Source organism: Phyllobates terribilis, unplaced genomic scaffold (assembly GCF_046119375.1).
Source record: "Phyllobates terribilis strain yellow unplaced genomic scaffold, ASM4611937v1 Scaffold_1__5_contigs__length_1240528914, whole genome shotgun sequence".
Taxonomy (NCBI): Eukaryota; Metazoa; Chordata; class Amphibia; order Anura; family Dendrobatidae; genus Phyllobates; species Phyllobates terribilis.
The window spans coordinates 233,712,961-233,857,139 of NW_027362761.1; the positions used below are offsets into that span (position 1 = coordinate 233,712,961).

The 144,179-nt window shown below is 43.1% G+C and overlaps 1 protein-coding gene across 2 annotated transcripts; it reads right to left on the reverse strand.

Moving 5' to 3' along the window:
• Positions 1-15,732: 15,732 nt before the first annotated feature.
• SLC7A8 (solute carrier family 7 member 8) lies at positions 15,733-80,216 on the reverse strand. Of its 2 annotated transcripts, none has more exons than XM_073671050.1 (12): positions 79,898-80,216; positions 78,247-78,446; positions 58,555-58,759; positions 58,320-58,471; positions 36,413-36,538; positions 35,472-35,625; positions 32,740-32,863; positions 24,716-24,819; positions 19,576-19,672; positions 19,308-19,457; positions 17,055-17,232; positions 15,733-16,938 (listed from the first exon to the last, which is right to left on the reverse strand). In XM_073671050.1, exons 2-12 carry the CDS (start codon positions 78,395-78,397, stop codon positions 16,790-16,792), a joined length of 1,590 nt encoding a protein of 529 aa, XP_073527151.1. In that variant the 5' UTR covers positions 78,398-78,446; positions 79,898-80,216; the 3' UTR covers positions 15,733-16,789. The 2 variants fall into 2 exon arrangements, with proteins under 2 accessions (XP_073527151.1, XP_073527150.1); XM_073671049.1 differs by having other exon boundaries at positions 80,014-80,213.
• Positions 80,217-144,179: the final 63,963 nt, after the last annotated feature.

Genomic DNA, 144,179 nt, shown 5'->3' on the forward strand with positions numbered 1-144,179 from the left:
GTGGTCTGGTCATGGTGTGACAGTATTTGCTCCTTGTATATGGCATTATTCGGTCAATATGTGGTGGTAATATGTGGTCTGGCCATGGTGTGGCGGTATTTCTCCCTTGCATGTGATATTATTGGTTATTTTAAAAAATGTATGTGACACATTCCCTTAAAGAGAGATAAATAAAAATATACCTAAAAAGAGTATTGGGTATTTTACCAAATGTTTAATAGATTAGAGTAGAGTAGGGCCCGGCCAGAAGAGTCTACCTTTCATGGATGGTTGCAGCTTAAAAAATCTTTTGGATAAAACAAAAGCTGTTGTCTATGTACAGTACAGACCAAAAGTTTGGACACACCTTCTCATTTAAAGATTTTTCTGTATTTTCATGACTATGAAAATTGTACATTCACACTGAAGGCATCAAAACTATAAATTAACACATGTGGAATTATATACTTAACAAAAAAGTGTGAAACAACTGAAAATATGTCTTATATTCTAGGTTCTTCAAAGTAGCCACCTTTTGCTTTGATGACTGCTTTGCACACTCTCGGCATTCTCTTGATGAGCTTCAAGAGGTAGTCACCGGAAATGGTCTTCCAACAATCTTGAAGGAGTTCCCAGAGATGCTTAGCACTTGTTGGCCCTTTTGCCTTCACTCTGCCGTCCAGGTCACCCCAAACCATCTCGATTGGGTTCAGGTCTGGTGACTGTGGAGGCCAGGTCATCTGGCGTAGCACCCCATCACTCTCCTTCTTGGTCAAATAGCCCTTACACAGCCTTGAGGTGTGTTTGGGGTCATTGTCCTGTTGAAAAATAAATGATGGTCCAACTAAACGCAAACCGGATGGAATAGCATGCCACTGCAAGATGCTGTGGTAGCCATGCTGGTTCAGTATGCCTTCAATTTTGAATAAATCCCCAACAGTGTCACCAGCAAAGCACCCCCACACCATCACACCTCGTCCTCCATGCTTCACGGTGGGAACCAGGCATGTAGAGTCCATCCGTTCACCTTTTCTGCATCGCACAAAGACACGGTGGTTGGAACCAAAGATCTCAAATTTGGACTCATCAGACCACAGATTTCCACTGGTCTAATGTCCATTCCTTGTGTTCTTAGCCCAAACAAGTCTCTTCTGCTTGTTGCCTGTCCTTAGCAGTGGTTTCCTAGCAGCTATTTTACCATGAAGGCCTGCTGCACAAAGTCTCCTCTTAACAGTTGTTGTAGAGATGTGTCTGCTGCTAGAACTCTGTGTGGCATTGACCTGGTCTCTAATCTGAGCTGCTGTTAACCTGCGATTTCTGAGGCTGGTGACTCGGATAAACTTATCCTCAGAAGCAGAGGTGACTCTTGGTCTTCCTTTCCTGGGGCGGTCCTCATGTGAGCCAGTTTCTTTGTAGCGCTTGATGGTTTTTGCAACTGCACTTGGGGACACTTTTAAAGTTTGCCCAATTTTTCAGACTGACTGACCTTCATTTCTTAAAGTAATGATGGCCACTCGTTTTTCTTTACTTAGCTGCTTTTTTCTTGCCATAATACAAATTCTAACAGTTCATACATGAAGAAAGCGAGGTGGCACACCGATGTAATAGAATCTTCTTTTATTCCATTTCCATTAAAAATGCAGGGAAGCGGCACCTTTTGCGGACGACGGCCGTTTCGCGTGTCTATCACGCTTCCACGGGTCCAGGTATATGGTCATGGGGGTGTGCAGGGGTTAAAATACTCCCGACCCCATCCCCTGGACCAAACAGCCATGCAAAATGTTACAACAAAAAATACAAAATTAAAAACAATTGTTTTAAAAAAAATTTTTTACAAAATATTCATGGAACCATCATAAAAATACTGCCATGTCTAGCTTGTCGTTTAAGCTGAGGGGTCCCTGGGCATTAGTTCAGAGTATCCATTTCGCCTCCCTCTGTAAGAGGATCCTATTGTGGTTTCCTCCCTTGCGTGGCAATTCCACTTTTTCTAATCCTATGAAGTGCATGATTTCAGGATTACCCCTATGCTCAGTGCAAATATGCTCTATTAACCTTTTAGAGCCCTTCCCTGAAAGGATTGAATTGAAATGCTCTCTGAACCGTGTGAACATGGGTCTAATTGTTTTGCCTATATAGAACCTTCTACACGGGCAAAAAAATTGCATAAACCGTGAATTTGGTTCTACATGTAATCAGATCCCTGATCACATGGTGTACCCCTCCAAGTTCTATTTGCCGGGCATTCTCATGAAAACTGCAAAAATTACACGTACCACATTTGTGATTGCCCGTGATTACTGATTTATTTAACCAATTTCTCGCCGAGTTACCCTCTATGCGATTCTTTACAAGCTTGTCTTTCAAATTTGGTCCCCCGCGGTAAGTAATCAATGGGTTTCCCACTCCTACCTGGAAATCCCTGTCTGCAATGACAAGATGCCAGTTTTTCAGAATTGCTGATCTAATTTTTTTATCCATAGGACCAAACTTAAAATTGAAAATGAATCTCATAAACTTATCTGTATTGTCCTCATTTTTTGGGGGATTTAATAACGAGGTCTGAGGAAATTGGCATACCCTTTGATAGGCATTATCTATGATATCGTCTGGATATCCTCTTTGTTTAAACTTCATTTTCAGATTTCGTGCTGCTTTTACAAAGGAGGCAGTATTGTTATTAATTCTTCTCAAGCGTAAAAATTGACTGTAGGGTAGAGACTGCTTCGTGTGTAAAGGATGCGCACTCTGATAGTGAAGCAGTGCATTACAGGATGTGGATTTTGAAAAAGATTCTGTGGATAGATTGCCATCCACAATTTTAAGTTATAAATCAAAAAAATTAAATTCCGTGTTTCCAAACACTGAGGTGAACGACATGTTCATGTCATTGTCATCATTCAAATACTTGAAAAAGGAGTCAAAATCACTCCTATTGCCTGACCAGACAATGAAAATGTGGTCCACAAATCGGACATAGAATTTAAGGAATTGGGAGAAACGGTTACTATTGGAGAAGATGAATTTTTCTTCAAAGGAAGCTAGGAACAAATTAGCCAGAACGCAAGCCGCCGGGGTCCCCATCGCTGTCCCAGTGCACTGAACGTACCACTGGTCCATAAATTTGAATGACTTGTGACTCAAAATAAATCCTATGGATTCACACACAAAAGATATAAAATTTTCACTCCTGTTTGTGTGGGAGAGGATGTTGCGAACAGCCCCAATATTTGGATGATGTGGGATCCTCTTATAGAGGCTCTCCACATCTATTGAGGCCAAGGCAAAATCCTCCTGCCATTCAAAATCCTTTAAGGACTTTAAAAAATCTCCCGTGTCCTTAATATACGATGGAATCTCCCTCAGCAGAGGCTGGAGAAGCCAGTCAATATATCTGGACAACGGTTCAGTAAGCGAACCAATGCCCGCAATGATGGGGCGACCCGGCGGCTGCGTTGTGGATTTGTGGACCTTCGGTATAAAATACCAATTAGAGGTCTGTGGAAAATCCGGATACAATTTGTTCGCTTTTTTATCCGTATAAATTCCTTTTGCAACATACTTCTCCAATAGAGACTTCAATCTCAATTGAAATTTTGTTAAGGGACTGAATTTGAGGGGTTTATACGTATTTTTATCTGACAGCTGGCGGTGTGCTTCGTGTATGTAATATTCCTTAGTCATAAGCACAATATTCCCCCCCTTGTTTGCCTCTCGTATTACAGTGTCCTCCCATTTCTGAATCTCTTTTAAGGCCTCCCACTCTCCTTTTTCTAAATTTTTGGGTAATTCAGGATATATTAAAGCCTCTACATCCCTGATCACAGCTTCCTGAAATAAATCGATGTTATTACCAGGAATTATGGGGGGCATAAAGGTTGATGTAACACCCCCCTGAACTTCTAACAGTCTATTCAGTAGGACTATCAGCTGTGTATCCACCAGACTTCTGCACAACACAACTGATGGTCCCAACCCCATTTATAAGGCAAGAAATCCCACTTATTAAACCTGACAGGGCACACCTGTGAAGTGAAAACCATTTCCGGTGACTACCTCTTGAAGCTCATCAAGAGAATGCCAAGAGTGTACAAAGCAGTCATCAAAGCAAAAGGTGGCTACTTTGAAGAACCTAGAATATAAGACATATTTTCAGTTGTTTCACACTTTTTTGCTAAGTATATAATTCCTCATGTGTTAATTTATAGTTTTGATGCCTTCAGTGTGAATGTACAATTTTCATAGTCATGACAATACAGAAAAATCTTTAAATGAGAAGGTGTGTCCAAACTTTTGGTCTGTACTGTATGTGATATGGTGTTCAATGGGAACTGTAGGCCACGTTCACACGTTCAGTATTTGGTCAGTATTTTACATCAGTATTTGTAAGACGAAACAAGGAGTGGGTGAAAAATGCAGAAGAGGTGATATGTTTCTATTTTACTTTTCCTCTGATTATTCCACTCCTGGTTTTTACTAATAAATACTGATGTGAACGTGGCCTTAATGTGTGATTGGTGAGGACGTGGTGCAGAAGTGGAATTTTTCCAAGAGTGGGCGGTGGGACTGTGAAAGGTTTGAGGGATGGATGCGGACCTGGGCTGGAGCCTGGGCAGAGTCTCAAGGGGGCCCAAAAATGTTCCCAGTATGGGGCCCTGAAATTACCTGGTGGCAGCCCTGAATGGTAGGATTGTGTTTCACCAACCAGGGCATACCCAACACAACTTTAGCTGTAACGAAGTAAACACCATGAAAGAAATGAATTCGGTGTGTAACACTCCCACTCTCATGCACACATTCTCAACCTTAGAAGTAACATGACTTTGGGTAAGAGGAGCAGGGCCAGCTCCAGGTTTTTTTGGGCTCCGGGTGAAAGAGTCTCAGTGGGCCCTTTTAACACATAACACGATTCATGATGCACAGATACCGCAGAGAAATATAGGTATAGTACAATGCCAAAGTTTTCACTTCTTACATTACATGAGTGATATCTATTTTAAATTCCACAATAGCTCAGAAACCGGCGAATTGCTCCACACAGTATACTGGCCCCCATATAAGGCTCCATACAGAATACTGGCCCCCATATAACGCTCCATATGGAATATTGGCCCCCATAAAATGCTCCATACAGAATACTGGCCCTCATATAACGCTCCATATAGAATACTGGCCCCCATATAACGCTTCGTACAGGATACTCGTCCCCATATAACGCTCCGTACAGGATACTGGTCCCCTTATAACGCTCCATACAGGATACTGGCACCCATATAATGCTCCATGCAGGTTGTTCCCCCCACATAATGCCCTATGCAGGCTGTTCCCCCCTTATAATGCCCTATGCAGGCTGTCCCCCCCTTATAATGCCCCATGCAGGATGTCACCCCCCATATAATGCCCCATGCAAGATGTCACCCCCCATATAATGCCCCATGCAGGATGTCCCTCCCCCCCATATAATGCACCATGCAGGATGTCCCTTCCCCCCCATATAATGCCCCATGCAGGATGTCCCTCCCCCCATATAATGCCCCATGTAGGATGTCCCTCCCCCCATATAATGCCCCATGTAGGATGTCCCTTTCTCCCCCATATAATGCCCCATGCAGGATGTCCCTTTTCCCCCCATATAATGCCCCATGCAGGATGTCACCCCCCTCTTTATAATGCCTCATGCAGAATGTCACTCCCCCTTTATAATGCCCCATGCAGGATGTCCCTCCCCCCATATAATGCACCATGCAGGATGTCCCTCCCCCCCATATAATGCCCCATGCAGGATGTCCCTCCCTCCCATATAATGCCCCATGCAGGATGTCCCTTTTCCCCCATATAATGCCCCATGCAGGATGTCACCTCCCTCTTTATAATGCCTCATGCAGGATGTAACTCCCCCTTTATAATGCCCCATGCAGGATATCATCCCCCTCTCTTTAAAATGCCCCATGCAGGATGTCACCCCCCCTCTTTATAATGCCCCATGCAGGATGTCACCCCCTCATATAATGCCCCGTGCCTCCATACATTAAAAAATAAATAAATCAAATACTCATCTCACTTATACTCACCTGCTGCCGCTGCTCAGGTCCAGATTCCAGCGTCGCCGGCATCTTCCCGCTCTGCGCTGCCTGTGATGGCTCAGGGGAGGGTGCGGTGGAAAGACGTCAGGGTACCCTCTGACCTGCGACGTCACAGGGAGTGCACAGCGGGAAGACAGCGGATCTGCGGAGGCACGGGGAGAGGTAAGCATCCGGCTGCCGTGGCTCTGAGCAAGCGCGGGAGAAGGGCGGGCACTGGCACCGATCTCCGCCCATAGCCCGGTGGGGTGCCCGACCGCGAGTGGGCCCCCCGCCTGCTCAGGGCCCCGGCACTTGCCCGGGTGCGCCGAGTGCTAACGCCAGCCCTGAAGAGGAGAATTATCAATTGCAGATACTTGAATCGAATGACCAAGAATTGAAACTGTGTACCCACACTTGATAGTAAAATCATTGTCAATGAGATCTGAGGTGGAACCTGAGTCAATAAATGCAGAGGTAACTATAACTCCAGATTTGGTAACCAAAAACACTTGTAAAAGACCTTTAGAACCAGTGTCCTTACATATTGTTTTTCTTTCTCTTTACCTTTAAGAAATTCATTATTGTATCTGAAACAATGAATCATTACATGACCCACTCAGAGTATAGACAGAAACGAGCAGGTGTTCCAAGTTCAATTCCCTCCTTGGACTCTCTGCAGGGCCCAATTTGCATCGGTTCTCCTGCCTCATTAGGATGAGAGGGAGAAGTCAATGAAACACCCTCAAATGTGTACTTATTAGTGATGAGCGAGCATGCTCATTACTTGAGATTTACGAGCATGCTCGGGTGTTTTCCAAGTATCTTCAGCGTGCTCATGATTTGCGTGCTCATGATTTGCGACTGTTTGACAGCTTAAATACATGTGAGGAATGCCTGTTTCTTAGGCATTCCTCACATGTATTAAAGCTGTCAAACAGTCGCAAATCATGAGCACGGAGTGGCAAACATAACACCCGAGCACGCTGAAGATATTCAGCGAGCAGCCGAACATGCTCGCCGAAAGGGTTAACAGAACATACTCGCTCATCACTAGTACTTATCCCAAAGTAGTCTGTACAAATGCACTGCCTGTGTCATGGCCTCTTCCACAGACAATGGAGAGGGGCTATAAACCATCATATCTTGTATCTGGCTAGAAATACCTTGACAGAATTGACTGCAGAGAGCTGGGTCATTCCAGAAGGTTTCCACTGCCCAGCGTCTGAACTGTAAGCAGTAGTCCTCCACTTTACGATTTCCCTGAACCAACCAGGGATCATTGATTCAGCATCAGCAATTTTATCAAGGTCATCATAAATGAGCCTCAGAGCAAAGAAAAAAAGCAACTGAGGAAAACACTGGAGAATCTTCAGACAGAGAAAATGCCCAAACCTGAGGACTCCACAGAGCAACGAAAGAACAATATCTACGCGTGGACTCTCTCCTGCGGATGAGGCAGACGAAAATACAACTTACATGAAGAAAGAAAGATGGAAAACTTACTTCAGTTCCCATCGAAACAATCCAATAAATTTACCCTAGGCTCAGAAACTGTTTTGGGTGGGGTAGATCCAGCATAGTGGCAGATAGCGCTTGCTGTTGTTACCACTTGATGTCTGCCGCCTCCAAAGACAAGGGCCGTAATTGCACGGTCAGGGCGTCCACAGAGTCCATGATGGCTTCTCAGCACGCAAAAAATGGAGTGGGCTGGTGATCATGTTATGATAGTGTAGCAACTCTCGTGGGAAAATTCAGTGGGGAAAGTATTTGATACACTGCCAATTTTGCAAGTTTTCCTGCCTACAAAGAATGGAGAGGTCTGTAATTTGGTATTGTAGGTACACTTCAACTATGAGAGACAGAAAATCACATTTTATGACTTTTAAATAGTTAAATAGCGTTTTATTGCATGAAATAAGTATTTGATCACCTACCCACCTAACAGACCTGTTAGTTTTTCTTTAAGAAGCCCTCCTACTCTGAATTCATTACCTGTATTAATCGCACCTGTTTGAACTCGTTACCTGTATAAAAGACACCTGTCCACACAATCAAACAATCACACTCCAACTACTCCACCATGGCCAAGACCAAAGAGCTGTCTAAGGACACCAGGGACAAAATTGTAGACCATACAAGGCTGGGATGGGCTACAGGACAATAGGTAAGCAGCTTGGTGAGAAGCCAACAACTGTTGGCATGATTATTAGAAAGTGGAAGAAACACAAGATGACTGTCAATCTTCCTCGGTCTGGGACTCCATGCAAGACCACGCCTCACGGGGTAAGGATGATTCTGAGAAAAGTCAGGAATCAGCCCAGAACTACACGGGAGGACCTGGTCAATGACCTGAAGAGAGCTGGACCACAGTCTCAAACATTACCTTTAGTAACACAAAATGCGGCCATGGATTAAAATCCTGCAGGGCACGCAAGGTCTCCCTGCTCACGCCAGCACATATCCAAGCCCATTTTAAGTTCGCCAGTGACCATCTGGATGATCCAGAGGAGGCGTGGGGGGTCATGTGGTCAAATGAGACCAAAATAGAACTTTTTGGTATCAACTCCACTCGCCATACACAGTCAGGGCAACTAAGGAGCGGCTCCGTAAGAAGCATTTCAAGGTCCTGGAGTGGCCTAGCCAGTCTCCACACCTGAATCCAATAGAAAGTCTTTGGAGGGAGCTGAAACTGCATGTTGCCCAGCGACTGCCCCGAAACCTGAATGATCTGGAGAAGATCTGTATAGAGGAGTGGGCCAAAATCCCTGCTGCAGTGTGTACAAACTTGGTCAAGAACTACAGGAAACGTCTGACCTCTGTAATTGCAAGTTTCTGTACCAAAAATTAAGTTCTGTTTTTCTCTTATTTAATGCTATAAAACGCAAATTAATTATGTAAAAATCATACAATGTGATTTTCTGATTTTTTTTTTTAAGATTCTGTCTCTCACAGTTGAAGTGTTCCTTCGATAAAAATTAAAGATCTCTCCATTCTTTGTAGGTGGAAAAACTTGCACAATCGGCAATGTATCAAATACTTATTTTCCCCACTATAGGTAACGCACTAAAACCTGCAACTTACCCTGCCGATTCCTGTACAGATTAGAGATCCTGACCCCGCAGTCCCTAGTGGTTCCTGCTTGAGCAGAGATAGCCCTAACTACAGTCTAGAGGAAGGCAACATGGACCTATGCTGCCTGAAAGGCCGTCGAACGCTTCATGCTCCTGCTAAAGAACCGGAGGGCAGAGCAGAAGGGAAAGTGTGCTAAAATAGAAAGAGATCCCAGAGTGAGTAAAACAAACCACGAAATACTAAATAAAGGATTAAGTACGTACTGTTATAGAAAATGTTGCCTTCTTCCTTAAAAGAAACAGAAGATAGGAGCAGGGTAAATAACATAAATGGCAGAGAGATAAACTCTAGCTGGTCTTTCATCGACTGCTTTAAACTACAGCAGTATGATTGGACATTCAAATGTGACTATCACCAGCAGGAAATACCAGCAGTGGGAAAGTATATAAAGCCACACAAGAAAGGTGATAGGGCAGGCAAATGAGTAAATGAAAACACCTGTTACCCTAAAAAAGACTGAAGCAAGGATAACAGAAACTAAACACCTTGAGAAAAGGTGAATCTGCTGTGACTGTGGAGAAAATGACCATAAAGAACAGACTCAAGGGTTCGAGCCCAGACGCATGCCAGAGGAGTTTAGCAGAGGTTCTCTCATAGACAGCACAGGAGCTCTTGGTAGAGCCAAGCATTCCTGTGTTGGAGAGATGGCTAAGGCCGAATGATCATTCGTCCCAACAGCTATCCAACGTGTTTGGGGGGATTCACAGTAAACAACTGCCCTCCAGGTACAGTGGGGAAAAAAAGTATTTACTAAGTCACCAATTGTGCAAGTTCTCCCACTTAAAAAGATGAGAGAGGCATTTAATTGACATCATAGGTAGACCTAAACTATGAGAGACAAAATGAGAAAACAAATCCTGAAAATCACATTGTCTGAATCGGAAAGAAATTTTTTCAATTTTTGGTGGAAAATAAGTATCTGGTCAATTACAACAGCTCATCTCAATACTTTGTTATATATCCTTCTGATGGCAATGACAGAGGTCAAACGTTTTCTGTAAGTCTTCACAAGGTTGGCACACACTGTTGCTGGTATGTTGGCCCATTCCTTCATGCAGATATCCTCTAGAGCAAGTAATGTTTTTGGGCTGTCGTTAGGCAACACAAACTTTCAACTCCCTCCAAAGGTTTTCTATAGGGTTTAGATCTGGAGACTGGCTAGGCCACTCCAGGACCTTGAAATGCTTCTTACGAAGCTACTCCTTCGTTGCCCTGGTGGTGTGCTTGGGATCATTCTCATGCTGAAAGACCCAGCCACGTTTCATCTTCAATGCCCTTGCTGATGGAAGGAGGTTTGCACTCAAAATCTCACGATACATGACCCCATTCATTCTTTCATGTACACAGATCAGTTGTCCTGGTCCCTTGGCAGAGAAACAGCCCCAAAGCATGATGTTGCCACCCCCATGCTTCACAGTAGGTATTGTGTTCTTTAGATGCAGCTTAGCATTCTTTCTCCTCCAAACACAACAAGTTGTGTTTTTACCAAACAGTTCTACTTTGGTTTCATCTGACATTCTCCCAATACTCTTCTGGATCATCCAAATGCTTTCTAGTAAACTTCAGACGGGCCCAGACATGTAATGGCTTAAGCAGGAGGACACGTCTGGCACTGCAGGATGAGTCTCTGGCGGCGTAGTGTGTTACTGATGGTAGCCTGTGTAACATTGGTCCCAGCTCTCTGCAGGTCATTCACTAGGTCTCCCCGTGTGGTTCTGGGATTTTTGCTCACCGTTCTTGAGATCATTTTGACCCCACGGGGTGAGACCTTGTGTGGAGCCCCAGATCAAGGGAGATTATCAGTGGTCTTGTATGTCTTACATTTTCTAATTATTGCTCCCACAGTTGATTTCTTCACACCAAGCTGCTTGCCTATTACAGATTCAGTCTTCCCAGCCTGGTGCAGGGCTACAATTTTGTTTCTGGTGTCCTTTGACAGCTCTTTGGTCTTCACCATAGTGGAGTTTGGAGTGTGACTGTTTGAGGTTGCGGACAGGTGTCTTTTATACTGATAACAAGTTCAAACAGGTGCCAGTACTACAGGTAATGAGTGGAGGACAGAGGAGCCTCTTAAAGTAGAAGTTACAGGTCTGTGAGAGCCAGAAATCTTGCTTGTTTGTAATTGACCAAATACTTATTTTCCACCAAAATTTGAAAAAAATTTCTTTCCAAATCAGACAATGTGATTTTTAGAATTTGTTTTCTCATTTTGTCTCTCATAGTTGAGGTCTACCTATGATGTCAATTACAGGCCTCTCTCATCTTTTTAAGTGGGAGAACTTGCACAATTGGTGGCTGACTAAATACTTTTTTCCCCACTGTATGTGTAAATTCAGATGTGTGTTTCAAATAAGCAATATCTATTGTGGGTACGCTGAATTTACGTGCAGATTTTTTCCATTAGATGAGTAATATCCTCAGAAAAAAAATGCATATGCATGCATTTCAGAAGCAGTAATGCATCAAAAAATGCAGCATCAAAAACGCCATAAAAACAAAAGCAAAAAATGAACTCAAAAACACGATGAAAAAACGCAAGTAACCAAATTTATATAATAGGTGCAGAACTGCCGCAGAAAATCTGCAACATCAAAAACTCACCACAAGCTCATGATGGTAATGTAGCCTAAAGGTGCACATGAAGTCTTTTTCAGGCAAATTCTACCTGGAACCTACCTGAAAAAGCTCTAAATAAACGATAAAAATATTGAAAATACGAAAAGTAATGTAAACGCCAGATTCCACTTGGAAGCCACCAATATATCATATATAAAATCTTAAAGGGAATCTGTCATATAGAATAATGATATTAATCTGAAAAATACGCAGTAGGGTTATTCTGCAGGTAAATAGCATTAGCAAGGTGCCTGGCCCCTGTACAGTAATAGCAGCTCCCAGGAGAAAATAAACTTTCCTGGGAGCTGCCAGCTTTCTCTCATGAAGGTGTGCCGGCGCGGCTACAGTCACCACTCATAGCCTTGTAAGCATCGGCTGAAAGCATGCCATGGCACTTTGACAGCTCGCTCTGCAGTGCAGCAGTGCGGAACTGGCTGACTGTAAAAGATCCAGGGTGTGCTTACAGCCACCACTCACAGTGCTGTGAATGGTGACTGTAGCGCCGCCAGCAGCCCTGCATGACTTAAAGCCAATGGTTCCTGGGAGAATAAATTTCATTTTCTACCAGGAGACACACTTTCTAACGTCTCCTGGTAGGTAACAAAAACTATGCAGGTTCACCGGCATCTATAAGACGTTGTGCACAAACTCTTAGGCTGAAATCACAATTGCAGTTTTAAGTCAAAACTAGGAGTGAATCCAAAAGTAATATATAATCAAATACTGTATTATATCACATAGCCATGTTTGTGAATAATTTTTTCATGACAAAACGTGTTACAGTCTCCAACCAGGTCAGCAAAACGATGTTGTATTTTTTAAGTCAGTTTTCCTTGGGGTAATGTTACCATTATTTGGGCACACTTAGAAATGTCACAGGTTCATACATTTGTTGCATGTTTAAAAATGTCTAGAGATATCTCCTCAATATCTATGCCACCCACCTACTGGAGTGAGATTGTGCAAAAATTTAGCAACATTTTTAAAATGTCACATTCATAAATGTGACCACACTGTAACAGCTTATCTAACACCTGGTATCTCCACATCATTGACCTATCCGAACGTAAGTCATCAATATTGTAGCTCTGGACAGCCCTTCTAAAATAAGACGTGGCACCATTAGATACCAAACTTTCAAGATTGCAGTCGCATGCACTGAACTGCAACCATATGTGCAATATTACAAAACATGTAATTCTCAAAGGAAAACTGTTATTGTTATACCAGATCTGTCACTAGATTTCACAATACAAACTGCATACATTATTAAAGAGATGTTATCTGATAAGGATGCTGTTTTAATATTGAAAATCCACATCAGTATGACTGTATAATCCTTTAGGAAACTTAAACTCAATCTCCTCTCACCTATCCTGACAGCTCCTCGGGGTCCCTTCTCCCTGCTGCTGCTGAGATCTCACAGTGCTCAGTACAAGCTAAAGGTGTCAGTCAGGCTGGGTGGTCAGAGAATACATTTGGACTGACTCGTGAGCCATTTCATTTTTAAGATGAACTTAGTAACAGGATTATATAGCAAATTCTGACATGGATTATAGAAGATATATAGTTAATATTGTATACAGTTTGCATTATGAAATCTGGTAACAGAGCCACTTTAAAGCCTAACATCCCTAACATGCAGATATACTAAATGTAAAATATTTTTGTAAACCAAGTTACTGGTACAAGGGACAGCCTCGTACTAATTATAGGTGATAAATATCAGTCTCATCAGATAGAATTTCCACTATATTTCCAATGGATTCACTGTACATTATATATCAGGTTGGTCTATTGTTTAGTGATAATAGCTCTGGCCCTCCAGTGATCGGGCCATCTGCTGTCTCACTGTTTGACAGCTGTGTGAAACTTCCTGCTTCTGTGATGGGAAATACAAGTGTGTGAGAGGAGACTGGGAGTGTGTAGCATGTAATCACAGTGGAGATGCTGTTATGTTCAGACTGGATGTATTTTGGTAAGAAGAGATGCAAGATAGATTCCTGTGTGTTATGAAGCAGCAGGTGGCTAGAAGCAGAAATTGCAATCCTGCCATACCCGTCCCTTAGTGTGTCACCTTGTAGCTGTCTGCCTTTGTACAGTGTGTAGTGAGAGACTGATTAACCCTAAGCAGGCAGCTAATTTCTTCTTTTGCAGCATTATACACAAGACCGTCTCCTTACATGTTAACTTTATTCAGTTTGAAGTAAATTTTTGACTTATGTTTGGAGGTTTTTCCCTGATTTGTATTTAGTCATTTGCTTTAGGTGATGAAAGGACCAGCAAGTCAACCAAACAACGAAAAAGGCCAAATCCTGCCAGATCTGAGCACAAGACTTTACAATTCAGAAAACTTAAGAAAAGTCTTGCAATTTCATCTATGGTATATATTTTTTTGTTTTTCTTATAATTGATACGTCTTCTTTAACTTTAAGCATTTTCCTGCACACTCTGCAGCCTCACAAGGTTTGGTTCACTAAAATCCACAATATTGCATTAGCCACAAGAATTAGGACAAGTCACAAAAGGAATAGAAGGTTTATGAGCACAAATAGGCTAACACCAGGTGCTGCATGTAGGTGGCATATTTTCCATCCAAATAGTTTCTTAGCAATATTAGAAATATATTCATAAGTTGAATTCCATTATGTTGATGCACCACTCATGTGATCATAGCTTCATTCTTCATGTAGAATGATTATTGAGCACAGCAATCTTAAATCACTCGCATCAAAGTTTTTATCCTCTTAATACAGTATATTGCAATCATCATATTATATAGCACTGTGTACTTACAATTGCTCATTTTGCCTTTCTACCCAGTATTTTTTTCTCTTTTCTCTGCTCTGTATAGAAACAGGAAGTTTCTTTTCCCTGCATTTATTATTCCAAACTGCAGACCCAGCTGCTCCCTCCTCCCCCCTACCAGGGACTTTTGCAAATTGACCTCCTGTTTCTACATGGAGCTTAGAAGGATTCAGCTAGTCAGTATTTAAAGGGAATCTGTCACCACTTTGGAGTTATCAGACCTCTACTATGAGCATACAGGGTATAGAAAAGTAAATCTAATAATACATGTATGGCCCATGGTAGAGGTCTGAATGCAGAGAAATGTAGTTTTATCTACTTAGATTTTCACAGGCTTGGCGTCCCCCGGACCCTGTGACGTGCGCTTTTTTCCCTTACCTCCCGGCGCATGAGCAAAGCGCGGCTCACAGGAAGTGCGCTTTATTTCCTCCCGTGCCCGTTTGGCTGAGCACAGTGCGCTATTGCGAAGGCGCCGGGGAGTCCACAGTGACTCCCCCGTGCCTGAGCAATAGAGCACTGTGGCACTGTGCTCAGCCAAACGGGCCCGGGAGGAAACAAAGAGCGCTCCCCATGAGCCGCGCTTTGCGCATGCGCCAGGAAGTGAGGGAAAAAAGCGCATGTCACAGGGTCCTGTGACGTGCGGGGAGGGGAGAAATAATGTAAACGTGGACATAGGCGGGGAATTAGTGGAATAATAAGCAGATGGGCAGGGATAGCTTGGCGTCTGGGGGACGACAAGCCTGTGAAAAACCAAGAAGAAAAAACTACATTTCTCTACATTCAGACCTCTACCTTGTGCCATGCAGGTATGTATAGATTTACTTTTTTCTACCCTGTATGCTCATAGTAGAGGTCTGATAACTCCAAAGTGGTGACAGATTCCCTTTAATCATGTGATGTCATAGACCTAATGGAAAAGAGAAGAATTAACTGGGTAGAAAGGCAAAATGAGCAATTGTAAGTACACAGTGCTATATAATATGATGACGGCAATATAATAAGAGGATAAAAACTTTGATGGGAGTGCTTCTTTAACAGGAATGAACATTTGTAGTAAATGAAGTGTGTTCTTGTGTTCCTTAATAACATGTATCAATCTGAAAGCACTTTACTTCACTCATATAGACAAATCACCAAAAGGCACAAGATCCATTTTATTACATTCAGAGACAATAGATCCTAAATAAAAAAAAAATATATAAAACATGTAGAGTATTCTGGAGAATTAAAACACCTGGCAAATAATTACCCAGAGCTCCTGGAGTGTACGTAGGACATTTGGGTAGTAAGACACTGGAGTGCCCTCAAGGGGTTCTGGTTAACCGCAGCTTTAAATTGAAATAAGGTCTGACATGTCCTGGTATGGACAGGGAAAGGAAAACCTGAGGCCACACTGTTGAACGCCGTCCGTTGTAGCAGGTTGCACCGTTGGAATGACACGTGCCATAAAGTCCAAATGTGGGATGCAGACCGTTCAAGGAGTCATTTTCATGTAGGTCTCATGATTGTCAGGTGTAAACCTTCATTTAGCACTGAATATTATTATGGTGATGCCATGTGAAATGTTCTTTTCTAAGCAGCAGATTCATGGAAAGAGTGTGCACGCGGTGGGTCGACAAGCTTTTTACCTCGATCTGGTATACTTAAAGTCCGTTGTGGCCGATCATGAGGAGCAACCTATAATTTTTACGTTTTAGATGTAGGTTTGCTGGGAATCATGATAGACACACACTTAAGAGTTCAGATTTCCTCTCACAGAAGGTGCATAGACATTAGGCCACCAGACTCAGCAGTGTTGCATTTCCTTCTGATGCCCATCAGGAAAACTAGTATAGCAAATAAGGGCACTGTATATAGTGGTGATAAAGAACAGTTCCACAGTACAGTAAAGACAGAGCTACAGAGGAACAATGTACGACTGCATGTCTTACAAGTACAGACAATTACGTAGCACTGACTTTAAACCGAGTGATTTTTACCCTGGGACACCACGAATACCTGAGGGCAACGGAGACAGGAAATCTAATAACCAGCATAGTCTATGTGCACACTGAGGCGCACATGCACATACACATTCACAAATACACATAGGTTCCATCTATCTCTGCAGGGCTGTATAGTGTGGTCCTGACAGCATGGGATTTTAGGGGCAGTGGGATTGGAGTGAATGCTCAATGGAGGAGTAACGAAGCTCAGGCATGAGCACCATCTCCATCTTCAGACCCTGGCTTATAGATTGGAGCTTTCTGCTCTTTTGTCTCCTCACTGTCATCTTCATCTTTGCAGTCCATCTGAGGAAAAACCACCACACACAGCTTCTGGCACGCTCGTGTCATTGCAGCTGAAGGAAGTGGAACACAAAACAGATTTACAGTTACTCCACTTTCCAGGTAAATAATGGCAAAGAACTAATTCATATCTAATTCAAGGAGTAACACAAAGAACGGAGATACTCACCAACAAAGTTATTGAAACACTGGGGCTTGTTTTGCCAATGGACCCCAAGGAAGTACACAGGGACACCAGTTAGCATGATGGCCAGGCCTATTCCGCAGACAACAGGTTCAGACCACAAGCTGAAGACCAACAGAAAAGCCCAGAAGAGGAGGTAGATCACTGGAAATATGAGGTTAACCTGTGGTAAGACGAAAAGGGGATTACAGCATATCAAGCCACTGCTTCTCTTCCTTTTCTTTTTGCTTCTCTAAATGTCTCTGTTGCTTCTCACGAAACTTCTCACCATGCTTCTCATTTTCTAATGCAGAACATCTTTTTTTTTCCTCTATGATACATTTACATGGGCAAAAAGCACCAACTACCAATATAACAAGTCAATCTGCGATCATTTTAAGGCACTTTCACACAGGCAGAAACAAACTGTATGGGGACAAAATGATTGTTAAAGGGAACCTGTCACGTTGGATAACACTATTAACATGCAGGTATAGAGTTAATCTACAGGTTAATAACATTAGGAAAGTGCCCGACCACTGTACTGAAAAAGAGGCTTCTGGGAGGAAATAAACTTTATTCTTCCCAGGAGCCACCGGCATTCATACAGGCGTGCCGGAGCGGCTACAGTCATCGCTAACTATACTGTGAGCGGTGGCTGTAAGAATGCCCCAACACTTTGACTGACAGCTGATTCTGCAATGCATCAGTGTAGAGCTCTCAGTCCATGTGTACAGCTGCCGCTCTGACAAGTTTCCTTTAATGCAATCCCATACAGCATGCATGTTGTTGGCAGCACATGCCAGTTTACAGAAGGAGATGTGCCACAGCCGGCAAAGATTTATATCCCCACATAAACAATACAGTCAGCCAACAAAAAAGGGGCAAATCTCTGGAGTTTGGGGTAACAGGCAGGGCATTTGCACTCGTCACAGGTAACAGGCGGGCGCCGTCGAGCCGCCTGATGTGGCGGTCCGAAGTGTCTCCCTGGCGTTTCCCTGGCAGCTGCATTTTGCCGCCCCTCGTAGCAGACAACCAGCTCAGAGAAGGTGCAACGTGCCGGCTCCCATTGATAAACTGTAATCACATCTTTCAGGCACGAGTATAATTGAAGCCCTGACTGGCGGCTCTTCTGGGTCAGGGCAATGTTAGCAGCGTGATAAAGACATGTATATATATATATATATATATATATATATATATATATATATATATATATATATATATATATATATATATATACATATATACACATATACAGTGTGGGACATTTATATGGATACACCTAAACTAAATGGGAATGGTTAGTGATATCAACTTCCTGTTTGTGGCACATTAGTATATGGTAGGGGGAAAACTTTTCCAGATGGGTGGTGACCATGGTGGCCATTTTGAAGTCGGCCATTTTGGATCCAACTTTATTTTTTCCAATGGGAAGAGGGTCATGTGACAAACTTATTTCAATTAATTTTCATTGAGTGAGGCCAGACACATCTAGTTGGAACGTGGCCAGAAGTATATAAATTGCATACTTGTGCTCACATGACCGTCCACTCTTGCCACTGGCAAGTGAGAATCCTAGAAGTGTGCAGTGCATGCACTGTGAGAATTCAGAAGCTTGCAGTCACCTAGAGTAACTGTAGACTCATCTTAAACCTGGACCAGCCCTTTAATTCTAAAATTAAGCACTGTAGCATGCCAATCCTAACAGTGTCTAATATACTCACTGTCAGGATTCAACTCTGCTTGCAGGTTCCATCAGTCATCACATGGCAACATCACTCATGCTATTTTTATACTTAAGGTCATGTGACAACAAGCTTTTCTTCCTGCTTCTCTCAGTTTTTCACTCAAGATTGAGAGAATTAGGAAGAGCAGTACATCGGCATGTGACTGTAAGTTTGCAAATCGCATATGAATGATTGATCACATGACAACTACTCAAACCGCTTGGGGGGGGAGGCACCAAACTGAATTCTTGCCACGGGTGTCGGAAAACATATATACATCTCTGAATGAAGTCAGAGGTTTGCTTTCTCATGTCTCATAGGTGGCATGTTTACATCGGCCAATGATCATGAATGCTCCTGTAATGGAATCTCTAGTGAACTATTTACTAATCTCAGGTAATAGATCATGATAGGGCTAATGTATAAGAGGCTGTCAGTGTTGCTGTGGTTAAATACTCCAAATAGAACACACACCCCACACACACCTGTTAATATGTAAGAAATAAGAACTTCTGTCAGTCCTGCTAACCTTTATTGGCCGAGGTATGTCTGGCTTCTTCCATCTGAGGACAATCTGCCCAGCCACGGTAACACCATAGAACAGGTAGTTGATGAAGCCAACATAATTGATCAGAGTATACATGTCACTAGTTACCAACATGAGTAGAGTGGAGAGGCACTATTGGGAGAGTAACATGGAATAATGCAATATTAGCATCTGAAAAATCAAGAAGGTAAAAGATACAGAAAATGTCAAAGCAAAGGAAGAATGAGCAGGTGGGAAATTGGAGACCTACCGTGAAAAGAAGTGCTGGGATTGGAGTGCATCGTTTAATGTGAATCATGGCCAAGACACTAGGTAGATGACCCTCTCTTGCCCCAGCAAAAAACAACCTGTCAAAGGAACCAAATCTAATAAGATTCTGGCTACAATATAGTATAATAGATACACAATATTCAAATCATAAATATTCGTACTGGAAATGATACATGGTTTTCTAATTATTTTAAAAATTTAAATTGAAAAATTGTTACATGCATTTCTATTCAGCCCATGTAGTCTGATACCCCTAAATAAAATCCTGAGTGACCAATTGCCTCCAGAAGTCATATAATTAGTAAATTGGGTCCACCTGTGTGTAATTTATTCTCAGCATAGCTACAGCTGTTCTGGAAAGACTTCAGATTTGTTTGATAACATTAGGGATCAAACAGCATCATGAAAAACAAGGAACACATCAGAGAGGTCAGGGATAGAGTTGTGGAAAAGAGTTAAGCAGGGTTAGGTTATAAATGCCTTGATCATCTCATGGAGCACTGTTGAATCCACCATCGAAAAATGGATGGGTATGGTAAGACTGCAAACCTGACAAGATATGGCCGTCCACCTAAACTCATCCCAAGCAAGGAGAACACTAATTAGAGAAGCAGCCAAGATACTCATGGTCACTCTAGAAGAGCTGCAGAGATCCACAGCTCAGGTTGGAGAATCTACTGTTAGTCATATACTCCATAAATTTGGCCTTTTGGCAAGACTAAAGTGATCTTTGAATGAAAGCCATAAGAAATCGCGTTTGCAGTCTGAAAAAAGCCATGTAGGGAACAAAGCTAGCACACATGTGTTCTAGCATGTGGAAAAAAGGTGCTCTGGTTAGATAAGACCAAAGTAGAAATTTTTGGGGTAAATTCAAAACGCTATGTGTGGTGGAAAACACTGCACATTGCCCTGAAAATACCACCCCCACCATCAAACATGGTAGTGGCAGCATCATGTTGTGGGGATACTTTTCTTCAGCAGAGTTTATGGGAAGATGGATAGAGCTAAATACAGAGCAATCCCAGAGGCAAACCTGTTACAGCCTACAAAAGACTTGAGACTGGGGCGTACGTTCCCCACCCAGCAGGACAACAACCCTAAATATACTGCCAGAGCTACAATGGAATGTTTTAGATCAAAGCATATTCATGTGTGTGAATGGCCCAGTCAAAGTTCAGACCTAAATGCCATTGAGAGTCTGTGGCAAGAATTGAAAATTGCTGTTCATAGATGCTCTCCATCCAATCTCACTGAGCTAGAGCTAGTTTTGCAAAGAACAATGGGCAACAATTTCAGCTTCTAGATGTGCAAAGCTGGTAGAGACGTACCCCAAAGGATTAGCAGTAATTGGAGCGAAAGGTGGTCCTACAGAGTATTGACTTGGGAGTTGAGGGGACAGAATATAAATGCACGTCACAATTTACAGATACTATTTTTAAAATATTTAGAAAACCATGTATCATTTCCTTTACCCTTCACAAATACCTGCTACTTTGTGTTGGTATATCACATTAAAATCCAAATAAAAAACATTTAAGTTTGTGGGTGTAATATGAAAAAGTGTGTAAAAGTTCATTGGGTATAAATACTTTTTCAAGGCACTGTATATGCAGTCATAGCCGAAAGTGTTAGCACCCTTGAAATTGTTCCAGAAAATTAAGTATTTCTCCCAGAAAATTATTGCAATTACACGTTTTGTTATACACGTTTATTTCCTTTGTGTGTATTGGAACACAACAAAAAACTGAGAAAAAAAGGCAAATTTAACATAATTTCACACAAAACCCCAGAAATGGTCCAGACAATTGTTAGCACCCTCAACTTAATATTTGGTTGCACACCCTTTGGAATAAATAACTACAATCATTCGCTTCCTATAACCATCAACAAGCTTCTTACGCCTCTCAACTAGAATTTTGGACCACTCTTTTTTGCAAACTGCTCCAGGTCTCTCATATTTGAAGGTTGCCTTCTCCCCAACAGCAATTTTAAGATCTCTCCACAGGTGTTCAATGGGATTTAGATCCGGACTCATTGCTGGCCACTTCAGCGCTTTGTTTCCATGCATTTCTGGGTACTTCTTTGAAGTATGTTTGGGGTCCTTGTCCTCCTGGAAGACCCATGACCTAGGACACAAATCCAGCTTTCTGAAACTGGGCACTACATTGTGACCAAAAATCCTTTGGTAATCTTCAGATTTCATGATGCCTTGCACAGTAAAGGCACTCAGTGCTAGAGGCTTAGAGGCAGCAAAACAACTCTAAAACATCTTTGAACCTCCACCATGTTTGACTGTAGATACTGTGCTCTTAACTTTGTAGGCCTCATTCCGTTTTCGGTAAACAGTAGAATGATGTCCTTTACCAAAAGTTCTATCTTAGTCTCATCTGTCCACAAGGCGCTTTCCCAGAAGGAGTTTGGCTTACTCAAATACATTTTGGCAAACTTCAGTCTAGTTTTTTTATGTCTCTATGTCAGCAGTAGGGTCCTCCTGGGTCTCTTGCCATAGCGTTTCATTGCATTCAATTGTTGGCAGATAGTTCGCGCTGACAATGATGCACCTTGAGCCTGCTGGACAGCTTGAATTTCTTTGGAACATTATTGAGAATGCTTATTCACCATCTGGACTATCCTGTGTTGCAACCTTTCATCAATCTTTCAATTCTCCATGCCCAGTGTGACACACATGGACACACAATTCAAAGACTGAGTCAACTTCTCCCCTTTTTATCTGGTTTCAGGTGTGTTTTTCATATTGCCCACACTTGTTACTTGCCACAGGTGAGTTTGAATGAGCATCACATGCTTGAAACAAAGTTGTTTACCCACAATTTTTGTAAAAGTGCTAAGAATTTTGTCCGGTCCAATTCTGGGGTTTTGTGTGAAATTATGTCCAATTTGCCTTTTTTTCATTTTTTTTCGTGTTGTTCGAATATACACAATTGATATAAACACGTGTATAACATAATGTGTAATGACAATAATTTTCTGGGAGAAATACTTCATCTTCTGGATAATATATATATATATATATATATATATATATATATATATTACACACATACACAGTGGATATCAAAAGTCTACACACCCTCGTTAAGATCTCAAGTTTTTGTAATTTTAAAACAACAATACCAAGAAGAATCATTTCAGATTTTTTTCCATTTAATGTCACCTGTAATCTGCACAAATCCATTGAGAAACAAAACGGAAATCATTTTGACGGGGAAAATAAAAATAACAAAACTAAAATAATGTGATTACATAAACGTGGACACCCTCTTATAATTGGGGATGTGGTTGTATTCAGATTTAGCCAGTCACATTTAAACTCATGCTAAATAATAGTGAGTACACAGCTGCCATCATTTGCAGTGATTCTGCTTAGTTCCATATAAAGTTTAGTTGTTCTAGTAGGATTTTCCTGACATTTTCTTACTTGCATTTTACAGCTAAGGCCATGGTCCGTAATCAGCTCACAATATAGCAAAGGGATCTTATTGTTGAAAGTCATCAGTCAGACGAAGGGTGCAAAAAAATTTCAATGGCATTAGATATACCATGGAACACTGTGAAGACGTTCATCAAAAAGTAGCTTAAATTTGGCACAACACTGACATTATGTAGAATTGGATGTCCCTCAAAAATTGATGGAAGGACAAGAAAATTGGTCCAGTAGGCTGCCAAGAGACCTCCAGCAACATTAAAGGAGCTGCAGGAATTTCTGGCAAATGCTACTTGTGTACTGCATGGAATAACAATTTCCCATATTCTTAAAATGTCTGGCCTGTGGGGTAGAGCGACAACACAGAAGCCTATTCTTACAAAGAAAAACATCCAAGCTTGGCTATGTTTTGCCAAAACTTACATCAAGTTTGCCAAAAGCATGTGGGAAGACAAGTTATGTCTGATAAAACCAAGATTGAACATTTTGACCATAATTCCAAAAGGTATGTTTAGCACAAAGCCAACACTGTGCATCACTAAAAGAACATCAGACCCAGAGTTAAGCATGGTGGAGGCAGCAATATGCTTTGGGTCTGTTTTTCAACAGCAGGAAATGGGGCTTTAGTCAAGGTGCAGGGAATTACAAACAGTTCCAAATATCAGTCAATTTTGCAATAGAACCTTCAGGCCTCTGCAAAAAAGCTGAAGATGAAGAGGAATTTCACCTTTCAGTACGCTATCAAGCCATATCATACCTCCAAATCAACAAAATAATGGTTTCACCGGGAGAAGATCAAAGTTTTGGTCTGGCCCAGCCAGAGCTCAGGCCTGAATCCAATTGAAAACCTGTAGGTGACCTGAAGAGGGCACTATACACAGGAGATGCCCTCGCAATCTTACAGATTTGGAGCGCTACTGCAAGGAAAAGTAGGCAAAGGTTCTTATTTCTACATGTGCCATGGTGATAGACTCCTATACAAGAAGACTGAATACTGTCATAAATTCAAAGGGTACTTCAACAAAGTATTAGTTTAAGGGTGTGCATATTTATGCAACCACATTATTTTAGTTCTTTACTTTTCTTTTTCCACCTGAAAAGATTTCAGTTTTTCAACTTAACTGTAAAGATTATAGCAGGGCTGTGGAGTCGGTAAGCCAAACCTCCGACTCATCAATTTCCATGACACAGACTCCGGCTCCCTCATACATGGCTCATGTTTAAGTGATAAATTTACTGTAGCACAGATTCATCTCAGCTAAAAGTCTAGACCCTTAGATCAGGAATAGGACAGACATTTATAGGACATTTCATAACTTTCCCAAATGCTTATGAAAAAATATTTCCCACAAACTGCATTGAACTACTGTACCCAATTTATTATATGTTTTAGGAGTCGGTGTCGGTCCATTTTATACCGACTCCCGACTCCACCAAAATGGGCTCCAACTCCGACTCCACGACTCCGACTCCACAGCCCTGGATTATAGGTGACATTACAGGTGGAATAGTTCTGAAATGATTTTTGTTGGTATGATTTTTTTACATGAGAAAAAACTGCCATTTTAACAAGGGTGTGTAGAGTTTTTTATGCACTGTATATACATACACATATACTACATATATTTAATATACAAACATATATACATACACACTAAAATGCACTGACTCTTACCTGGAAGAAGTAAATAGAGATCCATTGACGCCTCCAAATGTGGATAGAGCAACAGATATTGGCATTATCCAGGCCATGACACCTAGCAATTTTTCACCAAATGTCTGAGCAGAAAAAAAAACAAGAATAAATGGGATATATTGACATACACTATGTGGACAAAAGTATTGAGACATCTATACATTACATCTACAGGAGCTTTTATAACATCCCATTCTTCAACCCCTATTTCAAAAAAAGTCAGGACGCTGTGTAACTGTAAAGAAAAGAATGCAATGATTGGGAAATCCCTTAAAGCCATATTTTATTCACAACAGAACATAGAACACAGATCAGAAGTTAAAAGTTAGACATTTTTCCATTTCACCTGGAAAAAAAAACTCATTTAGAAATTGATGGCAGCAAAACATTTGAAAAAAACTGGGACAAGGTTAACAAAAGGCTGGAAGAGCCGATGCAAGATATCAGTAATATTTCCAGAAATCATTGTCTGTGAACACAGTTCGCTGAGCAATCCACAATTGCAAGTAAAATCTCTATCATACAGAGAAAAAGCCATATATCAACAAAATCAGAAATGACTCTTGTCTTCTCTGGTGGGGAGGGACCATCCAGCTTGTTATCAGTACACAGTTCAACAGCCTGCATCTCTGATAATATAGGGTTGCATTAGTGTCTATGGCATTGGAAGCCTACACATGTAGACATGCACTATCATTGCTGAGCATTAGATAGAGGGTTTAGGACAACATATGCTCCCAACCAGACACAGTCTCTTTCAGGGAAAGACTTGTATATTTCAGCAAGACTATGCTAAACCATAAAATGCATCCATCACAAGAGCATGGCTTCAGACAAGAAGAGTTAGGATGATGAATGGGCCACCTGCAGTCCAGACCTTTCACCAGTAGAAAACATTCGGTGCATTATGAAACAAAGCATCCATCAAATAAGACCCAGCAGTAGCGAAAATCCTCTCCTCCTGTACCTCTCCTCCTCCTCCTCTCCTCCTGTACCAGTCGGTGACTCGTTTTTGTTCAAATTATTATACTTGAAGTTTGCTATGTATAGCCCTTTTTCACTTGTAAAGCGCCATGGAATAAATGGTGCTATAATAATAAATAATAATAATAATCAGACAAGAACGTGACAACATTCCTCTCCCAAAACTCCAGCAATTGGTCTTCTTACTTCCCAGATATTTGCAAACTGTTGTAAAAACAACATGGGATGCAACACTATAGTAGGCATAGCCCTGTCCCAACTTTCCAACTTTTTGAGATGTGTTACTGCCATCAACTTCTAAATGAGTCACCGTATATACTCGCGTATAAGCTGACTTTTTCAGCCCATTTTTTAGGCTGAACCCCCCCCCCCTTGGCTTATACTCGGGTATATACTTTATTGTATACAGTGCCTACAAGTAGTATTCAACCCCCTGCAGATTTAGCTGGTTTGATAAGATGCAAATAAGTTAGAGCCTTCAAACTGCAAACGAGAGTAGGTTTTATGAACAGAAGCATAAATCTTACAAACCAAAAAGTTATGTTGCTCAGTTGAATTTTATTAAATTTTAAACATAAAAGTGTGGGTCAATTATTATTCAACCCCTATGTTTAATATTTTGTGGAATAACCCTTGTTTGCAATTACAGCTAATAATCGTCTTTTATAACACCTGATCAGGCCGGCACAGGTCTGTGGAGTTATCTTGGCCCACTCCTCCATGCAGATCTTCTCCAAGTTATCTAGGTTCTTTGGGTGTCTCATGTGGACTTTATTCTTGAGCTCCTTCCACAAGTTTTCAATTGGGTTAAGGTCAGGAGACTGACTTGGCCACTCCAACACCTTGACTTTTTCCCTATTGAACCAGGCCTTGGTTTTCTTGGCTGTGTGCTTTGAGTCGTTGTATTGTTGGAAGATGAAATTACGACCCATCTTAAGATCCTTGATGGAGGAGCGGAGGTTCTTGGCCAAAATCTCCAGGTAGGCCGTGCTATCCATCTTCCCATGGATGCGGACCAGATGGCCAGGCCCCTTGGCAGAGAAACAGCCCCACAGCATGATGCTGCCACCACCATGCTTGACTGTAGGGATGGTATTCTTGGGGTCGTATGCAGTGTCATCCAGTCTCCAAACGTCACGTGTGTGGTTGGCACCAAAGATCTCGATCTTGGTCTCATCAGACCATAGAACCTTGAACCAGTCTGTCTCAGAGTCCTCCAAGTGATCATGAGCAAACTGTAGACGAGCCTTGACATGACGCTTTGAAAGTAAAGGTACCTTACGGGCTCGTCTGGAACGGAGACCATTGCGGTGGAGTACGTTACTTATGGTATTGACTGAAACCAATGTCCCCACTGCCATGAGATCTTCCCGGAGCTCCTTCCTTGTTGTCCTTGGGTTAGCCTTGACTCTTCGGACAAGCCTGGCCTCGGCACGGGAGGACACTTTCAAAGGCTGTCCTGGCCGTGGAAGGCTAACAGTAGTTCCATAAGCCTTCCACTTACGGATGATGCTCCCAACAGTGGAGACAGGTAGACCCAACTCCTTGGAAAGGGTTTTGTACCCCTTGCCAGCCTTGTGACCCTCCACGATCTTGTCTCTGATGGCCTTGGAATGCTCTTTTGTCTTTCCCATGTTGACCATGTCTGAGTGCTGTTCACAAGTTTGGGGAGGGTCTTAAATAGTCAGAAAAGGCTGGCAAAAGAGATCTTTAATCCACACATGTGAAGCTCATTATTCTTGGTGCCTGAACTACTTCTTAATACTTTAGGGGGACCAAACAGAATTCTTGTGATTTGAGGGGTTGAATAATAAATGACACTCTGAATTAACTTTTTACGTTTTAAAAAAAAAAAAAAAAAAAAAAACAAAAACAAAATTTGCTGCAGTGCATTTCCCACTTCCAGGCTGATCTACAGTACAAATGTCACAATGCCAAGTTAATTCCGCATGTGTCAACCAGCTAAATCTGCAGGGGGTTGAATACTACTTGTAGGCACTGTATATATTCCGGTGATGGATAGTGGTGGGGAAGGGGTTGCAGATGAGGAGCGGGGCACACTCAGTAGCCGCTGCTGCAGCTACCATGTGTGCCCGCTGCTAAAGGAAAATGAATATTCACCCTTCTCTACGCCGATGGGAGTGGAGAGGAGTGAATAGTCATTTCTTTAATAGTGTGCGCACAGTGTCAGCAGCGCCGCAGCTCTCGCTGAGGCTCAGTGATCCTCTGTGCCCGCTGCTAAAGAGAATGGGCGTGGAGAAGAGTGAATATGCATTCTCTTTAGTAGCGGGCACGGAGGATCGCTGAGCCACAGTGGGAGCTGCGGCGCTGCTGACACTGTGCTCACGCTAATAAAGAACAGGGATATTCAATCCTCTCTACTACCATAGTCCCAGCGTGGAGAGGAGTGAATATCCCCGCAGCTCACCTCGGCTTCTGATGGCGCCTGGCAGTGACATCATGCGCTGCTCAGATGCTGAGATCAGCAGCTGGCAGAACAGGAGCAGCGCTAGAGTAGAGGGAAGGAAGGTGCCTTTATTTTTTTAAATATGTGCAGTGATGGGGGGCCATTAATACCAGGACAGTGGGGCCATGTATACCAGGATTGGGATGAGGGGAGCCATGCATACCAGGATAGGGGGGCCGTACATACCATGAGGGGTGCCATGCATACCAGGAATGGGATGAGGGGTGCCATGCATACAAGGATTGGGATGAGGGGTGCCATGCATACCAGGATTGGGGATGATGGGGCCACGCATACCAGGACTGTGATGAGGAGGCCATGCATACCAGGATTGGGGATGAGGGGGCCATGCATACCAGGATTGCGATGAGGGGTGCCATGCATACCAGGATTGGGGATGAGGGGGCCATGCATACCAGGACTGGGGATGAGGGGTGCCATGCATACCAGGATTGGGGATGAGGGGGCCATGCATACCAGGATTGGGGATGAGGGGGCAATACTTACCAGGACGGGGAAATTAGCTGCTGCATTTCCCACCCTAGGCTTATACTCGAGTCAATACGTTTTCCCAGTTGTTTTGTGGTAAATTAGGTGCCTCAGCTTATATTCGGGTCGGCTTATACTCGAGTATACAGTGCCTACAAGTAGTATTCAACCCCCTGCAGATTTAGCTGGTTGACACATGCGGAATTAACTTGGCATTGTGACATTTGTACTGTAGATCAGCCTGGAAGTGGGAAATGCACTGCAGCAAATATTGTTTTTGTTTTTTTTTTTTGTTTTTTTTTAAAACGTTAAAAGTTAATTCAGAGTGTCATTTATTATTCAACCCTTCAAACCACAAGAATTCTGTTTGGTCCCCCTAAAGTATTAAGAAGTAGTTCAGGCACCAAGAATAATGAGCTTCACATGTGTGGATTAAAGATCTCTTTTGCCAGCCTTTTCTGACTATTTAAGACCCTCCACAAACTTGTGAACAGCACTCAGACATGGTCAACATGGGAAAGACAAAGGAGCATTCCAAGGCCATCAGAGACAAGATCATGGAGGGTCACAAGGCTGGCAAGGGGTACAAAACCCTTTCCAAGGAGTTGGGCCTACCTGTCTCCACTGTTGGGAGCATCATCCGTAAGTGGAAGGCTTATGGAACTACTGTTAGCCTTCCACGGCCTGGACAGCCTTTGAAAGTGTCCTCCCGTGCCGAGGCCAGGCTTGTCCGAAGAGTCAAGGCTAACCCAAGGACAACAAGGAAGGAGCTCCGGGAAGATCTCATGGCAGTGGGGACATTGGTTTCAGTCAATACCATAAGTAACGTACTCCACCGCAATGGTCTCCGTTCCAGACGAGCCCGTAAGGTACCTTTACTATCAAAGCGTCATGTCAAGGCTCGTCTACAGTTTGTTCATGATCACTTGGAGGACTCTGAGACAGACTGGTTCAAGGTTCTATGGTCTGATGAGACCAAGATCGAGATCTTTGGTGCCAACCACACACGTGACGTTTGGAGACTGGATGGCACTGCATACGACCCCAAGAATACCATCCCTACAGTCAAGCATGGTGGTGGCAGCATCATGCTGTGGGGCTGTTTCTCAGCCAAGGGGCCTGGCCATCTGGTCCGCATCCATGGGAAGATGGATAGCACGGCCTACCAGGAGATTTTGGCCAAGAACCTCCGCTCCTCCATCAAGGATCTTAAGATGGGTCGCAATTTCATCTTCCAACAAGACATCGACCCAAAGCACACAGCCAAGAAAACCAAGGCCTGGTTCAAGAGGGAAAAGGTCAAGGTGTTGGAGTGGCCTAGTCAGTCTCCTGACCTTAACCCAATTGAAAACTTGTGGAAGGAGCTCAAGAATAAAGTCCACATGAGACACCCAAAGAACCTAGATAACTTGGAGAAGATCTGCATGGAGGAGTGGGCCAAGATAACTCCAGAGACCTGTGCCGGCCTGATCAGGTCTTATAAAAGACGATTATTAGCTGCAATTGCAAACAAGGGTTATTCCACAAAATATTAAACATAGGGGTTGTATAATAATTGACCCACACTTTTATGTTTAAAATTTAATAAAATTCAACTGAGCAACATAACTTTTTGGTTTGTAAGATTTATGCTTCTGTTCATAAAACCTACTCTCGTTTGCAGTTTGAAGGCTCTAACTTATTTGCATCTTATCAAACCAGCTAAATCTGCAGGGGGTTGAATACTACTTGTAGGCACTGTATACGGTAATTTTTCCAAATCAAATTGGAAAATGTCAAACGTTCTTTCTGATCTGTGTTCTATGTTCTGTTGTGAATAAAATACGGCTATAGGAGATTTCCAAATCATTGTATTCTAGTTTTCTTTACATTTTACACAGTGTCCCAACTTTTTTAGAATTGTGGTTGCAAAGACATTAGAATAAAGTTGACCCCTCCTTTGCAGCTAAAACAGCTCCCACTCTTCTGGGAAGTCTTTCTACAAGATTTTGGAGCATGTGCGGGAATTTTTGCCCATTCATCCAGAAGAGCATTTGTGAGGTCAAACACTGATGTTGGACAAAAGGACCTGTCACAGTCTCCATTCTAGTTCAGGCAAAAGATGTTCTTTGGGGGTGAGGTCAGGCCTCTGTGTGGCCAGTCAAGTTTGGAAACCCATCAAACTCTCCCAACCATGCCTCCATTGAGTTTGCTTTGGGCTCTGGGGCACAGTCTTGCTGGGACATAAAAGGGCCTTTCCTAAACAATTCCCACAAAGAAGGAAATGCACAATTGTCCAAAATGTCTTGATGTGCTGAAACATTAAGATTTTCCTTCAATGGAAGTAAGGGGCCTAAGCCAACATTTGAAAAACAACCCCATAGCATTATCTCTCCTCCACCAAACTTTACAGTTGGCACAATACTCTCAGGCAAGTAACGTTCCCCTGGTATTTTCCAAACTCTGACTCGTCCATCAGATTACCAGATAGAGAAGTGTGATTCATCATTCCACAGGACATGTTTCCACTGCTGAGTCGGGTGGCGGTGTACATTAGGGCACTCCATCTGACACTTGGCATTGTGCTTGGTGATGTAAGGCTTGCATGCAGATGTTTGACCAAGCAAAAAACATGCTATGAAGAGTTTTTGTGCTGATGTTAATGCCAGTGGAGATTGGAGCTCTGCAGTCACGGAGTCAGCTGAGCATTGAAAACTTTTATGCACTATACACCTCAACACTCGGCAACCTAGCTCTATAATATTATGTGGTCTCCGCTTCGTGGCTGACTTGCTGTAAGGCTATGTGCCCACGATGCAGAAATGCTCCAGATTTTTCCTGAGCGTTTCTGCATCTCCCTAGCAGAAAAAAACGCATGCAGATTTTACATGCGTTTTTCCTGCCAGGGGCAAGCGGAAGTGAAGCGTTCTTCACATGCATTTCCGCATGCAGTTTGTCAATCGCTTTCCAAGCGATTTTAGCATCACTTGGAAAGTGCTTGACAACTTGGTCACACTATATAAATCCATGCAAACGGCATGGATTTATATAGTGTGACCGTAAAATAATGGTAAAAAATAAATATTATACTTACCTTCTGATGGCCCCCGGTGTCCTTAGCCGATCCGTCCTGGCTTGCCGGCAGCTCGCGGTGGTCTAAAGGGACCTGCCATGACGTCGTTTAGCCGAAGCCAGCAGTCGCGTGAACAATCACATGACTAAATGACGTCATGGCAGGTCCTTTTAGTCCACCGCGAGCTGCTGGGCAGCCAGGACAGATCGGATAAGGACACCGGGGGCCATCAGAATGTGAGTATAATGTATATTTTTTTATTTTATTCTTTTTTTTACAGGTACTATGGTACCCGGGTCTGGAGGAGAGTCTCCTCTTCTCCAAACCCGGGTACCATCCGCACATTGAACCGCATGATATCCGCATGTGCAGATGCAGTGATGCGGATTACATGCGGACCAATGCAAGTCAATGGCGGTGAAAACGCCGCGCTTCCGCAAAATAATTGGTAGTGCTGCGGATTTTTCCGCAATGATAATCCGCAGTGGAAATTTCCACAGCATGTTCACAGCACATGCGGATTATCATTGGGGAACATGGCAGACCTTCTACTATGCGTTTTTTAAGCGTTTCTGCAGCGGAATTGCCGCTGTGGAAACGCTAAAAAAACACATAGTGGGCACACAGCCTAATTCCTAAACGCTTCCACTTTTCAATGATACCGTTCACAGATGTTCATGGAATATTTAGGAGGGAAGACATTTCATGAACTGACTTGTTACATCGGTGGCTCCTCTTACAGGGCCGCGCTGCTATCAGTGAGCTCTATAGAGAGACCCATTCTTTCACAATTGTTAGTAAAGGCAGACTCCATGGTGAAGGGCTGGATTTATACACCTGTTATAATGGGACTGAATGAAAAACCTGAATTAAATGATTAAAAGCTGTGTCCCAATACTTTTGTCCAGATATATCCATATGTTATGAGATTACCGTGGCAACCTGTGACGTACTGAATATAATACCACACCATAGGCAGCTTATGAGACATACTGATGTAGAGATACTCACCACAGCCACGGCATTGGAAGCCAGTAGCTCTTGAGGGGACATGGCTGTCACATAGGCAATGTTAGCAAAAACATAAACAAAGGTGACAAGTGGAATAGAGATGAAGATGGCACGTGGGAGGTTCCTGGTGAAAGACACAAGAATTAGCCAGGTCTTGCCACTAGGGGGAGACCTACACATGATCATATTTCGTAACTGTGACCAATTCCATAATGTTCATGAATCTGCGCATGGTTCCATTTCTAGAAAAGCCATCATAGTGTATGAACAGGTTACTCTAGATCCCAGAGAATGCAGAGCAGTGACATGTACAGGCTCCGTCATTCTGCATGGTAACCTGTGACACATGTGACATGAAATTGCATGTCCATGTGGATTTTCCATAGCAAAGATAATGAAATGTGCATACTTCCAGATGTATGTAAGCTACAGAAGTAAGCATTGCCGATATACAGATTACCTAGATGAAAAAAAAATAAAAATCACCTGTTGAAATAAGGAGTCATCTTTATATTTATTATCCCGGATAACAACCATTGTCCATTATTACAGTTCTGATTATTCGGGTCATTACTTTCCCAAACTCGAGTGATAAATCTCGTTACACATGACCTACTCTCACATTTGCTGTGCTTTTTTCTTAGCCTTTACAATGGTAAGTCACAAATGACACATAATGATACAGCAATCACCTGGAGCTGGAGTAAGCTGCATCGTCAGGGGTCATTCAAGCCAAGGTCACATCTAATTTATAAAGGACAATCTTCAAATCTTATACTTGTGATGGGCACTTGGTGCAGCTTCCATCTGCTTCGCTACTCTGCTATAGAGCAGACATAATAAATTCAGCCAGCAGGTGGCAGTATCACATAGTGATGCGATGGGGTAAGGCGGAAATGTAGCCGGGCGACTCCTGATTTATGTAATTCTGGTGGATCCAGCTTCACATTCAACTTTTCCTCCTCATCTTTCAAATGCTATAACTTTTTTTTTTCAGTTTTTGTCCTATAAAGTTATATGAGGGTGTTTTTATTATCGCCATTTTGAGGTCCATACAATTTTCTGATCTCTTTTGGGAGGAAAACTGATAAAAAAAAAAGAGATTCTGCTCTTTCACTTTTTTCTTCCATGTTCACCAAAATAAATAAATATTATGCATTTTTATTAGTTTGGAGAGCTAAACACACCGTGACACCAAATGTTTATTTTATTTACATTTCAGAAAAACAGGGTTTTTTTGTTTAAAAAAAAAAGTGTTTTTTTTCTTGGGTTTTTCTTCACTAGATTGCTTGTACAATATACTGCAATACTGTAAAATTGCAGTGTACTGTAAAATTACCAAGCACTGCTGGGATTCATAGATATACAAACATGCCAGACATGTGGACCTTCTGTAGGTCCCCCCGGCTGCCATAGGAGTGCCAGTGACTTCTCTAAACAATTTAGCTGGGGAGCTAATGGGCAACAGATGGGACAGCTTCTCTCATTTCCAACCTCTTAAATGTCACAATCAAGATTGGCAGCAACACATAATAGCGCAAACTGCCATAATCCAGGCTACCTTCGATTGAAGCAATTAGAATTAGGTGCTGGCTGTATAACACAGCCGGCATCTGAGATCTCCATACAGGTAGTGAGCACATCTGCCGAACATGTAAGGTGGATGTTACCAATGGAAACCTGGGCAGAATGGACCTCCAGTCTTCATGCACTATGTCACTTGCCCTGCTGGTGCTAGCCCTGGATGGGACAATAGGATGCACTTTATATGATGGGCGAATATAGCTGCACCTTGGGGATGTGTTGTAAAAGTAGTTATAGGGGCATATGGATATTCTTTATATGGGGCAATATAGCAGCACAGAGGGGTATATGAGAGATTTGGAGTTATCACTGAATAAGGGGGAAGTACAGTATGAGGTAAGAAATAGCCTTTGCAGCTAAAACAGTTATTTACTGTGATTTTTCATTGGAAAGAAACACTAAGGCTGTGTGCCCACGTAGCGTTTTTCAAGCGTATATGCTGCGGAATTTCCGCAGCGTAAACGCTTGAAAAACGCATGTAGATCCGCACCCCATGGTCCCCAATGGCATTCCGCAATGTCAATGCCCATGCTGCGGATTTTTCCGCAGCGTATATGCTGCAGTCAAAAATCCGCAGCATGTTCATTAATTTTGCGGAAGCGCTGCGGAATCAATGTGCGGATGGTACCCAAGTCTGGAGGAGAGGAGACTCTCCTCCAGACCTGGGTACCAAAGAACCTGTAAAAAAAAGAATAAAATAAAGTTTATACTTATCTTCTGATGTTTTCCCTCCGTCGCGCTGTTGTCTGAAGGACCTGCCACGTCATTGAGTCATGTGACCCACCACATGACTCAATGACGTCACCGCAGGTCCTGCACACAACAGCGTGAGCCGCTCAAGACTCCGGACGGGGCAGAGAATGCATCAGAAGGTGAGTATAATAAAGTTTATTTTTTTATTTTTTACCATTCTGAACAAGTTGTCAAGCACTTTTCCAAGTGATGCTTGGAGAAGTGCTTGATAACCCGCATGCGGAAATGCATGCAAAGACGCCTCACAAACGCTTCTACCTGGCGGGAAAACCGCATGTAATATCCGCATGCGATTTTCCCGCCAGGGAGAAGCGTAAAAAATATGCTTCAGGTCCGCAACGTGGGCACATAGCCTTAGAATATAAATTTCATATACTCCATATTCATATTCTTACTTGTAGGGATTCACCAGCTCCTCTGTGACATAGTTAAGAAAGTTCCAGCCACCATATGCAAAAGATCCTTGAAGGAACGCCAGTGCAATGAGACCAATGTCCGGCTCCTGGAAATTCTCGAAAGCATTCTTTGGTTCCAGCCAAAAATATTCCCCTGATGTAAAATATGCATCATAGTAAGTGCAGGCACATTGAAATAGAAATCAAAGAAGAAGGAAATTGTATTTCCTCCATTATCTTATTCTCAGCAACCGCATGTCTCTGAACGAACCAACATGTGCTCCAGCGTTACTCATCCCCATGTCTGTGCATCTATGTGCTACACGGTCTGTACGGATGCCTTTGGCAGGACTATCTAGCATAGAGTCATAGGCATTCTGTGTGCTGCCATATGGTGCCTACATATAGTATCATATTAGTGAGATATAATTCTGCACCTAATGGAACAAGACAGTTGGCATTGTCCTAGAGAATACACGCTCAGGGTATGTGCACACGACGTCTCTTTCAGGTGGATTCTGCCTGGAGAACCCCTGAAAAATCGCTGCAAAACCACTGCAAAAAAATTAACATAGTACACAGCTATGTAAAAACAACACTGCTATGTACATGTTCAGTCTTTTCTTACTTTTTACGTGCTTCAGGGTTTAGAAACTGTGAAATGGTTAAAAGAAGCAGTATGTTTACTCTGCGGGCTTTACACTATAGTGGAAAGTACAAAGAAAAGCCACAAACAACCATGACAAAGCTGCAAGCAAAGCCGCTTCAGGGGAAAAATGCAGGCACTCTCCTGAAGCGGCTTCACACAGAAAAACGAAGCGGCTCTGTTGCTTTAAAAATGACGTCATGGGCACAGTGCACATATCCAGCTACATTATACCGGAGTCTAAATCTTTTTTTTGTCTTATATCCCATACATACGGTCAATTATATTGACCTACCTTTGCAGATCTGGACAATTCCCATAATTATGATCAGTCCCAATGCAAGCAGCTTCCCAGCCGTAAACATGTCTTGAACTCGAGTGGCCCATCTTACACTGGCACAGTTCACCCAGGTGAGCAGCACTTAAGAAACACAGACAAATGGTAAGAAACTGTTCCATGTACATTTCTTGCTGACAAGCCATTTTATTGCCTATTAGGGTTGAGCGAGTATGTTCTATTAACCCTTTCGCCGAGTATGCTCGGGCCGAGCTCCGAGTATTTACAGCTGCTCGGTGATATGGTTGAATCGCTCCCGTGTGCATGATTTGCAACTGTTTGACAGCTTTATTACATGTGAGGAATGTGTAAGAAATAGACATTCCTCACATGTAATAAAACTGTCAAACAGTCGCAAATCATGCACACGGGAGCGATTCAACCATATCACCGAGCTGCTATAAATACTCGGTGCTCGGCCCGAGCATATTCGGGGAAAGGGTTAACAGAACATACTCGCTCAACACTATTGCCTATTCCTGCTGCTACCTCTCCTTAACAAGTAAGTTCACTCATTTACCTCGTATTTAGGTGCTACATTTACTAAAACTAGCCTTTATTTACTTACTCAGACTTGAGAGAAGACGGCATGTGACAAATGTCTTTACTGCACATTTTGCACCTAAATGTAATGTTTGTGAATGAGCCATAATGTACAACACTGGTGCAGTAACTGTGCACTGCACATGAATAGTGATGGCTGGGGATGATAATACCCACACTGATCTTGGGGTGATAAAAGATGTACTTAGTCATATTCATGCTCTGCCATTTCCTGCAATGGTGTATTTTTTATGATGGAGAAGAATATTTTTTTTCATTAAAGGCTCAATTTTATCCCATTCCAGGTCTCAGAGTTTATTTGGGCCAAGTCCAGATGTAGTGGATAATCGCCGCTGAGGACAAATATCAAAAGCGAAATGTGGATGTGATTGGGCCTGGATTTCACCCTGTTCATGGTGATAGATAAAACCTTTTGTGAAATTTCATGGTTTTACCGCAGAAGAATAAGTATTCTGCAGATCAGAAATTTGTTGTGGTTTTGCGCTGCTGAATTCAAAAACACAAATTAATCGCGGGGACGAACCTGTATAGTTATAAACTGAAACTTCAGTATTTTGCTCAAGCATTCCCTTTAGGGTTCACTCACACTGGCGTATAAAAAAAAAATCGGTCCCATTCTCATCAAGGAGATGATTGACAGCTCAGACCAGCTTGTTTTTACAAGCATTTTTCTATTTAACCATTGAATAAAATGAGACAACCTCTTTAAAGGAACTGATAACAGCTGATTAGTGGGAGTGTTGGGTGTCAGACAAGCCCCAATCTGATATAAATGACCTAGACTGAGGACAGGTCACCAAGATCATGAGCCTGGACTACCCTTTTAAAGTGACCCAAAACTGTGCCTCATCCAAGATCTTTTGAATTCAGCATTTACAGGAGTTTGTCAGTGGCCTACTCCTAAGTTATTATCAACTAGTCCAAGATTACGGCAAGCATCCATCCTTATGTCTTTGTGTAGATCGTCTCCTGTTAGGTTTCAGTAGAAGCAGATATGAGATGTGGCTAGTAGTCCTGGGCTAAATTGGCAAGATGTGTGCTTGAAATAGGGGAAGGAATGTAATGCCGGGGTAGCACCGAGAGACTGAGAGTTTTTGTTAGATGGGTAAAGCACCGTTTTTGTGGGGGAATTATTGGGCAATGTGCACACAGTTTTTTTGCTGAGTTTTCTAAGCAGAAAAGGAGTTTTGGAGATTTGGATGGGGAATTGAAGAATTTCTGCTCAGTTTCTGCGTCGAAAACGTAGCAAAAACGCTTTGTGTACATAGCATTAAGAGACTTGATGAGGCTTGTGTCCTTACTTTTAAATGCATGTTAGATTGGCTGAATAATCCTTTTTAAAGTTTTCTTGCTTTATATTCTAATGAGCATTTATCCACGTTCATTTTTATATAAAGACTATACAGACATTCTGAAAGGCATTTTCAAAGTAGGTACGCCGTCCTCATCAGATCTAAATAATCTATTTAGTAATATACAGATTGTATTGAGAAATCTGGTGACAGATTGGCTTTAATGCTATTATTTATTACCTGTACATTTAGCTGTCACAACTACCTCAGGACACACAGACTTATGTAGTACGCCAGCTACAAAGACTGTAAAGTTCTATCTCACCCTTTCAAAGAATATTGTTAATGATTCTCTGCAGGCACACTGTCATGTGGATAAACTGAAGGCTGCATTCACACATTGCGGCAGCGGTACATTTTTTCCAGCTACGGTAAATTAAGGTGGTTTTGGCTCAATAGCATTAGAAAATGCACTGAGGCCACAAACGTGTAAAAGCTTGTTTTCTATCTCCACTTCTTCCCCCTTCGTTGATTGACAGCACTGGCTTTATAGAGTCAAAGAAGGGCGGAGATGGAAAACAAGCAGGTGGAATGGTGTAGTTAAATGTTTGGCCCCACCATGATGCATTGAGCGCCTGTACTTGGTTTGAACAGTTGACAGACTCCATTTAACACAATCATTCTTTCACCATAAAATATAATTTTATCGGCAGCACATCTCCAGTTTACATGGGGTGACGAGCTACTGACTGATGATTTTTATGCTGTCACAAACAATCCAATGCTGGTGATCACCTGTAAGCAGATGACCGGATGCAACGCACAGATGAGCACACGGCGGGAACAGACAAACTATTTTTTGCTGCTTGTATGGCGGACACTTGCAGAACTTGGGAAGCAGTTAAACAATGGAAAACAGCACAAACACAAGTGGATTATACAATGCAGAACATACAATACATGTTAAACTTCAATTTGAATAACAGAGAAGTCTCTTAAAGGATTATACTGGTGTCTCTGTGACAGAGTTGGTACACCCATTCTTGAGAGAGCTGCTATGTTAGCTCCTCTTGACACAATGGCCCTAGCAGGGGTCACCGGGTTTTCCCGCTAGGTCGCAAGTCCTTCTAACGAAGTCTATCAAGGAATGCTGAACCTCTTTTGCCCATGCCAAACCCCACCTCACCTGTTGTCCTAGCCCAGGCTGACCTATTTACTGTATACTGGTGCCAAAAGCGACGTCCCCCGGCTCACTCGCGTCTCCCTTCTATCACTGCTGGTGTCCTTCCACGGTTGAAGTCTCCTGTTTGATCTTCAGTGCTTGACGAACGGGCGGAGTCTCCTGGGCATGGGGGAAAGAGGGCTGGGCTCCGGCTCTCAGCTGGCGTCGTCTGTACTCTGGAACTTGACCAGTGCAGAGCGGGGATTTGGACCTTGACTGGTGCAGTCTGGGCTCTGGGTATTGACCGGCGTAGATTTGGTCCTCGGGTCTTGACCAGCGTAGTTGGGTCTTTGGATCTCACTTGGCGACTTCCGGGCTCTGTCTGACAGTGGCCAGCAGGCAGCATATGCTTTTCACTGTCACTCTGGCTTCAGCATCGTCCCTGGTTCACGTCTGCACCTCTCTCTCTTGGCGCCAAATCACTCGATGGTATGGCACGCAGGACCTTTATATCCGGGAACTTCATCATCAAAGGCACCTGACCGGGTGCCGTATTTGAACTCGTCAAACCTGCAACTATTCCTGTGCCGGTTGGTTCTGCATGGAGTCTAACCAGGAGGTGGAAGTCTTGACGCACTAAAGATACATCCCGCAGGAGCTCTTCAGGGGTACTGTCACCTCCTCTTACACACCGACATACTTATATGGCTAGAAATTCATCTTGTTCACTTTTTGTCGGCGAGTCTAAATACACCATAACACAGAATAAAACCAGCTGCTTGACATAGTATTTTTTTATGTGAAAACGTGATCTTCTTTCACTTTGTATATCAAAGCCTTGTAATAAGGTTTCAGAGGTCACTTAAGCAAATTGGAAAGTCATTTTTTTTTACATAATAATAGCAACGATCATTTAACTAGCATTGAATGTGCTCTATATTTCGAATAACAATAGCAATGAGATCCACTAGCCAAATGTTTCTCAACCCCCATATAAACACCCCGGTTACTGTATTGCAGCAAAGCACACAATGACATACATATTGTTTGGCTGCATATACAAGGATTCAGTAATATACTGCATAACCTCCGAGGATCGGATCAGTTGCACGTATTGATCTGAATACATCATTCTGCAGCACTTCCTGAGTGCTCAGCTCTGACACATATATAGCTGTACATAAAGTACTGCTTATTATACGGCCACAAATCTTTCTGATCAGAAGCAGAGAAGAGGAGGCAACTCGCCAATTTGCTAATCAGCCATGGCGTATTTCCAGTGCCCATGTTGAGGCAGGTCAGACACACCACAAATGATGCAGAGGGAATTTTATTGAGAGCTAACAAGGACACTTCCTAAATGTCACGTCTGTGCATGTGGTGAAAGGGCAAAAAGGAGAAAAACTGCACCCATATGGAGTCTAGAACAGTTCTCTCATGCCTACACCCAAAAATGTGTCCCTGAGACATTGAGATAATGGATAATGAACCAAGACAAAACGCACAGATAATAAGTATGGAAGAACGCAGTACTATGCGATAACATGTATGAGGGGTGTGTATGGAATACATTGTGCAGTGACTGATAAACAGAGGACAGCATAGGGGGGTTTACAGCACACACCCTTCCCCCATCACCATCTCACTCATATCCTTTGTTGGATACAGGAATCACACTCCTGTTATTTACTGTCCAAACATGCAGGGCTTCTTTATGGGAACATTATCTCCTCTATATACCTATTCCAAGATCACTACACACTGTTTTTTTACAGTATCTATGTACTTAATGTCTATACTACATTTACTCAGGTTTATTTAAATATATTTATTGTATCCAAAACCTAAAGTAACCATAAAGCAACCTACAACCTAAAGTGACCATAAAACCAGCATCACCCTAAAGTCGTAAATAACCATAAAGCAATCTACAACTTAAAGTAACCATAAAGCAACCGGTCACCTAAAGTAATCCTAAAACAATCCTTCTCTACTCACCTCTTATCTCCTCTTCCCACAATTGCATACAAGATTTCTCCCCTGCATCCCCCCTACTCTGGAACTCTGTACCCCAACATATCAGACTCTCGCCTACCACAGAAACCTTCAAAAGGAACCTGAAGACCCACCTCTTCCGACAAGCCTACAACCTGCAGTAACCACCGCTCCACGACCAGCTCTAACCTCACCTACTGTATTCTCACCCATCCCTTGCAGATTGTGAGCCCTCGCGGGCAGGGTCCTCTCTCCTCCTGTACCAGTCGCTGACTCATTTTGTTTAAGATTATTGTAAGTGTTTTTGCTATGTATACCCACTTTTTCACATGTAAGGCGCCATGGAATAAATGGCGCTATAATAATAAATAATAATAACAATGTACAACCTAAAACAACCCACAACTTAAAGCAACCGTAAAGCAACCTATAACCTAAAATAACGGTAAAGCAACCTACAACCTAAAGTAACCTACAACCTGAAGTAACCGTAAAGAAACCTACAATCTAAAGGAACCATAAAGCAACCTACAACCTAAAATAACCATAAAGCAACCAACAACCTAAAGTAACCACAAAGCACTGCACAGAATAACAGCCCAGTATTCAGCATTTTAATAAATAAAGACCAATGATTTTTTTCATATATAAGGTTTCATATAGAGTTAGGTATGTGTTTAATTAATGTAAATAATCACATACGGCGACCGTAATCTGCAACTAGATTTCTTTTTGTGACTCACTATGTACGATAATATTCTGAACTCGGTGCAGGCAACCACATTAAACACATCTATCATCTACATATTCAAAGTATCTCAATAAAAGATACCAAAAACATATGAAAGACAATATTTTTCATTTAGTGTGCATACATATTTTTAAATCTCTCATTGTATTTTCTTATGTCTAGTATTGACCATAAGGTTGAAGACCTTGTTCAAAAAAGCCTATTACAGTTCTGCACAACCTCCTGGTTGTCTGACACCATTATATATCACCTATAGGCAATTTATCCTATAGGATAAGATTTCATTTCGTCTCTTGTAAGGACAGTCTTATATGTCCAACATTCATGGTCCGAGTATTAACCAGTGAAAGGTCCCTAGACCCAAACTCAACAATCACATAGGCAACACAAGTCAAGCTCCGTGTGGGCCAAATCTGGCCCGCAGGGTGGTTATATTTGGCCCCTGACACCAGAACCACCACCCCTATGTGGGGCCTATTATTCTGTATGGAGGACAATGTGTGGCCTATTATTCTGTATGGAGGACTATAGGGGGCCCCATTATTCTGTATGGAGGACTATGTGAGGCCCCTTATTCTGTATGGAGGACAATTTGGGGCCCATTATATTGTATACTGGTTGGCCTGCGACTTTGTCCAAGTATTTCATTTTGGCCCTCCGTGTGTTTAAGTTTGACATCCCTGACATAGGCATAGCTGTTTAATTCGGGTCAGTAGACCAGTCAGTCTAAAACTTAGCATTCCAGAATAAGGGGATATACAATGTATTAGTGGTTTATTCCTCAGTTATTTCTATTTTCATGAAGAGAACTTATATAAGTACAGAATTCAAATCCCACCAAGGACAACATCTGCAAGGAGTTTGTATGTTCTCCCCGTGTTTGTGTGGGTTTCCTCCGGTTTCGTCCCACACTCCAAAGACATACTGATAGGGAATGTACATTGTGAGCCCCAATGGGGACAGTGCCCATAATGTTAAGCACTGTGGAATTAATGGCGCTATATAAGTGAGTAAATAAATAAAAATGTAGACATATAGATATTTTTGTAATCATAAAATCTGGAAAACCTACAAAGGACATTATGCAATGATAGCAATCTACAGGACAAGGATCATTTGCCAAGAAAAAGTTTGAAACTAATAATTAGAATGATGAATATTTCCAGCTCTGAACACTTTCATTGTTCATCATTGATTTTTTGGTTATTACACTCCTGTTTTCATGCAGATCTACATAATGGTTACTTTGTGTACAGTGGCGATATGTCCTGTCATAAGGGCAAAGTTCAGACTTCTCGTCTGAAAACAATGGAGATTGTACAAATAGGTAATCAGTTATTTTTCTGTACTGAAATGATCAGCCGAAAACAATGCTTATTGTTCTACTGTATGCACAAATATGTTAAAGTGGATTTCCTCTATTATAATCTTTAACACAACAATATACACAAGTTTTCCACTATACTCACAATACTGATGACCCAGTTTAGGATTTGTACACACAATGAGAGTTTTGGTTAAATTCAGGGCAATGTGTATTGTTTTCCAAAACACCAAAGATATCTGGTAACGATCTTGAAAGGAGTACTTAAAGGTGTTATCTTCCATATTGATGACCTATCCATAGGTCATTCTCTTGACTAGGAGATAAGCTGCAAGTGCTCAGCAGAAATCACAAAACAATGATAGTTCACATGTTTAGTAATCATTTGTTTAAAACAGAACCAATAAAAAAAAAAATCTGATACTTTTCAAATGGAAAAAAATGGACGTTTAATTTAACGGATCAGTTTTCCATAGACTTCAATTTATTAAAAAAATCCAGTCTAAATCAGTTTTTTTTTTGTTAACAGGACTAAAAATTGTTTTGATACAACTTTTTAGTCCTACTACTGATAAGGCTATATTCACATCACGTTTTATCCACTCGTCAGTGACCTCATGGAGCTAATGTCTGAAAGTGTGATGTGTGGGTTTCCTCTGGGTAAGTGTGCATTGAATTTGGAATAAATCACCATCCAACAAAGCACACCCTCATCATCACACCTTCCACTCTATGCTTCAAGAAGGGCACCACACATGTAGACCATCCACTCACCCTTTCTGCGTCTCAGAAAGACATGGTTCCAAAAATCTTAATTTTTGACTCATCAGATCACAGAACAGATTTCCACTGATCTAATGTCCAGTCCTTGTGTTGCTTGGCCCAAACAAGCATCTTCTTCTTGTTTGTGGTCCTCAGTAGTGGGTTCTTTGCAGCAATGTGATTACAGATGTCTGCTTCTCCCAGTATTGTCAGAAAGGTTGATGTTGAGATGTGTCTTGATGTTGATGTGTCTTGATGTTGATGTTGAGATGTGTACCTGATGTCTGTGCATCATATAGGAGAACTGTTAACCGAGGTGTTGTCAGTTTGTGGTTTCTGGGACTGTGTAATTCTGATGAACTTATCTTCTGCAGCAGAGATAACTTAATTCTTTGTCTTCCTTTCCCTTATAACAGTCCTCATAACAGCTAGCTTCATCATAGTGATTTATGTTTTTCATAACTGTACTTGATGATTTTTTCAAGGTTCTAGCAATTTTCTGGATTAACTGACCTTCATGTCTTAAAGTAACGATGGACTGTTAATTCCCATTACTTAGTTGAGTGGGTCTTGCCATATTTTGGCTTAGGACAGTTGTGGAATATGGTTCAGCACTCCATGGAACTGTGTACCAACACTGCCTCTGCAAAATTCACCTAATGGTTGTAAACACTTTCTACAGGAACTCTTGACGAGGGATAGCTGTTCATCAAAAGCCATTCCAGGTGAGCACTTGTTAAAGCTGCTTTAGAGAATGCCAAGAGTGTGTAAAGTTATCACAGTAAAAGGGGGTTAACTTTTGGGATATCTAATGTTAAACACATAATCTGTTTTTTTTTCACACATGATTCTTCCTTCCTTGTTTACTCCTTGTTTTCTTTCATGGTTTTTGCTGCTTTCTGTCTGAATTTACAATGTGCACATTCCAATAAGACCAAGGAAAACCATTGCATGAACAAGTGTCTCCAAACTTTTGACCGGAACTGTAACAGTCTACAAAAAATGTCTTAAACAGAGTTAACAAACACAAAATTTTTACGAATCTAAAGGATTTGGCCAAAGGGCATTCATATGAATGCTCGTTTCTGATCATTTGCTTGTATAAATGGGGCAGTGATAAGACAATAACTTAGCAAAATGCTAATTTCTAGGCTGATCCAATTGTTTCCATGTGTTCTTGAAATAATTATTATTACTATTATGCAAACTGTATGGAAACCAAATGTAAACAATTGTTTCTTCTCCATTCAGTTTGTGCTGCCCCAAAGAAAAATACATTTTAATATTTTATTAAGATAAAACCAACTCTCATCTTTGTCAGCTGTTATAATGATCCTGACTAGTGATGAGCGAGCGTGTTCTGTTAACCCTTTTGTCGAGCATGCTCGGGTGCTCGCTGAGTATCTGCGGCGTGCTCGAATGTTATGTTTGAGTCACTGTGTGTGCATGATTTGCAACTGTTTGACAGCTTTAATATGTGAGGAATGCCTAACAAACAGGTATTCCTCACATGTATTAAAACTGTCAAACAGTTGCAAATCATGCACACGGAGTGACTCAAATATAACATTCGAGCACGCCGCAGATACTTGGGCATTAAAATACCCGAGCATGCTTGTAAATCTCGAGTAAAGGAGCATGCTCGCTCATCACTAATCCTGACGTAACAACTTTCTATTTCTTAAAACAGAGTTGTTTACCAGATGCTGGTTGTGTAAATCACATTAAGTGTGATTTATTTATTATGCATTTCTTATATACCATATATCATATTCCAGACATCATCATCACTGTCCCCACTGGGGCTCACAATCTAATTTCCCTATCAGTATGTCTTTTGGGTGCGGGAGGAAACTGGAGAACCTGGAGGAAACCCACGCAAACATAGCGAGAATCTTACAAACTCCTTGCAGATGTTGTCCTTGGTGGGATTTGAACCCAGGACCCCAGTACTGCAAAGCAACAGTGCTGTTGAGCAACTGTGCTTGACAGACAATACAGTCACCAATTTAGATTGATATTAGTCTGACTGAACAGAAAGTGGTCAGATATCTGTACCTTGCTCCCACATCAACATGTTATTTTTTTGGAGGGAGCTAAGCAGCTACCATACATCAGACAGGCAAAAATCTCTGACAGGAGACATCCAGAAAACATAAGGATTTGCTGACTACAATATTATGCCTGTGGCCAACTTTGCAGACAATGATCAGTAGCACATTACTTTGTTTTTGAAGAGGCTTGCTCAATATCTTATATATATATATATATATATATATATATATATATATATATATATATATATATATATATATATACACAGTACAGACCAAAAGTTTGGACACACCTTCTCATATAAAGATTTTTCTGTATTTTCATGACTATGAAAATTGTACATTCACACTGAAGGCATCAAAACTATGAATTAACACATGTGGAATTACTGTATATACTTAACAAAAAAGTGTGAAACAACTGAAAATATGTCTTATAGTCTAGGTTCTTCAAAGTAGCCACCTTTTGCTTTGATGACTGCTTTGCACACTCTGGGCATTCTATTGATGAGCTTCAAGAGGTAGTCACCGGAAATGGTTTTCACTTCACAGGTGTGCCCTGTCAGGTTTAATAAGTGGGATTTCTTGCCTTATAAATGGGGTTGGGACCATCAGTTGTGTTGTGCAAAAGTCTGGTGGATACACAGCTGATAGTCCTACTGAATAGACTGTTAGAATTTGTATTATGGCAAGAAAAAAGCAGCTAAGTAAAGAAAAACGAGTGGCCATCATTACGTTAAGAAATGAAGGTCAGTCAGTGCGAAAAATTGGGAAAACTTTGAAAGTGTCCCCAAGTGCAGTTGCAAAAACCATCAAGCGCTACAAAGAAACTGGCTCACATGAGGACCACCCCAGGAAAGGAAGACCAAGAGTCACCTCTACTTCTGAGGATAAGTTTATCCAAGTCACCAGCCTCAGAAATCTCAGGTTAACAGCAGCTCAGATTAGAGACCAGGTCAATGCCACACAGAGTTCTAGCAGCAGACACATCTCTTCAACAACTGTTAAGAGGAGACTTTGTGCAGCAGGCCTTCGTGGTAAAATAGCTGCTAGGAAACCACTGCTAAGGACAGGCAACAAGCAGAAGAGACTTATTTGGGCTAAAGAACACAAGGAATGGACATTAGACCAGTGGAAATCTGTGCTTTGGTCTGATGAGTCCAAATTTGAGATCTTTGGTTCCAACCACCGTGTCTTTGTGCGACGCAGAAAAGGTGAACGGATGGACTCTACATGCCTGGTTCCCACCGTGAAGCATGGAGGAAGAGGTGTGATGGTGTGGGGGTGCTTTGCTGGTGACACTGTTGGGGATTTATTCAAAATTGAAGTCATACTGAACCAGCATGGCTACCACAGCATCTTGCAGCGGCATGCTATTCCATCCGGTTTGCGTTTAGTTGGACCATCATTTATTTTTCAACAGGACAATGACCCCAAACACACCTCCAGGCTGTGTAAGGGCTATTTGACCAAGAGGGAGAGTGATGGGGTGCTACGCCAGATGACCTGGCCTCCACAGTCACCAGACCTGAACCCAATCGAGATGGTTTGGGGTGAGCTGGACCGCAGAGTGAAGGCAAAAGGGCCAACAAGTGCTAAGCATCTCTGGGAACTCCTTCAAGATTGTTGGAAGATCATTTCCGGTGACTACCTCTTGAAGCGCATCAAGAGAATGCCAAGAGTGTGCAAAGCAGTCATCAAAGCAAAAGGTGGCTACTTTGAAGAACCTAGAATATAAGACATATTTTCAGTTGTTTCACACTTTTTTGTTAAGTATATGATTCCACATGTGTTAATTCATAGTTTGGATGCCTTCAGTGTGAATGTACAATTTTCATAGTCATGAAAATACAGAAAAATCTTTAAATGAGAAGGTGTGTCCAAACTTTTGGTCTGTACTGTATATATATATATTATATATATATATATATATATATACACATACTGTATATATTTGAGGGGCAGAGTATTCTCAAGATCTGTGCATGATATCTATCACTTTTTATCATCATACATTGTTTGAGAGCTAGCTGAATGGTTGCCTTGTGTATGGCCACCCCATGTACGGATGTGTTTGTAACATCTTCAATTGTTTGGTTCAGGTTTTTTTGCTACTATTTACAGAAGGACTAATAGTACCAAGGGTAACGTTACCTCCTATAGTGAAAGTAGGTTAATAAGGTAACATGTATTACGTAATGCCAGTATTGTTCCCACAAGTATCGTCTCGTGACCTGAAGCAGAGATCTGTTTATCTAACTGAGTTTAGGAACATGTTGATACACAAGTTCTAACCACCTACATCTGCGGGAATAACTGCTGGCTGAAATGATGTCACTGGCTCACAAGGTTTTAGCTTGTCCTATCCTTATGCCTGTACTTGGAAATCACTCATGTACATATAGGGTACTACGGATCATGGCATTCTGCCAGGCCAGACAACTTGTTTTCAAGCTCAGTAAGAAACTGGAAGACAGATGGGAGGAAAGAAAATATTAACCAGGTTGGGAGGGAGTAGAGTAAGGAAGAAAACCATACAAACACACTTGAGAATAACAAAGCAGAACGGTGAAACTGAGGGCAAACTTGAAGACGAATTATGTCAAAAATATTACAGACTTTACAATAGATCCAATCAGACTGACACAGATGAAAACTGATCATCTGGAGCGGTTTTGAAACCAGGGGGCTACGACAAGTACAACACACAGGAGTCTTCTAAATCAATGCTTGATTTAAAGTGTAAGGAGATGGACATATTGCCTGCATTTCTCCCTTGAAGAACAAGTGTGTTATCGCAATATGTAATGTTAATTGTGCTATATGTTAATGATCTTAATGGTGTGTGTTGTTTGACAGTAGGGAAAGTGAGAGTTAATGGTTAGGGCTAGCCAAGAGTGGGAGGGTACAAGCTGAAGGGAGAGAGACAGTTTCCCATCAGAATGTTAGAAAGCGCCCAGTGTGCATTAAAAGCAGACCTAAGGTCTGATCAGTAATCAGTGCCGCATGACCTGGGTGTTCCTAGCGTGAGAGGAGACCGAGAGAAAGATAGCGAGATCCTAGCAGAATATGGAAGAGAAGTGACCAAAAGAATAGAGTGATTGATCGGAGACGGGTCCTGGGACAGGACGCCTAGCAGTATAGCCCAGAGTTTATAACTCAGAGAGGTAATAGGCCAAGACGGGTCAGAGTGAGTAAGATGAAGAGCGTGCCCCAGGTGGAAGTTCCAGCGCGTCAGATGCTGAGAAGAGAAGTACCAACCATGCTGGCAATATAGTTCACTAGAGGGGAAAAAAGACGCGAAGCCGCAGGTTGAGAACAGGACTCTTGCTAAATGGACAGTAGTGCTGTGCTGGGCTGTGGTGAAGTAGAATGGAACGCTGAATGTAGAGGACAAACAAGTAAAGATGAAGGAATTGAAAATGTGTGTGGAAAATGATTTGTATTGTGAAGGAAACATTCATCAAGTTGTGTTCCCACTATCTACTCTATATAATCCCTCCAAGTTATCGCTGAGTAAAAAGTTTATTTTTGACTGGTGGTCTCTCTCATTGAACGGTCAAACATCTGGTCCTGGCCAGCCAAAGTCATAGATTACATGCAGCCTGCAAGGGTGTAGCGCTCCCACAGCACAAGTCCACACACACAGCTAGGACCCCCACCTTCATGTAATGTGCCAGGGCGTAAGAGATGAGTACCTCGCTCACGGCTGCCGCTCTGTGCCACATTACAGCAGGACAAGTTTGTGTATTAAAGTGTTCCTAAAATTTTACAGGTACTTTGAATGGAGCACTAGTGAAATGGACGGGTATCAAGTACAGTGGCATATAAAAGTTTGGGCACCCATGGTCAAAATTAATGTTATTGTGAACAATTGAATAAGAATCCGGCACTCCAAGTGTTGGGACAAAATTACGAAAAAATACTTTATTTACATTATCCTTAAATTTGCATAGTATTGATGTTTCAGCCCAATCCGGCCTACATCAGAACAGGGTACTGCCCAATAGATATTCAGAACATCTGTGAGTGCAGAACGATAAGAGAAACAGCACTGCTGGGGAAGAGCACGACCGTGCTATTGGTATGGTGTTATTGTGAACAGTTAAGCAAGTTGAAGATGAAATGATCTCTAAAAGGTCATTTGTGACTACAAATTGCGGACGTGCTTGGCTCCGTGTATTTGTCCACACTGCAGAAGGGGGCCGGAGCTGCCTTTCACTGCATGCATTATTCTGGTCTGTAAAAATGGACCAAATTAGTGCATGCTGCGATTTTTTATCCCCAAGTAGACCGATTACACATTCATCTGAACGAGCCCTTACTCATTAATCTGGAGTAGTTCTCTAGTTTGTGTATGCAGAAAAAAACCAGCATGTATTCCAGTATTCCAGTATTCCAGAAAAAAACTTACACTGCAATTAGTGCAGGTATTGAGGGCAAAATCTAGTGTGGAATCTAAAAAACCGAATAAGTACATATATTTCTTTTGTTTCTTTTTTCTGTGTACATTTCACCCCAAGATTTACATATACTGATGCAAAATACCGCTGTATAGATGAGGCCTCATTCTCTTTTCACATCATGTCTGAGCCATCAGTTAGACATATATCTTGGAAATAATATCCGACCTACACTTCGGACAGAAGGCTCAGTCATATGTCAGGCTGTCTCTGCATAAAAATGTAGCTGATTAAGCTTTTTCATATGGTAAAAAAAAGTGTATAGCCCTTGTGTGCATAGCAGTATACAGACAGATGGAAGCCAAAGGGATGCTCTTCAAACCTACTTAGGGTCAGTGGAGCCTTATGGTTATATTTGACATATATACGTTGAAAGATTTTTCTAGCTGATCTACCAAATGTAGGGTTCAAAGGTGAAGTTAAAAGAGCCTAAGTAGGATATTTTTCTAGCCACTATTGATTAGTATGATGGGTTGGGTGCATGGCACTCCTGGATAACGAGTGTTCCACTAGGATTTAACTCCAAGCATTCATAAAGAAGAACTCGGCACTTTATTGTTGAAATGCAAGTGAATATTTTTATTGCCATCCAAAATCGTATGATGTTTCGGTCTATTCCACAAGACCTTCCTCAGATATTGCAAGCAGGGATCAGTGTAGAAAAGTAGGGGAGCGGTACAGGTGCAAGGTGTTGCTAGAACTAAAGCCCCCATATACATATTTCGATGGCTGTCGCCCGAAAGACGGCTTTGCCTGGTTGTTCGGCCGGCAGTTATCTCGGCTGTCTCTGCCATACTCAGAAGCACTCTCTCTGTCAAGTGCTCGTGTGTCCTCTATGAGAGAGCCACTGCTCTATTGGCCAAACTCATCCACATCGGCAGGTTCGGCCAACGTTAGTCTAACATGTATGGGGGTGATTAATTGCTACTTTTCAACACCTATCTCTAGCTCAATCTGTATATCTGAGGAAGGTCTTTTGGAATAGACCGAAACGTCATATGATTTTGGATTGAAATATATAAATTTGCTAGAATTTCAACCACAGAATGAAAAGTTCTTGTCTAAGCAAAATTCTTGTCCTCAAAATATTTTCAAAAAAGCATAGAAAGCTACTGAAAAGTGTCAAGGCCTACACATTTGTGGATTGTCTGATAGGACCCTGGTGTGCGTCACTATTATTATCAGTGACCCTGAGGTACAAGAAGAGCTGGAGGACGACAAGTAGCCAAATCTGCAGAGGAAGCAAACATGTTGCATAGATGAGATTGTAGACACACATACACGGTGTCGAGCTGAACAAAAGTTGACAAAAACATGCGTGACATTCTACTGAACCGAATCCACAGAATACACAGACAGTCTAGGTTGTTTTAGTCTCACACAAACAGTGGATTTATCCTATCACTTCCCCTTGCCCTAGCTTCTGCTGACTCAGCCCTGAGTAATCAGCCTGTCGGAATAATGACTTTTCAAGCCCAGCTGTGCTTGCATAATCCAGACCCCCCTCCTTTATGTTTTGAGCTTCCAGGGAACCAGTTTAAGCAGGATCGTCTCCTCTCGGCAGATAGGCACCATATCTACAGCTCAGTCCAAAACAACCCTTCCCCCATGTCATCATCTCAGACCAGGGCTGTGGCCAGAACCACAAGGCCTAGTAATTACTTGTTAACAGCATTGATAAGGAGATTCCCACATAAAAATGATAAGTTATATTATGACCTAAACATATGGTTGAATCAGCCCATTACAGTGTCTGGGTAGTAATATCTGCTGAGCTTTCATAAACGGAGGAGATATTGGGCTAAATATACATTGTATATACTGTGCCATTGTGTGCATCTGTCTCCGATGTGGAATGAAACGGGAGTAACTATGCCATTGCTGACTTCACACCTATCTTCTCTGTGTAAACAGAAATAATGGAGATCCCAACGGACACAGCGATTCCTACGTGTAAATCCATTACGTTACTAGAAACATCTCACTAGTTAGTATTCTAATTAAAAAATTCCCTAAAAATTTACATCAACAGCCTGCACAGACCAGCCATGACTTATGAGTCATTCAAAAAAGGCAGACTGTAGCCCCTAATATATGGCCAGCTTAAAGGGGTTTTCTAAGCATTCAAAATTAATGACCTATCACTACCAGAACAGTGGAGGTCCAACACCCCCATCAATCTGCCATTAGACACCCCCATCAATCTGCCGATACTTGCTCTGACGGTTGGATATAAACATTGAACAGAGCTAAACAGTAAAATTCCATTGAGGCAGGTTTTACGCGTCCGTATATTTCCGGTAACGGAGATAACCGTGTCCCGTGTGTCCGTGTGTGTCACACGCGTGGCAACCGTGTGCCGCATCAGGATCAGACGTACCGGCGACTGGGAATCAGCGCTACAGTTAGCAGCTCCAGTGAGTGGGCCCTGGAGCTGAGATCAGGAGCGGTGTTCTGTCAGTCACTGAGCGCAGCTCCGGAGCCTCTCATTCTCCCCGACTCCTGGGCGTCAGCGGTCAGAGGATTACAGCGGGGTATATCTCCAGACAGTCGAGTATTTGGCTTTTATTATTTTATTCTTATTTTTACACAGGGACACCAAGATGAGAGCATTGTTCAGCACTCGGCGCTTGGGAACAGCGCTAACTGTAGAGCTGATTCCCAGGCGCCAGTACGTGTCACATAGATGACATTCGTGTGGAATGTTTTGCGGACAGTGCATCCACAAAAAAACAGACTTGTCTACGTGTGGATCACACAGACACATGGTCCATGGAAACACACTAACATGTGACATGTTCATTTAAATGGGTCTGCGTGTGTCAGTGTCTCCAGTACGTGTGGAAACTGTCACCACACGTACAGGAAACATGGACAGGTTGAAGAGCCCTGAATGTGTAGCAACCGTTGCAGAGAACTGAACATCAGCTCCAAAGGAGAGATTTTCTTTTAGAGTGTTTGATAAAGGAGGATCATTACCTTTCTTAGGGCTCTTTCACACGTCAGTATCTCCAGTACATGTGGTGACAGTTTCCACACGCACCGGAGACACTAACACACGCAGACCCATTCAAATGAATGGGTCTGTGTACACCTCAGTGTGTTTTTGCAGACCTTTTGTCCACAAAACGTACCACACAGATGACATCCTTGTGTCATCCGTGTGACATGTACCGGCGCTTGGGAATTGCGCTGTTCCCAAGCACTGGTGCTGAACGCTGCCCTCATCATGGTTCCCAGCTGCAGCTCAGGAGCGGTGTCCTGTCACTCACTGAGCTGCAGCTTTGGAGCGGCTCATTCTCCCCGGCTCCTCTGCAGCAGCGGTCGCATGGATGACAGCGGGGGACACCTAGGAGAGGTGAGTATAAGGATTTTATTATTTTATTCTTAATTTTACAGGTGGGGACACTGAGAGTACACTACTACTACCCTCATCATGGTCCCTGCTGGTGCTGATCACAGCGCCGGCAGGGAACCATGATCAGGGTAGCGTTCAGTCAGCACCCATGCCTGGGAACAGCGCTAACTGTAGCGCTGATTCCCAGGTGCCCATCCGTGTGATCCAGATACGGACACATGGGCACACGGGGCACGGATATCTCCGATACCGTTTTTTCTGGTACCAGAAATATCCGGACGTGTGAAACCGGCCTTAGCTGTGTTAAGGCCCTGTGTATTAACTAAACTATAAGGCCCTGTCTATGGTAACTTAAAATAAACAGTAAATCTGGTTTTGTAGCTTTGATTAGCAACAATGTAGGAGAGAATTTACCTAATAACCTATTTTTAGAAATAATTCGGGAAGAGCTGTAAATGAACTAATTATGATTTTTTAGTGTGCTCTTAAGTAGACCACCCACACAACATTGCATAGTTAACAAATGACTTAAATTTACACGTGCTGCCTGTGAAATTAGTCACCTTCTAGGTAGCTACAAAAACAGTAATTTATGCAAATGTCATGTTTGCAATGACTGACAATCTTCTCTCCTGGTCTACATATCTCACACTAGTAACACTCCCCTACATTTAAAATAAGTTCTGACTCTCAGGGAGATCTATGTCCAGCCCATAGATCTTAACAGATCCGCAGCATGTCAATTTCTCTTGCGGGTCCGCATGTGGACTTTCCACATAGACTAACATCAATGAGGAAAGTCCGCATATGAAAAAAAATCACGCTGCTCCTTTACATAATGAGGGCGGAAGCCGTGCTGCTATTCAGCGCACCAAAACTCAGCCTCCAGATTTCCTCATTGCTGAAGGGGTTGTGATCCTTGCTTGATTCACAGCTTGGACCAGTGGCACTATCGTCCCCTTAAATACGTGCCCACTGATATTGCTACATGAGGCAACTTTGTGTATGCTGCATGTGAGGAGCACTACAGCACTGAAGCTGGCTGAGATTAGGCACTAACAGCATGCTCCAGTAATCACGGACACCTTCAGTGTAGTGCTTAGAAGTTCTATTGGAAAGAGCTTATAAACACTGCACATGTTAAGCCACCACTGCAGCAGTGGCCGATCGCCTAGGTATTAAGCTGTAAACAATAAAGTCAAAAATTACTGTTCATTTGAGAACAGATGGGAATTTTAATAACAAGTAAAGTGCAAAGTTACTTGCTTTAACAAGCACTTTAGAATTTTACCATCTAAAAAGATGGGATAATGTCTACTGTCAAAGTGGATTGGCCAGTTATATTGTGGTTTTACTACACCACATTACTTATCAGTAAAGAAGAATACCAATAAAGTTTTTATCGCATCCTTGGCTAATACCCAATAGTTTTTTTTTATTTGGTAATTTAAAGAGGACCTGTCACCAGATCAAAAGCTCTTATTTTATTCCCACTGCTCACCTGAGTTTTTTTTTGCTGTTGTTGTTTTTAATTGGCAATACAGTTCCAGAAACATGGGCCTTTTATTTATTTCAAGTTTTTATGGTCTTTACAAGGGGGTGACTCACTATTATCTGGGGGCACGTCTTTAACCTTTCACACCACTTTGCAAAAACCATAAAAAGTTGCAGCAAACAAAAAGGCCCATGTCTTTAAAGGGGTGTTCCCACAAGCAAAAGTAGATTTTAATCAATAGATATTGGAATAATAATAAGTTCCACAATTGGATGTGTTTAAATTAAATGTTCCTGTGCTGAGATAATCTTATAAATGTGCCCCTGCTGTGTACTGTGTAATGGCTGTGTCTGACAGTACAGGAACATGGTCTGATCATACCACATCTACTGGGCAGGGGAGGAAGCAAAAGAGAGTATACAGACAGGACAGAAGGGGATCACAGCTGATTCTTTTTGTGAGATAAAACATTTCCTGCTTGTTTTTAAACTATATTTTACTTCAAAGAAAGAATCAGCTGTGATCCCCTGCTGTAATGTCTGTATACTCTTTTGCTTCCTCCCTTGCCCAGGAGATGTGGTATGATCAGACCATGTTCCTGTACGGTCAGACACAGCGATTACACAGTACACAATGTAGCATCGGCGTCTCTGCCTTCTTCCAGGCAGAGACGCCGTCCCTCTCACCACGCTCCCCGCTCTCCTTCTCAGCCTGCTGTCTGCGCGCGCAGTCCCCCGGGCACTGTGCTTAGGGCGCGCGCGCACTCCCCCCCCTCTTAAAGGGGCCGTGCGCGCCGTCCTAAGGAGTCCCCGGCCAATAGCCGAGGGTCCTCCCATATATAGGGCACCTCCTCCAAAATGGAGGTGCCCGAGCAAAGTTGTTGCACAGTTTATGATCTCTGCTTCAGCCCTCAGGTCCCGCTGCTAGCCTGACTCCTCGTCCTGCCTGCCAGCCTGTTATCTGCCCGTTACCTGCCCTGTCTGCCAGTCCGCTCACCTGAGAGCATCCGCCTGTTACCTGCCCTGTCTGTCCGCTCACCTGGGAGCATCCGTCTGTTACCTGCAGAGTCCGTCAGCCCGCTCACCTGGGAGCGCTCACCTGTTACCTGCTGTGTCTGTCATACCGCTCACCTGGGAGCACCCGCCTATTACCTGCTGTGTCCGTCAGCCCGCTCACCTGGAAGCGCCCACCTGTTACCTGCCTTGTCGGTCTGCCCGCTCACCTGGGAGCGCCCGCCTGTTTGCTGCCAGCCTGCCTGGAGGCTCTGCCGTCACTTGCTGTGACCACCTGCCTGGTAAACCTAGAGACTACTACCTGCTCTGCTGTCACGTACCGTGACCACCTGTCAGCTACCAGAGACTTCTGCCTGCTTGCCGTGTCCATCCGCCATACCGGTCAGTCCCAGCCATCTGACCCGTGGGAGCCACCTGCTCTCTTACAAGTTCGTCCCCAGAGTAGCACCTGGTCCCTCAGCCCGGATCCTCCCTGGTCACGGTGTCATTTGCTGCCGTCCGACCAGGGTCGGTTCGGGTTGATACTTAGTCACGCCCCTCTGGGTCCCTCCTTGCACCTCGGTACAGAGGTTCCACCTCCCGGACCCGTAACAAACAACAGGGACACATTTGTAAGATTATCTCAGCACAGGAACATTTTATTTAAACACATCCAATTGTTGGAATTATTATTCCAAGATCTATTGAAAAAACGCTGAAAGAAGTGACATGCTGCAGTTTGCAAAAACGCAACAGTTTGCCAAATCAGTCAGGAAAGAAAACAATGAGTGTGCATGAGATTTCTGAAATCTCACAGACTTTGCTGGTACTGTAAAAGCAGCTAAAATTTGTATGAAAGAAACGAAGAAAAAAAAGCTGCAAAAACGCAGTGTGTGAACATGGCATAAGGGTTTGCTCACAGTAGCCTATAAACTGGACGAGTGCAAAGCAAGAATAAAATCAAATTACACTCGGACCAATGAGGCCGTGCAGATTTGCATATTTTTTCTCAGCTGTATTCGGCATGAGAAAAAAATTGCAGCATGTTGTTATTTCACTCCGAAATCTGATGGGTGTGAGAAAAAAAAAATCACATGCCATAAGGATCATCAGTATGACATCTGATTTTTAGGGATACATTACAATTCTGTAACATAGGAAACTGTAAATGGTCCTGTAAAAGATTAATAGCTGCTGAGTAAAAAAACGGATTGTACACAGATGTCAAGTGAGGAAAATTGTCCTAGTTTTTTGGATGAGAATGGGACCGATTTTTTTATACCCCAATGTGAGCGAACATTGAAACTGTATGGATGATTTAAAACAAACAAAAAAAAGTAATACTCAGGGGAGCAGCAGGAATAAAATAAGAACTGGCTATTTTTGATCTGGTGACAGGTCCCCTTTAACTGCTTTATAATAATAGCATTGACAAAAAAAATATTTCTTTCTAGATCTATTTCCCAGCCTGGAATCTTTGCAGTTGACTACTAATAGCTAAAATAAATATGTTCCAAAAGTGTACTAAATTTTCATAATTGCTTTATTACCACAAACTATTAATATAGACGCTCAAAAATGTATATAAAATGTGCATCGGCGCCTATGAATATTTATAATCAGATAAAGATAGGATAGGACTTTTATACTCACATAGACAGACAGCTGCCAATAGACGCAATCCTGATTCAGGTGCAAAACATGTTGGGAAGAGAGGTTGTAGTACATAGTTTGAAAAGGTCAATGCAATGACTGCTTGGTTGGTAGGATAAATTACCAGTACTGCAATCCAGAGCCGGAGGAAACTGCAAAGCAAAATATATTTGGCTTAATACTGAACTGATATCAATATAATGCTATGTTCTCATTGTAAAATGCCAACACTTACCCTGCTAGTCCACCAAAGATGTCCTTAACATATGAATAGTCTCCCCCAGATTTGGGTATGGTGACTCCAAGCTCTGCATAACATAGGGCGCCCACTGCAGTGATTACTCCGGTGACGATCCACACAATAAGGGCCATACCCACTGAACCAGCATTCTCTAGTACTCCCTTTGGAGATACAAAGATCCCAGAGCCGATAATATTTCCTATAAGACAGGATTTCATAGAACGTCAGTGGGGTCAACAAGAAATAGCAATATGTGGAGTGAAAAAAATATAAAGGAAACAATAAGAAGTGATAAGTTATTACAAGTCTCCCATACTCCTACTTTACCTCTTGTTAAATCACCATACAAGATTCCTTATACAATCTTATTATGGTTTTTTGACTTAAAGGATGAGACGTGTGCTTGAAGATTTATATATTTTCGCTTTCATGGACTATTATTTCCAACTAATTGCCCTAATACCAATTTAGGATTTGCTGACTTACATTTTTCAAATGATATAAAAAGGTTACATTGCCATTAAAGCACCGTCATGGAAAAGTTCATGAAGGAATTCCTACTGCTTCCAGAAAGCACAGAATCCTATTACATGTTCAGCATGTTATAAGGTCTAAACCCAGACAGTCTTGTGATAAGAATTAACTGCTTACAGCTTGGCATATCATAAGACTGAATTTACCTACCTGAGGATAATCCTAAAAGCTACAAGATCTTACCTACAAAAACCAGACTACAATGTGCTACATGGAACAAGTCTGGGAAAAGTTCTTGTTTGATGTGTTCATATGAGTGTATATAAATGTGAGTTTTAGGCAGGGGTGGAAAGACTGCTGCAAAGTAAGAATGCCTTCAAAAAAAGAAATGCTAATACTTACTTTTTTTATCAGTTAACAAAATGCAAAATGAATAAACAAAAGAAAAATGTAAATCAAATCAATATTTGGTGTGACCACCCTTTGTCCTCATATCCTCATAACAGGAGCAAAGAATGAATTCTTCTAGGTACACATACACACAGGAAATAGAGGCAGGTTAGGTTGTTCTAAACATCTTGATGAACTAACCCCAGATCTGTGGATGTAGGCTTGCACAAATCCTTGTTCATGTAATCCCAGACAAACTTGATGATGTTGAGATCAGGGTTCTCTTGGGACGATATAATCACTTTCAGGACTCCTTGTTCTTCTTCACACTGAAGAAATTTCATAATGTATGTTTGGGGTTGTTTTGCTGCAGAATAAATTTAGAGCCTCCCTGATGGTATTGTATAATGGATAATTATCTGCCAGTATTTCTCATCTCTGAGGACACCAATTAATTGCCTTCATTAAGGGCCAAAGATGCAGTGGTCGGCCAAGGAAACTTAGTGCAGCAGACCAAAGACACATCATGCTTACTGCCCTTTGAAATCAGAAGATGTCCAGCAGTGCCATCAGCACAGAACTGGTAGTAACTAGTGTGACTCGGCTACTTTTCAGTGAAACATGTCAAAAGTGGTCTTCGTGGAAGCATTGCACAAAAAACCATATCTTTGACATGGAAACAAGGCTAATTGACTCAACTATTCATGAAAACATTGTAACTGGGGTACAGGAAAATGAAATGGCGGCAGGTGCTCTGGACTGATAAGTTAAAATGTGAAATATTTGGCTGTGACAAAAAGAAATTTGTTCACCTAAGGGCTGGAGAGCAGCACAATAATGAGTGTCTGCAGACAAAAGTGAAGCATGGTGGTAGTTCCTTTCAACTTTGTGGCAGCATTTCAGCAAATGGAGTAGGGGATTTGATCAAGATTAACAATATTCTCAATGATGAAAAATACAGGCAGATACCTATCCATCGTGCAATACCATCAGGGAGGCACCTGATGTGCTTCAAATTTATTCTATAGCAGAACAATGCCCCAGAACATACAGCTGATGTCATTAAGATCTATCTTCAATTCATCATAAAAAAAAAAAGGTGTCCTGGAAGTACTGATATGCCCTCAACAGAGTCCTGATCTCAACATCATCGAGTCTATATGGGATTACATGAAGAGACAGAAGAAATTGCGCAAACTTACATCCACAAAAGATCTGTGGTTAGTTCTCCCATAAGTTTGGAACAATCTTTCTGCCGAGTTCCTTCAGAAACTGGGTGCATTTGTGCCTGGAAGAAATTATGCTTTATTGCCAATTTGAAGGCAAAGGGCAGTCACACCAAATCACGTAAAAGTATGTGAATATGCCATTTTTTATGTTAAACAAATCCCTCTCGTTTGCAATTTATTTTTATTATAGTTCTATGGCCAGCATGAGACTCCTACCTCTGTACCTCCAATATTTATGACCCTACATGGATATGAGAAAAGCAAGGCATTATCCTTTTCTCCAGGAATACGTGAAGCACTATTCATGTAGCTAGTAATAAGTAAGAGTGAGGCAATATAACTGAGTAGATATACTCCACTAATATTTATGGTCCGTTTACATGGACATGATATGATCGCCAATTGGTAAACTTTTAGAGATCTGCAGTTGTTTGAATTCCTTCTTACACTGGCAGACCAAAGTAAACGATGCTAAACTAGATCACTCAGTGCGCATAGGCTACCATGGTTCTCGGCAGCACAAGTCCTGTTTACACCGGACAATGTACCGCAAAGAAAGATGATCTTTTACGCTGCGCAAATGATAATTTCACTTGATCAACGTGCTTTGGCAGCCAGTTTATAAAGCAAGATAACAATGCATGTTCATGATTATTTTGGAGTGTAAATGCCCCTTTACTCTTCAACCCTGCAATAAGTGGACCAACACATTACTCTTTCCAACTAGTTTTGTCCCCATAAATGAATGAACCAAAACACTACTACAGATATCATACAGGTTGTCTTTTTTGAGAGGTAAAATATAATTCTATCGCCCACAGAAATAAATAGACAAATACAGCCGGGGGAGAATCTAAACAATGTCTTTTGTTATGTTTAGTAAAACTGTACTCTACCATAGGCCGGTTTCACACATCTGCGTTTTGCAGTCCGTACTTGCACAGAATGGCCACGAGTCTTCTGACCTGAACATGAAAGCCTCATATATGCCTATATACAGTTGAAACCAGAAGTTTACATACACTAAATAAAAAGACACATATACATGTTTTTCTCAATATCTGACATGAAATCAGAATAAACCTTTCCCGTTTTAGGTCAGTTAGGATTACCATAATTTTTAATATTTGCCAAATGCCAGAATAATGAGAGAAAGAGAATGTTTTAAGGCATTTCTATTACTTACTGCAAAGTCAAAAGTTGACATACATTTCATTAGTGTTTGGTACCATTGCCCTTAAACTGGATGACTTGGGTCAAACATTTGGGATATCCTTCCACAAGCTTCTCACAATAGTTGGTCGGAATTTGGGCCCATTCCTCCTGACAAAACTGGTGTAACTGATCCAGGTTTGTAGGTCGCCTTTCTCACACCTGCCTTTTCAGCTTTGTCCATAAATTTTCAATAGGATTGAGATCAGGGCTTTGTGATGGCCACTCCACAACACTGACTTTGCTACCATTTTGGCTGTATGCTTTGGGTCATTGTCCATTTGAAAGACCCATTTCCACCCAAGCTTAACTTCCTGGCTCATGTCTTGAGATGTTGCTTCAGTATTGCCACGTAATCTTCTTTTCTCATGATGCCATCTATTTTGTGAAATGCACCAGTCCCTCCTGCAGCAAAACAACCCCACAACATGATGCTGCCACCCCCGTGTTTCACAGTTGGGATGGTGTTCTTAGGTTTTCAAGCTTCTTCCTTTTTCCTCCAAACGTAACGATGGTCATTATGCCCAAAAAGTTCAATTTTAGTTTCATCAGACCACAGGACATGTCTCCAAAAATTAAGGTCTGTGTTCCTGTGTGCATTTGCAAACATTAATCTGTTTTTTTTTATGTTTCTTTTGGAGTAATGGCTTCTTCCCGGCAGAGTGGCCTTTCAGCCCATGTTGATACAGTACTCGTTTCACTGTGGATATTGACACAATCTTACCGGCTTCCGCCATCATCTTCACAAGGTCTTTTGCTTTTGTCTTTGGGTTGATATGCACATGTTGGATCAAAGCACGTTCATCTCTGGGACACAGAATCCGTCTCCTTCCTGAGAAGTATGATGGCTGGACATTCCCATCTTGTTTGTACTTGCGTATAATTGTTTGTACAGATGAACGAGGCACCTTCAGGTATATTGAAATTGTACCCATGAATGAGTCAGACTTGTGCAAGTCCACAATTCTCTTCTTGATATCTAGGCTGATTTCTTTAGACTTTCCCATGATGCTACATAAAAAAGCAGCGTGTTTCATATGTGCATTAAAATACATCCACAGGTGTGTCTCTAATTAACTCAGATGTTACCAAAAAAACTATCAGAGGCTTCCAAACACATGACACCATTATATGGGCAGTCCAGAATTGTTTAAAGGCATAGCAATCTTAGTGTATGTAAACTGCAATAAAATGCCTTAGGCTGTGTGCCCACGTAGCGTTTTTCAAGCGTTTATGCTGCGGAATTTCCGCAGCGGAAACGCTTGTAAAACGCTAGGTAATCCGCACCCCATGGTCCCCAAGGGGATTCCGCATGTTCTATACACATGCTGCGGATTTTTCCGCAGCGTTTACGCTACGTCCAAAAATCCGCAGCATGTCATTTAATTTTGCGGAAGTGCAGCGGAACTCCCGCCATTGACTTGCATTGAGACGCACAGAAACCCCGACTGTACATTTTTACAAGCGGCTTCTATGCGTCTCTATGTGCGGATGGTACCCAGTTCTGGAGGAGAGGAGACTCTCATCCAGACCTGGGTACCATTGTACCTGTAAAAAAAGTATAAAATAACAAATAAAGTTTATACTCACCTGTCCGGCGTCTTCTCTCTGAATGCCAGCAGCGCTGAAGGACCTTCGGTGATGTCACAGTCATGTGACCGCAGGCCCTTCACCGCTCTGTCTCGCGATATGCCGGCAGCCGGGAACCAGCCAGGAAGCAGCGCTGCAACCACGCCGGGGCCTCGGGGGTGAGTATAGCTTTATTTGTTTTAATTTTTACGGTTCACACTGTATAAGTCCATGCTGTTTGCATGGATTTATACAGTGTGACCTAGTTGTCAAGCACTTTCCAAGTGATGCTATCGCCTGGAAAGTGCTTGTCAATCTGCATGCGGAAACGCATGTGAACCCGCATGTGGATCCGCATGTATTCTGCAGGAAAAACGCATGCACAATCTGCATGCGTTTTTTTCTGCCAGGGAGATGCAGAAATGCTGCAGAAATTTTCTGTTTCATTTCTGCATCGTGGGCACATAGCCTTAAAACATTCTCTCTCTCTCATTATTCTAGCATTTGGCAAATATTAAAAATTATGGTAATCTTAATTGATCTAAAACGGGAAAGGTTTATTCTGATTTCATCTCAGATATTGAGAAAACATGAATATGTGTCTTTTTATATAGTGTATGTAAACTTCTGGTTTCAACTGTAGTTGTGTTTGGGTAAGGAGACCCGCGGCCGGACCATGAAGCTGTCGAGTTTGGGTTAGGACACCTATATTCAGTACATGCATCATGGTCCGTTGGACTGTGAAACACTGTTGTGTGATTCCGGACAAAATTTATAGCACTGATTAAACGTGAGAATAACCAGTAATAAAACATGCTAATCTTGTGTAAAGAGAGAAGCACTGCTCTTAAGATGAATTACTTTTCTTGTTCCAAGAACCCATAGATGACTTTGGATATCTATAATCTATAGTATTTAGGGCATAAAGACATCGTATGAGCTAGAGTGGAAAGTTTGTAACGAGTAGCAGCACTTGCTTTGGTGACTCTGGCCAAGATTTGGCCAGGCTTACCCTGGAGGGGCATGACTAAGAGGCTACCTGGTCTTCACTAAAGCCTCTGATGGTGAGGGTAGGCTTGGCCCGTAGGGTAGCCACCAGGTGCCAATCCAGTGCCCGGACCTGCAGCAGCTGCACAAAAGGTCAAGGCAGGGTTATGTGGTACAGAGGGCACAGGCAGAGACATAGTCAGACAGTCCGAAGTCGGGGCAGGCAGCACAGGTTCAGAATACAAAGTCGAGGTCTCTAGCGAAGAGGTCAGACAGAATGGGTATACAAGCCGAGTCGGTAACAGGAGAATCAATACAAACATGAGCTTAGACAGGATACTAGGAGACGAACTGCACTAGGAACCAAAGCTCAGACAAAGAGTGGAGGGAGGAGCTGCCTAATACATCCCCTACTGGCAGGAAATAGGCCAGGGAACCTAAATTCTGCAGGACACAGCAGGATTAAATACCTGCAGAGACTGGCAGCACCTCCCTATAGCCAAGTGGAGACAGCAGGAAGATGCAGCAGTGCTGGGAGTGCTGCAAGAGGCAACTCAGCGAGACGGCCTGACACGAGGAGAAGCAGAGCAGTGACCACAGTGAGTGGGATGGTGCTGAGAAGGCATGCAGGTTACCGGTGTGACACTCAGCTCCCCAGACTACCTGCTTGCTAGGGGGCCATGGGCTTCTGATTGATTAGCAGGTCAGACCAGCGGAATCATTGCGCTGATGGCCTTAACTATGCACTCTCTAATTCTGCTATATCTTGAAGTTTTGCCTCTACAGCATTGGAGGAGCGCAGTGACAGTATAGCCAGCAGGAATCAACAGCTAATGGTGCACTCCAGTGATCCTGGCCAGCCATATTATAAGCACTGTGCATGCTCGGTCATCGCTGCTAGACTGCAGAGGTGATCAGTAACCTAGGCAAAGAGCCATGAAGACTTGAAGAAAAAGTAATAAGAAGAACATAGGAATAACTTTTTAAAGCCTTATGCAAACCCATCACGTGCCGATAGTTTATAATAACCGACTAAACTATAATCTTGACTGTTTTGGCCAATACAGCCATTTAAAAATAAAAAAAACTATATTTTAGGAATACGTATGAACAACATAACCACTGGACTTATGGGGTGTGGCATTAAGTAATATTTCTACCATCAGGAATGACAGCAATAATTATTTTTACAGCGTGCTAAAGGTTCATCGTACTGCCCCCTCCCATTACAGAATGTTTTAGATTAGTATGAAATGAAATAACGCAGCTATAGCTTATCAGAGATGGAAATCAGCAGAACTGAGAAGTTTCATAAAATGTACTAGTCTGCAAGAAGAAAGGTAACTCTTCCATTGCTAACACAAATCACAGTCTGATTGGAATGTTAAAGGGAATGTCTGTGTCTCCCACATTTTTTATTAATTAAACCCAGTCAGTAAAAAACATTTTTGCATATTTTTTATCTTCTATTTTCAGTACATGATTATTGGGACAGTTATCTTGTCTGAGCAGCTGTTCATAGCACCAGACACACTGGCCTCAATTCATTATTTCCTTTGTACCTGTTTTTTGTTTAGTTCTGTGTATTTTATGCCCTTGTATTGTTTGCACTATTTCAATTATCGATTTGCGTATTAATAAAGTCTATTTTATATGTGCTCGACTGTTTTTTTCTGCTTTGTGTGCGGAGTCTAGTAAATCCAGATGTTTTAGCCCGATTCATCAATTGAAACCTTTTAAAAACTCTCAAAATTTGGTGCATTTTTTGCGACTTACGGAGCCAAAAATCACAAAAAAAAACCAGTGCAATACAGGAAGAATGCCCATTTTTAACTTTGCGCCAAATTCATTAATCGTGTGCACAATTTTCATGAATTTGGTGCCAAAAAGGCAACTGATACCACAAAACAAAAAATGAAAGTGACTTAAAAAGGAAAAAAAAACACTAATGATGAATTGGGGCCATTGACCTTTGGAATTTGTAAACTAAAGAAGCATGTAGATATCTACAAGTACCTAATGTGAATGATGCTATCCTTTGATTTCTGCTTCTCCTTATGCTTCCCCAACCATCATCTACGTTAGCGCTTGGCCAAATTTACATGTTTTGAATAAGAAGAGGGAAGTAAGTCACTGCCAGACACCTAGGAAACATCTCAAAATTTGACATTGAATAGTAATAAGCTAATTAACAATTCAAACGGTAGTAACGACAATATAAATTTTATTTTCACTCACTTGAGTTTGACTTGTTAATAAGCTTTTTTTATTCATTTAGATTAGTCTCATTGGTAGTGGTGTTGGGTGGGGGTGAAATCTGTGTGTAGATTGGCAAAGGTGTGTGGCATAAATCCAGTAGACACCCACAGCATGGAATAGGACATTTTGGATTTCCACATGCACAATCCCTTGCTTGCCATCAGGCAAAATCAATGATAGAGCTGTCTGGCATCAGTTTAAAGGGAATTTGTCACAAGTTTTTTTCTACCCCATCTGAGAGCTACATAATGTAGGGGCAAAGACTCTGATTCCACAAATGTGTCACCTCCTGGGCTGTTTGCTGTCATTTTGATACAATCATTGCTTTCTCTGCTGCAGATCTAGCAGTTCTCTCAATGTTGAGCAATGTAAAACCCCGCCCACATCACTGATTAGCAGCTTTCTGTGCACAGTGTACACAGAAAGCAGGCAATCAGTGGTGGGATTGTACAGAGCTAATGAATATGGAGGGCTACATGGTAGTAGGTTTACTAATCATCTATTGATAATCTCCTGTTGATAAAACTGTGATTTTATCAAAACTACAGCAAGCAGCCCAGTAAGTGACACATCACTGGAATCAGGGCCTCATCTGCGGAAGGTGCAGAACCTGCACCAAAAAGCATAGTTTTTATTGTACTTTCTGTCTCCACATTATTCTCCTCTCAGATTATGGCCACGGCCCCACCATCAGTATTTGGTCAGTATTCGGTTAGTATTTTTTCTCAGGAGTGGGAGCCAAAACCAGGAGTGGGTGCCAAAACCAGGAGTGGGTGATAGATGCAGAATTGGTGACTTGTTTCTATTATACCTTTTCTCTGATTGTTCCTCACCTGGTTTTGGCTCCCACTCCTGAGAAAAAATACTGACCGAATACTGACTAAATACTGATAGTGGGGCCGTGGCCTAAGTGTCAAAAACCTGGTGACAAATTCCCTTTAATTGGAACCTGTCACGTACTAGTCGCTATGTACACTGGCCCCATAGCGATGTTAGTAATGCAATGTGCATCACTAACAAATTTTTTTCATTAAAATTGTTGGTATTATAATGATTTTAGAACCTTATATATACGTTGTCCTACCTGCTCGTATTCAGTCATAGGGGTGTGATGCTCACATTCAGTCAGTGCTGGTGCCGCCCATGAATATTGCTCCCGGCAAGCGATGATATTGTGGGGCGTATGCGCATTTGTACATATCCGGCCTCCTGCGCAGTGAGGCTGTGTGATTACCAGCTTCACTGCGCACGCGCTATGTTACCAGAGCGTGCGCAGTGGAGCTGCGAACTACACAGACCCGCTGTGCACGCGCGGGAACATAGCGCGTGCGCAGTGAAGCTGTTAATCACACAGCCTCACTGCGCAGGAGGCCGGACATGTACAAATGCGCATGCGCCCCACAATATCATCGCTTGCCGGGAGCAATATTCAAATACGTGGGCAGCGCCAGCAGTGACCGAATGCGGTGCTGCCCATGACTGAATGTGAGAATCACACACCTATGACTGAATACGAGCAGGTAGGACAAAGTATATCAAAGGTTATAAAATCATTAGAATACCAACAATTTTAATGAAAAAAAGCACGTGGCATCACTAACAACGCTATGGGGACAGGGTAGACAGTAGCTAGGACGTGACAGGTTCCCTTTAAGGCCTTTTCACATAGGACTATGACTAACAGAATGACTGTTCATAGAAACACTTGTTCAGTATTGAAATCGTTAAAAATTACAACCACTGACTTTGCCCTTAGCATTAAGATGTACTTTAAATTTGCCAGGTATTGCTTTTTTGTAACCTTTGTTCTTTTCTATCTATAAAGTATAATCCTCCTGGAAAATAGTTAAGAATTTAGGGCCTTACACCTCTGATCATGCCAGGTGATCATGCACTCGGAGACAGCGGACTTCATACCTTGGAGTAAGAAAGTTTACTGAAGTCCAAATGCAGAAAAAACATTTACAGCAATTATTAGAACAAAGATCATAGTGTCGGTGATGTGATTTCCAAATTAGCATACAATGGAATCTATGCAGCAGAGTCACTAAAAGTACATGTAAAATCTTATCTACATCCACTGTACATTTGGTTGTAATCTCCTATATAAATTGCTGTCAGACGCCTCTGATACCAGTGCATCTCATCTAAGAACACAAGGGTTGAGCATACTAAAATTCATGCCTAATCAGTCTTTCCCTTAATGCAGGTTGTAACTGGAAAACAAGCATTTTAGTAACGCTCCTTCAAGACTATCAGGCTGTCTGAAAAAGCCTGCTTAAAAATCAGTACGTAGCAGCACATCGGCCTGTGCAAACAAGTGATGTGCTGTCGTGATCAATGATTCTAGGTAGCCTGACATAGAATTCTGGTCGACCTGTCTAAACAGTCTATTAAACGGCCACCAATTAGCTTGCATTGTCATTTAGAGGAATTATCCAAAATCCAAATAAATTTTCATCCTAAATCCCTATCTATTTAATGCCATAATCTAAACTATTTTCTAATAAACTTGAATTAAAAATTCCCAATCCCTCCCTAACTACACTATCTAACATCACTTACAGGGGCGGCGCTGGTCTGTGTACTCCGGGCATTCTGACAATGCGCTGATACTGCTGATCTTCGTGTCAGGGAGGGGGCAAGGGCTGTGGCAGTGACTGCAGCCTCTTCCCCCGATGACACTTTATTTGAGTATCCTATCCCAGCATGCCACAGGATTCTCAAATGAAGCGCCATCAAAAAGGAAGTAGGAAAAAAAAAAAAAAGCAGGTAGTGTAGTTAGGGAAGGATAGAGAACTTTTAATTCAAGTAAATTAGAAAATAGTTTAGATTGTGGCAATAAATAGGGATTTAGGATGAAAATTAATTTTGGATTTCGGTTAATGGCCGTGGTTGACATGTCTAAACCCAGCATGACGCATCCATCAGTGGACAGTCCTCAGGCCCCCCATTCACAAACAATAGTCTGCTGGCCGCGCCAGCTTTTAGTGCCGCCAGTAGTAAGAACAGGAAGTCATGGAAATATCTATATTTCTATCTATATGGTTATAGCATTTGTTTCCCTCCAGACTGTCAGTGTGTCCTGCTCTCCATTTTTTCTTCTTTTTAATTGTCTACAATAAAGGATTTCTATTTGTGCACTTCACCCGGACTGGACGCTGGATCACTTCTCCTCTATCGGACGTTGATCTCGGGCTTCTACGCTGACTGACCTTCCTGAAGGGTGAGCTAGTTTAACATTTTTTTCCCACAAAATATCTATATCCACATCTTTGATTTCGAACTCTTGAAACATCCAGCAACATTTCCATACATATGTGTTACTTCTATTAGCAGCTCTGTCTATAAATGACTTACATCAATTCCAGCAGCCCGTTATAAGACATCCTTGGCATGGTATCCCAATTATCCAAGACCCCGAGAAGATGTAAACAACTAAAAAAATCAATGCATAAGGGCGAATCTGTCCTATATGCGGCACACATCTGCAACCCACTACTCTTGTGTTGTTTCATATGACATTGGAATATGCCCTTAGACGCACACTGAAGACTCTTCGCCCTTCCATCTTTCTAATATTAGCAGCTTCCATTTGTTTCCATAGGAGAAGATGTGACTGAAGGTGAACACACAAGAATGTGCCCCATGGGGCGGCATTATAAATCTGCTAGTAGCAGTTATATAGTAATAAATCTATCATTTCTAGATCTCTGCTGATTACAGCATTTGCTGTTCAGGAACCTGGGAATGTTGGGGAATCAACAGCATATTGATTATACTGCATCTTCTAGTCTTCCTAAAAACAGATAAAAATAAGGGGGGAAGAGATTCTTTTATTCCTATTGGAAGCTTTATATCAGAAGACACCATTCAAAGCATATTACTCATATACTCTGTCACCAGCAGAGCCGTACACAGTATTACTACATCTGCCCACGTCACTGGTCTCTATAAATAGCCATCACGCGGCCCCTCATCTATTATTCAGAGTAAAAAGAGAATATCCACTACAGTCTATGGGAGGTATAGGGGATGGGAACAAGGGAATGCAGGGGAGGGGGAAGGGAGAGAGATAATGAAAATGCTAAAAAGTGGCTGTTGTGTTTGCTGAGATACTGCGGAAGGAAGGTGAATACAAGGAGGGTGGTACTAGGAGTGGGAGAGAAACCAACAATGAATGGAGATAGAAGATCGCTGTGTCTAGATGAAGACAGCTGTAGAATTCTATACAACTCAACATCTACTGCCATGTTGCTACCCAATGAGAATTACTTTTTTATTCCATTATTTATAAAGCATATTTATATTCTGCAATCCTATTGCCTCATTAAGGATCACAAAAACCAATATATCTATATTTTTATTATTATTATTTTATTTTTTTTACAGGAACATAGCAAATCTCTTGGGCCATGCCCACACGGGGCAGATCTGTTGAGAAAGAAAAAATGGTGGAAGGGTTTGTAAAAATCCAAATACACAATTCATATATATGGGATAAATTGTACAGACATAGTGCTATTTCTAAATTTATTGTAACCATTTTTTCCTTAAAGCCACAGCCCCACTATCAGTATTTGAGCAGTATTTGGTCAGTATTTTTTCTCAGGAGTGGGAGACAAAACCAGGAGTGGGTGATAAATGCAGAATTGGTGACTTGTTTCTATTATACCTTTTCTCTGATTGTTCCTCACCTGGTTTTGGCTCCCACTGCTGAGAAAAAATACTGACTGAATACTGATAGTGGGGCCGTGGCCTAAGGTAGTATATTCAAATAACAAAATTCTCTGCAATTCTACCTTGTATGGGTTTAGGATAATCTACCCTTTTTAGCCTTGCAATACTTGCTGGCATATATGTATGTGTGTATATATACAGTACAGACCAAAAGTTTGGACACACCTTCTCATTTAAAGATTTTTCTGTATTTTCATGACTATGAAAATTGTACATTCACACTGAAGGCATCAAAACTATGAATTAACACATGTGGAATTATATACTTAACAAAAAAGTGTGAAACAACTGAAAATATGTCTTATATTCTAGGTTCTTCAAAGTAGCCACCTTTTGCTTTGATGACTGCTTTGCACACTCTTGGCATTCTCTTGATAAGCTTCACGAGGTAGTCACCGGAAATGGTTTTCACTTCACAGGTGTGCCCTGTCAGGTTTAATAAGTGGGATTTCTTGCCTTATAAATGGGGTTGGGACCATCAGTTGTATTGTGCAGAAGTCTGGTGGATACACAGCTGATAGTCTTACTGAATAGACTGTTAGAATTTGTATTATGGCAAGAAAAAAGCAGCTAAGTAAAGAAAAACGAGTGGCCATCATTACTTTAAGAAATGAAGGTCAGTCAGTCCGAAAAATTGGGCAAACTTTGAAAGTGTCCCCAAGTGCAGTTGCAAAAACCATCAAGCGCTACAAAGAATCTGGCTCACATGAGGACCGCCCCAGGAAAGGAAGACCAAGAGTCACCCCTGCTTCTGAGGATAGGTTTATTCGAGTCACCAGCCTCAGAAATCGCAGGTTAACAGCAGCTCAGATTAGAGACCAGGTCAATGCCACACAGAGTTCTAGCAGCAGACACATCTCTACAACAACTGTTAAGAGGAGACTTTGTGCAGCAGGCCTTCATGGTAAAATAGCTGCTAGGAAACCACTGCTAAGAACAGGCAACAAGCAGAAGAGACTTCTTTGGGCTAAAGAACACAAGGAATGGACATTAGACCAGTGGAAATCTGTGCTTTGGTCTGATGAGTCCAAATTTGAGATCTTTGGTTCCAACCACCGTGTCTTTGTACGACGCAGAAAAGGTGAACGGATGGACTCTACATGCCTGGTTCCCACCGTGAAGCATGGAGGAGGAGGTGTGATGGTGTGGGGGTGCTTTGCTGGCGACATTGTTGGGGATTTATTCAAAATTGAAGGCATACTGAACCAGCATGGCTACCACAGCATCTTAAAGTGGCATGCTATTCCATCCAGTTTGCGTTTAGTTGGACCATCATTTATTTTTCAACAGGACAATGACCCCAAACACACCTCCAGGCTGTGTAAGGGCTATTTGACCAAGAAAGAGAGTGATGGGGTGCTACGCCAGATGACCTGGCCTCCAGTCACCAGACCTGAACCCAATCGAGATGGTTTAGGGTGAGCTGGACCGCAGAGTGAAGGCAAAAGGGCCAACAAGTGCTAAGCATCTCTGGGAACTCCTTCAAGATTGTTGGAAGACCATTTCCGGTGACTACCTCTTGAAGCTCATCAAGAGAATGCCAAGAGTGTGCAAAGCAGTCATCAAAGCAAAAGGTGGCTACTCTGAAGAACCTAGAATATAAGACATATTTTCAGTTGTTTCACACTTTTTTGTTAAGTATATAATTCCACATGTGTTAATTCATAGTTTTGATGCCTTCAGTGTGAATGTACAATTTTCATAGTCATGAAAATACAGAAAAATCTTTAAATGAGAAGGTGTGTCCAAACTTTTTGTCTGTACTGTATGTGTATATATATATATATATATATATATATATATATATCTGTGTACATATATATATATATAGCTCAATATTTATGCAAGTCTTAAATGCAAAAAAATAGAATGAAGTAGTTTTGGGGCATTTCTGCTGCATCCCAAATGTACGGAGACATCCAGCCTGTCTATGGTGACACACATTAGGCCTGACACACTGCTGGAGAATCGTTGCCCAAGGACAGGACGAGCTGCTATGTCTCTAACACTGTATCTAATGCAGAACGAGATGCAGACATGTGTCACAGGCCAGGTCAATGGAAATACATAACTCTGTCTAATGCTATAAACACATGACTACAAATATGAGACACAAGGAAGTGAGAGAAAAAAAAAACACGCAGGTACACGCCGTTACAAAAAGGTTAGCCTAGAGATCATGTTCTGTCAACCATTATGTCAGTGGTATAAATACATATCCATGAGAGAATCAGCTCAACAGACGCCAGTGACATCAGTGAGGTCTCTTTTCTGCCTTTTCTTTTTATTTCAATAAGTGTTTTTTTTTACTAAATACAATAAAAAAATTCAAGGTTCCCAAAATTTCTAAAATATGTTAGAAGGTAACAAAAAAGCCAACTGTGCATACGTGAAAATATTATACATGGTTAAAAAAACGAATGTATATTATGTGAATAATCCCTGAAGAGATTTGTGTAATGATAATGACAGATACTGTAGATTAATAACATATATAATATATATTGGGTAATTAACTGTATGTACGGTATTTGGCTGCACTGTACTAAAGGTCAATGACATTAATGAGGATTTGGCCTTTGTACATTATATAAGCACACCACTACACTTTGTACAGCGCACGTGCCGGGTTACTAGCTGCCTGCTCAGTCATTCATACAGGCAAAGTCAGCAATATGAATTAGCCGTTTCCTAAAATCTGAAGCCATGTGGTCAGCAACACGTGGCTTCCTTCCCCTCTCCCCTCCATCTGCACCTATTGATAAGGAGGATGAGACAGTGGGACAGGGTTCAACATATATAGACATGTATATTCTCTAGAAATAAAATGATAGATAACCTTAGGGCATATATATAGATTTCTTTATATATCCGCAATTCATTCACTGCCTATTTCTGCTATACAAATGGATATAGGATCACTCATAGTATCAGAATGAGAATGGATTCCTTTTTTTTCTAACAATATCTATTGTATACACATTTTTCAACATTACTTTTCAAAGCTTTGGGGTAATAAAGAATGGAAAACAATGGCCTAAAGCTCCCATACACATTAGATGGCTGTTGGCCGAATGATGTTTCAGCCATTCGATCAGCCAATAGCCATCTTGGCTGACCCTTCCGTACACAGGAGTGTTCACTCGCCGAGCATTCCTGAGTTCTCCATGGATTATTTCTGGGAGAACAATATGATTGGCAGTCCGAAATGTGAAATGCCGGATCAATGTCTGTGCCAACAATCAGTCAGCCAATGCACCCATACTCATCAGACTGTTGGTCGAGCCCCTCAATATGGGGGTCTCTACACATAAAGACCCTCAAAGTCTTCCTCAAAGTTTTCATACCAGAAAACTATCATTAAATGCTTTGAAAACTTGCAACATTTTTGCACAGCATGCAGTTGTGTAAAAATATAGTGACTTTTGAAGTCGCCAGTTTGAAGCAGCTCTACCAAAATGGACAGAGCTTGGAAGGAGAGAGGGGTAGCTATGTCCATCTATCACATTCAGCAAAACTGTTCATAGTCAGAAAAACGACGATCATGGAAACGCAGTAGATATGGTATATCTTGACTTCAGCAAAGCATTTGACAAAGTATCTCATACCATCCTTATTGAAAAAATGACCAAGTATACAATGGGCAAGGCAACTGTTAGGTGAATTCATAACTGGCTTAGTGATCGGACCCAAAGAGTGGTCGTAAATGGCTTCCCATCCAGTTGGAAGAATGTCTCAAGTGGGGTACTACAGGGCTCTGTCCTGGGACCTGTATTGTTCAACATCTTTATCAATGATTTAGATGAAGGAATTGAGGGTAAACTGATTAAATTTGCTGATGACACAAAGCTAGGAGGGATAGCTAACACTAGAGAAGAGAGAGAGAGGCTTCAAAAAGACCTAAATAAACTGGAGCAGTGGGCAGTAACTAACAGAATGGTTTTTAATAGGGAGAAATGCAAAGTCCTACATCTGGGCACGAAAAATGAAAAAAGCATATACAGAATGGTAGGAATAGGGCTAAGCAACAGCACATGTGAAAAAGACTTGGGTATACTAATAGATCAGACTGAACATGAGTCAACAGTGTGATGCAGCAGAAAAAAAGGCAAACACAATTCTGGTATGTATTAACAGAAGCATACAGTCTAGATCACGTAAAGTACTTATCCTCCTCTGCTCCTCTTTGGTCAGACCTCATCTGGAATACTGTGGCCAGTTCTGGGCACCACGTTTTAAAAAAGACATGAAGAAACTGGAGCAAGTTCAGAGAAGAGCGACCAGGATGGTGACTGGTCTACAAACAATGTCCTATGAGGAACGGTTTGAGGATTTGAGAATGTTTAGCTTGCAAAAGAGAAGACTGAGAGGAGACTTAATAGCTGTCTACAAATATGTCAAGGTCTGTCACACTGTAGAGGGATCAGCTTTATTCTCATTTGCACTAAGAAAGACTAGAAGCAATGGGATGAAACTCAATGGGAGAAGATACAGATTAGATATTAGAAAAAAAATTTGATAGTGAGGGTGATTAACGAGGGGAACAGGCTGCCACGAGAGGTGGTGAGTTCTCCTTCAATGGAAGTCTTCAAACAGAGGCGGGACAGACATCTGTCTGAGATGGTTTAGTGAATCCTGCATAGAGCAGGAGGGTTGGACCAGATGACCCTGGAAGTCCCTTCCAACTCTTTATCTTTTTATGTTTCTATGTTGGCAGTTCTGACGAGGAGCACGCCACTGAAAAGATGTACCAAATTCATCAAGTTGGTGCGTCGTACTCCAGCAAGCCCTTCATTAACACAGCCCTACACCATGCCAGTCTTAATCAATCGACTCCATAGACTTATTACTTTTTTATCAATGCCTTCTCTAATTTCTGAGCTTGTTAAACAGTTAAAAAAATATATATATTTTCTACAATCTTTAAGAGTAAATAGCAACCAAAGTAAGTGCTATAGATGTGGAAAGCAGAAGAAAAATTCTCTCCTGGTGCATTGCTATCAGGATAAATATGATAAATCTCAAGTATCATGAAAATCAATGAATATTTTATACAAATATAAGTAACAGATATTGTAGACTTAAATTTTGGAAGTAACAGACTCCCTTTAAAGAGGACCAGTGACCATTCAAAAGTGGCCAGTTTTTGCTTATTTTATTCCCGCTGCTCACCTCATTAAGCAGTTTATTTATTTTTAGATCCGCCATACGGTTGCAGAGATATGAGCCTTTTTATTTAGTGCAAATTTTTATGGTCTTTACCAGGAATGGTGTGGCTCATGGGATCCTCTGGGGCGTGTCTTTAGAATTAATTGCATTATTAAACTGTGAGCCACACCACTTTGGTAAAAACCTAAACCATTAGCACTAAATAAAAGACCTATATCAATGGAACCTTATGGGGTATACTAAAAAAAACTGAATACTCAGGGGATCACCAGGAAGATAATAATGACAAAAACTGCTCATTTGTGACCTGATGACAGGTCCTCGTTAAAGGGAGTCTGTCACCCCCCAAAACTCAAGGTAAGATTACCTATTGAGTGGCTTCTCTTTATGTGCACCTCAACAACTTGATTGAGTGCTGGCCATTTACAGTATATCCCCAAAACTCAACGTAAACTAATTAAATAGTCATATAGTGGATTTAGCCCATATAGAATCATGCCTATAGCTTATTTCTCACAGCTATGATTATCCAGAAAATATTTTTATGTAAATGAGGGTGCTGAGTGGATCTTTGGCATGACCAAGCTCCCAGGGCACCATTCCACCTCCTTCCACATTGTTGATTGACAGCAGTCGCTTGCCTGTGCAAGCAAATAGTGACACCAGTTTTTCGGGAATCCCAACAGAAAGCTCAATGCAGTGGTAGATGGAGAGCACTGTATTAATGTGCACCTAGTCTAGATGAGTGGCCTGCAAAAAATATATACAAATCCCTCCTCTCTATTTAAGAGATAGCAGGATGTGGTGAGGGGGTTGTGCAGAGATCTGTAGTAGAGGGGAGTAGAGAAATCACGCTACAAAAGAAGGAGGAAAGCGCATGGGAAGTAAATAGGTGCAGTTCCAGAGCTAGGCTGATACATGAAAGTGAGAACAGCAGCACCCTGGACACACAGAGGCCCCAATTTATTAACAATGGCGTACTAAACGTCAGTCTTCATGAAGGAAGTGTTGGAGTGAGATGCGGCAAATTCATTAAATTCCTCTCGGACTCGGGCATAGCCCTAGAACTGGGGCCCCAACCCTGCACCTCGGATGCTATGAATGGAGAGGTGACCGCACTTGCACAACTTTCTTCATTTACTTCTATGGAATTTTCACAGTCACACACACTTGTTCAACTATTTCTGAAGCTTCAATAGAAGTTTCACAGGATTGAAGCAGTTTCATCAGCATCTGCAAGGCTTTGTACAAATCCTATTTTGATGACTTAGCACAATAGTAGAATTTCTTGCAAATAATCTGCACATCTCGTGTATGACTAGTCTTATCGGGAGGCATGACTAATTGCATTTGTGCAACTTGCTCCTAAGACTTGCCAGGGGCACTGTTCCACGCTTTTCCAAGTATTCAATTTAAGAAGAACATTTGATAATATGGGACAACCATTAATAAGGATTAAATGGGTTTTCAAACTATAGGATTTCCCTATTGCAAAAGGTAACACTGCGGCTGGAGTTCCATTGCCAATATACAGAGGATCTCAAACATCTTAGTATTGAATCTAATGGGAGCTGCTAATTCAAGTGAATGCACAGAAATCAACAATGACATCTAAAAAAAAACTTTACTGAAAAAAAAAATGTAATATCAGACTCACCTACAATAATACCACAGGCACTTACTAGCCCGATCTCCTTCTTAAGGGCCACGCCGCCTCCACCACCAGCACTTGAAGCTGAACCAGAATCTTGTGCCTGATCTTCAGGGATCTTCTCAGCACTAGTTCGTAGTCGGGCACCTTCTGCCATCTTGTTTGGCAAATTGATAATGGTATATCAAAAAGAAACAGGTTTTCACCTACAAGAAAAAAATGCAATAAGGTAAGTAAGGGATTTCATAGACTAGCATGAAAGTTACAAAGGCTGCTCTATGCAGAACATAAGAGGTAGGTACATCAGGGGCGGACATATCATTGGTGCAACCTGTGCGGTCACACAGGGCCCAACAGGTAAGAGGGCAGATTTGCACGGATTTACCGCATCAAAAATGCACAAAAAACGCACCGTGTGCACATAGCCTAAGGCTTCAATCTGTTGCTATCTTGCTCTGACTGGTTCATATCTTGGAGTTTGTTGCTTCCTTCCACAGCTAAAAGTCCTATTGACTTACAATGCACAATGTGATAATGAGAAGTTACAATAAGGACATTCTAGATAAACATGACATATGGTATACTGTGAGATTTTTTCTTTATTTGAATTTAATCTAATAAAATATTCCCAACAAATCCATTCCTGTACTGCAATAACGAACGCTCATTGTACTCTGTATGCAGCAGTTTTCATATCCAGCTACAACCTGACATTTTACATTGTGATAAAATATTACAACTTGGCTTGTACATCCCTATAGCCTGCAATGTGGAGAAAGATCATCCAATTTCAATATTTCTCTGAAATCTTATCCATATGATTTAGCACTCACATCACATTAGATCTCGCCTATTAAAACCATCTATAATATTCTTGCTTTAATTATTTATACTGTCCATATAGTAAGGATAATTCTTTAAGGCCCTATGCAAAATCCGTAACAGAGCCCCTCACCTATTATGTGCCATTTTTACTACAGGTCTTCTTATGTGGCAGAAGGACAGGAACTGAGGTCTAGGTGCCTACCTCTACAGATACGCCCCTGGTCCGAACCATAATAAGGGGTCTCCCCTATGAAAATATAAGTGGCTGGCTTGGTAATGATATAATGACACCAATCTACGCTTAGCAAGTAGAATTCCAGTGCCTATATGTGTCCGAGATGACCTACTAACAATATCCAGTCTACAGCAGGTCACAATGAAAAGCTTGTGAAGGGCCATATAGATCCTCTCGGGCTGTTAGGTTCTTGGTTATATGTGACTGCTGGGACATTGTTATACTGAGCGAGGGTCCCGTTACACCCACCAGATTGTGCAAAGCAGAAAGGCGCTGGATGATAGCAGAAAATGGGACATGTTGATGCCATGCGATATTATGTGGCCCATAAGGAGCTTTCTCTGCAATCCTGATGAATGGATTCTACCATCTATACATAGTATACATGTATGTGTGATCTATATATATGTATGTGTATATTATAGATAGATCCCTTTACTATAGTCACACTATGGGATGGGTCGATCAGCAGTGAAGTGAGCAGCAATAAATCTATAGGTGACCACTCACTTTACTTCCTCTTACACCTGCAGAGAGGGCATCCTGGGCACAAGGTGGAAATAAGCACCACATCTAATTCACTGTGTGCCCCCATACCTGATATACATTATATACGCCAATCCTCTCTATGATGCTTAGCTGCACATACGCCGGAGCCTGCACAGATCTCTCCAGCGGTGCCCGTGTGGTGGGCACTGTGCCCGGGTCCTCACCAGCTCCTGATCCCTTGGCTCAGGGTGTCCTCAGCATGTCGCCGATGTGTCAGAGCTGTGTCATCCTAGCACCGGATCTTGTCACCATGTATGTGGTGGCTCTGTGTCCTCTCCTCTACACCTGCAGCCCGTAGCCTCCCCGCTCTCCTCCGCTCTGTTGATGTCCCCGCTGCCTGTCAGCTCTTTTATATCCTCCCAGACTCCGCCCCCTGGCGGGCGCACATCTGAGTCCTGCCAGATAAACACCCAGATGTTGGGAAAGGTCCATGTCCTGCTTCCTCCTGAGAGAGGCGTCCATTCTAGGGCTCTGTTTACACAGATCCTGACAGACATGATCCTCTCCCTATAACCAGGCAGGAGCCATAGACGTGCATGTTACATTGCAAGATCCTTGAGCTACAGAATCAGTCATGGCAATGACATATTGGCTACACCGGGCATTTCCCCTGGCATGTGAGAGAACACAACAGATGGCACTTTAGTCAGTATCGAGGAGTAGTCCTTCCCAGGGACAGATCTGACATGATCTAGCATCCACAGTGCCCACCTTCTCCCAGGGGTTACCTGGCTGCAGATTTTACATAGTACCATAGTAATGTAGGTTGAATAAAGACCTAGGTCCATCAAGTTCAACCTTTACTCTTAACCCCTAGAAATGCAGACAATTTTTGTTTTGCCGTTTTTTTCCTCCTAAGAATCATCTTTTTTTTTCTGTCATTATTTTTGCAGGATATGCTGTAGTTTTGAATGACACCATTCATTTTACCACATAATCTATGGAAAATGTTGAAAAAAAAAATCCAAATCTGGTAAAGTAGTGAGAAAGAAAAAACGATTGCGTCATTTTTTTTTTGCATTGCATTTATAAGTTGATTGGTAAAAATGACTTGGCAAAATAATTCCTCAGGGAGTACGATTACACCAAACTTGTATTCTTATTTTAGCGGCTTAACTAAAATCTGAACTTTTGTAAACATTTTGGTTTGTGTCGTCATTTTCTGAGAGACATGACTTTTTTAGTTCCTGTATGAGGGCTTGTTTTTTTGCGTACTAAGCTGTAGTTTTTAAAAGTATAATTTTGGGGTTCATCCAACATATTGATTGCATTTTTTGGGTAAGTGTGGTGACCAAAAAATGGCAATACTGACATTATGATTTCTTTTTTTTTACCAGTGTTTATTGTAGATTTAATATTTTGATAGATCAGACTTTTACAGACACCGTAATAGCAAATATGCTTTATTTTTTTAATTTTAGTTTGAACTGGGGGAAGGTGGTGATTACATTAATATATTTTTTTTTATTATTTTTTAAATATTTTGAAAAACTTTTTTTTTTACCTTATTTATTAGTCACCATAGGGGACTCAAACGGATGATCTTTTTATTGCTTATTCTACATTGCTAAAAAAAATAAAGGGAACACTCAAATGACACATCCTAGATCTGAATGAATGAAATATTCTCATTGAATACTTTGTTCTGTACAAAGTTGAATGTGCTGACAACAAAGTCACACAAAAAGCATCAATGGAAATCAAATTTATTAACCAAAGGAGGCCTGGATTTGGAGTCACCCCCAAAATTAAAGTGGAAAAACACACTACAGGCTGATCCAACTTTGATGTAATGTCATTAAAACAAGTCAAAATGAGGCTCAGTATTGTGTGTGGCCTCCACGTGCCTGTATGACCTCCCTACAATGCCTGGGCATGCTCCTGATGAGGTTGCGGATGGTCTCTTGTGGGATCTCCTCCCAGACCTGGACTAAAGCATCCGCCAACTCCTGGACAGTCTGTGGCGGATGGAGCGAGACATGATGTCCCAGATGTGCTCAATCGTATTCAGGTCTGGGGAACGGGCGGGCCAGTCCATAGCTTCAATGCCTTCATCTTGCAAGAACTGCTGACACACTCCAGCCACATGAGATCTGGCATTGTCCTGCATTAGGAGGAACCCAGGGCCAACCGCACCAGCATATGGTCTCACAAGGGGTCTGAGGATCTCATCTCGGTACCTAATGGCAGTCAGGCTACCTCTGGCGAGCACATGGAAGGCTGTGCGGCCCTCCAAAGAAATGCCACCCCACACCATTACTGACCCACTGCCAAACCGGTCATGCTGAAGGATGTTGCAGGCAGCAGATCGCTCTCCACGGCGTCTCCAGACTCTGTCACGTCTGTCACATGTGCTCAGTGTGAACCTGCTTTCATCTGTGAAGAGCACAGGGCGCCAGTGGCGACTTTGCCAATCCTGGTGTTCTGTGGCAAATGCCAAGCGTCCTACACGGTGTTGGGCTGTGAGCACAACCCCCATCTGTGGACGTCGGGCCCTCATACCCCCCTCATGGAGTCGATTTCTAACCATTTGTGCAGACACATGCACATTTGTGGCCTGCTGGAGGTCATTTTGCAGGGCTCTGGCAGTGCTCCTCCTGTTCCTCCTTGCACAAAGGCAGAGGTAGTGGTCCTGCTGCTGGGTTGTTGCCCTCCTACGGCCCCCTCCACATCTCCTGGTATACTGGCCTGTCTCCTGGTAGCGCCTCCAGCCTCTGGACACTACGCTGACAGATACAGCAAACCTTCTTGCCACAGCTCGCATTGATGTGCCATCCTGGATGAGCTGCACTACCTGAGCAACTTCTGTGGGTTGTAGAGTCCGTCTCATGCTACCATGAGTGTGAAAGCACAACCAACATTCAAAAGTGACCAAAACATCAGCCAGAAAGCATTGGTACTGAGATGTGGTCTGTGGTCCCCACCTGCAGAACCACTCCTTTATTGAGTGTGTCTTGATAATTGCCAATAATTTCCATCTATTGTCTATTCCATTTGCACAACAGCATGTGAAATTGATTGTCAATCAGTGTTGCTTCCTAAGTGGACAGTTTGATTTCACAGAAGTTTGATTTACTTGGAGTTATATTCTGTTGTTGAAGTGTTCCCTTTATTTTTTTGAACAGTGTATATACTTGCAATAATGAAAATGACGGTTTCCTATGAATCTCCGAAAAGTTGGCTTTACATGAGTACTTGGGTGTCAGCGACAGAGGATGTCAGCAGCTCCCCACCTCCTTCCCCACCTCCCGAAAGATATTTTGACCATCAGTACCCCACGATCATCAGAATGGAGCGTATACCAGGATCACACTATTTAAATACCACTGTCAATTATGCTGCTAAGCCCGCACTATACACACGGCCCAGGACAACAACATACTGGTATGTCATTTAACCCTGAAGGGGTTAAAGAGAGCAAACAGCAAGGAGGTTGATTAAATATAAACATTGCTTATCTGTTTAATCCCCAACCCCCGCCACCCCTCCCCAGCTCTGGTGGTCCTCAGCAGTATTTGTTTACTTCTCTCTAGTGATGATGTGCCACACATTCACGTATAATTTACAGATCACAAAGGGTGCATCTGCTGGGAGCATGCAGACCTCCGCTCCATTCATTGTCTATGGGACTGCCTGTACAGCACACAGCTATTTCTGGCAGTCCAATAGAGAATGAGTGGAGGTGAGCATGCTGGACCTCTGCTCCATTCATTGTCTATGGGACTGCCAGTATAGCACCCAGCTACTTCTGGCAGTCCCATACAGAATGAGTGGAGGTGAGCATGCTGGACCTCTGCTCCATTCAGAAGGGGCTATTCCATCCTTATAATTCCTGGGTGTTCCAGTGGTTGGACCTCCTCCATATCGAAGAACTCGGTACAACCCCTTTAACCTAAATGACTAAGATTATAAAAAGAATTGCTTATATCATTCACACAAATCAGTGATCATTAGAACAGGGATTCTTCCTTCCTGTTATCCCACTGAACACTATAGCTCGGCTTTTCTATACTTTTACTTGATGCGCCCCCTGGGCCGTGGGGATACCCGGAGCCGGGCCTTGTAGAAGCTGGGGGTTGTAGTCACCGTGGCGGCGACCCGGTCCGTGACCCAGGGCGGTCAAACCAGGGTAGTTTATGTATAGTCCGACTATGCCACCTGTGGAATGCGGTTATTGGGAACCGCCACTGCGGAGCAGTCCGCTGAAGCTGGTGGTATGTGCAGCAAGGTGATGTAACTCCCCACAGGAGGAGTGTAGCTTCAGGGCAACGTATATGGATGATGGTGGCAGTAGTGCAAGGTATCAGTAATGACAACACGGAGTCTTTGCAGTGCAGTCCCAGGGTCTTTACTGTTGGCTATTATATGGGCCCCAACGGGAGTACCGGCTAGTGATGAGGGCCTGGTCAGTCTGGGAACAATCCTAGAGTCCTCCTGGCCAGGTAGAGTTGTAGGCCTGCCGCTCTGACTATACTCTTTGGCTATCCCGCTTATAGTTGTGGCGCTCCTGAGGGTTCGACCGCCACAGGGATGCTGCACTTCTTTAATGGAGTGTAGTGCTCCTCCTCTGAGGTAAGAACAGTGTGATGATCGGGACCCTTCCTTAGCATCCAACACCACATTTCTCCACCAGACGGGGCTAGTATGCACTAGGTGCTGCCTTCCTGGTTACAGGGAGACTGGGGAACCAAGAGTGAGGGGAACCAGTTAGTGGGTGAGGGTGGAGGACTCACAATTTAGTGACACTGTAAATTTCATATTTAATAAAAAGCCATCTTGGTTCGTGGTCTTTCGCTGGTCCTTGTAGTTTAGTTCTTTGACGGTCCTGGTAGTAAACTTGCCTGGCTGTCATGTACTGTGATCTCCTACCCTGAAAGTGGATCCTGTGTGGGCCTGCAGCGGATGGGGACACAGCCCTCGTACCCCGGCCTTGGGTCGAGGGGCAGGCTGCCGATAATGTATGTCTCAGCCCGGTCAAGGACCATGACCAAGAAGGCCCGGAGCTTTAGAGTGTAGCTCCACAGCAAATGGATCCCGGGGAGGATGCAGACGGAGCGGTGTACGCCACCTGTCCTCACCAACTGATATATTCAGAGGGAGTCCGGCTGCAAGAGGGGTACCGGCCCCCGACACCCGACCTTGCTACTCCATGTCCTGTCGGGAAAGCCCGGTAGGCCCTGAGGATCCCACCGGGTAGCGGACGGAGCGGAGCTGCCACCCGTACCCTTGTTCTGAGAAGAGCTCAGAGGGAGACCCGGCCTAGTTGTACACACACGGACAGGAAAGGATTCGGTCTGTAGTTCAGGAACACTCTGGTGTAGGGTCCCGATTGAATGCTGGACTTACTCGGAGGTTGTCAGACCCCCGTCCTTGGTGACCGCAGGACTCCGCGGGGAGCAGGGAGTCGCCTTCCTTCTGCCAACTCTAAAGTGAGTAAAGCCTTGGAAGTTCACCCCTATGGCCTCCGGACTGTTTATTCTGCGCCTCACCGCGCGACGCTGCATCCGTTCTCCTCTACTACTACCCCATCCATCCTATCCCTCTGCCCTGAGGTCCTGCTCCGCCTGTGGGGAGTAGTAATAACTATGGCCGCCATACCACCATGCCTCAGCGGACTGCAGCGGCGCTGGTGGCCTTCACCAGGTGCCACAGGTGGAGTAGTCGTAATTCAGCCACTCAACCCGGATAAGCCCACACCATCCTTTTTAATGTGACGGCCCTGAGCACGGGTCGGGTCCGGGCCATGGTTGCACTCCATCTCTCCATCACAGGACCCGACTCCGAGTCCCCCATCTCCCAAGGTAAAGAAAAGGGCTTTTCGAGTAAGAGGCGTCACATAGTCGTGTTGTAGCCCACGTCCCTGAGTGTAACGTGCTGCGCTCACCCGTATGGCTGGCGACTCAGACCTTGTGTATTCCTCGCTCCTCTGTGGCGGTACGGGTCCTTTCTTGTGGCTGAGCCTCCGGGCTTCTGTTGGGCCAGGAGACCTGCAATCTCCTGCCCTGCGGTATCTGCTGGTGGGCCTGAAGGGTCCCACAGTCTCGGACTCCGGTGTCCGGTTCTCTGCGTATTCTAGCTAGGATGAGCTATCTCCAGCTCCAGTCCCTAGCTCCTTGCTCCTTCATGTCCTACTTGACTCCTCACACTAGACTCAGACTTAGACTCTGACTCAGACTGACTAACCCTGCCTCCAGATCCAGTTATATAGGGCAGGATCCTCCCCTTTCTGGTCTGGGGCAGGAGGTGTTGCATGTAATGTATTCCTGACCAGGAAACTCCAGTTTTGCTCCCAGACATGGTATTACTACCACTGTGGCAACCAGACCCTCTGGGGTGCCACATACTTACATAGCGTTGACATATTCCAGAGCACAATGCATACTATATTCTGATTATATTTACACTGGAAAAAAATTCCTAGGAGTAAATGAATCAATACCATATTGGCTGTGAGCTCAGTACTTATTCACACACTGTATCAAGACTGCGGGAAAGAAAAGCTGCCCTCCTTACGGGGGCTTGTAAATCACACATAGGACTCAAAAATAACTCAAAGCAAAAAAGAACCCAACAAAGCGATGAAACAAAAGGAGGAACCTCACTACAGGAGCCCCAGCATCTCCGGGATACCGGGAGCATTGGTGGGTCACGGTTTTCCTGGATATGGACTTTTGGGTCTGATATTGTTCCTCCTTTTGTCTCGCTCTCATGGTTCGGGCTGGATGTTTGCTTTTTTAATAATGATTATGAATCCTTTTTGGCATCTCCAAGAAGTCATGTATATTTTCCTTGGCCCACATATAGTGATCACATATTACAAAGAATAAAGCTTTTTCACAGAACCCATACGGCTTCCAAGATAATATCTCACAGTTGCCATTCAGAAAACATGACGTGTTTCTTACGCCTTTTTTTTTCCGAAGCACATTAGACTGTGAGGCATACCATTGTCTGATCTGTGCACAGTTCTCAGGACATGGGTCTATTCTAGTCTCACCAAGCAGATAATCACCACGACTATGTTTATCTCTAAAACTTGCATATGGTCCAGCGGCAAAGTGTAAACGCTGCTACAGTGACTGATAGCCCATAGAGCCCCGGAGCATGGATCACATATACACACTCATTTACTGTGAGTGGAAATTTTTCTTTACAGATTCCTGGGTTCTAAGGGGTAAAGTTTCTCCTTGAGGAGAGCGCAAAGTTAGTGTAGGAAGACTTATAGGCCATGCAATGCCCCCTGGGAATTTACATTTCCAGATTCCTAGAATAGTCACATCAAACTTGTTACTCAGGATATACAAACCTCAGGAACCAGGATGGAACCAGGTATTATTTTTGTTCTTCTGCAATCATATAATGGAAAGAGGCAAACCTTTGTATGAAATCAGAGGCATATGGAACAGTATGAACCCATTGACATAATTAAAGGGTTATTTTTAACACTTAGGCTACTTTCCAACTTTGGTGAGTTTTTGATGTAGCAAATCTTCTGCACCTAGTAAGTAAATTAGGTTACTTGTGGGGTTTTTTTATTTCATTTTGAATGCGTTTTTTTAAAATGTGTTTTATCATGTTTTTGATGCGGCAGTTTTTGTCTCTTTGGTAAGCCATGTTTTAAATAAAACTGCTTTGTTTTTTATACTTATTGGTATTTGATTTTAACAAAACTTCATGTACGAATTACATGTGTTTTTAATGGGTTTGTGCTGCGGAAACACGCTAAAAACACATATGCATTTTTTACCTGCGGATTTTCTGCATCTAATGCAATTCTATGTGGAAAATATGCACATAAAATTCAGTGTACCCGCAAGAGAAGTTGACATTAGGAATTCGAAACAGGCACCAAAGGTCAATTTACACTGAGTTAAAAAATAGCACTGTGTTCATGAGATTTCTATAAATCCCTTCCACTTTGCTGGAACTTTAAGACGTTGCATTTTTGATGCAGCAAAAATATGCTGCAACGTGGGAACATAGCCTAAGGCTGGGTTTACTCCATCAGGGCTCATGTCGGAACCTCCACAAAATTGTATTTGGGAATATGCACAGACAGGGGGTCACAGTAGAATCTATGATGCATCATTTTTGGCCGTATATGGAGGTGGGCAGCAAAACATAGTCAACAACGTCTAGCTGCCTGCCTCGACTAGGCACATGCGGCCAAAAATGATGCACCAGAGAGCATACTGTAACTCCATCTGCATCGTTATAGACAATGGCAATGTTGGCATATACGCCTGAATCCCGTTTTGTGGTGATTCGGATGTCAGCCCGGATGGAGCCACTAAACCCAGCCTAAGGGTATGTGCACACAATGTTTTTTTCAGGTTGATTCCTCTGCTGAAACCATCTGAAAAACCTACCAAAAAAAGTTCAAAAGAATACACATAAGCAATTCTATGTAAAGGATACTTGCTGTTCATATGTTCAGGTTTTTGAACGTCTTTTAACCACTTCAGGTTTCTAAAAACACCAAGTGTTTAAAAGAAGTAACATGTCCATTCTTCTGGTGTTTTCCACTTGGAAGACGCTCTGTACTTTACTATAGAAATCAATGGAAAAGCTCAAAAGACGCCCAGAAGATGACCGGATGATTTTTTAAGCGTTTTTAATTGTTTTAGCTTTGAAACCACTAACAGTTTCTTCATTATTCAATGAAAAAAAAAGACCATAAAACGACAGTAAAAAGACCATAAAAACCATGGGAAAATCCTACAAAAAAAAACGATTGCTAAAACCGTCAGAAAAATACGTCACAAATGATGCTTCGGGAAAGAATCTGCCAGATTTTCCTGAAGCTTCTTCTGCTTGAAAACCTTGTCGAGTTCACCTGAGCTTGAAAGATGTTGTGTGCACCTACCTTTTGTATGTCCACCAAGGTCTTTTTCAAGTGAATTCCGACAAAGAAACCGCCTGAAAACCTATCAAAAGAAAGAATATATGGATTTCTATATAAAAACGACTTGCTGTGCATATGTTCAATGTTTTGAACTTCTTTCAACTACTTCAGGTTTCTAAAAACGCCAAGTTGATAAAAGAAGTGAGCTGACCATTCTTTAAGCATTTTCCGCTTGGAAGATGTTACAATACAAGTCAATGGGAAACCTCAAAAAACGCATGGAAGACGCCTGGATTTCTTTTGGAGTGCTTTGCAATCGTTTTTGCTTGAACAAAAAATGTGTAGCTGTTTCTTCATTATTCAATGGAGTATAAAAAAACACCCAGAAAATGATCAGCTGTGATCCCCTGCTGTCCTTTCTGTATACTATTTTGCTTCCTCCCCTGCCCAGGAGCTGTGGTATGATCAGACCATGTTCCTGTACGGTCAGACACAGACATTACACAGTATACAGCAGGGGCACATTTATAAGATTATCTCAGCACAGGGAAAAAAAATGTAAAATGTAATTATTGAACCTATTATTATTCAGAGATCAATTGGTTAAAATGTTGATTAAAATTAACTTTGTTCATGGGAAAACCCCTTTAAAGCATAAACATTAGAGTAACAACAGCCAAACACACCAATATCGACCTGTTCGGCCAACAGTCTAATGTGGCCCCTTATAGATGATTGGTGGGGGAGATAAGTATCCAACATGTCTGATTTGGACGGCAGATCCTTTTTTTTGTCGGAGATAAGTTATTGCCAGAAATGTCTGTCAGTGGCTCTCTTATAGAGAACACAGGAGCGCTTGGCAGAGAGTCAAGCAATTCAAGATAAGCTGCATGGAACAAATGTACGCACAAAACTTCTGATTTTCGTATATAGTTTAAATTCTTTCTTCACAGGAATACAAATCTTTGTACATCAAATAAAGTAAATAGAAGAACATATCCATGTTATACTTCCATTTCTATCCATGGGGTAAGTAACAAAAGATAGTTCACCAATAAAGTGCTAATGATCTTTGCAAGATGTATTCACAAATTACTAGGGTGATCCAGACAATATTAAGCTATGTAGGTGGACAGACAAGCTGCGTACACAGATCGAGCTAACGGAGACATTGTGAAGGCAGACTGGCGTGTAAACACACCTGCCACGTTTCAGGTGGACCTCTTTCTTAACCCCTTCCTGACATGCGCCGTACATGTACTGCTCTGTGGGAGCTGCGTTCCCGCAAAGAGCACTACATGTATGGCGCTGCATCGCATGGTGACAGGCTTAAGATGGCTGCTGTCCCTGACAGCAGGCCATCCCTGCACGTCGCCCCGGGGGTCTATACCTCCCCCCCGCGTTGGCGATCGCTGTTATTGGCTGGTCAATTCTGACCAGCCAATCACAGCAATGTTTCAATAAAGTTTGAAAAAAAAAAACGTGACATGCACCAATCACAGTCGTCACAATGGGTGGGGTGATCGCGAAGTCACCTCTCCTGATTAACCCCTGTGGCACTGATTACCTGAGCAATAGTTTCTGATCAATCAGCGCCAAAGGGGTCAATCTAAAATACCGATCACCCCTCTGCATGCCATCTTTACCTCAGTGTTGGCATGCAGAGCGGTTGTGAGACCCCTCTGTTGCACCTGAGAGAGACTTCATTGGTGGCCAGTGCGATCCCCCCTGCGATCCAGTGCTCTGTGTGTGGAGCCTCCTGCTCCTGCGATATCCTGTATGATCTGAGCTGTGTGCTTCCCATCTGTGCTGTGTGCTGCTGGCTGCTGTGTGACTCCTCTGATCCCAGCAGCAGTAACAGTTCCCCAGTCCCTGTTCCAATCCCTTCCCCTTCACCCACTCCCAATTGAATATTTGTGCGCACTTTTTTTTTGCGCTTTTTTTCGTACGCGGCGTCCTGCTCTGAGCATCCATGCTCTTCCCTGAACAGAGTCTGCGCCCAGGGACTTTTTCTTTTTTTAGTTAGTGTAGCGGATGTCACAGTGTAAGTGACGTACGATTTTTTTTTATTGAGAAAAAAAAAATAACAGTAGTTAGTATAGAGTAGTTCTATAGGTAGCGAGGTAGCGTATTAGAGTAGTGGACGTCACAGCGTTTGGTGAATTCCAATTTTGTTTTAGAGAAGAAAACATACAGAATAGTTTTATAGATAGCGTGGTAACGTATTAGAGTAGCGGACGTCACAGTGTTTGGTGACATCCGATTTTGTTTGAGAAAAAAAAAATAGTTCAGAGTAGTTTTATAGATAGCGTGGTAACGTATTAGAGTAGCAGACGTCACAGTGTTTGGTGACATCCGATTTTGTTTGAGCAAAAAAAAAAATAGTTCAGAGTAGTTTTATAGATAGCGTGGTAGCGTATTAGAGTAGCATACGTCATAGTATTTGGTGACATCCATTTTTCTTTTGCAAAAAAAATAATTATTTGCGTTGAATACATTTTTAGTGAGTGCATTAGGAGAGTGTACGTTGCAGTGTTGGTGTCATATATTTTTCTTTTGCAAAAAAAAAGAATTATTTGTGTCGAATAAATTTTTTAGTAAGTGCATTAGGAGAGCGTACGTTGCAGTGTTGGTGACGTCCATTTTTCTTTTCCAAAAAAAATAATAAGCTGCGTTGAGTAAATTTTTAGTGAGTGCATTAGGAGAGCGTACGTTACAGTGTTGGTGACGTCCGTTTTTCTTTTGCAAAAAAAATAATTATTTGAATCGAGTAAATTTTTAGTGAGTGCATTAGGGGAGCATATTTTGCAATGTTGGTGACGTCCGTTTTTCTTTTGCAAAAAAAAAAAGAATAGTTAGCGTCGGGTAAATTTATAGGTAGGGCATTAGTGTTGTGAACGTCACCGTCATTTTACTTTTTCTAGCTCTTCTTTTTCTCTCTACTTTTTATAATAAATAGTACCCCTTACACAGGCCCCACACAATACACGTGTAAAAGCACCGATTACAAACACATCCCCAGTGTTTTGAAAATTAAAATAAAAATGGCCCATTCATCAAGAAGACGCTATTCAGCAGATGAGGCATACTTTTTCCTTGCCTCCAACACAGTTCCTCTATTCCTCTTTCTCCTCCTCATCTAGTGAGGAAGAAGCCCCAGCAGTGGTTTTACCCCATATATGAGGTATCAGCGTACTCAGGAGAAATTGCACAACAACTTTTGGTGTCCATTTTCTCCTCTTACCCTTGTGAAAGTAAAAAAAAATGGGCAAAAAGATCATTTTTGTGTAAAAAATGTGTTTTTTTTTCCACGGCTCTATGTTATAAACTTCTGTGAAGCACCTGGGGATTCAAAATGCTCACTACACATCTAGATAAGTTCATTGAGGGGTCTAGTTTCCAAAATGGTGTCACTTGTGGGGGTTTCCACTGTTTAGGCACATCAGGGGCTCTCCAAATGCGACATGGCGTCCGCTCTCAATTCCAGCCAATTTTGCCCACATATGAGGTATCAGTGTAGCACCCCGAGGGCTCGGCTGCTACAGGGGTATTGCACCTCAAACCAGAGGTGTGATATTCCACTCCCGGGTAAGGATGGAGTGTGGACCAGGACTCGTTAGGCTGCATGCACCACACACACCCCATTTCCGAGGGACAGGTCAACGGTGCTCCCACGAGACAGGAGTGCAGGCACGACAGCATCTGTCCCTGTCTGGAGTGGGGAGGGGAAGGAAAACCCAGTGGTGTAGGAGCAGATAGGGGTGGGTCTCTGGGCATAGGTAGGAGCCCATTGGTTGCTAGTCACCTGGGCTCACACATAAGGGAGGTATAAAAGGTGGGCACCATCTTAGAACAGTGTTCAGTCCAGTTCAGTGCAGTCTGTGAGGAGAGCAGACAGGGAGCAGCAGCTCAGGCTGGGTGCTGCTCCAGAGGCAGGCCTAGAGAAGGGGCCGGAGCCTGAGAGGAGAAGGAGAAGTAGGAACTGGAACTGGAACAGAAAGGAGATAAGGGAACAGGAACACAGAGAAAGGCCCAGAGACACGAGGACAGAAGGAACCCCATAGGCCCAGGAGATTGTGGGTGAAGGGTTGGCAGAGCAGGGTACCGGAACCCAAATTGGTGGAGGCAACAGATTCCTCAGCCAAAGACCGGAGGTTGTGACCACATCTTGGTGCGACCCCTCACTACATCCACCAGGAAAGCATACCACATAGGGTCAGGGAAACCGGAGATAGGTTTCGCCAAGAGAAGGCCCGAGGGAGCTGGACAAAGGTGGGTCACTGGTGAGGACGGCCAGAGAAGGGAAGAGAAGGGAGCCCTGTGCCACGCTCTGGAATTGCCTGGGAGTTGGTCGAGCCCCTTGCCTGGTGGACGCAGCACGGCTTGGGCAGTCATCGCCTGCAGGATTGACACGAATAACAACTGTGAGTAAAGCATTGGAAACTGCAGCCCCACGTCTCTGTGTTTCATCGTCGCACCAGCACCATCAGTACTGGGACGCTCACACCATCACTCCCATTATCTCCACACTAACTGCCCTGAGGCTATACTCCTCCCGTGGGGAGTCATCCCATTCTAAGCTGCACACATAATACCAGCCTCAGCGGTCTGCCCTGCAGCGACGGTCCCCATTGACCGCAATCCACGGGTGGCGTAGTCGGACATTTGTCACATTATTAAGACTGCCACTGGTTTGACCGCCCTGGGCACGGACCGGGTCACAGCCACGGAGGACTACAACCCCCAGCGACCCGGCTCCGGGTATCCCCTGCACAGCACAGACCCAGGGGGCGCGTCATCAGCATACTCAGGAGAAATTACACAACAATTTTTGGTGTCCATTTTCTCCTGTTACCCTTGTGAAAATAACAAATTTGGGGCGAAAAGATAATTTTTGTGACTAAAAAGTAAAATGTTAATTTTTTCCTTACACATTCTATTAATTCTTGTGAAGCACCTGAAGGGTTAATAAACTTCTTGAATGTGGTTTTGAGCACCTTGAGGGGTGCAGTTTTTAGAATGGTGTCACTTTTGGGTATTTTCTGTCATAAAGTCACTTCAAATATGATGTGGTCCCTAAAAAAAAATGGTTTTGTAAATGTTGTAAAAATGAGAAATCACGGGTCAACTTTTAACCCTTCTAACTTCGTAACAAAAAAGAAATTGTTTCCAAAATTGTGCTGATGTAAAGTAGACATGTGGGAAATGTTATTTATTAACTTTTTTATGTGAAATACAGTACAGACCAAAAGTTTTGACACACCTTCTCATTTAAAGATTTTTCTGTATTTTCATGACTATGAAAATTGTACATTCTTCACACTGAAGGCATCAAAACTATGAATTAACACATGTGGAATTATATACTTAACAAAAAAGTGTGAAACAACTGAAAATATGTCTTATATTCTAGGTTCTTCAAAGTAGCCACCTTTTGCTTTGATGACTGCTTTGCACACTCATGGCATTCTCTTGATGAGCTTCAAGAGGTAGTCACCGGAAATGGTTTTCACTTCACAGGTGTGCCCTGTCAGGTTTAATTATAAATGGGGTTGGGACCATCAGTTGTGTTGTGCAGAAGTCTGGTGGATACACAGCTGATAGTCCTACTGAATAGACTGTTAGAATTTGTATTGTATTATGGCAAGAAAAAAGCAGCTAAGTAAAGAAAAACGAGTGGCCATCATTACTTTAAGAAATGAAGGTCAGTCAGTCCGAAAAATTGGGAAAACTTTGAAAGTGTCCCCAAGTGCAGTTTCAAAAACCATCAAGCGTTACAAAGAAACTGGCTCACATGAGGACCGCCCCAGGAAAGGAAGACCAAGAGTCACCTCTGCTTCTGAGGATAAGTTTATCCGAGTCACCAGCCTCAGAAATCGCAGGTTAACAGCAGCTCAGATTAGAGACCAGGTCAATGCCAGCAGCAGACACATCTCTTCAACAATTGTTAAGAGGAGACTTTGTGCAGCAGGCCTTCATGGTAAAATAGCTGCTAGGAAACCACTGCTAAGGACAGGCAACAAGCAGAAGACACTTGTTTGGGCTAAAGAACACAAGGAATGGACATTAGACCAGTGGAAATCTGTGCTTTGGTCTGATGAGTCCAAATTTGAGATCTTTGGTTCCAACCACCGTGTCTTTGTGTGACGCAGGAAAGGTGAACGGATGGACTCTACATGCCTGGTTCCCACCGTGAAGCATGGAGGAGGAGGAGGTGTGATGGTGTGGTGGTGCTTTGCTGGTGACACTGTTGGGGATTTATTCAAAATTGAAGGCATACCGAACCAGAATGGCTACCACAGCATCTTGCAGCGGCATGCTATTCCATCTGGTTTGCGTTTAGTTGGACCATCATTTATTTTTCAACAGGGCAATGACCCCAAGCACACCTCCAGGCTGTGTAAGGGCTATTTCACCAAGAAGGACATTGATGGGGTGCTACGCCAGATGACCTTGCCTCCACAGTCACCAGACCTAAACCCAATCGAGATGGTTTGGGGTGAGCTGGACCGCAGAGTGAAGGCAAAAGGGCCAACAAGTGCTAAGCATCTCTGGGAACTCCTTCAAGATTGTTGGAAGACCATTTCCGGTGACTACCTCTTGAAGCTCATCAAGAGAATGCCAAGAGTGTGCAAAGCAGTCATCAAAGCAAAAGGTGGCTACTTTGAAGAACCTAGAATATAAGACATATTTTCAGTTGTTTTACACTTTTTTGTTAAGTATATAATTCCACATGTGTTAATTCATAGTTTTGATGCCTTCAGTGTGAATGTACAATTTTCAAAGTCATGAAAATACAGAAAAATCTTTAAATGAGAAGGTGTGTCCAAACTTTTGGTCTGTACTGGATCTCTCTGATTTGAGGGCATAAAAATTAAACATTTGAAAATTTCCAAAATTTCCTCCAAATTTCAGTTTTTTTTCACAAATAAACGCAAGTGATATCGAAGAAATTTTACCACTATCATGAAGTACAATATTTCATAAAAAAACAATCTCAGAATCAGTGAAATTCCTTGAAGTGTTTTAGAGTTCTTACCTCATAAAGTGACAGTGGTCAGAATAGAAAAAAATGGCCTGGTGAAAACAGGTTTCGGGGTGAAGGGGTTAAGCATACGTCACATCCTTCCAAAGCTGCTAATAAAGCAATATCCACATGACAAAAAATATTCAAAGTAACATTAAAAACTAACATGATAGGACAAAAATATACACATCTTTAGAAACATTGTGTTAAATACATTTCTCTTCCATGATAATACAACAAAATAATTAATAAAGGTTAGGCAAGACAGCTTAATGATCGTTCCATCTAAAGTGTATGAGGGTTTCCGAAGGGTGCAGGAAGTTTATCTGCCTCAGGAACAAAACACACCTCTTTCTCTTGTAGTCTGCTGTTGGAGGAAATTCAGGATGCCCCCATACAAATTAGATTATCATCCAAGCCCACTGAAATTGGTGGGTGCAGACTTCTTCAATTAGTTTGGAGAATGGGGATGGAAATAATATTAACATCACTATAATGCTAAATATGTCAGCAGTGCTGTTGTGGGTATGGTTTTAACTGTTGTTTTTGTATGTAATCAGAGGTATAGTGTTGTACAGTATGGACCCACAGACATATTCAAATTATTATTACCAACATATATAACTTGTGGACTGATCTACAAATTATCACCTATCTCGACAACTGTGCTCCGATAGAATAGAGCGCTGTACTTAGCTATCCCTGGCAGTCTTATAAAGAATTAACTGAGAGATGCATACGTGGACACCTCTACTTTCCAAACAGTTATGTCAGTGATTGTGGGGGTCCCCACTAATCCACAAGTTATAATCTATCCTATGTATAGATGATAATTTACATGTTGGAAATAATCCTTTGAGCACCATATTATAGCTCTACACTGTGAAACTTGTATGGTGCAAAAACAAGGCTGTGAACATGAAGGTATTCATTTTTTCAAGTACGTCTTTAAATAAAGGATAATTTCTACATATGGTAATGTAGGTCTTCATACTTGGTTGGCATAGCTTACATATGGCTTACAGCTCAATGAATGCCATTTTTCTGTCATTTGTTTCCTTCCTACTCTCTTCGTTCATTTTGTATTAAAAACTAATTTAGCTAAGTGCAGTTACTTTCGTGTTCTCATAAAAAGTCCACAGTTCTTTTTTTCTTTTTGTTAATAACGATGTACAAATTTATCTCATTAATGGCTTCAACATTTGTACAAGTGCAGTAAACCATGAAGGGACAAATTGTAGAAAAGAATGCTTCATTAGCTGCACAATATTTGTATTTTACAGGTATACACTTTTGTTCATTATATTTATGATCTGTTACCTTGTGGAGAAACATTACATTATATCACTTTATTAACTGGTAGAACGGAAGCAATGCACAAAAAATTACAGTGATGTTGTTATGCTTTGAACTGGATAATCAGCTAGGAATATACTTTACAGTCTAGAATGGAAGTGGTGCGGAGGACCTGCCCTAGTGACCGAGAACATAAAGGCCTACACACACATTAGAGGCTGACAGATGAACAATAGGACTGTCAACAGCTATCTTCCTCGACTTCATTACACACAGGAATGTTAGGCTTGGCTTCCTGTATTCTCTATAGCAGGCCTTACACATTAGGCTGTTGGCCAAACAAAGTCTTGGCCGATCATTCAGCCAGCAGCCATCTCAACTGGCTCTCCAATACATAGAAGGGCTTGTTCGGTCGAGTGCTCCTGTGTTGTCTATGAGAGCTGTTGCCAGACTCTTGGTTTATCTCTGGGAGAACAAAAGGATTGGCAGTCTGAAATTGGACATGCCGAATCCTTAACTCCCATGACAATAAGTTGTCTGGAGTCCCCCTACACATTTTTAAATCGATGGGTTCACCTGACATTAGTCTAACATGGACTGGCCAGACGCATGATATGACCGCCGATTGGTAAACTTTTACTGATTGGTGTACCTATTTAAACAGGCATTCTAAGTAATCGATGCGCACGGAGTGATATTTTACAGATAGGTGACCATGCTTTTCGGCACCATGAGTCCTGTTTACAATGCACTGCCGAGAATGATTATTTTTTTTACGCTGCGCAAAGGATCATTTTGCTTGTTCATCAGGTGATCAGCAGCCTGTTTGTATGGCAAGATAATCGTGAAACGTGCATTTTTACATTTGTTCACGATTATCTTGCAGTGCAAATGTACCTTTTGAGAGAGGCGCTGCCAGACTCTCCACTGTTTATCTCCTCGAGAAAACAAGGATTTGGCAATTCTATTCAAGGTCAAATATCTGGCTGCTAATCAAGAGAATGCCAAGTATCAGGCCCTCACTGATCTTATATTAATAACTCATCCTAAAGGTAGGTTGTCAATATCATTAGACAGAAAAACCCATTTAACCCCTAAACAACCAATGACGGACATAGCATGTCATGAGAGGGTGTCAGTTCCCGCACCATGACATGCTATGTCTGTCATGCATTTAAGCTGTCATTGTGTGTAATCACGCAGTGATAGTTCTGTGCCGACAGCTGTCACTGACATCTGAGCAGCATGGGAAGAGGTGTGGGGACCCATGCCATCGGTCCCTGCACTGAGAGGGCTGTGAACCGTCAGTCAATCTGACTGACCGATCTCAGCATGATCGCGCAGGAGGTGCTGAAACATCAGCACCTCCTGCATGATCACCACCAGAGCTCAGTGCTGCTAATGGCTGAGCTCCTGCAGTGACAGCCAGGGATGGTGCCAGCACCACCCCTGTCTGTTTAACCACCTAAATGCTGCGAACAAAAGCGATTGCAGCATTTAGGAGGCTGGGAGGGGGAGGGGATTGCCTCTCCCTTCAGATCCGCGACATCATCGCGGGGGCCCAATCGTTGCCATGGTGACCCGAGGTCATCATGAGTCATGACAACCCCTGGGTCACTAAGCTATGGAAAGCCTCTTAGACCATGCTTTAAGCATGGTCTAAGAAGATTCTGTCAGTGAAGAACTGACAGGTATAAAGCATTGCAATGCTCGTGCATTGCAATGCTTTATACCAGCGATCAAACTGAAAAAAGTGAAAGCCTCAGAGAGGGACTAAGTAAAAAAGTAAAAAAAATTGTAAAAATATAAAAAAAAAATACAAAATGATAAAAAATAAAAATATATTATACCAATAAGTACATATTTTTATGTAAAAAAAAAAATAAACAATAAAAAAAAGTTCACGTTTGGTATTGCCGTGTCCGGAACGACTGTCACACTATTTAAGTGAACTCCATAATAAAAACCTAAAAAAAGTGGCAAACTATGTTTTTGCATCATACCGCTGGAAAAAAAATGGAATAAAACGCAATCATAAAGACGAATGTAAATAAAAATAGTATGACTGAAAACGTCATCATGTCCCGCAAAAAACAAGCCACCATACAGTTCCATCAGCGAAAAAATTAAAAAGTTATAGCTCTCAGAATAAAGCGATGCAAAAATAATTATTTTTACTATAAAAAAGTTTTTATGGTGTAAAAGCACCAAAACATAAAAAAAAACTATATGAATATGGTACCGCTGTAATCGTACTGACCCGAAGAATAAAGCTACCTTATCAATTTTACCACACGTGGAACAGCTGGTTTTTGTTTATTCTGCCTCCCTGTGGAATATAAAGCATTCAAAAAATGTTATGTGCCCAAAAAGGTACCAATAAAAACATCAATTCTTCCCACAAAAAAACAAGCCCTCACATGACTTTGTCAGCAGAAATATGGAAAAATTATAACTCTCAAAATATGATGATGAAAAATCTAGTTTTTGCAAAAAAAAAGCGTCATTTAGTGTGTGACAGCAGCCAAACATAAAATCCGATATAAATCTGGTATCGCTGATACCGACCCAAAGAATAAAGTTGTCTAATCACTTATACCGCACGAGGAACGGCGTAAAAAGTAAATAACCAATTGTTCACCTACTACTGATTTCTTCATTCTGCCTCCCAAAGATCGCAGTAAGGTTATGTGCCCATGATGCAGAAATGCTCCGGATTTTTCCTGAGCGTTTCTGCATCTCCCTGGCAGAAAAAACGCATGTGGATTGTACATGTGGATTGTACATGCGGATTGTACATGCGTTTTTCCTGCCAGGGACAAGCAAATGTGAAGCGTTCTTCACTGGCATTTCCGCATGCGGGTTGTCAAGCGCTTTCCAAGCAATTTTAGCATCACTTGGAAAGTGCTTGACAACTTGGTCACACTATATAAATCCATGCAAACGGCATGGATTTATATAGTGTGATCGTAAAGAATGGTAAAAAATAAATATATACTTACCTTCTGATGGCCCCCGGAGTCTTTATTCGATGCGTCCTGGCTCGCTGTACACTAAAGGACCTGCCGACGTCAGCGGTCGTGTGACCCGTCACATGACTAAATGACGTCATGGCAGGTCCTTTTCAGACAATCGCGAGTTCCTGGCAAGCCGAGACGCATCGCTAAGGATACCGGGGGCCATCAGAAGGTAAGTATAATATTTATTTTATTCTTTTTTTTACAGGTACTATGGTACCCGGGTCCGGAGGAGAGTCTCCTCTTCTCCAAACCCGGGTACCATCCGCATTTTGAAAAGCATGGATTCTGCATCTACAGATGCAGTGATGCAGATGACATGCGGACCAATGCAAGTCAATGGCGGCGAAAACGCAGCGCTTCCGCAAAATAATTGGTAGTGCTGCGGATTTTTCCGCAATGATAATCCGCAGCGGAAATTTCCGCAGCATGTGCACAGCACATACGGATTATCATTGGGGAACATGGCAGACCTTCTACCAAGCGTTTTTTAAGTGTTTCTGCAGCGGAATTGCCGCTGCGGAAACGCTTAAAAAACGCATAGTGGGCACACAGCCTAAGGCTCGGCTCACAGTTATCCTGCGCTGAGCACTTACTCCGGGGTTTCCTGTAAATCTCTGAAATACACCTCTGTCGGAAGATTTCCTATAATGAGGCAGGTGGAGGCACCGTGGACGTGGTCTGGCCTGTTATCTGATGGTGTTCATCTTTTTAGGCGTGCATAAAAGCGTGGTCAACCACAAATTTGTGCACTTCTTAAAAGAAGGACATCGCTGAACAGAGGCCAAACGGAATCCAGTGTAACTCTGCTGCCTCATTATAGTGAATGGATCCCTCGGGGGTTTCATCTGAATCATGATGAATCTGAGTCATTCGGAGATTTATATGGAAACCCGGAAGTAACTGCTCAGCGTATAGCAGAGGATAAATATGATCAAAAATGTTATGTAAAATTTTCCCAATTAAAGCTTCAACTCAATGCACAAAAAAAGCAAGTCCCCACTCAGGTCCATCATCTGTCAATAGAAATATAGCAGGCTTCTACGTTACTGGAAGTACAAAGGCTCTGGAAAAGCGCTATGGCTTCTCATCCCCCAAAAGAAATCCATTACTTCAAAATCCAAATGCCCCTCTCCCTTTTGAGCTACACAGTGTGCCTAAACAACATTTAGAGTCCACATGTTTGGTATAATTTCCAAAATAGGGTCACTTGAAGGGGGGATTTTTCTGCTCTTGTAGCATTTAGGGGTTCTGTATATGGAGTCCACAAACTATTATAGGAAAATCTGCGCACCAGGAGGCAAATAGCACTCCATCCCTCCCAAGTCTCGCAGTGTGGCTAAGCAGTACTGCACAGCCACATATGGGGTAATGTCACATTCAGCAGAAATTGTGTGACAAATTTTGGTGCCATTTTTACGAATGTTCTCTTGTGAAAATGTAAAACCTGGGGCTAAAACAAAATTTTTGGGGAAAAATTTTTTTTTTTTTCTTCACTGGACAATGGTATAAAATTCTGTGACACATCCATGGTGTCAATTTGATCACTGCACCCTTGGATAAATTCATTAAGAGGTGTAGTTTGTAAAATGGGGTCATTTATGGGGGTTGTGCAATTCCAGCATCTCAGGGGCTCTTCCTGTGGGTCATGGCACCTTCAAACCATAACAGTAAAATCTGCTCTATAATATGGCGCTCTTTCCCTTCTGAGCTTTACACTGTGCCTCAAAAGTAGTCCCCGATTACATGTAGGGTATTGGAGCACTCAGAAGAAATTACACAACAAACTGAGAGGTCCATTTTTCATATTAGCCCTTATAAAAATTAAACATTTGGGGCTAAAACAACATTTTAGTGGTAAAAATGTAATTATTCTTTCTTCACCGCCCAATGGTATAAATTTCTGTAAAGCATATGTGGGGTCAAAATGCTCACTGCACCACTAGATGAATTCATTGAGAGGTGAAGTTTGTAAAATAACGCCATTTATGGGGGCTTCTGATGTTCTGGCACCTCAGGGCCTCTGCCAATGTGACATGGCACCCTCAAACCATTCCAGCAAAATCGGAACTCCAATATGGTGCTTCTTCCCTTCTGAGCTTTGCACTGTGGTTCAAAATTAGTTTTCAACCACATCGGTATCGGTGTATTCAGGAGAAATTGCACAACAAATTGTATGGTGCATTTTGTCCTGTTACCCTTGTGAAAATAAAAAATTTGGGGCTTAAAAACATTTTTGTGGGAAAAAATTAGATTTTTTATTTTCACAGCTCTACATTCTAAACGTCTGTGAAGCACCTGGGGCTTCAAGGTGTTCATCACACATCTAGATACATTCCTTGAGTTTCCAAAATGGGGTCACTTCTGGGGGTTTCCACTGTTTAGGCACATCAAGGGCTCTTCAAACGTGACATGGCTTCCGCTCTCGATTCCAGCCATTTTTGCGGTCCCTTCTGAGCGCTGCCATTCACCCAAACAGTAGTTTTCTCCCACATATGGTGTATCGGCATACTCAGAAGAAATTGTACTACTAATTTTTGGGGTCCATTTTCTCCTGTTACTCTTGTGAAAATAAAAAAATTGGGGCTAAAGTAAAAGTTTTGTGAAAAAAAGTAAAATGTTTATTTTTTCTTTCCACATTGCATTAATTTCTGTGAAGCACCTTAGGGGTTAATAAACTTCTTGAATGTGGTTTTGAGCACCTTGAGGGGTGCAGTTTTTAGAATTGTGTCACTTTTGGGTATTTTCTGTCATATAGGCCCCCCAAAGTCACTTCAATGTGATGTGGTCTCTAAAAAAAATGGTTTTGTATATTTTGCTAGAAAAATTAGAAATTTCTGATCAACTTTTAACCCTTCTAACTTCCTAACAAAAAATTATGTTTAAAAAATTGTGGTGATGTAAAGTAGACATGTGCGAAATGTTATTTATTAACTATTTTGTGTGACATAACTCTCTGGTTTAAGAGTATAAGAATTAGAAATTTGGAGAAAATTTAGCAATTTTCAAACTTTTGATATTTTCACAAAAAAACGAAAGTTATATCGAAGAAATTTTACCACTATCATGAAGTACAACATGTTACGAGAAAACATTCTCAGAATCAGGGGGATCTGTTGAAGCGTTCCAGAGTTATTACTTCATAAAGTGACACTGGTAAGATTTAAAAAACGAGGCCTGGTCATTAACGTACAAAGTGGCTCGGTTAAGGGGTTAAAAGAATTCTCTCGGCAGACTGACACAGCGTGGTATGCTATATCTAGGGCAATGTCTATAAAGGCAGTGGGTTTCTTTGTTATTTCTTAATTTCAGGCCCTCAACTAAGTGTAAGGCTGAATTCAAGCATCAGGTTGTTGTTTTTTTTAATACACAAAAACACAACTTTTATCAGTCTGCTGGATCCGATTTTCATCGTTTTTTGGTTCGCATACCAATGTTACAATCTGTGAGTCATACATTTTTCTCATATAAACAAAAAAATGATGGAGGCTTTTCACGGTTTTCGTATTAACCAATCAATGAAAAATAGACGGCACCGAGATATAACTCAGATGGCATCCATGTTCCTTCTGTTTGAATAGGCAAGCTTGGTTCACAAATTGGAGCAAACTAGAACAAGGATGCTTTTTTATTTTTTTGGAAATTCTGTCCGCAAAAACCAGGGTGTGAAAATACCCATTCAGTATTCTGGTACTGATGAAATAAAAAAGTGGTTTCAATTTATAGTGTTGGACATTTATGAATTCATAAACAACTTGTAGTCCAGTAAATCATTAATGCACAGTCCTCTCATTATCTGAATGTCAACGCCTTTAGGATAGATGCTGGTATAGATAATCTGGATAGGTCAGCTGGGTGGCTTTCCTTTGGGTTCTCCCTACAAAGCTGGATTTGATTGACATGTCTATCATTTCCATAGACAAAAACAAAAACAAGGTCTGACAGCCTGCAAGGGTGCAGATTGCTGAGAACCACAGGAAGCATGTGCAGTAATTTTGCCCCCTGTGCTCACACAGGTCTGACATCTGGGTGAGATTGTTCTGCTGTATATGCGCGCGGTCAAAGCTGTTTGAGAGTGGGAAGCATCTGTCTGCAGTCGGGCTCACACATCTCTGACCGCGCACATGTGAAGCAGAACAATCTCACCAAGATGTTAGACCTGTGTGAGCGCAGAGAGCGTCTCACATACGTTGTGCACACTGGGGGTGGGGAGGTGGTGGAACTCTCTTTTATGATGACAGGAACTGCGCATGCTCGGCCAGCTGATTGGCCATTAGGAAGGTAGGATAAAGCTCGCAGACGGAATAACGCCAGGAGGCCTACCTCAGAAGATGAAAGGTTGTTATTTTTAATAACTATAAATTACAAAAACATTTATTTCCACGTTTTCTGCTTAGTTAAATATATTGTTTATGGTGGCACAACCACTGTAAAGAGTTTTTTTTTACCAATGTGCATATAGTTTCCCCTAGTCCATGCTTCTGAAACTTCAATATAATGCTGTTATGTGGTACAGTATCAAATGCCTTTGTAAAATCAAGATATATGGCGGTGGCTCAGTGGTTAGCACTGCAGCCTTGCAGCACTGGAGTCCTGGGTTCAAGGACAACATCTGCAAGGAGTTTGTATGTTCTCCCCGTGTTTGCGTGGGTTTCCTCTGGGTACTCCGGATTCCTCCCCCAAAGACATACCGATAGGGAATTTAGTTTGTGAGCCCCAATGGGGACAGTGCCGATAATGTCTTTAAAGTGCTGTGGAATTAATGGCGCTATATAAATGAGTTAAAAAAATAAATATATCACAAGTCGAATGACCAACCTCCAGATTTGCACTTATCTCCTCATAGAAACCCAGTATGTTGGTTAGACACAACTTATCTTTCATGAATCCATACTGATTGTCCGTTATTATATTATTCTCTTCACTATACTTTTAAGGTCATCTCTTATAATGCCCTCATTATAACACTGATGTCAAGTTTATCAGACGATAGTTGCCTGGATCCACCTTCTTAACCTTCTTAAATATTGGTACCATGCCAGCCATCCTCCAATCCTGTGGCACCAAACCTGTTACAAGAGAGTCAATTACTTAGCTTAACTCCCTCAATATCCGTGAATGAATACCATGGCGACTGTCAATATTTAATTTGATCAGACACAGCTGTAATCCTCTACTTGTGTTAATTTAGTTGTATTGGGTGGTGAACTATGATTTCGGCCTTGCTGACTGATACCTGCCCCAGGCAGTTCATTGGTGAACACTAATGAAAAGTGACTGTTTAATTTTTTCTGCCTTCTCTTTGTCCTCTATAATTACATTACTAAGATCATCTTCTTTTAAGGGGCCGATGCCGTCAGATTTTTTCCTTTTTGGCATTAATGTACAGTATTTAAAATAAATCCCCTCAAATTTTATAATGTCGTTGGCAATTTGTTTCTCTGTGGCTTGATTTATTCTTTACAATTGTTATTGAGATCTTTATATTCCTGAAATGCTATTTCTGATTTCTCGGCTTTCAAGGTTTTTAATGCCCTTTGTTTTTGCCTTATTATACTTTGTACTGTCCTATTTAACCATAATGGTCCTTATTATTCCTGAGCATTTTACTACCAGAGGTGTCAGGGTTCCACAGTGACGACAACGGGGAAATCACACAATATCTCACCGTGCCGTCACTTTGTCAGGATTTCGTCAAAGATTGCCGAGCACACGATCCTGACTACTCACTAGCAGTGTACGTACAGACAGCTTCTGGCTGCAGTACATACACTGCTTTAAAATAAAAAAACTATGGATACTCACCGATCCGATGGATGGGAGAGCCGTCTGGTCCAGTCCCGCGGCTTCCAGCATCTGCCGTGAAGCGATCAGCTAACTGTAGCTTACCGGCTTCCGGTCAGCTGATTTACAAGCCGGTCAGCTGACAGTCAGCTGATCGCTTCACGGCAGATGCTGGAAGCCGCGGGACCGGACCGGACGCCTCTCCCATCCATCGGATAGGTGAGTATCCATAGTTTTTTTATTTTAAAGCAGTGTATGTACTGCAGCCAGAAGCTGTCTGTACGTACACTGCTAGGGGGACACTCACACACACGACACATAGACACAGACAGGACACACAGACGCATACATTACATTACATTACATTACATACAGGTGTCAATGCTCCTCACACTTCATTTCTCCTGCACCTCCGTAAAAAAAACAGGAAAAACGCAGTGTGTGAATGGAGGTGCTTTTTTTACCTGCGTAAAAAAACGCAGGTAAAAAAAGCAGGAAAATACGCGCGCGTAAAAAAAAAAGCAGGGAAATACGCAATGTGTGAACGCAGCCTTAGATTGCATTTAACAAAAATACACACCTCTCCACCTTTTTTGTCTTTTGTGGCCTTTCTGAATGTAGTGTATTCCTCTACATTTGTTGCCCAGTCATGGCTTTCGTCCAGCCAGGTTTCTGTAATGCCCACCACATCGTAATCGGTAGCTGACATAAGAGTCTCCAATGAAAAAACTTCAAAGTTGCATCCTAAATTGCTAAGAGTGAGTGCTCTGAAACATAGAAACTGCATTGCTACTATAGAAAATAAGAAAGCGCTAGAAAATGTACACATGAAATATTTCAATTTTTTTCCTGTAATATTAATATGAAAAATTACAGTAAAAGGAAGGTACCGTATTTTTCAGACCATAAGACGCACCTAGGTTTTAGAGGAGGAAAATAGAAAAAAAAATGTAAGCAAAAAATGTGGTCATGATGCAGTATTATGGGGGAGAGGGTCTGCTGCTGACACTGGTATTGGGGTAATGTCCCCCAATTCTGTTAATATCCTCCATTCTGGTATGTATGGCCCCTCCTTCCTTTTATACGTGGCCCTCATCCCCATCCTGGTATACGTGGCCCTCATCCCCATCCTGGTATACGTGGCCCTCATCCCCATCCTGGTATGCATGGCACCCCAATCCCCCATCCTGGTAAGCATAGCACCCCTTGATCCTCCATCCTGGCATGCATGGCACCCCTTGAGCCCCCATCCTGGCATGCATGGCACCCCTTGATCCCCCATCCTGGCATGCATGGCACCCCTTGATCCCCCATCCTGGTATGTATGGCACCCCTTGATCCCCCATCCTGGTATGCATATGTGGCACCCAAGGAGTCCGGTTGCCACATTGGCATTGCCTCCCTCACAGGGGGTGATGCCATGCCTGGAAGCAAGGAGGGGTCCCCTTATCAGGTAGCACCAGCATCCAACACTTTTCCTGGCTCCAGACCAGAAGGGGGAGCTCTAAACCGGTTTCAGGGGAGCTTCCCCTTTAAATTGGTGCCCGGAGGCGGGGGTTAGGGGAGTCAATTGGAGATGGAGTAGAGTCAGTTGGGGAAGGAGGAGAGCGAGTGGAAGACGAGGGAGAACCTGGGGAGGAGAGCTATGACCAAGCTCGCCCCAGAGAAAAGCGCCAGAAACAGGACACCGGAGTCCGTGGTTGCTCGGGTACTGAAGTCCCGACAGCTAAATCTGGAGGGCAGGAGACTGCAGGTCTCCTGGCCCCAGCAAACACCCGGCGGCTCAGCAGCATACTAGAGCCCGGAGCCGCCATGAAGGAGTGACACCTGTAAAAGGCTCGAGCTGCCTGCCATACGGGCTACGATTTAACGATCAGTCAGGAAAGAAGGCCGCATCATAGCTTTAGGCAGCAGGGCCAAAGAGGACAGCGCAGTAGGAAGGCCTACAACCCCACCTGGCGAGGTGGATCCCAAATTGCTTCTAGGATGCCCGGATCTCCATTACCTTCTGTTACCAGTGCACCGGTCTGCACCATCAAACATCAAGTAAAGGTAGAGGAAACCACCATTCCTGTGTCGTCTGGTCATTATCTTCACCCTCAGTCCTGCACCCCAACATCCACAATCCCCTACATAAACCGTACCAGTAGCCCTGGGGCCCCGTGGGGAGCAAATCCATCCCAGCTGCATCACCAATGGCCGCAGTGGTTTCTTTCAGCAGCGGCGGCCACCTATAGCCGCATACCACTGGCGGCGTCTCAAAACTTTTCCCCTAAATAAACTGTCCTTTTTATTGACCGCCCAGGGCCCTGGACCGGGTCACGCCCCCGTGACTATCCCAAGGAACCGACCGACCCGGTGCCGAGTACCCCACGGTCCTAGGGGGTGCGCCATTTTTGGCGTCATGAACAGGATTGTCGTAGCCCGGTATAAACGGGTACTGTGTGCCATAGACTTTGTTGAACTGTATAATCGCGTCATTTGACGTCAGCCGGGGGGAAAAGCAGGAGGCCCGGATCCGGAACCGCCGGGTAAGCGATCCCTCTTGCCTGCAGAGCAGCAGACTGGTACGCCAGCAGAAACCCAGGACCTAGCTGAGGTTCACTAGGTGAGGAGGAAGATGCCCAACCTAGAAGAGGGTCCAGCTGCGGGAGCGGCCACAGCAACTGCAATGCCTTTATCCATGCCGTATATCCCAGGGGCGGCGTGGTTGCCTCAGTACTCAGGGGAGTCACACACCCTGAGCGAATTTGAGAGACTGCATAGTTTGTTTGAAGTATACCCCCTGTCTGAGAAGCAAAAAGTCAGCATCCTTATAGGCCAGCTAATCGGTGCAGCCCAGAGGGAGGTGAAGTCCTGGCCGGGCAGGGACAAAAGAACTGTTAAGCAAATTCTGGCCAGGTTGAAGGATACCTTTGACACCCGCACAGCAGCGGAGATTAACACTAGGACTACTGGACTCGTGACCCCGCCTAGAACTACTGAAAAGAGTCATTTTGACTCCTTGCTTGTTTTCGTTTATTTTTAGAGTTTCATTTGTGGTTATTTATTAATAATTATATTTTTTGTAATGTATTATTATTGTGAGATCCAACAGTAATGCTTTTGATTGTTTTTTTTCTGCTTTTCTTATTTTTCTACAGAAAATAACAATAATTATAATAGACGTTTTTCAAACATTTTTTTTTATTCAAGTGCACACATATAAACAACAACTGAAGAACAAAAAGCAGAGAAAATGTAGGTGGAGGAGCATAAAAATGAAAATATGGCGCAGAATTCACCTTCTAAACATTTGGTGTTTCGCATTTTAGGCATTGCCTTTGATTTATGGCAGTACATTGCCCACACAAAGACTTACCACAAGTCTTACAATTTCCGACAGATCTATTTTTCTTGCACTTTTCTTTGATCTGGCAAAATTTTGTTTGAACCATCACTTCTGAGCATGTAGAAACTTGGGACGTGGAACCCTTTTCCCTATCTGTGACATAAGGACCACTCAACTCTCTCACAAGCGTTTGCAAAAATGCCTTGCGTGACATTTTTTGGTGGGTAATCTCCTTGAATATTATCCATGCATTTATACCCGCAAAGTCTAAGGCATTTTCAAATGCATGAACAGGCCATCTCCTTGTGCATGTTCGTGTGGTATATTTTCGTGCCATCCGATCCACTACATCTACTCCATATTTTGTTTCATTGTAAAACTTTACCGTTTCTGGAGTTTTTTTAGCGGAATCAGACGCAACAACAACATCTGGATGGACGGAACTCAAAATGACAACATTTTTGTTGGGCTTTCCTTGATATACTGTAAGTGTAAAATTGTCTTCATTTCTAAACACTTTAGTGTTGTACAATTCCTCTTTCATGGATTTTATTTCTTTAGGCACTTCTCGCCTTATCTTGTTCAGTGTTCCCACGATGGTTGTTCCTTTGCTTTTTAGCTGTTTAGCTAATTTTACTGAAGTAAAATAATTATCGGTTGTAACATTGCGACCTTTTCTCAAAAACGGGTCCAATAACTTCATTACCACATGGTCAGCTAAACGGTCCTCAGCACGGCGTGTGTCATCTTTGCCTAGATAAGGGAAGCCATTTGCCAGATATTTGCTCCTCTTATCAACAGCTAGCCAATATTTGTGGCCATATTTATATGGTTTGGAAGGCATGTACTGCGTGAATGGACACCTAGTTTTGCTTGGGAAAAGTTGCTCATCCACCGTTATGTATGGGCCAGGTTTGTAACACGCAATACAATTTTCAATAAACCTGTCCCACACAGTAGAAAATAGAGCAAACTTGTCCATTTGCAGTCTCTCCGATCGAGTAGATTTCTCATCAAATCTGAGAAACCTCATAATTTCAACAAAGCGGTCCCTAGACATTGTCGCTTTGCAAAACGGTATTCCCCAGTCATTACACCAAATACTGCTAATCGAGTGATGGTTCGTGCCAGATATTCCACGAGCATAGAATATCGCAATGAATGCATCTAGCTCCTCATCAGATAGAGTAAACTGTAAATTATTGTTCCTGCATGCTTCTGCAAGCGTACAGTTCTTTATATGTGTCAATATATATGAATCAAAAAATAAACGCCATGCGCTCAAAGGACTATCGATAATGATATTTCTTCTGGCGTATCCTGTAGGGCCAGGTGCTTCTCGAAGAATATTTTGGCTGTCACGCCTACCAGGCAAGTGTTCTCCAATTTCAACAGGTTTCCATTGAATACCATCCGCTGAAACTAGTATTCCTTCAGATTCGCCTTCTCTGGTGTTTGTTGTTGCATTACCTTCGCCGCCATCGTTATCTGTTGTTCTTTCATTTCTGGGACGTTTTGCTGATTTTTTTCTGTCCACGACCAGGAGGATGGTCACGAGGCAACATAACTGCATGAGCCCGATCCCCAGTTGATGTGCTTGGAATATCTGTAAAAAAGTTGATGAATATTTAGAATTTTTGTTTTGTAAGGGTCCGTGCACACTGGCTGGATTAGCGGCGGAATATCCGACCGGATATTCTCACCACAATCCGGCCCGTACCTGCCCGCTCAGGTACAGAGCGGAGTTTCATACCTGAAGCTCCGCTCCGAACCCCGGGCTGGAGCCGCTGTCTGGGACGGAGCCGTGCTCGCGCGTAAGCAAGCGCTGCTCTGTCCCTGACAGCGGCTCCAGCCCGGGGTTCGGAGCGGAGCTTCAGGCATGAGCGGGCAGGTACGGCCTGTATTGCGGCAAGAATATCCAGATGGCTATTCAGACAGAATTCTGCTAGTGTGCACAGGCCCTAACTCAGTGTGTGGAAGAACAAATAAATACACATAACTACTTACCTTCTGGATTTGTTCCTTCTGAGTCTTCAGATTCACTTGATATGTTCTGAGGAATGAAATCTTCATCACTGTCAGAATCAAATACATGTTCCTGCAATTCGGATTCCGATTCATCCTCCGGTATGGATTGCAAAGTAGCCAGAATATCCTGAGGCTTTATCAAACGTCTTCTCTCCATATTCCTCACAAATTCCATAATTCTATATAGTTCCCTGCTGAAAAATAGAAATGAAATGAAAACTAAAAGAAATAATAACTGTTCTGCCACCTTCAAAAGTAGGTGGGCTGAATCAGTTGACAGACAGCTAAACTATTTCATAACAATTCATACCTGTATGAGTCTTCAGAGCTCGTATGTCTGCGTCTGTTCTCTTTGTCTCTTCAGCTGAACTGAAAGTAAAGTTACTATCCAGAATACTGTCTCCTGCTAGGACCTTAGAAAAACACCACCCTTCATTAGCATAAGATAAGAGCCTAGAGTAAACAAGCTATTTTGTTCAGCATTACACAGTAATACAAGCAGGTAAAACACAAGGAAAATGTGAAAAGTTGACATGTAAATTGAACTACATCTATATGAACATCAGGGTAAATAAGACAGAGTGAAAAAATTATGCACAAAACTTTATAGCAACATTTAGTGACAAAAGGACCTCAAAATATAGTAGGGAGTCAAAATGACTCCCTTCAGTAGTTCTTGGTAAATTTTGAAAAAAACGCGCAAATTTTTCACCAAAATTATTTATTCTCACAAAATCTTTTTTCACATCATATTTGAGGAAAAGTCACCGAGTTTCAAGCCGGAATTCTGAAAAATGTAGTCACAGAAGAGAAATAAAAAACGAAAGGAGTCAAAATGACTCCATCAGTAGTTCTAGTGTTAAAATGAAGTTCTACGGGTGCAAACAAAGGGTGCAGGACAGTGTACGGTACTATGCTCTAAACCTGCAGGAGGCGCTGCGGGCCATTAAACAGGTAGATCCCGACAGTGTGCGAGAAAAGGACAGATTGCTAACCGAACAGTTTATTGAGGGGCTCCTGTCTAACACTCACCGGACACAGCTGCGCATTATGGCTCTGCAAAACCCTGATCTAGATTTTGCGCAGTTTAAAGACCGGGCCATCCGGGTGCTGCGAGAATCAACTCCAAGTGGCACTGCACCCCTCCGGCGCCCAACTATCACATACTACCAGGAGGCGGCGTCCTTTTCCCCGGCACCTGTGGAGGCTGACGCGCAGACCCTAGATAATGACCCCTCTACAGACCTACGCCTTCAGGTCCAGGAGCTGCCCAAAAGTGTGGCTACACTAACCAAAACCGTGCAGGCCATGCAAGTGTCTCCAAAGGAAAGGATCCAGCTGGCTTCCAGTCCAGATCATAGAATCATAGAATCATAGAATGGTAGAGTTGGAAGGGACCTCCTGGGTCATCTGGTCCAACCCCCTGCTCAAAGCAGGATTCACTAGATCATCTCAGACAGATGTCTGTCCAGCCTCTGTTTGAAGACGTCCATTGAAGGGGAACTCACCACCTCTCGTGGCAGCCTGTTCCACTCATTAATCACCCTAACTGTCAAAAAGTTTTTTCTAATATCTAATCTGTGTCTCCTCCCATTTAGTTTCATCCCATTGCTTCTAGTCTTTCCTTGTGCAAATGAGAATAAAGATGATCCTTCTACAATGTGACAGCCCTTGACATATTTGTAGACAGCTATTAAGTCTCCTCTCAGTCTTCTTTTTTGCAAGCTAAACATTCCCAAATCCTGCAACCGTTTCTCATAGGACATGGTTTGCAGACCAGTCACCATTCTGGTCGCTCTTCTCTGAACTTGCTCCAGTTTGTCTATGTCTTTTTTAAAATGTGGTGCCCAAAACTGTACACAGTATTCCAGATGAGGTCTGACCAAAGAGGAGTAAAGACCGATAATGACTTCACGTGATCTAGACTGTATGCTTCTGTTAATACATCCCAGAATTGTATTTGCCTTTTTTGCTGCTGCATCACACTGTTGGCGACGGCAGATGGCGACGGCAGAGAAGAATTCCACTGACCAGAGGGAGAGACAGCGATCGCTATGACCAGAACGGACAACCCATCTGCCGCCGCTGTCAAAAGGCAGGGCACATCGCAAGATTCTGCGATTTAAACGAGCAACCCCTGGGGCAGAGGGTCAACCCCCAGGAGTAAGACGACCAGGCCCACAAAGCTGGCGAGACAAGTACGTAGGAGGACGACTGGTCCTGCCTGTCGTGCTTGATGGCATCCCGGTGAACGCGTTACTGGACACCGGTTCCCAGGAGACAATGATGCCATATATCCTTTTTAAACGGTACTGGGCTGATTCAGACAATACCCGCAGTCCAGATGAACACTTTAACATCTTTGCCAGCAATGGTCAGCCCTTGCCTCAGGTGGGGTATAAAGAGGTGACCATAAAGGTTGGCTGAATAGAATTGTCATCACAATGGTAGATTATTGTAGATATTGATTCCCGAGAAAGCCATCCTATGATAACCTTAGCCACCAATGTGATAAAGAATTGTCTTGGGGAAATTATTGTTTTGTTGCAACAGGTCGCAGAGACTGCCAGTTCTAGTCAGCAGTGAGTTCTGCAGAAGGAGATCAAAGCCCTGATGCAGAGACAACAGGTAGAGCTGTCTGGTGGAGAAGTCGGCAGTGTCAGAGTGAGTGATCCATTCCCCATTGCAATACCCCCTAGGAGTGAAATGTTAATATGGTGTCGGGCAGCAATAGGTCTCAGGGGTTAAGATTATCAGGCCATGGTAGAACCCGTGTACTCTGATAGTAGGCCCACCATCTTGACGGCCAGGGGGGTAGTCGATGTCCGCAAGGGGAGAATACCGATACGCATCCTGAATTGTGGGCAGAAAAAGGTCCATTTACCCCTTTATGCCACCCTTGCTAAGCTGTTCACTGTCAGTAACAACGCAATAAAGGAAGTGAAACCCTTGCCTCCGCCCGAACAGGCGGAGGACAATGGCTCCAAGGGGCAGATGGAGGATTGGTGTCAGAAGCTACAAGTAGGCTCTGACTCCACCCCTTCGCACCAAAAGCATGGGGTGTTCCGGGTGGTCCAAGAATATGAGCGAGTCTTTAGCAAACACACACTAGACTTTGGGCAGATAAAAGGGTTACAACATCATATCCCCACAGGAGATCATCCGACCATTAACCCCTTAACAACATTTGATGTACTAATCCGCGTCTGTGCCCTGGGACTTAAGAGCCAGACCCGTATTAGTACGTCATGGCGATCGCGCGCGCACACAGGCTGTGCGGGCGCGATCGCCGCCGGGTGTCAGCTGATTGTCACAGCTGACACCCGGTACTATGTGCAGGGAGCGGTCACGCACCGCTCCCAGCACATTAACCCCCGCGATGCTGCGATCAAAGTCGATCGCAGAATTGCGAAGGCAAGGGGAGGTGATAGCAGATACTCACCTCCTCTTCCGGCTTCCAGCGCTGTTTGCCGTGGCTTCCAGGATGTTGCCATGACGACCCGATGTTGCCATGACGACCCGATGTCGTCATGACAACATCCGGGTCACCAGACAGCAGGAAGATTTTTTGGACATGCGCAGTGCATCTCCAAACAATATTCTCCCGGTCCAGCGCTGACAGCCTGCATGACACAGGGATGGTGCTGCATTCCTGTTTCATGCAGGCGATCAGAGAAAAAAAAGTGAAAGTCCCATAGTGGGACAAAGTAATAAAGTATAAAAACTATCAGAAAGTGAAAAAAAAATTTAAAAAAAATGGTAAAAATATTAAAAAAAAATAAAAAAAATAATCCACCAAAAATAAAAATATAATGTACCCATCAATAAATATTATTATTAAAAAAAACACAAAAAAAACAATAAAAGTACACATATTTGGTATCACCGCGTCCGGAACAACCTGACCTATAAAACTGTCCCACTAGTTAACCCCTTCAGTGAACACGGTAAAAAAATAAAATAAAAAACGAAGCAAAAAACAATGCTTTATCACCATACCGCCAAACAAAAAATGGAATAACACGCGATCAAAAAGACAAATATAAATAAAAATGGTACCGCTGAAAACGTCATCTCGTCCCGCAAAAAACAAGCCGCCATACAGCTCCATCAGCCAAAAAATAAATAAGTTATAGCTCTCAGAATAAAGCTATGCTAAAAAATAATTTTTTCTATAAAATTGCTTTTATTATGTAAAAGTGCAAAACATAGAAATACGATATAAATGTGGTACCGCTGTAAACGTACTGACCCGAAGAATAAAGCTGCCTTATCAATTTTACCACACGCGGAACAGAATAAAAAAAAAAAAAAAAAAACAATTCCTGAATTGTTGGCTTTTGTTTATTCTGCCTCCCAAAAATCGGTTAGGGTTGTGCTAGGGTTAGGGTTGTGCTAGGGTTAGGGTTGTGCTACGGTTAGGGTTGTGTTAGGGTTAGGGCTGGGGTTGGGGTTAGGGTTGTGATAGGGTTGGGATTTTGTTGAGCGCAAGTGCTCGCTACTTGAGTTTGCATCGGGTGTTCTGGTATGCATTGAGTATCGTGGGTATTTGAGTGACATGCTCGAGTCTCCGCCCCATATGCTTCACGGCCCAAAAAACTTTGCGGGGATTGCCTGCCATGCACGAGCGATCCCCGCATGTTTTTTTTTGGGTGTCTAATAACAGTGAAACATCCGGGCGGGGACTCGAGCATGTCACTCGAGCACACGCAGTACATGGTGCATACCTGAACACCTGATGCAAACTCAAGTAGTGAGCACTTGCGCTCAAGACTAATGACAACTTATTCAATATGATGACCTAATGTTATCAAATTCTGTGTCGTACCTCTGGGTTCAAAATGTTCACTATACACCTTAATAAAATCCTTGAGGGGTATAGTTTTCAAAATGGGGTCACTTGTGGGTGAGCTCCACTGTTTAGGCACATCAGGGGCTCTCCAAACGCGACATGGTGTCCGCTAACAAATTGAATGGAAAATCGGCTCAAATTGTTAGCGGACGCCATGTTGCGTTTGGAGAGCCCCTGTGTGCCCAAACATTGGAGCTCCCCCACAAGTGACCCCATTTTGGAAACTAGACCCCCCAAGGCACCTATCTAGATGCATAGTGAGCAATTGGAAGCCTTAGGTGCTTCACAAATTGATTCGTAAAAATGGAAAAGTAATTTTTTTCCACTTTTTCATTTTTACGAATCAATTTGTGAAGCACCTGGGGGTTCCAAGTGCTCACTATGCATCTAGATAGGTGCCTTGGGGGGTCTAGTTTCCAAAATGGGGTCACTTGTGGGGGAGCTCCAATGTTTAGGCACGCAGGGACTCTCCAAATGCAACATTGTGTCCGCTAACAAATTGTCGGCTCAAATTGTTAGCGGACACCATGTTGCGTTTGGAGAGCCCCTGTGTGCCCAAACATTGGAGCTCCCCCACAAGTGACCCCATTTTGGAAACTAGACCCCCCAAGGCACCTATCTAGATGCATAGTGAGCACTTGGAAGCCTTAGGTGCTTCATAAATTGATTCTTAAAAATGGAAAAGTATTTTTTTTCCACTTTTTCATTTTTACGAATCAATTTGTGAAACACCTGGGGGTTCCAACTGCTCACTATGCATCTATATAGGTGCCTTGGGGGGTCTAGTTTCCAAAATTGGGTCACTTGTGGGGGAGCTCCAATGTTTGGGCACACAGGGACTCTCCAAATGCAACATGGTGTCCGCTAACAAATTGTCGGCTCAAATTGTTAGCGGACACCATGTTGCATTTGGAGAGCCCCTGTGTGCCCAAACATTGGAGCTCCCCCACAAGTGACCCCATTTTGGAAACTAGACCCCCCCAAGGCACCTATCTAGATGCATAGTGAGCACTTGGAACCCCCAGGTGCTTCACAAATTCATTCATAAAAATGAAAAAGTGTTTTTTTTTCACTTTTTCATTTTTACGAATCAATTTGTGAAGCACCTGGGGGTTCCAAGTGCTCACTATGCATCTAGATAGGTGCCTTGGGGGGTCTAGTTTCCAAAATGGGGTCACTTGTGGGGGAGCTCCAATGTTTGGGCACACAGGGGCTCTCCAAACGCAACATGATGTCCGCTAACAATTTGAGCCGATTTTCCATTCAATTTGTTAGCGGACACCATGTTGCATTTGGAGAGTCCCTGTGTGCCCAAACATTGGAGCCCCCCCACAAGTGACCCCATTTTGGAAACTAGACCCCCCTAGGCACCTATCTAGATGCATAGTGAGCACTTGGAACCCCTAGGTGCTTCACAAATTGATTCGTAAAAATGAAAAAGTGAAAAAAAAAACACTTTTTCATTTTTACGAATCAATTTGTGAAGCACCTGGGGGTTCCAAGTGCTCACTATGCATCTAGATAAGTGCCTTGGGGGGTCTAGTTTCCAAAATGGGGTCACTTGTGGGGGAGCTCCAATGTTTGGCACACAGGGGCTCTCCAAACGCAACATGGTGTCCGCTAACAATTTGAGCCGATTTTCCATTCAATTTGTTAGCGGACACCATGTTGCATTTGGAGAGTCCCTGTGTGCCCAAACATTGGAGCTCCCCCACAAGTGACCCCATTTTGGAAACTAGACCCCCCAAGGCACCTATCTAGATGCATAGTGAGCACTTGGAACCCCTAGCTGCTTCACAAATTGATTAGTAAAAATGAAAAAGTGAAAAAAAAAACACTTTTTCATTTTTACGAATCAATTTGTGAAGCACCTGGGGGTTCCAAGTGCTCACTATGCATCTAGATAAGTGCCTTGGGGGGTCTAGTTTCCAAAATGGGGTCACTTGTGGGGGAGCTCCAATGTTTGGGCACACAGGGGCTCTCCAAACGCAACATGGCGTCCGCTAATTATTCAAGCAAATTTTACAATCAAAAAGTCAAATGGCGCTCCTTCCCTTCCGAGCCCTGCCGTGCGCCCAAACAGTGTTTTTTCCCCACATATGGGGTATCTGCGTGCCCAGGGGAAATTGCGCATCAAATTTTTGGGTCCATTTTTTCTTGTTACCCCTGTGAAAATAAAAAAAATTGGGTCTAAAGTAACATTTTTGTGAAAAAAGTTAAATGTTCATTTTTTTCTTCCACTTTGAGGGGTGCAGTTTTTAGAATGGTGTCACTTTTGGGTATTTTCTGTCATAAAGACCTCTCAATGTGACTTCAAATGTGATGTGGTCCCTAAAAAAATGGTTTTGTAAATTTTGTTGGAAAAATGAGAAATCGCTGGTCAACTTTTAACCCTTATAGCTCCCTAACAAAAAAAAATTTTGGTTCCAAAATTGTGCTGATGTAAAGTAGACATGTGGGAAATGTTATTTATTAACTCTTTTGTGTGACATATCTCTCTGATTTAAGGACATAAAAATTCAAATTTTGAAAATTGCAAAATTTTCAAAATTTTCACCAAATTTATGTTTTTTTCACAAATAAATGCAAGTGATATCGAAGAAATTTTACCACAATCATGAAGTACAATATGTCACGAAAAAACAGTCTCAGAATCAGGGGGATCCCTTGAAGCGTTCCAGAGTAATTACCTCATAAAGTGACAGTGGTCAGAAATGTAAAAATTGGCCTGGTCATTAACGTGCAAACCACCCTTGGGGGTTAAGGGGATTAAAGAGAGGTACCGGCCTGTACCCCCAGCTCACTATCAATGTGCCAAGGGAATGTTATGGGAGATGAAGGAGGCTGGGGTGATCAGAGATAGTTGTAGCCCCTGGGCAGCTCCATTAGTCCTCGTTAGAAAGAAAGATGGTACAATGAGGATGTGCGTTGATTATAGGCTGATTAACCGCATTACACATAAGGACGCCTACCCATTACCCAGAATTGAGGAATCATTAGCTGCACTGAGATCCGCTAACTATTTCTCCAGTTTAGATCTCACCAGTGGGTATTGGCAGGTTCCCATGGCAAAGGCGGACAGAGAGAAGACCGTGTTTACGACACCAATGGGCCTCTGCAAGTTCAACTGCATGCCATTCGGGCTTTGCAACGCCCCGGGAACATTCCAGCGGTTAATGGAGTGTTGCCTAGGACACAAAAACTTCAAAACCATTCAGCTTTACGTGGACGACGTAATCGTCTACTCAAAGACGTACGAAGACCACCTGGAGCACCTGGCCGAGGTGTTCGAGGCCTTATCCGGTTTTGGCCTGAAAGTAAAGCCGTCCAAGTGCCACCTGTTGAAGCCCAAGGTGCAGTACCTAGGCCATGTGATAAGCGCCGAAGGTGTAGCACCAGACCCTGAAAAAGTCACCATGATCAAGGACTGGCTAAGACCCTCCACTATCAAGGAAGTGCGGCAGTTCCTCGGGCTGGTAGGCTACTACAGGAGATTCATCAAGGGTTTCACCAAGATAGCAGCACCCCTGCAGGACCTCTTAGTGGGCCAGTCCAAGAAGGCCAAGAACTTGAATCCTCCATTCGAGTGGGGTAAAGAAAGAAGAATCCTTCACCGACTATGGCCAACCCTTTATACTCTATACGGATGGCAGTAAAGTTGGATTGGGAGCAGTGCTGTCCCAGGTACAGCAAGGCAGAGAGAGAGTGATTGCCTATGCCAGCAGAAAGCTCCGTCCCACGGAAATGAACCCCGACAACTATAGTTCCTTTAAGTTGGAGTTTCTAGCCATAGTCTGGGTTGTAACGGAGCGCTTCAAACACTACCTGGCTTCAGTGAAGTTTACCATTTTCACGGATAATAATCCGCTGACCCACCTTGAAACGGCGAAGCTAAGTGTGCTGGAGCAGCGATGGATGGACCGGCTGTCCAACTACGAGTTTACCATCAAGTATCGGGCGGTGCATAAAAACGCTAATGCCAGATGGGAGAGAAGACCTGGAAGAGCTGGAGGAGATAGAGCTACCGGCTTTCCATTGTCACGGGGCGGCCCATTGCTCCCACTGTGTGAGGGACAAGTGCTCTGCCAACAGAAAGGCCACGTTTGACCCATTACCCCACCATGGATGGGCAGAGATGCAGGATAGTGACCCGGCTGTCCACCTAGTAAAGGAGTTGCTGACACAAGCTGACTTGCATCCTGGTCCAGATGCTCCACAGGAGACTCAACAGTTGTGGAAGGAGAAGGGCAAGTTATTCATCTACGAGGGAAAGCTGTGTCAGAGAAGCATCAACTCCCGGACACACGAACAGGTCTGGCAGGTGGTAGTCCCGAAGCGGGATGCGCCAATGGTCTTAGAGGCGTACCACGATGGAGCAGGACACTTCGGGTGGAAGAAGTTGGAAGTCCTGCTACGTGAGCAATTCTACTGGATTGGCATGAGGAAAGCAATCGAGAGATGGTGTCAAGAATGTGGTCCATGCCACCTGAGACGGAAAGACCGCGATAGCCAGAGGGCTCCCCTGCAGCACATAGTCACCAAACAACCACTTGAACTGGTAGCCTTGGACCACGTGAAGCTAGCCCCAAGCCGGTCAGGCTATGTCTACGCTCTCACCATAGTAGACCACTACTCCCGGTTCCTGGTAGTAGTGCCAATGAAGGATCAGACGGCTAAGACGGCTGCCAAAGCCTTTCAACACTTTTGTCACCCGCACGGTTACCCTGAACGAGTGCTTACTGACCAAGGCACAGCCTTTGAAGCAGACGTGTTTCAGGAATTCTGTAACTTGTACGGCTGCAAGAAAATAAGGATGACGCTGTATCATCCCCAGACCAACAGGTTATGCGAGAAAATGAACCAGGTAGTAATAGACCTGTTGAAGACGCTGCCCCTTGAAGAGCGTGGCCTGTGGCCAGAGAAGTTACCGGATTTGGTAGACCTATATAACCACATCCCGGTGAACTCCACCAACTGTACGCCCGCCTACCTGATGAGACCAAGACCTGGCAAGTTACCCATTGACTTAGATATGGGAGTTTTAACACCTGAGGCGACATCACCAGATGCAGACTGGGATATGGAGAGGCAGCAACAATACCGCAAGGTGCAAGAATGTGTAGAGAGAAGCTTGTCCCAGGCGAGACAGAGGCAGGAAAAAACTTATAATCAGCACGCACCTTCAGTTCCCTTGTGACCTGGAGAACAGGTACTCAAAAGGAAGAGGCGAATTCACAAATTAGACGATCAGTGGGAGGTTGAGCCATACACCGTCTTACCTACAAATTTCGACAACACCAAGGTATGACTTATCAGTAAAGATGGAGGAGAGACTTTGGTGGCAGTCTCAAGAGACCACCTAAAGATATGCCCTGATCAATTGAGACATGAAGAGGAAGACCAAAACAGCTCCCAGCACACAGAAAAGGTGGAAGAGACAGTCCAAATCATCCTTGGAGAATTTCCCCGGTATTGGACATACAGGTGAACCAAGCAATCGTGGTACCTGTTCTGACCTTTCCCCAAGTAGCCTTACCAGAAGCCACAGAGACTCTAGAACAGCAGGGAGACCAAACGGCCCAGGCAACAGATGCCACAACCGCAGTGGAACGAGTGACTCTACCCCCTGCTAGCGGTGAATTTGTCAGTCCCATGGTGAGTATAGGAGTTTCTATGTTTCAGAGCCATCACTCTTAGCAATTTAGGCTGCAACTACGTTTTTTCATAGTTTGAATTTTTTAAGTTGGCTCATGTGCACACTGGTTTGGATGTGCTGGTCATTTTCGCTATTTGTTTCTAATTCTCTTTTTGGCATGAGCACTCCAATCCCCATCAGCCTCAGGTGATTTTAAGTTGTTAGTTGGTTCACTCCTGACCCATAAATTGTAGGTTTTCAACCCAGGAGAGGTGACAAAGCAGGACAGGGACCCAACAATGAAGTACGCCTTAACGCTGGCTATTTGGTCAATGTATGTGTGCCCATCTATGCACTAAATACCTTCCTTTTACTGTAATTTTTCATATTAATATTACAGAAATTTTTTTGGAAATATTTCATGTGTACATTTTGTAGCGCTTTCTTATTTTCATAAGAGTCTCCAATTCATTAATTTTGTTTACAAGACTTCTTGCATTTGTCAGCAGACATTTATTACTCCTACTCACCTCCCTACTTTTATTGCACATCCCAGCCACCCTAAATCTTCATTGGCCTCTACTGTCTCCCTCTCATTGTTTGCTTTATCTATACCCTTTTTTCAAAAGTACATTCCATGCCCCCCAGATCCTAGTTTAAAAGCTCCTCCATCTGTCTGACCATTTTGTCTCCCGACACAGCTGCACCCTCCCCATTGCGGTGCAGCCCATCCCTGCCGTAGAGCCTGTAGCCGACAGAGAAGTCAGCCCAGTTCTCCATGAACCCAAACCCTTCCTTCCTGCAAGAATTTCTAAGCCACCTTGACGCTGAGTCACTTTTTACGGCCAGGCCGTGAGACAGGATAGTCAAGGAGTCCGAAGTCAAAGCCAGGAGGGTACGTCATAAACAGAGGGAAGAGGCAAAGGCGTAGTCAGGTAACGTACAGTTGGTCAGAATTTCAGGAGGACAGCAGATCAGAGCAGAAGGGGTTAAACAGGCGGATGGTCAGAACAAGGTCAAAGGTCAGGCAGCAGAAAATCAATAAACAGAATGCAAGGCACAGAGAACAAACCACACACACTAGCTCAATGTACATCTGGCAGAGATCTGGGACAAACAGCTCAGTTAAGTAGCCAGGCATTCACCTGGGATAATGAACACCTGAAGATAGCCAGTGCTTCCCAGTCTCAGATTGGACAGCTGAGCTGTCAATCACCACACTGAGCTATTGCATACCCCTGTACCAGATTGGACGATCGAGCTGTCAATTACAGTACTGACAACTTCAGCACGCTCCTGTACAAGATTAGACGGCTGAGCTGTCAGCAACTGCGTCCCAGACACAGTGAGGGGTGGAACCGTGACAGCCACTTATTTTTCTCTTGCTTTCATTCTAGTGACGCTCGTGGCACTGGCAATATTTCTGAAAACACCACCTTGGAGGTGCCGGACCTCAGCTCCTTGTTCCCTATAATCGTTTTTAAGGACCTTCCATCTTCCTCTGACTTTATCATTGCTACCAGTGTGTACCATGAATGCTGGTTTTTCCCCAGCCCCACCCAGCAATCTGTCTATCCGATCCGCAATATACCGAACCTGAGCAACCAGTAGACAACACACTGTCTGGCCTTTGCGGCGCTATTTCCCTCCTTCCTACAGCAGTCATTTTCCTGGTTTTGAGGAGCAATGTCCAGCTGTCGTGATCCAAGTCCTGGGCTTGCATCCCTAATAGCAGACAAAAAGGTGTATTTACTAGATTGTGACATATCAGGACTAGGCTCCCTAACTCTTTTTCCCTACCTTTTCTTCTAACAGTTACCCAGTTATCTACCTCTGGGCATTTCTGAAATAATTTTTGAATTGATCAACAACTTGAAGTCCAGCAAGTCATCAATGCAGTGTCCTCTTATAATCTGGTCTTCAACTCCTCTGGTGTGGATACCCCTTTAGTTAAACTGGCTTTATGATATACCTTTATATTACACTAGATGGTGGCCCGATTCTAATGCATCGGGTAATCTAGAATATGCATGCGGCTGACCGGGTGCCACTAAGCAGCGAAGCAGTGTTTAAATGGGTTGTGCACTACTTTTAATTAACTTCACAATGTATCCCCTTGGTGCCCCTAATGAATTTTGTCATTACGTCATGTTGTCAATCCCGCTTGTGACAACATCGCTGACGACGCACAGCCAGCACGTAATTCTCCCGCCTGCAGCTGGATCTTGCTTCCGTTTACATCACGACTATTTGCGTCTGCAGCCAGGGGTCTGCTGTTCCGCGCACCACAGTGAATGACGGGCTGTGGGCGGGGTTATCCCTCATCGTGTCACATCCAGCATCCACAGCGCGATCTGTCAATGTGGTTTGTATGGCTGCGTCATTCCTCTAATCCTGGTTTGTATGGCTGACTTATCTTGGATTGTACGCCTTCCTCATCTTAGCTTGTATGGCTTGCTTATCCTGGTTTGGTATGACATTTTCATTCCCCCATCTCTACAGCACAGTTCAAAAACTAAACCCTAATCCTCCCCTTGTTTCCTTTCTCTGCTCTAGCGCTGTCTGTCCTGTTTTCAGCAGCTCCTCGCAGGATGTGAGGCACAGCACGCGCTCTGAGATACTGCTGTGATTAGCCACTGTCTGTAGATTCGCTGCTTTCCACGCCGGGACTAAGTGCGTGGAGAGGCACAAATCTGCATTCACTTTAGTAGCACATGCTGCAGATGTCTCTATGAAGATTTAACAATAATACAATGAATACACAAAATAATACTTTATTAACTATTATTGGTTATAGAACTTAATACAACTGAACAAAATTATTAAACAGATGATCAAAATATATAAACTATTCCATGAATATGTAACAATATTTTACAATAAATCATCGGACAAAAGAAGTACGACTCTAGAATTTATTTCTTAACAATATCAACCTAAAATATTTTTGTACACAACATTTTTGGTGAATACTTTTGGACTATCTGTAAGCAACTTTCCTTGTAAATGGGTATCCAAAACTTGAACCTTGACATTGGATCTCATTTTAACTCTTGAAAATCCAACATAGAGTTGTCCATGTCCAAAAACGGGCTCCGGTAAATATATGCCAACACGTTGTAGAGTTTGACCTTGTGACTTGTTTATTGTCATGGCAAATGCTGGTTTTACTGGAAACTGTCGACGTCGAAGCCTAAATGGAAGACCGGTGTCTGAAGGACATAAATCAATGCGTGGAATGAACACTTCCTCTCCTTTTGCAGATCCAGTGATCACTGTTGCTTGAATTATGTGGGAATGGAGTCCAGTAACAATAAGGCGAGTTCCATTACATAGACCATTTCTTGTATTTAGATTCCGAAGCAACATTACGATTGCTCCAACTTTAAGTTGTAGTCTGTGGGATGGCATTCCTGATGGCGAAACACTATTTAAAAATTCAACTGGATAATGCTCTCGTTCATCTTCATTGTCGACATCCACCGAATCATCACTTTTGTATAATTTATACTCTCCAGGCATTCTATCCATCACACGGGAATTTAGCAGAGCTACGTCATCGTTCTTGGGACAGAGAATTGCATAGGAAGAGGCCCTCTCAACACTGCTTTGGTCGTTCACATCTATTTCAACGCGTTGTCCAAAAACATCACTTACGATGCAGTCAGTGCACAACATGTCTTCTGGTATTTCAATAATGTCTTCTCCAAGGTTATATTCATTGCTAAGTTCACCATTACCAAGTTTAAGAAGCCAGTTGCTGTACTCTGGGTCAGAAGATCGCATGTTGTTAATTAGTTGTAGTTTATTAAACTCTTTCGAAAGGTCTGACATTTTTAAGGTTGACTCGATAATATTTGTTCTTGTTCCATTCGGTACAACTGGAAGGCATTGCCTAAAATCTCCGCCAAGGACAAAAACTTTACCTCCAAAAGGAATTTCATTTTTTTCAGCAATATTTGTAGTCATAACTTCACGCAGAAGTCTGTCAATTAAGCTCAAAGCATATTTGGGCGCCATGGTGCACTCATCAAGTATCAAAAGATTTGCACTGTTCAACTGTTTTCCTGCAAATGTGTCTTGTTTGATTCTGGAAACGGAGATTTCATTGACCAGAACTGGTATCCCAAAGAGTGAATGCATAGTGCGACCTCCTCTTAAAAGGTTTGCTGCAATACCTGTTGTAGCCGATGGCAATACGACTTTTCCTAACCCTCTAAAGTGATGCATTAAAACTTCATAGAGGTATGTTTTACCGCTGCCTCCAGGACCGTCAATAAAGAAACATTTTGCCGTTGGATCGGCTTGGTTTTCTACAGCGCTCACAATAGTGTCCTGTGCAATCCGTTGTTCTTGATTTAAGGAGTTTTTCTTCTCTTTTGCCAACAATAATTCTTAAGCTTCGTCATACTCTTGAGTTTGTGCAACTTGACTTGCAGGCTGTGGCAAATTAAAGTCTGAAAACGTTTTTCCATGCAGTAGTAGGATATTTTGGACATTTTGCATGGCATAAGATTCGCAATTGTGACAAATTCCACTTTTGTTGTGAAGACGTAAGCAGTAATCTTCAATTATATGTTCTTTGAAATTTGTCCAAAGTTGAGTCGGATTTGTAGGCGGTCCAAAGACCCAAATGTAGGCAAACAATTCACGAAGTTTCTTAGGCATATGTAGGGTAACTGCGTCTTCTAAAGTAAGTGTCCACATAGTATCATCCAATAGAAGTCCTAAAGCCAAAGCTGCAGCTTTAAATGTATCGTGCAATACTCCATTAACTGTTTTCAAATCTTCGTAACTTCTAGCTCCTTTGACATGCAGTAGTAACAGCCGAAGGCAATATCTTTCTTGATCCTTGACGCTAACAGTATACATGCGTCCAATTAATCTGCTAAGTCCTCGTTGTCTTGGCTTCCAAGTTTTATTCCAAACGTAATGCTCTGGAATCTCTCGATACAAGTACTGCCTTGCGTTTTCATCACGTTGGTTCAGCAAAAACCATTCCATTAATGTTGACGTTGTGCTTAAATTTTTGGAGACATCTTCGACTTGAGCATTTTCAAAGAAATAAAGCTGCTGTTGATTTGGTAAATGAATAGCTAAACGTATAATGGCATGGGACTGTGAATGCATTGGAAATGCAAATATTCTCCAAGCAGCTTCTGGAGCACTGACATATCTTGAGTCAACAAACCGTGATGATTCATCGTGATTGACTGTTTTTTTGTTGGATTTCGACGTTAGCTTTGTCATTCCCCTTGTAGATGTACTTGAAAAGATATTTAACACTTTTTATTGAAGCGCAGATTTCAACGTTGATGTGACAGTTGTAGCGTTTTAATAAGTATGGGTTGTATGGAACTATCCATGAGTTATTTATAATCTTTTCGTTGTGTACAATGTTATCAATCAGTTGTCTTCGGTAGGATGGGTAGCCGTCCAAATCTTTAACAGTGTGCTGTTTCAACTGCTTTGGAAACCCTTTTGTACACTTTCCGTTTTCCATGCATGGACTTTTTGGATTTGCTACACCGCATGGGCCATAAACCATATTACAGATTACAATATTATACAGTTCAGGATACTTTTCTTGGTTAGGAATTTCAGCCCACATTATGTTGTCAATTTCGTCCTCCGTGCGAAACTTGGAATCCGCGTCTAAAATAATTAGTATATGCGCATGTGGGAGACCTTGTTTCTGAAACTCTATGACGTGTACCATTGCTACGACTGTTCCAAAAAGGCCTTTTTTGATGTCTTCAAAAAGGCTGCTGAGTTTTAGTCGAAATACGCGTGCAACTATGTCCGGCCTGTGTTCAACTTGCTGCCAGGGTTGTAGATTTTCTGTAATTTCCGGCCATTTAGGATTACAGGTCATTGTTAAAAAAATGTCAGGTCTTCCATACTTTGTTACTATTGCCATTGCATCTTGATAACGCTGTTGCATGTTGCGGGGGCTACCTTCAAAGGACGACGGGAGAATTACTGTTTTTCCAATTGGAATTCCTTTTTGAATGGATTGTTTTTGCAAATGTTCTTGAAGAACGCAGTAGTCTTCAATTTTAAGTTGTTTTTGGTTTCTTCGTATGAAATTGAGCCGATTTGCTTCAATTTTAACATATGCGTCTACTAAGTACTGTTGTGTCAGTTTCCCACCGTTTAAAATAGGATTGAAGTAATTTCGCACAGACAGAAGAAAACTGTAGTACTGTAGTTGTGTAATTATTCTTGAAGATCCTTGCTGGTGTAGGTTTTCATGCCACCCTTGATCACCGCTTGGAAAAATAGCGGATACAGAAGAGCATCAAGGTTGCTGTGCAAAATGCTAATCCGTTGTGTTTTAGGAACGAAAGGGTTGTTTTTGTCTGGCTTAAGATGGACTAATATATCTCTTTGAAAAGGAGGCTCTCCATCATCGTTTTGAAAAACAACTGCGACCTCACTTACACGTGGTTTGTTGTAACATCGGGGATCTTGTTGACGTTCTTGTTTAATGGCCATGATAATAGAAGGCATTTCCATCCCATTTTGTATAGCTCTCTGTTCCTCCTCAGCTTCAACGTCTTTTAGCATGCAATATGCGGCAGCAAATGGGCTGATTGTTTGTAAATGTACGGCAATTAGGTTCATCAGTTCTGCATTACACTTTTCATTTTCTTTTCGGTTCATCCTTTGTTCTGTAGCCTAATTTGGATCAAAGATGCATAATTGTGCAAATGTTGGTGGTTGTCCTAGTTCTGGGTGAAGTGTTCCAGTGCGGTGGTAGATCTGGCCATGAATTTTAAAACAATACGGTCCGAATCCAGGGGGCGGTGCAATATTGGCACCAAATGAAGCAAACGCATGAGAACTGTTGATACTTCTGATATTTTCCATAAAATTTCTACTGTGTTCATGCGTTCCTTTCATCAACTGCTCAAACAGATCTGAGTAGTGACATCTTGGTAGCATCACTTTTCCTTTTTGGCAGCATTGAGTAAACTGATTGTCAGATGGTTTTTCCTCGATAAAATTCATAGATTCGCATTTTGAACAAACTACATTCATCTTCCCACAGTAGTGTTGAATAATGATAGTTTCATTGTCTGTTACGAAACGTGCAAGTTGTTGAATGTTCTGCTGGGTTTGCCTTAGTTGGTAGAGCATTCGTTTTTGATAAATTTGTCGATCGTGTTGTTCTCGGTTTGTCCTGGATTCTGGAGATTCATTCAGACGACATTGTCTATGGGATTCCGCATCGTGTTCCTGTCTAGTCGCAGTGTGTTGCGGTGTTTCCCGTTCCCGACGTTGTCTGTGAGATACCGCATCCTGTGCTTGTCTGGCGGCAGTGTCTTGTGGTGTCTCCTGTTTCCGACGTTGTCTGTGAGATTCCGCATCCTGGGCTTGTCTGGCGACAGTGTGTTGTGGTGTCTCCTGTTTCCGACGTTGTCTGTGAGATTCCGCATCCTGGGCTTGTCTGGCGACAGTGTGTTGTGGTGTCTCTTGTTCCCGACGTTTTTGTTGAGATTCCGCATCCTGTGCTTGTCTGGTGGCAGTGTGTGGTGTGTGGTGTTGTCTCCTGCTTCCGAATTTTTCTGTGAGCTTCCGCATCCTGAGCTTGTCTGCTGGCAGTGTGTTGCGGTGTCTCCTGTTCCCGGCGTTTTTGGTGAGATTCCGCATCCTGGGCTTGTCTGGCGGCAGTGTGTTGCGGTGTGTCCTGCTCCCGTTGTTTCTTGCGATATTCTGCATCCTTGGCTTGTCTGACGGCAGTGTGTTGCGGTTTCTCCTGTTCCCAGCGTTTTTGTTGAGATTCTGCATCGTGGGCTTGTCTGGCGGCAGTGTGTTGCGGTGTCTCCAGTTTCCGGCGTTTTTGGTGAGATTCCGCATCCTGGGCTTGTCTGGCGGCAGTGTGTTGCGGTGTCTCCTGTTCCCAGCGTTTTTCGTGAGCTTCCGCATCCTGGGCTTGTCTGGCGGCAGTGTGTTTCGGTGTCTCCTGTTCCCGGCAGTTTTTTTGAGCTTCCGCATCCTGGGCTTGTCTTGCGGCAGTGTGTTGCGGTGTCTCCTGTTCCCGGCGTTTTTGTTGAGATTCGGCATCCTGGGCTTGTCTGGCGGCAGTGTGTTGCGGTGTCTCCTGTTCCCGGCGTTTTTTGTGAGATTCGGCATCCTGAGCTTGTCTGGCGGCAGTGTGTTGCGGTGTCTCCTGTTCCCGGCGTTTTTGTTGAGCTTCCGCATCCTGGGCTTGTCTTGCGGCAGTTTGTTGCGGTGTCTCCTGTTCCCGGCGTTTTTGTTGACCTTCCGCATCCTGGGCTTGTCTGGCGGCAGTGTTTTGCGGTGTCTCCTGTTCCCGGCGTTTTTGGTGAGATTCGGCATCCTGGGCTTGTCTGGCGGCAGTGTGTTGCGGTGTCTCCTGTTTCCGGCGTTTTTTGTGAGCTTCTGCATCCTGGGCTTGTCTGGCGGCAGTATGTTGTGGTGTCTGTTGCTCTCGACGTTGTCGTTTTCTTGCTGCTTCTGCTGCTTTTCTGTCTTCCTCCGTGGCGTATTTTCGCTTGCGACCCATTATAAAACAGGAAACGTAAAGAAGTATCTCTTCAGCGCGCTGTCACTGGCAGAACGTGTTCAGTAAACCTGACAGAAGTCCCTCGCACAGTGTGACTGAAGTCCCTCGCACAGTGTGACAGAAGTCCCTCGCAAAGTGTGACAGAAGTCCCTCGCACAGTGTGACAGAAGTCCCTCGCACAGTGTGACAGAAGTCCCTCGCACAGTGTGACTGAAGTCCCTCGCACAGTGTGACTGAGAAAACCTGCTCAGTACGTTATGAGCATTTTGTGAGTCACATGACCACATGGGCGGAGTTAGCCGTGCTATCTCCCGAAGGTGGCGTAGATATTTGAAATGTTGCGGTAATTGGCCGGAGAGCGTGTTTAAATTTGGCGCGGAAATCTGTGATTGGTCGCGGGCGGCGTCCGCGACCAATCATAGAAGCGGGTTTTAAATCTTGCGCGCCGTGTTACTAAGCAGCGGACAGTGTGTTTGAATTCAGCGTTAAAATCTCTGATTGGTCGCGTCAGGAGGGCGCGACCAATCAGTGTATAGTATTGGTGAGGACCGGGGAGCGGCTGCCTGTGCGGCTACTTCCGCTCCGAGAAGCCGGGACATGAGCGACTGCTCGCAGCAGAAGTATCCGGACCCGCAGCGCCGTTCCTCACTTCCGCATGGATGTCAGCGGCGCTGCCTGTGCGGATACTTCCGCTGCGAGAACACGGGACATGACCGGGCGCTCGCAGCAGAAGTATCTGGACTCGCAGCGCCGCTCCCCGGTCCTCCCTTCACACCCTAGCCGCTGATGTCCCCACAGTATTGGCATGGTGTTCCAAAGGTCCGGACATTTTTGTTAAAAATCGCTGATTGGTCGCTGGCGCTGCCCGCGACCAATCACCGATTTGGGCACCACATTTAAATATCGGCCGCGACCAATCACCGATTTTGGCGTCACATTTAAATAGCGTCCGTGACCAATCAGCACAGCGGTGTTTAAATGTGGAGCCAAGATCCGTGATTGGTCGCGGCCGATATTTAAATGTGGCGCCCAAATCGGTGATTGGTCGCGGGCAGTGTCCGCGACCAATCAGCACAGTAGTGTTTAACTTTTGCGGCAAGATCAGTGATTGGTCGCGGGCCAAGACCGCGACCAATCACCGATTTGTGCAGCACTTTTAAATAGCGGCCGCGACCAATTGGATGTCAGCGCCGCTCCCCGGTCCTCCGTTCACACCCTAGCCGGTGATGTCCCTACAGTATCCGCATGGTGTTACAAAGGTCCGGACATTTGTGTTAAAAATCGCTGAATGGTCGCTGGCGCTGGCCGCGACCAATCACCGATCTTGGCGCCACATTTAAACACCGCTGTGCTGATTGGTCGCCGACGCTGGGCGCGACCAATCACCGATTTGGGCGCCACATTTAAATAGCGTCCGCGACCAATCAGCACAGCGGTGTTTAAATGTGGAGCCAAGATCCGTGATTGGTCGCGGCCGATATTTAAATGTGGTGCCCTAATCGGTGATTGGTTGCGGGCAGCGTCCGCGACCAATCAGCACAGTAGTATTTAACTTTTGCGGCAAGATCAGTGATTGGTCGCGGGCCAAGACCGCGACCAATCACCGATTTGTGCAGCACTTTTAAATAGCGGCCGCGACCAATTGGATGTCAGCGCCGCTCCCCGGTCCTCCCTTCACACCCTAGCCGGTGATGTCCCCACAGTATCCGCATGTTGTTACAAAGGTCCGGACATTTGTGTTAAAAATCGCTGATTGGTCGCTGGCGCTGGCCGCGACCAATCACCGATCTTGGCGCCACATTTAAACACCGCTGTGCTGATTGGTCACCGACGCTGGGCGCGACCAATCACCGATTTGGGCGCCACATTTAAATAGCGTCCGTGACCAATCAGCACAGCGGTGTTTAAATGTGGCGCCAAGATCGGTGATTGGTCGCGGCCAGCGACCAATCAGCGAATTTTAACACAAATGTCCGGACCTTTGTAACACCATGCAGATACTGTGGGGACATCAGCGGCTAGGGTGTGAAGGGAGGACCGGGGAGCGGCGCTGCGGGTCGGGATACTTCTGCTGCGAGCGCCCGCTCATGTCCCGGGTTCTCACAGGCGGGTTCTCTCCGCACAGGCAGCGCCGCTGACCTCCATGCGGCTAGGTTGTGAAGGGAGGACCGGGGAGCGGCGCTGACATCCAATTGTTCGCGGCCGCTATTTAAAAGTGGCGCACAAATCGGTGATTGGTCGCGGTCTTGGCCCGCGACCAATCACTGATCTTGCTGCAAAAGTTAAAGACTACTGTGCTGATTGGTCGCCGACGCTGGGCGCGACCAATCACCGATTTGGGCGCCACATTTAAATATCAGCCGCGACCAATCACGGATCTTGGCTCCACATTCAAACACCGCTGTGCTGATTGGTCGTGGACGCTATTTAAATGTTGCGCCAAAATTGGTGATTGGTCGCGCCCAGCGTCGGAAACCAATCAGCACAGCGGTGTTTAAATGTGGAGCCAAGATCGGTGATTGGTCGCGGCCGATATTTAAATGTGGCGACCAAATCGGTGATTGGTCGCGGGCAGCGTCCGCGACCAATCAGCACAGTAGTGTTTAACTTTTGCGGCAAGACCAGTGATTGGTCGCGGGCCAAGCCCGCGACCAATCACCAATTTGTGCGGCACTTTTAAATAGCGGCCGCGACCAATTGGATGTCAGCGCCGCTCCCCGGTCCTCCGTTCACACCCTAGCCGCATGGATGTCAGCGGCGCAGCCTGTGCGGATACTTCCGCTGCGAGAACCCGGGACATGAGCGGGCGCTCGCAGCAGAAGTATCCCGACCCGCAGCGCCGCTCCCCGGTCCTCCCTTCCGTCTGGAGGTCAGCGACGCCGGCGGTCCTTCCGCTGCTACCGGCCGGGAGATGAGCGCCTCGCGCCGCTCATCTCCCGGCTGCATCTCCGTCCCGCAGATGGGTCCGGCAGTCGAGGTCCTTCTGCTGGTACCGGCCGGGAGATGAGCGCCTCGCGCCGGTCATCTCCCGGCTGCATCGCAGCTGAGCTCCGTCCCGCAGATGAGCCGCTAACGGCCGCCATCTTTTTTCAGAAATCCCGCGCCGCTGATTGGCCGCTGCCGGACCAATGAGCGACGGGGGATTTCCTGGACAGACAGACAGACAGACAGAAAGACAGACAGACAGACAGATGGGATAAGACAATTATATAGTAGATACATGTTTATGGGGTAGTCAGGGTAGCCCATACTTATCCACAAAACGTAACTTTGCGTTTTTAAACCCATATATTTAAACCCTTGTACATGAAGTGTGTGCTACATAATATATTACCATCAAGCCAGCAATACCTGTGCTACTTTATTGTCCGTATGGGATAACTCGGTTAAACACACAGCCTGATACAATTCAAGTCTTGAACAATTCAAGATCTTTTTGATAAGTTTAAAACTGCAAAGTATTCACATTGTTAAATCAGCCTCTTCTGTACAGAACAAGCATATAATGAATGCATATATGTACAATGACAGACAGACCAACTCTGTATTTAACTCCGGCTATATGTTCTGTCCTCAAGTATCTGGCTTATCAGCAGCCAAATCCTTCATAATTCAAATTGCAAAAATCCAAACCATCTAATCAGCCATATACCTTTATTTATCTACCTTGCAATAAAGCTATTAAAGGCAATTTAGAATTGGTTGCTATCTGCAACTTTGCACCTTTTCGAGTAAACAGCCCTCATTGGTTTAAGCCACAGAAGCAATAAAGTGTACTAAAGACAGAATGGTTCAACCACCTCCCCCCCACCACTTGAAAGTGAAATACTCAATGTCTAAATTATTTCTTATTTTAGGCTATGTGCCCACGTAGCAGATTTGATGCAGAGCGTTTTTGCCTCTCTCTGGCAGAAAAAAACGCATGCAGATTTACATGCGTTTTTTCTGCCAGAGAGAAGCGTTTTTTTCAGCGTTTTTACATGCGTTTTTTCAAGCAGTTTTCCAAGCGATTTTGAGCATCACTTGGAAAAGTGCTTGATAAGTTGGTCACACAATATAAATCCATGCAACCGGCATGGATTTATATAGTGTGACCAAGTAATAGTTAAAAAAAAGAATAAGAATGGTTAAAAAAAAAAAAAAAAAAAAGATTATACTCACCTTCCGGTGTCTTCCCGGTGTCATCTCTGCTGCATCCGGTCTCTTGCAATGCTCGCGGTGGTGTGAAGGACCTGTGGTGATGTCATTGAGTCATGTGATGGGTCACATGACTCAGTGACGTCATGGCAGGTACTTCACAACAGCGCGAGCATTGCAAGAGACCGGACGGCGTGGAAAAAACACCGGGAGGACATCGGAAGGTGAGTATAAACTTTATTTTTTATTTTAAATTCTTTTTTTTACAGATTCTATGGTACCCAGGTCTGGAGGAGAGTCTCCTCTCCTCCAGACTTGGGTACCATCCGCACATTAGAACACGCCAATTACGCAAGTACAGATGCAGTCTTGCGGAATTGGCACGTTCTAATGCAAGTCAATGGCGGCGATTACGCTGCGTATCCGCAAAATTAATGGACATGCTGCGGATTTTGGACATGCTGCGGAAAAATACGCAGCATGGGCATTGAAAGTGCGGAATTGCATTGGAGACCATGGGGGAAGGTCTACCAAGCGTTTACGTAAACGCTTGAAAAACGCATCGTGGGCACACAGCCTTAGTCATTACAATTATTATTTAAAAATACATTTTACATATATAGTTTTCACAAACAGTTTTCTTGGCTAAGAATGCCCCATACGTCGGGCAAAGTCTCGTTGTGTGCTGCCACATTGGTGGTGTAAGTTAAAAGGAATCTCTTGGTAGGATAAACCCTCCTAAGTGTGTATACAGTGCTGGCCAAAAGTATTGGCACCCCTGCAATTCTGTCAGATAATACTCAGTTTCTTCCTGAAAATGATTGCAATCACAAATTCTTTGGTATTATTCTCTTCATTTAATTTGTCTTCAATGAAAAAAACACAAAAAGAATTGTCCTAAAGCCAAATTGGATATAATTCCACACCAAACCTAAAAAAGCGGGTGGACAAAAGTATTGGCACCCTTTGAAAAATCATGTGATGCTTCTGTAATTTGTGTAATTAACAGCACCTGTAACTTACCTGTGGCACCTAACAGGTGTTGGCAATAACTAAATCACACTTGCAGCCAGTTAACATGGATTAAAGTTGACTCAACCTCTGTCCTGTGTCCTTGTGTGTACCACATTGAGATGGAGAAAAGAAAGAATACCAAAGAACTGTCTGAGGACTTGAGAAACCAAATTGTGAGGAAGCATGAGCAATCTCAAGGCTACAAGTCCATCTCCAAAGACCTGAATGTTCCTGTGTCTTCCATGCGCAGTGTCATCAAGAAGTTTAAAGCCCATGGCACTGTGGCTAACCTCCCTAGATGTGAACGGAAAAGAAAAATTGAGGAGAGATTTCAACGCAAGATTGTGCGGATGGTGGATAAAGAACCTCGACTAACATCGAAACAAGTTCAAGCTGCCCTGCAGTCCGAGGGTACAACAGTGTCAACCCATACTATCCGTCGACGTCAGAATGAAAAGGAACTGTATGGTAGGATACCAAGGAAGACCCCACTTCTTACCCCGAGACATAAAAAAGCCAGGCTGGAGTTTGCCAAAACTTACCTGAGAAAACCTAAAACGTTTTGGAAGAACGTTCTCTGGTCAGATGAGACAAAAGTAGAGCTTTTTGGGAAAAAGCATCAACATAGAGTGTACAGGAAAAATAAGAGGCATTCAAAGAAAAGAACACTGTCCCTACAGTTAAACATGGTGGAGGTTCACTGATGTTTTGGGGTTGCTTTGCTGCCTCTGGCACTGGACTGCTTGACCGTGTGCATGGCATTATGAAGTCTGAAGACTACCAACAAATTTTGCAGCATAATGTAGGGCCCAGTGTGAGAAAGCTGGGTCTCCCTCAGAGGTCATGGGTCTTCCAGCAGGACAATGACCCAAAACACACTTCCAAAAGCACTATAAAATGGTTTGAGAGAAAGCACTGGAGACTTCTAAGGTGGCCAGCAATGAGTCCAGACCTGAATCCCATAGAACACCTGTGGAGAGATCTCAAAATGGCAGTTTGGAGAAGGCACCATTCAAATATCAGGGACCTGGAGCAGTTTGCCAAAGAAGAATGGTCTACAATTCCAGCAGAGCATTGTAAGAAACTCATTGATGGTTACCGGAAGCGGTTATTGGCAGTTATTTTGGCTAAAGGTTGTGCAACCCAGTATTAGGCTGAGGGTGCCAATACTTTTGTCCGGCCCTTTTTTGGAGTTTTGTGTGAAATGATCAATGATTTGATTTTTGCTTCATTCTCTTTTGTGTTTTTTCCTTGCAAGCAAATTAAATGAAGAGAATAATACCAAAGAATTTGTGATTGCAATCATTTTCAGGAAGAAACTGAGTATTATCTGAAAGAATTGCAGGGGTGCCAATACTTTTGGCCAGCACTGTAAGTGAAAAATTACTTCACAAACAAAACTATCTAGTCCCAACACCAATTGTTGCTACTAATCAATTGATTTATGCAGCATAAAAGCGACTTTTAAAACATAACCTTTACTACGACAGTTATAAAATATTGTTCACACAGTAACACACAAGATAAAACAATACAATACACAAAGAAATGCCCTTGTTCCTGTACAAGACATACAATGACAGTAGTCAATTGAAACCAACTATTGGGCAAAATTCAATAATAGTCTAGATATTGCACTATAATCCCACAGTCGAGCTAGAACTCAGCCCTTCATTTGGAAAATAAAGTGCAATGCAATGTTATTTAATATTTCTAACACAAAGAGAGAAATTCGGAACAGTCTCACCCGTCCTGTAGTACAGGTCGTCCTACCCATGATTTATCATAACTCTCCGGATCGGAAAATATACCTCTTGACCCTGTCAGTCCCTATTCAATATGACTGACCCTAGGACCCCAAGACTCCTGCCCTTACAAGGACAGTCCACAGCTGACCCTATGTTCTATCCTCTGCTGCTAACAGTATTCAGTGATATGTTTTACAGTAGCCACATGAAACCTGTATTCTACATATGACTCATTAACTGCTATGGGACAGTGTTCTAGATATGCTTTGTGACCTCTGCGAAAGTCATGTGGTATAGTTGGTTGGGAGAATAATAGGTTTGATTGTTACCTAAGGTGGATTGTGTGTTATTTATATACTAGTAATACATTTCATTGTGATCCTGCCAGTGATGATAATGTGATGACTGCAGGTGATCTTTACAGAATAGGAAGTGTCAGCTCCTTTTGGCTCCAATTCCAAAATAAAAAATGGAAAATTTTAGGATTCATAGTGAAAATTAAAAAAAAGGATGTTTGCATATGCTTGAAAAAAAACACAAATGTGCATCGAATTCAACCAAGGGATGGGAAATGACCAAGGGAAGGGGCACATGCACAACCACAATCCATGATCCAGTCTCTCTCCAAAAGAATACATTTTTCCCAGCTATTTATTTTCTACAACTTTACTTATGTCTTAGCCCTACAACATTAAAGTGCATTAAAGAGCAGCAATGAGCTATGACTTGTTAGATCAGGCTTAAACTCCAATCAATGTGTAGGGTAGACATGCACTATTATTGAACAATCAGAAAATAATCTCCTAATTTATCAATCTATTGAAATCCACGAAGAAAAAAAAGAAAAAAAGAAAACATCCCTAAAGTTGTCATCAATATCATATCATTGGACAAGTTCTTTAAGACTGCATTCTCACAAGCTGTAATTTTTGCTTAGGGTTGTTTCGTTGTTTTAATTTTTTTCTTTGTGCATTTTGAAGCTTTGTAAATTACAAAACTTTTAATAAAAGAATATATCAGATAAAAAAATCAGGCGTATACTGAGTCATTTCAAAGCTTCATGTACCTTTATAGACCACCTTATATGCCTTCTATGTCTCTGTACAATATGGAGCTGTAATATGACAATGTGCATGAGGTGCTAGGAGTTTATTGTAGCTCAAAGTCTACTCAAGCAATGTCTTTGTGGACACTTTGTCAATAGAATCATCAATAGATCATCAATATCAAGTAGTGAGGGGCTGACACTCTTCTCCATTAGTCAGTTGTTAGCTCCGTACAGCAGATAAGCTACATTCAATGTCTATCTCTGGCCGGAGCTGGTAACAACTGATCAGTGACAGTGCTGGGTGTTGGACCCCCACTGATCGGATATTGATGACCAACTGTAAAAATTGGTGTTCAATATCTAGTGCATGTTCTCAACATCTCCTGCCTTGGCTACTGGAATATCCTCCTCTGTGGCCTCCCTGCTAACAATCTTGCACCTCTCCAGTCCGTCCTTAACTCAGCTGCCCGACTAATCCACCTTTCCTCCGGTTTTCCCCTCTGCAAATCCTTTTATTGGCTCCCAATCCCCCAACTTATCCAGTTCAAACTATTCACGATGACCTACAAAGCCGTCCATAATCTGTCTCCTGCATATACCTCTGAACTAATCTCCCGATATCGTCCTGCACGTAATCTCTGGCCCTCCCAAGACCTCCTTCTCTCCTCCAAACTTGCATGTTCCTCATCTAATTGCCCCCAAGACTTTTCCCAAGAATCCCCCATCCTCTGGAATTCTAGATCAGATTATACACCACATTTCGGACTTTGAGATGGAACTTGAAAACCCATCTCTTCAAGAAAGCTTACAGCCTGCAATCACCCTACTGCCACCTCACCACCACCAACCCTCAACCTACTGTCTCCTTCCCCATTATCCTGTAGACCACAAGAGCAGGGCCCTTTCCCCTCTGTACCAGTCTGTTATTGGTAGTTTGTTTATTATAATTTATTCATATTTTGTATGTAACCCCTTCTTATGTACAGGACTATGGAATTAATTGTGCTCTAAAAATAAATAACAATAATATCATATGACTGGGCAACATCTTGAGAATCTGTCAGCAGGATTTCACATCCCAAACTATTTTAATGTGCATGTAGCTCTTTCAAACACAAGTCCAGCAATATCTTTACATGGCCAGTCTGTTCTTCTGTTATTGAGAAATCAGCATTTGAATTGATATGCAAATGAGGCTGAAGAGCTATTTGAAGAACTGAAGCCTCTGTCACTACAGCTCTATTCCCCACTCAGCATCAATGCCTCCTACTTGACTAACGACTCTTTTACCTCGTCACTCACCATGTGTGCAGTAAATTCAGCTGGAGTGACAGAAGCTTCAGATCTACAAGTAGCTCTTCAGCCTCATTTGCATATAAATTCAAATGCTGATTTCTCAGCAATGGAGGAACACACTGTAAAGGTATTGCTGGGCTGATCTTTGAAAGAGATACATGTCCATATAAGGCTGAGTTCACACGATGCGTTTTTAATGCGTTTCCGCGGCGTTTTTGCAGTTGCTTAAACGCTGCGAAAACGCATTAAAAACGCATGGTAGAAGGGCAGCAATGTTCCCCAATTGAAATCCGCATGTGCTGTGCCCATGATGCGGATTTTTCCACAGCGTAAACGCTGCGCTCAAAAATCCGTAGCATGTCAATTAGTTTTGCGTAAACGCGGCGTTTTCGCCGCCATTGACTTGCATTAGAACGCGCCAATTCCGCAAGACTGCATTTGTACTTGCGTTATTGGCGCGTTCTAATGTGCGGATGGTACCCGGGTGTGGAGGAGAGGAGAGTCTCATCCACACCCAGGTACCATTAAAAAAGCTGTAAAACAAGAATAAAATAAAAAATAAATGTATACTTACCTTCTGTCGGCCCGCGCAGCGCTCCTGCTTGGTTCCCGGCACTTTGCAGTGAGTTGAAGGACCTGCGCTGATGTCAGAGTCATGTGACGGGTCACGTGACGCTGACGTCAGCAGGTCTTTCAATTCAAAGTTGCCGGCGAGGGAGAACGGAGTGAGCAGGACAGCGCGGGCCATCAGAGGGTAAAGTATACATTTATTTTTTATTTTTACCACTCTCTCGGGTCACACTATATAAATCCATGCCGGTTGCATGGATTTATATAGTGTGACCTAGTTGTCAAGCACTTTCCAGGTGATGCTAAAATCGCCTGGAAAGTGCTTGTCAATCCACATGCGGAAACGCATGTGGAAACGCATGTGAATCCGCATGCATTCCGCAGGAAAAACGCATGCACAATCTGCATGCGTTTTTTCTGCCAGGGAGATGCAGAAATGCTGCAGAAATTTTCTGCTTCATTTCTGCATCGTGGGCACATAGCCTTACTTAATCCTCATGCCAGTTCGTATTTTTGATACTATTGTTGCACAAATTCCCATAGCCTTAGGCAAAGTACTGTATATGCTGCATGATACCTGCACAACAGCGTATGGCATTGTGATTCACCAAGTTACAGGTCACATTCTATAGTAGATAACCTGGAGTCTACTGATAACACTGACATTAGGCAGCTGAGAACATTTTGACCTCAGGCCAGAGACCAGAAATAACAAATATTTGGCCTGGTGCAAAGGCTAGTCAACAAAAAAATAATTTTAAAATAAGCATTTTGTTATACAATTTAGTTTTCTGGCACTTTACATTACGTTTTCTAGTGGTTACAATACTCATTTGTAGAGTTGGTGAAAATTGATTAGCACAAACCGGTCCATCGGCCATAACAGTAATCTCTGTATACTGTGCAGGAGCCGTGAAAACCTCCTCATACCTCCCGGCATCTGCAGCTTTTCTTTTGATTAGCCAGTCTGGTGCGATATTATAGTTGCTGCATGATGCACTTATGATGTTACTGGGAAATTAATAAGAGCTGTGGATGCTATTAAGGTAAGAGGCGGTCCTCACAGGCAGCAGCAACTTGTGCTCCATTCATATGGAATCTTGTACTAAGTGCTTGTAATTTCGTTATATCTCACTGTGATTGCCTGATTTATCCAAATGCCTTATTTAGGTAAGGGCAAAACATTGGCCACTGTTTATAATTGATAGCTGTTTGTGTAAACTTATTTATTCTGTATATTAGTCTTAGGCTGCGTTCACACATTGCTTTTTTTCCTGCGTATTTTTACGCGTGCGTATTTCCTGCTTTTTTTACCTGCTGACCGGCTTGTGACCGCTTTACGGCAGGAAGCTGCAAGCGGCGGGACCGGAGCCGATGCCGGCTTGTCATCGCTTCACTGAAGATGCTGGCAGTGGCGGGACCGGAGCGGACGGCTCTCCCATCCATCGGATAGGTGAGTATCCATAGTTTCTCCTGCGCCTCCATCAAAAAGCTATGGAATTACGCAGTGTGTGAACACCACTGCGTAATTCCATCGCTTATAACGGGCACAATAGGGAGAAAGCGCAGGAGGCAGCTGCGTAAAGAATTGACATGTCAATTCTTTACGCAACTGCGATTACGCACTGCGTAAAAACACACAGTGTCTGAACGGCAAAGTGAATTTCCCATTCACTTTGCTGGCAGACACAAGGCACATTGCGTATTTTCGCGCGCTTTTTCAAAATACGCAATGTGTGTACGCAGCCTTACGCATGGCTGGGTCTTGGGAGTTTTCCATTTCAGCCCTATCCGGCTGTTTTGGTTTTTGTACCCTATGATTTTTAAAACACTTTTAATGTTTTGGTGTGTTACATATTCAATAAAAAATATTTGTCCTTACTGTATTTCGGTGATTCTTGTATATGCATACTTCTTTTTTCTTGTTTTCCATGTTGCCTTTTCAGAATTTAATAGGTTAGATCCCGATTAGCTTTTGGTGGTGGACACTACTGTTACGCACACGCCCGGGCAGACTGGCATGAGCGTGATTAGTGATCCCACTGGACTATGAACCGAGGAGTGCCTGGAGGGGCGTAACTAAGTATCAACTCGGTCCGACCAAGGTCACACGGCGGCTCAGTCGACTCCGTGAACCAGGGAGGAACCGAGCAGAGGGACCAGGTGCTACTCCAGGTCAGACCCCGGTCACAGCTGTTGACCCACACCGTGGAATGCAGGAACAGGCAGATTAGGCTGGTATACAGACAGGTGGATACTGGCAGGCATGGCTGGTATGCAGACAGGTGGATACTGGCAGGCATGGCTGGTATGCAGACAGGTGGGTATTGGCAGGCACGGCTGGTATGCAGACAGGTGGGCGCTGGCAGGCACGGCTGGCATGTAGACAGATGGACACTGGCAGGCACAGCTGGCATGCAGACAGGTGGGTACTGGCAGATAGGAACGCAGGCAGGATAGGGACCAGTACAGACAAGGACACAGGAACAGAGCCGCAGGTGCAGTAGACAAGCAGAGCAGAACAAAACCCGCAGATGCGGTAGACAAGCAGAGCAGAGCAAAACTCGCAGATGCGGTAGACAAGAAGAGCAGAGCAAAACCCGCAGATGCGGTAGACAAGCAGAGCAGAGCAAAACCCGCAGATGCAGTAGACAAGCAGAGCAGAGCAAAACCCGCAGATGCGGTAGACAAGCAGAGCAGAGCAAAACCCGCAGATGCAGTAGACAAGCAGAGCAGAGCAAAACCCGCAGGTGCGGTAGACAAGCAGAGCAGAGCAAAACCCGCAGATGCGGTAGACAAGCAGAGCAGAGCAAAACCCGCAGATGCGGTAGACAAGCAGAGCAGAGCAAAACCCGCGGATGCGGCAGACAAGCAGAGCAGAGCAAAACCCGCAGATGCAGCAGACAGGACAGGGCTCTGTTCACATGGAACAGACTGGAAAACACAATAAGATAGCTGGAAGACAGGAGTTAGATATGGAGGCAGGGAAACAGAACGAGCAGAACCAGATACACACAAGTAGCGAGTGGACACAAAACTCACAAACAGAAGTACAGAGACAACAAGTTGGAGTTAGGTGCAGGTTCAGATACTGCAGGAAAAAGGGAAGGTAAAGACATAGAGACAAACAGGTAACGGACTAGGACACTGTTTAGACAGGATCTGAACCAGGAACAAGATACAGGAACGAGCCTGGGAACTCAGCCCCCAGGGTGGCGGAAACTGACTAGAAGTCACAGGTGCAGGTAACAGGCCTGGGTATACAGCCCCCAGGGTGGCAGAAACAGACTAGATACAGGAGAGGACTTGGCAACTCAGTTGCACAGCACACACTAAATGAAAGTGTTGCTCAGGCACCTCCTACTGGGTGGAGGAGGTTTAAGTATCCAGTGACTCACAGCAATAGGCTGGGAATGCATTAGGACTGCGCACACTGTAGCTTTAAGAATCAGAAAGCAACAGCGCCGCCGTTCTAAGCCAGCAGACAAGAGACATACAAACAGCAGGTACTGGAGCAAAGTGTGCAACCTGGCCTGATAGGTAAGATTGCAGTCTTGCATGGTGGGAGGTGGTAAGTCATGCAAGCACGCCGCCAGGGATGCTACAACTACTTTACATATTTCATCTTATGGGGAGAGACCTGTCACTCCAGGGCATCGTACAGGGAGAAGCCTCCTATCCCTTGCAGCACTGGGGTCCTGGGTTCAAATCCTACCAAGGACGACCTCTGCAAGGAGTTTGTATGTTCTCCCCATGTTTGCCTGGGTTTCCTCCGAGTACTCCAGTTTCCTCCCACACTCCAAAGACATACTGATAGGGAATCTAGATTGTGAGCCACAATGGGACAGTGATGATGATGTATGTAAAGTGCTGTGGAATTAATGGCGCTATATAAGTTAGTAAAATAAATAAAATAAAAAATAAATCCCTGGTGGCTTTTAAACTATGTTTTTCTCTGAAAGGCCACAGCATTTCAGAGGAGAACATATATGGCTAATATATATGGCTAATATACAACCAGTGTCTGATTCATGCTACCGGTGGATTGGACAGCATGTATCAGCTGTCAGGTTCCCCTTAAGTATAATTATTCAGAGTTTATTAATTTTCATTCATGTCACTTATTATTATTATTGGCTCTATGTATTTCAGTGGGGTTTTCCTGATGG

What these genes read in the sequence shown, in the direction of transcription:
- SLC7A8 (XM_073671050.1), bottom strand. Translation starts at nt 78,397, where the DNA reads ATGGCAGAAGGTGCCCGACTACGAACTAGTGCTGAGAAGATCCCTGAA. An exon ending in ATCTTTGGTGGACTAGCAGG is followed by an intron (nt 58,472 to 58,554) that starts GTAAGTGTTGGC and finishes TTTGCTTTGCAG; the next exon opens with TTTCCTCCGGCTCTGGATTG. An exon ending in ACATACCTCGGCCAATAAAG is followed by an intron (nt 17,233 to 19,307) that starts GTTAGCAGGACT and finishes GTCTTACCACAG; the next exon opens with GTTAACCTCATATTTCCAGT.